This window comes from Dermacentor variabilis, chromosome 1, assembly GCF_050947875.1.
Source record: "Dermacentor variabilis isolate Ectoservices chromosome 1, ASM5094787v1, whole genome shotgun sequence".
NCBI classification, from domain to species: Eukaryota; Metazoa; Arthropoda; class Arachnida; order Ixodida; family Ixodidae; genus Dermacentor; species Dermacentor variabilis.
Genome location: NC_134568.1, coordinates 111,030,868 through 111,160,784, shown reverse-complemented (window position 1 = coordinate 111,160,784; position 129,917 = coordinate 111,030,868). Strand labels below are relative to the sequence as shown.

Sequence of the window (129,917 nt, the reverse complement as noted above, 5' to 3'; positions counted from 1 at the left end):
AACATCGCGTGTCACCATCGCTGCGCGCCACGGCAAGAAAATTTAAGTAGCGACACATACTTCTTCGTCTCGTTTTATTTTTCTACAATAGGATGTCGTCGACCTAAGTAATCGCGGTATGAAGCATCGATTTCTCGAGACCACCACAAATAGTTACATAACCTTTTAACGTGGGCATTTCAAAACGCTTGCCAAGTGTGGCACGGCATCGGATGAAGTTCCTAGATATGCTTGTTTCTGTAAAAAAAAAAACAAGGCATCGGACAACGCACGGCATCGGATAAGCATCAAAAAACGCTGGCACAGGGCGTGCAACAAGATGCCTAAGACGTCACGGAAACCGAGAGCCCTAGTCACGTGGACCTTGGTACACTGCATTCCCATGGGGAACCAGCGCTAGAGTTTCGAACTAGAGTTAGGCTCCCTAAATGGAGCCTATTGGCGACTCCAACTAAAAGCTCGCCCCCTAGCGGCCGCGCCAAGAAAAAGTTCATCCAGGTTCAATCTTGAAGCGGTATAGGACCTCTTACCACGGCATGCGCTAGGCAGGGTGTCTAACAAGGTGACATTTTCAAATTCCGTGAGTTTTTCAGGTTTTCCCGGAGTGCCTTCGCAAAATTCCCTGAGTGACACAGAACTTTGTTTTATCTCAAGACGTGCTGACACCATGTCGCCCGATGCTGACACTTTCTAGTAACATGTTAAAAAATAAGAAAAACACCTTAATCCAGTTTGAATAACAAGGAGAAATGTTTACTTTATTCAAAATAAATAATTAAAGGGAGGGGTTAGTAAAATGCACGGCAAATAATATCTCTTTAAAAAAAATGGTAAAACCCATTGCAAATCGAGTCGAACATTTTCAAATACGAATAAAAAATACAGAAGCAAATATTTTCGAAATGAGCTATATTTATTAACTGATAGCAAGCTCATTGGTATTAGGCCCGAACTTTTTCACAAGCGAGATTCCCTCAGTAGCTGGAAAGTCAACCTCAACTGTTCTGACATACTCTCAGCTCACGCACAATGCCTGATTGTTGCGTTTCACTGCTTTAAAGAGTTTATATTGGTTTGGATGAGGGTCACCTGCACCTCGCCCTCAGCCAACGCTTTCCTTTTTAAGTTCAAGCTCCTTCAAAGAAGAGACGGCACAGCTCATTTCCCTATCATTCCTCAGCGCGACGGTCCTTTCTGTTCTCGTCCTCGTTCTGTCGCGCGTTCGCCCCACGGACCATTTGAAGCATCTTCTTGATCAGTTATACGTCAACGTCCGATTTTTCCGACTGCCTAGGCGCCGCTAAAACTTCCCAAAAATCGGGCAGTCCGAAAAAATGAATGCATGTCTTTTATTGCCCTTAAAGGCTCAAATCGCCACAGGCACGTCTGAAAAAGCTATGAAGGCCTATTAGGTATATCGGTGCTCGTACTGTGACAGGAGACGGTGGGTGCGCGCGTGTATAATTAGAGAATACGTACTGTTTGCCGTGACAATTGACCCTTCCCGCGCTTGTTAAGCTTCACCGCAATACTTCACGTGTGCTTCGGCGCGTAACAAAGCTATGCTGAGGCGAAGCTGCCTTTCGGGAACCGGCATTATGCAACGCGCCGTACTTTCTAAGCATCGAAGCCAATCGCGAGGAGTACAAAGGCGAAGACAGCGCCATTGCTGACAGCGGCGAATTCTTTCAACGAAAAACACTGCACCGAACGGCAAGAACCTTAACAGCGAACGTCGAAGGTAGGCCTCGCGCTGCCAGCGGATCTGCGTGCGCGAGCGCCGGTTCGAGGCAGCGAGATAATCAAAACGGCGGTGTTGGTTTTGATTAATGCCATTTCGGACATGCGGTCACGGCAAAAGGTCCGGAAAATAGGACGGCGAAGGATTTTTGCGTCCGAAGTTTCAGACGTTCTTACACATTGACTCTATGGGGTAAGTGGTGGTACCGCGAAGCCATCCGCATTATCGGGCATGTCCCAAAAATCGGGCGTCCGGAAAATCGGTCGTTAACTGTGCACTGGCAACTCCTCCATCCAACGGCACGGCGTCAAAGACAATTCGTGATGATTCCTCTGTTACGCAAGCCAGCATTAGCGCGACTTTCATTCCCTTTCTACAAAATGACAGCTAACTTTCCCTGATAGAAGCACAAATTTCCTGAGTTTCCCTGGGTATTTCCAGACTATTCAATCCCTGAGAATTCCCGGTTTTTCCAGTTTTCCCGGTTGGTAGACACCCTGCGCGGCACGTTATAGGGAACTCCAGGTGGTCAAAATTATTTCAACGTCCCTCACTACGCATAATAATCAGATCCTGGTTTTGGCTCGTAAAACCACAGAATTTATTCTTTTTAATAAGTGAAAAGCAGAAGCACGATTATTTGGGGCCAGGACTTACGGAGCCGCCATCTGTCGGGAGCGCCTTCCTTGCGTAGTATGCGCGATCACGCGGCGCGCTCCTCACGTTTCGCTTACGGTGCTCAATAAAAACAACACGCGGCAGCCCTCCTGGCCATTTCTGCAAGTACTCTCAAAAGGAGGGAAGTTTTTTACTGTCGAAATAATAATCTTGGGCAAACTGAATGCACACAATCGTTTACAGACACTATCCATTTACCGAATGCGTACAGTGAACACCACTGCGCGCGGTCGCCGCGATGGAGTCTCCCGAACCGGCTTCTTGCGCGAAAAGTAGGCAAACGCTGAGAGAAAACTATGTGAAATATGCTCTTATAGTGGGCTGTCTGTATAACCAAATGGAGCATAACAGAATGAAGCCTCAATGCAGCGATCGCACGGGTTCGCAGCGACCGACTGCGCGTCTGCATGCATATCCGTGCACAATGTTTCACTTTCGCTGCGAGCGCGTTGTCGCACCGTGCTGCGAGTATGACCGTATGTGAGTATGGCCGCAGAATATGACCATTTGACAGTACACGACCAACCATTGTTGCGTGGACGCTATCAGAACTCTTCAAAAATAATTTCGTTATAGAGACATCGACGCCTACGGCGACTGTGATGTGCCGTCGCGATGATTCCAATCTTTTTTTTCTTCTTCTAAATTATTGGACGTTTCAAAATTTTTTCTCAGGCTGCATTGCACTGTATGTTTATCGGTCTTCTCAGAGTGCGATTTCACACTGCTTCTTTTCCGTAATCTAGTGCATTAATCCATAACAGTAACATGATCATATGCCATGCCTTTCTTAATGTGCTTCTTGCCGCTCCCTTTCCATTCCAGTGAACTTGCCAGTATCTAGCATCAACAAGTTCATAGACCAAACCGTCATGACATTAGCCGGGCAGCGGGCGCGAGCGAGCGTCCCAGTGCGCGTTTTCTGCTACTCACCAAACATCGCAGTCCCGGCGCCGTAGCAGAAATCTTCCTCGCGGATGTGCTTGCTGCATACCCGAGTTGTAGCCGATGGCTGTCTGCCGGTTCTAAGTTTCGCGAGCCAAACTACACGCAGCTCCTTGCCCTGCGGCTACGTGTGAATAAGGCTGACACCGGGCTCCGTTGCGTACGTCCGGCACTGCGGCACCGAGCAGTAGCCTACCATGCTGCACGCCTCCAAAGGCACCGACTACCTATTATAGTGTTTTCAAATGTTGTCAAGCTGACACTCAAGGCGGGAAAGCCTCACCACTTAATCAGAACCGCAGCGCAGGTGGGACTGTAAACTTTCGTTTTCAGCTCGCATCGGCGCTTCCGAAGCAGCCGACGCGGCCGCTGTGTCCACGTGGTCCCTCATGCCACGTCACGCCGACGGTGGAGCCAGCTTTTCCAGTGGTGGAGCTCGCCCCCAATACTGCCTAAATAGTTTGTTGAAAAACACATTTGCCTTAGTTCTGTATGCGAAAATTCATAATGAGCACAGCAATTTGAGAAAGAAGAACACAGCGACACGTCTCACTAAAAGAAAGGGGATGTTTATTGCCAAAACATAGGGCGCGATCTTTTTTAAGTCTCCCGGAATTTTTAAATATCGCCTTTTCCAGATAACCTAATTCTAGTCATTGAGATGGATTACTCAGATAGGGAGACATTACTTGCACGAGAATTTTAAAAAATACTAATTAACTTCCTAATTAATTACTTATTTACGGCACATATTGCAATTTACGAACTGTAGCTGGTGAGTTTGCAAGGCGTATCCACTTCGAATGAATTTCCCTAATGACACCAGATTGGATATGTGCATCATCAAACTCGCCGTCAAAATGCACTGTTGTTCTGCTTACTTTTTTTAAAAATTTCAAGTGGATACGTTTGCAATCTCACAGGCTACAATATGTAAATCGCAATGTGCCGCATTGTAATTATGAACTTAATTAGCAATTTTTGTTAATTTTTGAATACGCGTTTTGATTTCGCATTTTATTGTTCACCTCTTCGAATATAGCAGTTGAAGGACAAGAAGGACCGAGATGTAGTTCGAGGCAGCTCACCAGCACGTTCAGGCTGTCTGAAGCTGCAGGAGATCATGCACACAAACTCGAGAGCATTGACAAAGCAAAGCTCAAGTTTATATGCTCATTATAAACATCAAAACAGATTCGTTCAAGTTTACACCTGCGGCGGTTTTGCTTCCATATACCATATCTTCACATATCTGGCTGATACGATCAGTACGAATGCTGAGCCGCAATAAGACGAAATTCCCCAAGAGCATTTTCCTAACATTAGGATGCTCATTGCATGGGATTGTTGGAAATGACACACTGAGTTTGAGCAGGCTTCTCCTCACCTTGATTAAATTATTTAGATGACAAACGCTCAGTCCGGGCGAAAATTTTCTAAAGACCGTTTCACACGAATACACAAATTTAAGAATCATGGCTTAGGTGACCAAGGTGTTTGCCGGCTTTATTTTGCTACGTTCTGGGTCGCTGGCAAATATAAGACATGGGTGTCGTTTTTCCGCTGAGCTGGAACACAAAGCACACAGCAAACGGGCATGACAGAGAATTAATAGCGATAAAATAGTCAAGCACCTTTTATCTCGTGTCGCGAGCCCAAAAAGTCAACTTAGCGAACAAATGCCACGACCGCTCGATATATAACAACAACAACAAAAAAGAAAGGTCCAGCGGCCGCGCACGTAAGCAGCATCGTTGAAATCAGAGCCCCATCAGCTTACACTTGGACCAGTAGTAGTACTATAGAGGGGCTTTGGTTGAAATAAACACCAGGCAACACGACCGCGCCGTACGGACTAATGCACGCACATGTACGGCCGCTGCAACAGCTCCGACACAATACGGCCGAGGTGCGGCGCGGGCCTGGTCAAAGCATGGAGGAAGGAAAATGCGAGGAGGGAGCATCGCGCAACGCGAGTGAAGCTAAACCTGGTGGCCCAACGTGATCGCACGTCAAAATGCGCAGCTACTTTGTGTTCCCGTTCTGCAAGCAGAGCAACGGCTGGACAGCTGAACAAGCGCGCACCGAATAAAACCTACTGGCATAGCTATTGGGAACCAAACGTCTCAGCAGATATCGGTTCTCGCTCCGTGATCTCGACGCAAGAGGTCACGTGTTGGGCCACCACTGAGCAAACGTATGCGCTTCATGGAGCGTTCGCTGACGTATTACTCTCTCCTAACCTTTTCCTTCCTCCATGGGTCAAATCATACAGTTAATATAACCAACTATAGTAACCCTATGGGTCAAAGGGTGTCACCACCCTGAACGGCGGGAGGCGGCACTGAGGCACCCTTAAAGGAGTACTGACACAAAAAAAATCCACGTGGTTTTTTTCTGCTTTAATAAGTAGTTAATGACCCAGTAATCACGGCACGAAGCCTCATTTACTTCAGAGCGCGACAGGTAATTATTTGCAGTCCTTTTTGTAGCGACCAGTCGAAGTTTCAGTTCCAGAGAGCAACGAGACGGGAGAAACGGGAATGTAAACAAAGTGGTCACGTGTTCGCAAAAAGCCATGACGTATGCTCTGACGCGCAGCCAGCGTGCGCGACCAACTTGCTGAATATTAGAGAGCTTTAGAATAGGGGCCCCAAACGTTTTGGGGCCCCAAAGAAATAGCGTCGAAGCCACTGCGCATGCGCAAGACGCAAACTCCGTTTGGGTTTTGCGTTGGGAACGCTATTTCACCGATTTACCGGGACCCCAAATAGCGGTCCCAAAAGCTTTGCGTCGGCAAACATGGCGGCACCCATCGAAGCGACGGCTCTAACCTAGCACAAAACTGGGTTCGATTCGCGGTAACGCGTGAGGTTCGCAAGCTAGGAGAAGTGACTGCGGTTATCGCTTTCTCTCAACTAGCGTGTGTTATGAAGATTGACTCATTAGACGCCGCTGATTTTGAATTCGATTGTGGATTTTATGGTTCGTAGGCCTAACACGGCTAAGCTTGGCTGGTGAAGGCTAGTAAAGTTGGTTTGCTCAAAACTAAGTGCAACTAATTGTTTGCTGCTTACAGAATAACCTCTAAATTGTAATTAAACGCGAATACACGCAAGTCAAGATTATTATTCCTATCATAAAATGGTATATTTTATTTAATTATTTCTAATAGCTCTTCTTTGACGCCGTAGTGGCGCTGTCAGCGCAAGACGCTATCCGCAAACGTAAAACCCTATTCTAAAACTCTTCACTCCTACGTGCCCCAACGCTAACACCCGCAAAGCTCTTTGGGGGCCCAAACTATTGGGGCCCCTATTCTAAACCTCCCTATTGTCGTGCGACTGCCGCATCGGTCGGACGACCGCAGCCAATGACAGCGCCGGTAGCGTGAACGTCATGGCCACGTGGTAGACCAGGCGGGGTCTACCACGTGGCCTCGAAAGAGTGCCCTCGAAAGAGTGCGAGTTATAAAACGTTGTGCGACTTAGTAAATCGTTGGCGCGATTTCTACTCGGATGCGGTAAGCGCAGACGCGCCAGCAATCGTCTGTATGCGAAGCGGCTCGCCTGAGTGGCGTGTTTACTCATCGCTACTAACGGCACCGGGAAAACTAACCGCATTTTCACTTAAGAGAAACATAAATGTTCAGGCATTGATTGTGCTGACGAATGTAGGCGCTCTTTTACGAGCTGCGGACGCATCGCAAGGACCCTCGGCCCCGGATAGACGGCCGGCGAGCTAGGCCTACATCGTCTCCCAGCGATCGCAAGCTCGCCTGGCATGCTCATTCGCTTCTGTCGGCGTCAATGAAATCAAATGTGCTGCAATTTAAGCGTGACATATCTGTGTGCACGTTGTGCCGACTAACATAGGCGCTTCGTTATACGAGCTGCAAGCGATCGTGTCACAAGCGCAACCGGTGTCGGATTCGATGGCCCAGTGAGCTATGCCTACCGGTTCCTGGCCATCGGCGGCTGTCAACGGATCCGATACTGCTAACGCGGCCTTGCGGAAACACGTCTATAGTGCTCGCATAGACGTGTTTGTATTGTCATCGTTTGTTTCAAACAAGATAGCTGTGCAAATACGGTTGCTTTCACTTTCTGTTCGAAGTTACGCAGCATTCCGAACGTCCACGCAGGGGCACCGGTTCTGGGAAGAGCTACCCACGCTCGCTCATTCGTACCATGTGTCCCGAATCGCCGCATGCGGCAAGTCGCACAAGACGCGCCATACGACAGATCGCACGGAAAATCGCACCATGTGACGTGGCCAATCACTTAGCGATTCACATATTGCGGCCGGCGATGGCGAGGACAAACCTCAACAAAAACCCTCGCAGGCCACGATCAATGGTAATTAAGACAACAAATTGGCGTTGAACGTTGCGGCAGCGCAGTCAAGCTGATAGTGTAGGAAATATCCCGATGCACACCACAAAAACTGCAGTTTCAGCGACAAGGAGAGCGTCCCACTACAAGTACAACAGCTAGAACAAGCAACAGAGGAGAAGAGCACATGTAAGCTGCATGGCAGACAACGAAAATTCGTGACGTAGCCACATCACGTAGCGTTTTCTTGGCTATTTACAATCCCGCTTGATGTCAATGTCGCGAGGTGCTTTATATTGCGGTTGGCTGCGCGCATGTACTTTAACATTGATTTTAAATATGTTCTAAGCGATATTCGCCGCTGATATATATAGACGATGTGTGTGTGACCAACTAAATCGATCTCACAAGTTATTGCGACTTCAAATTTTTGTGTCAGTACTCCTTTAATGGGCCCCTCACCAGGTCTGGCCATATTAAGCTGACAAGCGCAGAGCATACAATGCGCGCTAACGATCGTGTTTGCGAAAAATTACATCGCTACGCGCCGCGGAACGGTCAGAAATTTCAGTCCGAACGCCGTTTTCCCTTTCCCTCGCGGCGACGGCGCTCCAAGCCGGACGGTGACGTAGCCGTGTCCCTGCGCCTACGTAGTCGTGGCCGCAGTGTGACGTCGCTCGTGGTGACACGTGACTTCGAGAATTATTCAAGGCAACATCTGTTGTGTGATCTGTTGCTTGAATTGACGAAGTTTAGAGAAATAAACACACAAACAGAATGTCTGCGTGTTTTTGTTTTACTTCGCACCGAAGCAAAAAAGCTGTACTTCCGCTTCGCCTGCTTGTTCCCACAGTCATGCAGTCACGTTCACAGGTACCGAAACTATGCCATTTTCTACAATGTTCCAGCGCGTGATCATGATCTGCGATCCGCTTGTTTTGCCTCAGTAATCGTGTAGCACTGAATTATACCGGGAAGTCCTGGAAGAGCGGCATTGTACCTGCAGAATGGAAGACGGCCTGCACGGTGCTCATTCCCAAGCCCGGCAAGGCCCCGAACACCGAGAACTTGAGGCCGATTTCTCTTACCTCCTGCGTCGGCAAGGTTATGGAGCGCGTCGTCCTCAACAGGCTTAACGGGTACTTCGAAGACAACGAGGTTGACACATACAACATGATCGGCTTCCGCGCCGGACTCTCAACGCAGGATGCCATGTAACTAATCAAGCATCAGATTGTGGATGGCCGTTCCAGAGACGTCAAGGCTCTGCTCGGTGTGGTCCTCGAGAAGGCTTTCGACAACGTGCTTCACACCTTCATCGTCAAGACCATTTCAGACCTGGGTCTCGGTTCCAGATTCCACAGCTACGTCAGCTCTTTTCTAACTGACAGGAAGGCCAAGCTTCGCATTGGAGACTTCCGCTCCGAAGATGTGCCCCTCGGAGGGCGGGGCACTCCTCAGGGCGCCGTCATCTTCCCAACGCTGTTTAACATCTGTATGATTGGTCTTTCCGAGAGGTTGGCGCGCGTCGAGGACGTCAAGCACACCATCTACGCCGACGACATCACCATATGGTGCTCCGGCGGCTGCAAGGGCAGAGTCGAAGAAGCCATGCAGGAGGCGATCGACGAGATCGAGGCGTATCTCCGCCCCACCGGACTTCGATGCTTCCCCGCCAAGTCGGAGCTCCTTCTTTACAGAAAAGAGAAGGTAGGCAGACCCAAAGATTGGAAGCCAGTCTCCGAAAGCAGCATCAGACTTCGCACTTGTGACGAGGGGGGGGGGGGGGTGATACCCAGGGTCGACGTTATTCGGGTCTTGGGCATGTTTGTCGAATTCAACGGCGGGAACGGAACTGCTCTCCGCAAGATCATCGCAAAGACGGACAACGCTTTCCGTCACGTACGCAGAATCGCAAATCGGCATCGAGGCATGAAAGAAAACAATCTCATCAGGCTGATCAATGCCTTCGTACTCTGCCACCTCACGTACACGATTTCTATGCACAACTGGCTCAGAGCGGAGCGAGACAAGCTCAACGTTCTCATCCGCAAAGTAGTCAACAGGGCTCTCGGGCTACCCATCACGACCCATACCGAGGATCTCTTGAAGCTGGGGGTACATAACACCGCCGAGGAGATTGCCGAAGCCCAAGAAACCGCGCAACTCAGTCGCCTGACCACCACAGCGGCAGGTAAACGCATCCTCGAAGAGCTGGGTTACCACCCTGCGGAATTCCCAATGGTCAGTATCCCGATCCCTAAGTGCATTCGAGACAAGTTCGTAGTGGCCCCTGTGCCCCGAAACGTTCATCCCGTCCACAACGAGGGCAGACGCAAGGCCAGAGCAGCAGCCATCCTCAAACAGATCAAGCAACACGACATTAGAGCAAGCTTCGTCGTCGCCGCGTAGTACAGTGACGAGAAGACCTTTGTCGTCGTTGTGGTCGACTCGAGCGGCAAGATTTCCAATAGCGCCTCGATTCGCACTTCAGACCCCGGAGTCGCCGAGCAAGTCGCCATCGCCTTCGCCCTGCTAGACGATCGTGGGTCCGAAATATATAGTGGTTCCAAAACGGCAGTTAGGGCTTTTCCGAGGGGTTGCATCGCCAAGGAAGCTGTTCGTCTTCTTAGCGGCTCGAGTCCATATGCTCTCACAAACCATTCAATTCACTGGTTTCCCGCTCACGTAGGGTCGGTCGAGGGTGCTCCCCCGAACCTCAATAGAGAGTTTTAGAATAGGGGCCCCAAACGTTTTGGGGCCCTCAAGAAATAGCGTCGAAGCCACTGCGCATGCGCGAGACGCAAAGTGCGTTTGGGTTTTGAGTTAGGAACGCTACTTCGCCGATTTAGAGGGTGCCCAAATAGCGGCCCCAAAAGCGTTGCGTCAGAAAACATGGCCGCACCCATCGAAGCGACGGCTCTAACCTAGCGCTAAACTGGGTTCGATTCGTGGTAACGCGCGAAGTTCGCAAGCTAGGAGAAGTGACTGCGGTTATCGCTTTCTCTCAACTAGCGTGTGTTATGAAGATTGATTTATTAGACGCCACTGATTCCGAATTTGATTGTGTATTTTATGGATCATAGGCCTAACACGGCTAAGTTTGGCTGGTGAAGGCACGTAAAGTTGGTTTGCTCAAACCTTAGCGCAAGTAATTATTTGCTGCTAACAGAATAACCTTTAAATTGTAATTAAACGCGAATACACGGAAGTCAAAATTATTATTCCTATCATAAAATGTAATTTAGGAGAGCACGTTGTTGGGCGAGTCGGTCGTACATATTTAAAGAAGGGAATTGCGCTAAAAAAGACACGGACGAGTTGCGCCCGTCCATGTCCTTACTCGTCCGTGTCTTTTTTAGCGCAATTCCCTTCTTTAAGTATCATAAAATGGTATATTTTATTTAATTATTCATAATAGCTTTTCTTTGACGCCGTAGTGGCGCTGACAGCGCAAGACGCTATCCACAAACGTAAAACCCTATTATAAAGCTCTTCACTCCTGCGTGCCCCAACGCTAAAACCCGCAGAGCTCTTTGGGACCCCAAACCATTGGGGCCCCTATTCTAAATCTCTCTAATGAGTCTGCTCACGAGGCTGCGCGTGACCTCACCGACTGCGCTTCCTCTATAAGAAGCACGGACTCCTCTACTCTCTACGGTCACAGGGACGCTCCCGCTACTCACGAGATTATTAAATATTTCTATATGTCCAGAAGGGTCTTTCCACCCCCTCACCCCAAGTTGAATAGGGCGCAAGCCGTTTCGCTTAGGCTTCTACAGACCAGCACATATTCGTGTCTGTCCGCTCTCCACGAGGCTTACCCCGACGTGTATCGCGACGCCTGCCCGTCCTGCGGCCAGACCTCCACTCTACCTCACATGCTCTGGGAGTGCGGGTCGACATACCCCAAGTTTATCAAGGAGGAGTGGGACTCGCTTCTGCATAGCCCCGCTCTAGAAAAGCAAATCCTGGCCGTCCGGCGTGCCCGCGACCCGGTGGGCGTGCCCGGTGGGCTAGACCTGCCGGTCCCGACGTGGGACTGGCCGGGTGCGCGACGAGTTCGCGTCCTCGCTGGACCTGCAATAAAGTTTATTCACTCACTCACTCACTAGTCATGTGTCCTTGTGCACAGCGCGCAAAATCGTGCGCTGCGCGAAAGGAGACATCAGAACAGCTAGCGCGCAACGCCGTCAGCGAAAGTGCGCAGCGCAAAAAAAAAGAAGAAAAAGGAAAAAAAAGAAAAACAAACGACGAGAAAAAAAATGAAGGCGGGGCCCGTGACGTATACGTCACGCGATCCTCGAGGTCCGGTATGGGATAACGCAGGGAATCAATTTCGCTTGTGGAGGCTAGACAGGGCGAGTGGAGAGAGTGTCTCGCTATGCAGTGGAGCTCGCCTTGTGAAATCATGGGTTCGCTGCACTGAAATATTTCTATCTCGGCTATTAATGAGCCGATTTGAAAAATTTTTGCGGCAGAAGACTCCCTACAGGACACGTAGCAACTTCCAGCGTATAACCAAAATTTGCTATGGGGCCTGGTGAGGGGCCCTTTAAAGTCCTATACAGAGGGGCTTTAGCTGAAACGGAACACCAGTGCACCAGGTGTTGCGTGAGGGTAGAGGCCAACACTGTGACACTAAGTCACTCCCTCTCTCGGAAACCTGTTATCGGCGCGTTCCTTGTCCGCGCAAGCTCTTGCTGCGCCGCGGTATGGCAAATGAAAACGCGTCACGCGTCTCAACGCGCCCGCTTACACGCGAGTTCGTAACTCGAATGACCGCTCAGCAGACTTCAAGTGTGCTTTAATGTACTTGGACTTCAATTCAATTGACTTCAATTGTACTGTTAAAGTGATCACAACTCATAAGAAGTGCTTAGGTATTCTCGGGTTATTTTGATGGGACCTCCAGAGGGAGAGCTTTCTTTTAAATGTATATTCAAAAGCATCAAGTAGTCCACCTGACATCATGCCTAGTGAAAATCTTTAGCCTGAATTATCTGCAAAATCTTGCACTAGGAGTGTGTGAACTCAACTTGTGTTCCTGAATAGCCCGACACCAGAAGACAGCATCAATGCTTGCATAGAATTTGAGTCCATGGAAAAATTAAATTCTGGGGTTTTACCTGCCAAAACCACGACTGAGGCACGCCGTAGTGGGGCTCCGGATGAATTTTGACTGCCTGGGGTTCTTTAAGGTACACTCAAAGCATGGTGCATGGGTGTTTCTGCATTTCAATCCCATCATAATGAGGCCGCCATGGCCAGGATTGATCCTGCAACCTTGCGCCTAGCAGCTCAAAACCAAAGCCACTATCGGCACTACGGCGGTTGAGTCAAGGGGGGAAAGGAGGAACTTCTGGGGAGATTTCCTTGGCAGAATGAGAATGAATGCCAAGCCAAGCTGTTCTGTTGCAGAGAACAGCTTCTGGTGGAATTACTCCCAAATTTTCAGGGCTAGAAAGGAGTGTGCGTAAATGGGAGGAGGTGCAAGTTGCTTTTGTGCCACCAAAGTAAAAACCAATGATGAAACTACAACGTGGTGCACTTGCTTTGACAACAAAGGCATATTCTGTTCTATGTGCAGAACCATACATTCCTTGCCTAGTTTCCCTAGGCAAGGAACTTAATGCAGCTTTTAATGCCAGCTGTACTGGATCACTGCGAATGAAACGTTAGCAAGAATGGCCTACCATAAAATGTCGGATACTGTGTCCCGCAACAAATGGTGCATGGCGAGGTAGCCTTTCTCAGCAAGAAATGATGGAAATGTAGCACAACTGACGAACTGATTGAAATTGTGTGGCACAAATGTTTACAGTACTCGCAACGTGACAAAGAAATAGTTTCACACGATTTACATCGATGCAGTTCATTTTAGCCTTGGTTAAATCTGGACCCTTTATTTTTTCCGATTCTTACACCAAGGGGGAAAAAAGCGAAATGTATATTTTCTTTTTCAATTGGTTGACTGGTTGACATGCGCTGCTCATCTTGCACGCACTGCAATTATTGCCCAAAAAAGGCCTGCAGCCCTGGCTTTATTTCTTGGGATTCACCTATGACAGTGTTTCATGCAAAGAAGCCTTGTATTCAAGGTCCAATGGTATTAGAAGCAGGCAGTGTGTGTCTTCTCAGGCAACAATAATTGCAGTTTGCCTCCTACTTTGTTTATTGTTGTGAAGTCACCTGCACAGATCAAAACACTCTTGTCTAATGTACACATCACTGAGAAACATTGTAGAGCAAGTGCTATTACAGAAAACTTGCTTTTCTTGGCATTCCTCAACAGCCTCATTGTATGCTGGCCTAGCAGTGAACAATGGCGAGTCCAAGCCCCTGACACTAAACTGACAAGCAATATTAGTTCTGCAGTACAAAACACATTGCGTGGTTCACCACAGTGGCCATAGCTAATCCGGAAGCCTTTCAAAAGTGCAACTAGAAGTCTATAAAAATTCTCTACCTATAATTGCTTTACCACAAAGTCCAAGCTTGATCTATCGTTGACAGGTTTCAAGTACCCATGATGGAAAGTAGTTTTCCTTTCACATAACACAGTCGTGCCCTAACACCATTGCACCCTCCTTTTTAGATTCCCCAGGAGAGAAGAAACGAAACAAGGTACAGCCCTTTTTAAATTCTAAAAACTTCTGCACAAGATATTTATTAGCAATAGCGCATAATAAATTGCAATAAAGCCATAATGGTGCAGCCAATCCAAACTGACACCGAAGAGTGCAGCATTGTGCCTGAAATAGAGCAGAGTGAAAAAAAAAGACACCAATTACAAGTGGAAACAATGTCGAATGTGACTTGTACAAAAGAGCCAGTAGAGAGACCATGACTAATCGAAAAACATGTTAGAGGTTGCATACACATCACAAAAGCTACATGTCTCAGAATATGTATTAAAACTTCCTTAAACATATGGAAAATGAGTTAATTAAGTAATTTCATCAGGAATGCTTTTACACCATGGCACACATTTTAAAATCACAAGATAGTAATTAGGTAACTAATAATTTGATTAATTTTCTGACCGAATGAGTCAGTCAATAGATGCTAAAGGGCCACTCACCAGGTCCCACTGAAAATTTTGGTTATACACTAGAAGTTAGGCACCATCCAGGGACCATTCTACCACAAGAATTTTTAAAGATTTTTACTAGTACTGGTGTAGACCAAAACTGAAATGTTGCGGAACTCATGGTGCAAGAAGGCAAGCTGCCCTCCCTGAACAGCACAGGCTGTTCCACTGCATCAACAAGTGCCTGCAAGCAGCATTCCTACCCTGCCTTCTCCCATATTACAGCTGAGGGTCGATGTGACACATGTCAGAACCTCCCAATTTTTATTTCCCCTTTGCTGTGCGCTACATTCCAAGCGGTGGTTTTGCAAATGTCGCATTTCATGGGAATCCCCACATTCATGCTGCTGCTGGCTATTTGTGCATTGGACAATGTTCGCGTGACGTGGAAATGACTGCTGCATTGTTATTGCCGACGGTGGAGAGAGCGGCTCTTCCAAGAGGAAGGGCGTGCACCCTTTTGCTTGGATCTTCAGCTGTTTTCATGGCATCTATTGGTTTATTACTTTGCAGACACGATTATCACCATCCAATCTATGCACATTTAATGTGTGAGTTGAAGCATGTTGCTTAACCCATGCTGTGTCAACTTTCTTTTCTTCAGAAAACCACCAAAATTTTAGTATTTTTTTTAAGGACCGATTCATTGCGAACAGTTTGTTATTTGCAATATTAACAGTTCAATTGATATTTTCTGTTGTCTGTTTTGCAAATCTTTTCATGTTTTTGAGCTGCAGGTAGGCATGGCCATTGAAACAGTCTGTATAAAGCTTGACATTTCTTGGAACAAAAGTAAAGTGTGATTTTGTAGTCCTCCATGCGACACATCACTTCTGATGCTGTGAGAAAACTAAATTTCAAAAGTACAGGCAGCAAAGTGTTTTTTGTTGAACCGTGTCTATGTGAGAGAGGCTGCCACAGGCTCAAACTTTTCTTCACAATCATCAATACTAAGTTGAAGCCCCAAACATGTCTCTCTAAATCCACCCAAGTCTAATTGTTTACTTCAAGTGACATCCAAAAACACCATAACTCCAAGACTGAAAAAGGTGGCCATCATCACTGCAGCCACCCAACTCCGCACTGCGATTTTTTAAAACCCACGGGAGCCAGTCTTCCGCTGTGCTTCTGCAAACTGTGCCCGTAAAAAAAGTTTTCTGGGAAGTTGGAATCGTATGGTAGCATAGCACTCAAACAAAAATGATGCTATGACTGCCACTCATCTGTAACACTTGGCAAATAAAAGGAAATCCCTGGACGATTTACCACTGGCGAGAACGCCTGGACAAGGAACAATCCTCCTAAGCGCAGGAAGGGCAAAAGAAATCATAACCGCACCCAGACATATAAAAAGTCAAGAGCACTAACTTCTGTGGAAAAATGATGAAACAATGTATGAATAGGTTTACTCAATTGTAGTGCTCAGCTATGTCAGTCGATTGGATACCAAAAAGATAGCAATGCTTGCTGGACCATTCTCACAGGCCATGCTCCCAGTCACTTTGCAAGATAAAATACGGCAATTGAGATGTGGTAAAACTGTTTTGCGATTCGGATCATCTCTGCACTTGCTGCTGCCATGCCTACGATGACTAAGTCTGCATATGCCAGTGGTTTCAGCTCTTCACGTCCCATCTTAAACTGCCCTGATTTAAATCTATTCCAGCTGTCATTTCAGAGAAGCAGAGCTCAATCAATCTAGTCATCAACAGTCAAATTTCAACATGTCATAGCAATTTGAACAGGAAAGTGTGACCAGCTTGGATGAAAGCTTTCGTGAGGTCAAGCTGGAGCAGGGCTAATAACCACTGTCACTTCGCAAGCTGTTCTCAGTGGTGCAAGTTGGTATTGATAGGACAGTCTTCAAAGTGATGTGCCTGGTGTGGGTCAACAACACTTCTCCAGGCTGCCTCAGCTGCCTCAAGATGACATGTCGAGGATATGGAGATGAATTTTGTAATCTGCAGGTACGGCTGGCTGATCTGAAATTGGTTATTTCAGGGGGCCTTCCCCCCGAGGTTGGTTTGGTTAACGAGGTTACTGCTGTGCATGGACAGGGGAGGAGCTCCCTCCTCGAATGTCCCCATAGATGGCTGCCAGAATTGGGTAATTCTTCACAGAATGCTTGATAGAATCCAGCCATGCCATCAGAGTCGGAGCACTTGTTCTTGGATAGTCTTTGTACTAACTGGGATGCAATTCATAGAACAAGTAACGCTGAACAATTCCTTGAAACATTTAAGTACATGTATGAGATGCATAACTGAAATTGAAAAATTTGTAAGCTATGGAAATGCCTTAGCTATGCAATGAGGTTAAATACATTGGACTCTTATGGCTTCTTGTAGTCCAGACGACAGCACATTTGAGCAAGCTGCTCCACTCGTTCTCTAAACATTATTTTCATTTTGCTGCGACTAGCTGCTTGATTACTGGCTGCAGACAGCACAATTCACCATACAGCTTGTCCATGTTGATGGCCGATGTCAACTGGAATGCAGCAACAATTTTCGCAAGGTCACTGACCGTTAGTTTGCGCTGCAAGTCCAAGCACTGAGGTTGCTTCATTAAAGATGCAAGGTTGCATGCGCATGTTCAACCAGAGCCCACTTCGGGGGAGATGGCGGGACGGCATGCGCAGCTGGCGCCAGAAGCAGTCGTCGCTGCCGTGAACTACACGGCTAGCTTTTTTGGAAGCTTGGAGTGCTTGCAGCAAACACATCCTCAAACAGGGTGGCCAGACACAGCTGAACTCAAGGCACTGTTAGCCAATAATAATAAAGTGTGCAATGCGGGACATTTTCGAAGATTTTCACATCTCTTGCGGGACACAGGACAATAACCCTCAATGTGAGACAGTCCCGTGAGTTACGGGACGTGTGGTCACCCTAGTCTCAGCGCAGTTCCCAGTGCTTTTGATGCCTCTGTAGGGCCCATGCACTGTATGAAGAATGTTTTTGTTCTTCATTGTGTTGTGTCATTCACTGATGGGGGTGCTGGTTTATGGACAGCAAACCACTTGGCAGAACCTACGCTGCTTTCCCTTTCAGACAACTCGAGTCTTGTCTACTTAGGAGAATACATATCTTCATCAGTAGCTGCACCAGCAGGCTTATTGTGCGAACCTGCTGAGCTCTGCCACACACAAACACAACGCTTCTGTCTTTGGTGAACAAGGCAGTTTCAGTTTTTTTTTTTTTTTTAAGGGACCCTTGACTTCAGAGGTACTACTGTATTCACTCGAATCTAACGCGCACCTTTTTTCCGATAAAACGGGTCCAAAAATTGCATGCATGTTAGAATAGAGTACGACCCTAAATCCACGTTACCATATCGCCATCGGCATTCAAAAAATGGCCACCTCGTAAGCGCTTCTAACCTAGCTGCTGTAGCTGCCTCTATGTGCATACCTCCATGTTGTACGTGTAACCAGGCGCTGGTGTAACCTAGTCTACCGCCTGTCTTCCCGTTTTCTGCATTTATTCAATCTGCACGGAAGCGCCGACTGGAAAGACAAGCCGAGTCCACCATGATGCCGCATTTAAAAGGAAAGTTATGTGCGCGTAGACGGACGGAAATCGGGCTGCCCCCATCACGGGCGTTCAGAGTTCCCGAAACTTGCGTGCGGGACTGGCGCAAACAGAAGGAGAATATTTTCACCAGCAAAGCAACAAGGAAGGGTTTCAGTGGACCAAAGAAGGGCTGCTTCGCCAAAATAGAAGAGCTGCTCACGGAATACGTGCAAGAGCAGCAAGCGGCACAGCTGCCTGTGACAACCGATCTGCTCAAACTACGGGCAATGCAGTTAGCCCTACAAAAAGGGCTAAGGTGGAGTGACTTCAAAGCGAGCAGATGCTGGCTATCGAATTTTATGAAAAGAAAAGGCTTTTCTGTTCGAAGGTGGACAGGGATATGCCAAAAATTACCTGAGAATATGAAGAGAAATTTCACAGTTTTCAGCAGTACGTCTTGAAGTTGCACCATAGAAATGGCTACAACTTCGGACAGATTGGAAATGCCGATCAGATGCCGCTCTACTTTGACATGCCTGCCACCACAACCGTTGGAAACAAGGGCGCGAAGCAAGTGGGCGTTTTGTCTTTCGGCCACGAAAAAACTAGTCACCGCAATGCTTTGTTGCACTGCGGATGTGCACAAGCTGCCGTCGTATCTTATCTTCAGATGGAAGACGCTCCCGAAAGGAATCGTGTTTCGAGTGGCGTGATTGTGAGTGCAAATGAAAAAGGTTCGATGACCACGGATTTGGTCGTTGGCTGGACTGATAACGAGTGCCAGAAGAGACCCGGTGGCAGTTTGGGCCAGCGTGGGATGCTTGTGCTCGACGCATTCAGGTGCCACCTTGACCAGCACATCAAGGACAAGCTGGCTGCATGCAACACCGACCTTGTCGTGGTAACCGGCGGCATGACATCGTAGCTCGAGCCGCTCGATGTGTGTTTGAACAAGCCAGTGAAAGATAGAATTCGGGCGCTCTACAGCAAATGGCTTGTCAGTGGCTACCACGAATTCACGCCCACCAATAAAATGAAGTGTGCCTCGCTGCAGGACTTTGCTGGATGGGTGAAATCGCTGCAGGACTATGCTGGATGGGTGAAAGATGCATGGTGCACGATCCTGTCTGCCATGGTCAACAAGGCGTTTAAAAAGTGCGGGATTTCCAATGCCATAGATGGCACTGAGGATGAAATGCTTTGGTGTGTTGACAGCAATAAGGAGTTGTCTGATAGCAACAAGGAGTGATATCTATTGCTCCATGTGACACATACCTGCGCAGTGAAAATCTTGACAGCAAGGTATGCCGCTTTCATTTGCATTTTTATTCATTGGAACTTTAGTGTATTGGGAATAAATCTGTTTTTTTCCAAGTGAGAGCAAATAGTATTTCTATATGAAAGCACGAGGTGCGCAGTATTGTACTCTTTATTTTTTTGGCCATAGAAAACAGGTGCACATTACAATTGAGGGCGTGATAGAATTAAGTAAATACGGTATGTAAGGGGTGGGTACAAAATTTGACATTAAACATGACCAAGTAATATATACATGCATATATATATTCAAGCATATGCACACACATATATTTGCTCACATATGTATATACAGGGTGTCCCAGTTAATTTAGACCAAGATTTAAAAATACCCATGAGCGCTACAGAAATCGTACTGACTGCATAGTAGCTGTAGTCATATGTACTTACGGCCAGTATTTTTTTCATCACAAAGTATCACTAAGTTACTTTTCATTAGTACACTTTTTAATTATTGCTTGAATCGTAAACATATCAATTACAAAGTTGTAGGGCACCTTAATTAACCTCCGAATCAAGCATTTGTTTAGTGCTCAGCTTTGCCTTGTTGGTTTTTCCAAGAAAAAACAAAAGCGCACAAAAAATCCAAAACACGAAATAGATAGGCGCTCGCGCGCCGCTACTCAAGCGCTCCCAAGCGAATAGCCACGGATACACGACTTTACTAGCGGTGGCAGCTCGATGCAGGGCTTCACGCTATGTGATGGTCGCGGCATCAAGAGAGCACACCGCTGACACATTGATAAGCGTAGCGGAGCCTTGTACGATGCGGCGATAAGAGAACGCAGCTGTATAGCTTTGAATGGTTGCTCGTAGGCACTTGAGTAGCGGCGTGCAAGTGCGCATCTATTTTGTATTTCGCGTATTTCACAGGCTTTTTTTTTTTTTGGAAAGGACAACCAAAGCCACTTCAGCACAAAATAAATGCTCAATTCGGAGGTTATTTAAGGTGCCCTACAACATTGTAATGAATATGTTTGCGATGCAAGCAAAAATTAAAAAGTTCCCTAATTAAAACCAATTAACTAATTAATACTTAGTGATGAAAAAAATACTGGCAGTAAGTACATACGACTGTCACTACTATGCAGTCGGTATGATTTCTCTAAGGCTCTTGGGTTTCCTAAAAGCTTGGTCCAAGTTAACTGGGACACCCTGTATACATACACACATATAAATACACATAACGTATATAACGAAAATTCAAGTCCAACTTAGTTGGAGAAGGTCAGTGACGTGTTGCAAGACCGGTTCGCAAGCCTGTGGCAAGAAGCATAGCACGTCCTACGAAAGATGCACTACAGGCGTGGTGTATGAAATTCCCCTTGAGTGCGTCAAGTCCTATATAGGACAGACTGGACGCTGCATAAATGAACGAGCCAGGGAAGACGGAACTAAATCTAATGAAAGATTGCGTGGAACATTTGCCTGCGCACTGCAAGGCCTGCATGTGCAAACCACGGTTTTCTGAGATTAGGATTCTTGGCAGAAGTAGATTTCAAACAGCACGTGAGCTGATGGAAGCTTACTATATAAAAAAGAAAGGTACAAATTGCATTAGCGATACATCTATCGTACTCTATAAATCGGAAACTAGACAGTTTCACCGCTGGGTAACGTAGACCTGTGAACAGCCAGCACATGCGTGTATGTACATGTATATTCATGGGTCACAGCCCAAAATTAAATCAGTTGGAAGTACCGCCTGTGTTGTCTTTATGTGTCTTCCTTTTGTGTGTGTTCAATTGCGGCAAAAAGCACGTCTTTTAGCAAGCACCAACTAGGCCAACAAGCAGTTCTGTTGCTACAACATGCACTTCGTGTGTGCGAGCCAGGCTCCAGTATAAAAAAGAATTACTCCAGTGTGAGTGGAAGTCTCCTAGTTCTGGTAGCGAGTCTTTGGCCAATGATCTTGAGGCCATGCACAACCTTACTTCCAGTCATTTGGACACTGTATGGTCATTCCATGTACTCAAGAGTGCTTTTATTAGCCCCAAATACGATAATCAGTTGAGTTGTTCATTTCCAGCTGCACACAATGTCAGTGCCGCAAAACATCCAAATACTGCTCCATTGGGCCTTCAGCCTGTGCTGCCTTCCACTAAGCTTCCACAAAGACTGCATGTGCTTCTGGCAGAAACAGCCTGACAAGCTGCTAGCTACGAATCAGACACATTGCACCTTCTCAGGGTCGAAGACTGGAAAGTGTGCTCATATGAAAGAAGTCCTCAAATATGTTAGGAACCTGCAAAAGGAAGGCTATGCCATTTCGCATGAAATGATCAGGACGCATGCATGAGCCATAGAGAGAAAGCATGGCACTGCCTGCATGCAGTTTAAAGCAAGCCATGGATGAACCATACGGTTCACGCAGTGCAACGGACTGTTTTATAAGACGCATGTCACTTTGCTGGCTGCCTTCTTGGTATGAGGCGAAGATCCTCGCTTTTCACAGATTTGTGATATGCCTGTGGCAAGACAGAGAGTTTATCTTCTTGCAAATTGGAAACACCGATCAGACACTGATAAACTTCGGCATGTTGATGAGCGGGACAGTCGAGGGAAGAGGAGCACAGAGTGCGCTTGTCAAAACAACAGGTGCCGAAAATCAATGCTTCACCATGATACTTTCGATAACAGAAGACAGCCAAGAAGCCGCCACTGTACGTTATCTTCCAGAGGAAGACTATATTGTAGGCAAAGTTCCCCACGGCCATACATGTGAGAGCCCAAAGAAAAAGTTGGATGTCTACTGATTTAATCGCCAATTGGGTCTGGACTGTCTGGTAAGGACGACCTGGCGCCCTGCTTCACCCATCTCTCCTTGTGCTTGACAGTTTTCGCAGCCACCTGGAAGAAAATGTAAGCTGGACACTAGAGGAACTGTGCACCGAGACTGCCATCATTCCAGATGGGTTCACTTTGGTGCAGCAGCCCCTGGATGTGCGTGTGAAAAAGCCTTATAAGGACAACGTGTGACGCTTGTACCTGGACTGGATGGTCCAGGGAGGGCACGCCCCGACACCTACCAGCAAGGTTAAAGGATCGTCCAGCGAGCTAGCGTGTTTCTGGATTTTGGATGCATTGCGCTCACTTTTATTTGACTCGATTGCAAAAAGCTTCAAAGAGACTGGTATCATAAATGCTCTGGACGGCAGCAAGGATAAGCTGTTGTGGGACAGCAATATGGAAGCGGCGGCCAGTGACCTGAACAAAATGTCTTGCGATTCCAATGCGGAGTGGCATCCAATTGTGAAGTGGAATAAAAACACTGTCACGGTTTGCAAATAGCGGACATGTATTTTACAGCAAAGGTAAGTTATCTAATGCATTTTTTAAATCATTACTGTATTAATTTTCAATTTTTGCTGTTTTGAAAAACTTCCCATAAAGTTTACCCCGTACAAAAATGCACCCTGCCAGATCAGTTTGTGGAAAAGAACTGTTCATTACATGAATATATTTAGTATACTTATTCCCGAAATTTCCACGGTGGACAATACATCAACTGCAGTATGGTTGAGAACGTAACTACTCAGATCACAGTGAAAACAGCTTTGTTTTTTATAATGCTACTTGATAAGTTTGGAAACCTACCTGTTTATAAGAGTTAAGAAGCTTCAACAACACTCCTTAGTGTTTGCGAAACTGTGTTCAGCTCCTCTTCAAGGTTCAGTATCATGCCTAAAGAAAAAGAAGTCACAAATAAATTACATACAGTATTCAGGTAGGCTGCATACACAAATATATACATGACCCTGCTCTACAATGCTACACATGTTAGAGAGAAACCATTAGAGAGAAATGTCAAGTTATGCATACACCATATAAACAGGAAAATGCTGCACCCCACAATTCTAAGCACTCTTCTAATCTCTCGACAATTGTATTAAAGAGAAAAATAAAATTGCTGAATTTACAGACAATCGGATAGTACTAAGTATTTTCCCCAGTTCAAAGGTTCCATTCTACTACTGTTACAGCAAGAGCCAAACACCTTACTAATGAAGTGCATTGGACGTCCAAAATACTTTTTGGGCCAACGGGCACAGTAATACGAAAACGAGCGACATTATATTAGTGTCTGATAAAGGAGAGCTGCGAGTAGTGTTGTTGAAAGATGGTGCGATATGTACAGTCGACCAAAAAAGTTTACGGATCAAGAGATCTGACACAAAGCTGAATATCTCCTCAGTCTCAAAACACAGCCTGTTATTCCCACTTTTAGCCTTTTGTGGCATATGCCAACAACATTTTGATGCACAATTTTACTGGCTGATTTTAAAGGCTGCTCGTATATTTTGAATTTTCTGAGATCCCGTGGTTTGTAAACTTTTTTGGTCGACTGTACATCATGTCATTGGCAAGTTCAGACAGCTTGAAATGCAAACTTTGCCAGGCTCACTGATGCACTGGCTGGCAGATACAGCAGGAACAACTCTTGCAGAAAGGCTGCATTAATGAAAGCTCCTGTGCCATCAAGTCAGAGGTAAAGGAGAAATTATGAAAGGCGTCTGTCCTCTAGCTCCTTGATATTGAGGAGCTGCGGCATACGCCGATGCATAGGTAGCATGCAGTGTCATAGAAGAGCCTCTTTGAGCACTGCATATGGAGTATCACTCAGGGATGTAAAGAGCATGCCATTGAACATAGCCTGTAGTGAAAGTGCTTCAAGCTGGAACTCATATTGCGAACTTCCCAGGTGCGATTCAGGCAAAATTTGTTCTCAGCTTGGACAAAAAAATAAGAAAAAAAAGCTGTGTCTTCCATCCACCACGGTGGTAGCATGATGCAAGTGGTAGCACCAACAGCACTCATGGGAGGCCTAATAAAATTTAATTAAATTGTGCGGTTTTACATGCCAAAACCATGATCTGATTCACGGGAGGCCTCAAATGAGTTGTGTAAGCAAAGGTAGTTGCATCTGCAGGCTCCCAAGAATTCATGGCCACTTGTGCTAGACACCAGGCCTTTGGTAACTGTGGGCTACTGGAATAGTTATAAAATATGCGACTTCATTTTAAAGGTTCCCTGAAATGGTTTTTCTCTTATGCATAGACACAGACACTATCTATCAAAGAATGCTTTCTCAAACAAGCACGAGTGGTTAAACGTTACCCTCCTCTCAAGCCAAGGCATTCCCCTCAACTTTCACACCAGGCAGCCATCACTATGTCCAGCCTCCTCTGTTTACTGTATATACAGTCGGCGACCAATAATTTGGACTCCACAGGGAACGTAAATAAGTCCGAACTATCCAATGTCCCGAAAAAAACTAATGTATCCAAAAAAGATTACTTTATTTACATTTTAAGGCCCCTATGCACGGAACGAGTGATTGATGCATTGCTGCATGCACTTTCGCTTATGGGCAACCAAGTCCGCCTGTATTTCTGCCAGTTTTGAGTTTCGCTGTATGCCGATGCAATGCAAAGACTAGAGTCAGCTCTGCATGTGGAAGGCTCCAGAGCACACAGCAAATCATCATCCGAGACAAGTTGCTGTTTGACCGTAAGAGAACTTGCTCAATTATTTCGTCATTGTTCAGTTCGGCACGAAACGAAACCGCACCGTCGACGTCTGCAGTCTTCAAATCTAACGGCAGCAGGAATCGGCACACTGCAGCCCAGCAGGCCATCAATGATGTCCACATTTGAGTTCGTTGCGGTGGGCGGCAGTTCAGCCTCTTCAGTTGTGCAGCCGGGCTCATTCGAACTGCGACTTGAGACTCATTTGGAGTCTGACTGCGAAGGCACCGCTGGTACCATTTGACACAGGCTATCTATAACTTCACGAGAAAGAGTTGTTAGAGCCAGCAGAGCGCTGTCTGGAATGCAAACTAAGCAAACAAGCACAGCATGGCAGAACGCTGTGCGCAAAGCAAACTCAATAAACAGCATGGCGATAGCGGGCCATGCGCGGTTGGTACCAGAAACAGATGTGATTGCAATGTTAATGCGGCCTCACAATTCAGACAAAGCCTCCAAGATCGGCAGTTGCAGTTAAATCTCAGAGGCGTAGAGCGGCGATCAAGGCAAGGCCTTAGAGATTACCATCTAGCGTGTAATCTTCGAGGTTAGCGTGTAACCTCGACGAGACTTGATGTCTCGTCAAGGTTGCCAGAGGAGATAATGGCAGCAGAGTTGGCGTACACTACAGCCCCAGATAGAGTCCATATAATCTAATGTAGAGCTGGCGGCTGTTTGAAATATCAATCGTCTTTACACATTAAGTCTATGGGGCGGCCATTGGCTGCACAGTGAAGTTGTCTGAATTACCGAGCATGTCCGGATTATCGGTGTCCCATTTATAGGTCGGCAACTGTATACATATACATACCTGCCAACCTGGCGAAATCACAAATCGGAATACTTTGTATTCACTGTTTTAACTTCCGGTGGGACCGGGGGGGGAGGAGGGGGGGTTTCGCTTAAACTTTCAGGTGGTGTTCATTGAATCCTTTTGCAGGGACCTTGCAGTAGCAGACTTTGCTCACTTCAAAAATTTGTCGGAGTAGCTTTGCTCAAAACATGGTCCAGGCTGACGGCCCTTCACTAGCAGCAGGTGTTGGAGGGTTGTGTTGCACACTGATGAGCGAAATTCAGTCCTAGTTTTTTGCGCCGTGCTAAGGATCCTCTCACGCTATGCATTGCTATGCGGTATCACGAGTAAATCCAGCATCACCTCAGCAACTCTGTGAAACATGTTTTCTATCAGTGTTTTTCATTTTTCCTATTATAGACCACTGCATGTCCCACCTTTCTACATTCAGAATGTCCTCTGGAAGACTGTACGCCTGTAGTGTGGCAAACTCAGCTTCGAGAACAGCTAAAGCGTCTTCAGCAGATTCATTGGAATCTCAGGGCAGCAGCTGAGGGAAACTCTGAATAAAGAAACGAATACTCGAGAGCGATGCCTGTGAAATAAATTTCAGGTTGGCCACCTCCGCATTCTTCAGAGTTGCGTTGCAGAGTTGCGTCCACATCCATAACGCTTCACCTCGTCGCATTTCGGAAACATTTTCCGGAGAAGAGACCCAACGTGGTCGCTGACACCAAGGAGTAGGTTGTGTTCGGCGAGGAATCCCGTAAACAGGCACTTGACACGTATGACACTGTCGTCGCAGTTGTTCCGGAGAAAGTTCACTATGTTGTCTTGCTGCTCAGCAGTGCAAACATAGCTTTGATGCTTCGCTGTAAAAACGTACAGTTTGAAGTCACCTTTGCCACTGTGAGGCACGTCGTACAAAATGCAAAATGTTCTCCTTTTCTTGATGTCAAAAAGCACAGACATTCAGAAGTGTAAGGTTGCAAGAACTTCTGCAAATACCTTTTCTTGGGCTCTGATGGCACCATGGCATCAAGCACACGAGGTTTCTAACTTTACATGGTGCACCGCACACACGGCCTAGCCAACTCTAATCATGCCCACAAACAGCAGTAACAATGCACCATGGAGGAAGCCATGCGTGAAATGCAAGAGCTATATTGGCTATGGCTTTTATCGGCTTTCTAGGCACCGTAGTCGGCTGCTTAGTCGATGATACCGATGGCGCTAGTGCAGCCGTTGTTGGTGATGCTGACGATTACGATGTGGCTGCAGATTGCGCGGTGCCGGTTTCGCAAAAATCATTATTGCGTGAACAGAGACCACTTTTCGGGAGATATAAGACAGTGATCGTACAATCGGAAAGTTCAGCAAAAAATCTGGAATCTCCCGGGCGAATCGGGAGGGTTGGCAGGTATGCATATATCCTGCCCTCTTCGCTGCTCAAAGAGGCAGGACGTGTGTTGAGCGAGCTCCTGAACAACTCTGCCATGTGGTAAACATGGTTTAAATCATGGATCCGGGAGCTCAAAGAGGTGTGACGTAATGACCCTAATGCATTTCTCTCACATTTAGCGCTAAATGCCCACTGAATTTTTCACCCTTCTTGTCTTTCGTTATTGCCCTCCTTCGCTTACCCTCCCTATGAGTGTACCGTGCAAATGATCATTAGCAGGCATTCCATGTTAGGTGTGCAGTGGTGCTGCAGCAGCTGCCAAAAAGAAAAGGAATGCGAAATCATGGAAAATGAAGAAAGAAGCAAAAGTGAGCCACCGCACTCGCCTTGGTTGCATTCTCTTCCGTCTACCTTCCACCCCTCCAAATGGCCTGTTGACTGCGCCTAGAGCACCCGGCGGCTAGAGCACCCAGTGCAGTCAAGGCGGCGAAGGCGTGCGGCGTGCGCAGCACCCAGGCGGACGCGGCAGCTCAAATTTTTTGTTTTTCTTCTCCAGGATTTAAAGTTCCTTTCCTTTCAGCGCAGACAGCCGGTAGCCAGATTTAATTCTTATAACCAATAACATGACATAGGAATATGGTATGAAGCAGTTTATTTTACCACAGTATAGACAAATGTTCATGGTGCCACAAATGCTCATCATTACATCAGAGTACATATTGTTGAAACTGGTAATGTTTTCCGTGGTTCGACTGGCATTTCCTTGCGATTAAAATGTTTTTATCTCTGTCCTCTCTTCCTAGTTTTGTGCAACCCGGTTATAACAATTACTGGTTATAACAATGAAATTTTCTTCGTACTTGAAAACACTGTTCTAAGCAAGTTTGACTGTATTAGGTCCTTTTTGCATTCTCGATCACGAATGTTGACACTGCGAAATCATACTAAACAGGAATGTATTGAGGTTGTACAGCACAACCAATGCAAAATTTAGGCAAGGTGCACAATGTAAATGCACACTACTTACACAACAAGTGCACTTCAGTGGTTCAGCCCGCTACGATATCTTTAGCACAAAAACTGTACGAGACTAATATGGAACCTTAATGCAGTAAAACCTCGTTAAACCATTGTTGGATGGAGCTCAGAAAAAGTGCATACTAAATGGTAGTATCACTTACCTGAAATAGGATAAGATCGCCTACTTACCTGCCAAAAACGGAACTCAGAGAGAGTGCGATGAAAGGGCAAAAACATGCAGTGCTTATTCCCTTCACGCAACAAAAGTCTCATTATTTTCGTTTGATGCCGTTGTGGCCTTGCAGTGACGACAGCGACGTCAAACTTACTGAAGCTGCGAGAGAGCTTGTAAGCCAGCCCCCTCTTCTCGGCAAACACTCGCGTGGCAGATTCCTCGTTGCCATTGCATATTCTCCGTGCACGGGCACGGTAGCGCTGCACATGTCGCGGGGTGCCTTTTTCATTGCGGGGTGCTGTTCTCGTCGTGATGATTGCATTCATGAGGCTTACGTAACGCAAAGCTTCTACCACTGTCAGGCCTGAATCACCCGTGCTGTCGCTTTACGCATCGTCTTCATCACTGTTGTTAGGCGACACTTCGGCAACAGAGGCAACGATGGCCGAAAGTCAAACCTCGCAGCCGACATCTTTTCACGGTTGCAGCAGCATTGCCGACCAATTTCTCCTTTGCATTCCAAATGCCACACACCGTAGTCAACGATAGATCCCTGTCATGTGCGAGCGGCGACTTCTTGCCACCTTCGATAGCATGGACGATGTCCAATTTTTTTGCTGAGCACCCGGTGTTTTTTATGCAAGCTTTGGCATGACGCGAGTGCTTGCTGTATGGAGGAAGGCAAGCATAGGAGAGGCCCTGGCCATCAGGGACATGTTGGAGAAAGTGTGGCAGAAGTCACGTGCTATTTTTTTGCAAAGGAAGCACTGCGGCTGCAACCCCAAACGTCAACGTTGCCATAGCAAGCGTGCTCCTGAAGCTCCCGCTGCTGCTCTCTGCCTCTGGAAAGTGCGGCAAGGTATTCGAGAAGCTAGTCTTTCTCGCAGCACATTCTCTTGGCGAGACAAGCTGACTTTGGAGCATATGTGTAAGCTTGAAAGTTGCATTTAGGATCTATGAGTGCGAGCCAGCAACAGACACACTCAAGTAATCACCCGGCACAGGTCTTCGTCGGCTTCTTCAACATGCCATGTAAAAGCACAGGAGCATGTCTGATTCGCTGTAAGTGTTACAGAAGTTTCGTAGGCTTTGCTCTGACACACATCAGCAGCACACGCTTCCGAGGCGAAAAGGGAGATGGCACACCAACATGGCTGCATTTCCGGCTTCAATAACGTGACGTCAGGGCCTCTCCCATTTTATTTCTTTCCTCCATGCCTTGCTTGCATGACGCCAAAATGATGTTGATAATGATGTGGCTTCATGCGCAAATGCACAGGGCGCTTGGAGACCTTTGCTCCAATCTCTGCGGCCTGCAGTTCTGACTGGCTGCCTGATGGGACGACGCACCACCGTAATTGCGCGACGAAAAGTGGAAACGCTACGTGTTAACTGATACGTACGCAATAAACTGGTACGGTTTATGCGGATACAAAATGCATTATGTTCAATGGCGGCTGAGTTGGGGATTTGACTTTACTACTTCTAAAATTATACTACTGTTTAAGCGAGTACAGTTTAACGAGGTTTTACTGTACCTGTAAAACTATAAAACAGCCCCGCTTGCCATTTTACGGAATTATTTCTGCATAAAACACAATGTGCTATTTTATGCAATTAATACAAGTCCCCTAGCTGAAACATAGGCACAAGATTCCCCATGCGTGAATGCTGTTGAGGACAGCAGGTTTATTGCAGCACGTTGACTCAACTGTTTGTACTGCTTTCTTGGTACAAATTTACAGAACTATAAGCATTTTCTTAACCCACAGTTTTATTGCTTCCTACAGTCAGCACTACAACTTATTTACACAAATATGATATATAAAGTAAGAGAGATATTTTTGCGACTAGCTATGCAGTTCAGATACGGACTACTGAGTTTGTATTTTACTGAAGTAAGTCACTTGAAAACAGAACTGACATTTTTTCCTCAAACTCTAGTTAACTCTTTCGTTACCACTAAAAATGCACCCATTTTCAGTGCTTTTATATTTTAGCATTTCATTTTAAGATGTAGTAGTCGCAACATATTCTGTGATACATATAACATTATAGCCTGATCACTGGTGTTTTTATTAGATGTACAGCAGTAATAATTGCTGAGACAATTTTTCTCAATTCTAATGTGAAACTGTAAAGAAGTATCTCAAGAGCATGCATGAACGCAATAATTTGCTATTTTTAGCATAAGTACTAAGAGTAAAAAAAAACATTAACTATACAAAATATACACCTGGCTTCTAGAGTTCCTAACTTTTGTAAGTGACATCGCACAAAAAAAGTTATTGTGAAGATTTGTTAGCGTCAATACTAGCCATAGTGATGCCCATGCTGAGCGGAAAGCAGTAGCTTTGCAAATGTAAAAACAGGTAAGCTGCTTTTGTACGGAGAGCATGTTTTTACTCATTGAAGCATGCATCTGGTTCATTTTTAGTGCATTCTTTAGGCTTGCAAAGCAATGGCTGTCATGTCACGGAGCATGCAGAAGTCTCCCGCTATTCGATTTTGGTATTCGATCAGCTTTCCTCAGCAGGTAAGATGGTCTAATGTACATTTGACAGGCTCTGGAGCCTCCACGTGCTTTGTTCAGTTCTCGTACAATGCTGTACGGTAATGTGGTCTGTTACACAACATTGTAGAGTAATGAATCCCTTGCACAGGCTGTGTTCAAGATGTAAGAGATTAGACTGCTAATCAAGCTTTGGTCGAAGGACGGTCTGAAATCGACTGCATGCTCTTGTGCGAGTGAAAACGCAAAACGATGGGAAGAATTTCTCATACTAATAATTTGTATGTAACTGTCAAAACGCTGATGCATAAAAGCAACCCACAGCGGGAAAAATGAAGTTGCACTTGATACTAGACAAACACAATTATGAAAATAACATGCTTATGAGCATCTACCACTGTTTGAGACCTCTTTAAGACAGCCTACACATCGGATTGGAAAATTACCAACCCGTGGGAAGCTTCTATGCCTTCACTGTTGCTGTCAATTAAAAATTATGTTGCCAAGACAACCAAAGTCTTTTTATTGAAGCGCTACGAGCACTGCAGGCTAGTTTCGACGATACCTCCAGTCGAAGTTTCAAGACTCCACAAGATGCCGAAAATTGTCACATCTGACAAATATGCAGTTAAAGTTGAGTCATCATTTCAGACAGTTCATGATATTGCTAGTACAGAATTCCAACGAAAATTTCTAACGTATAGAAAAACTGTTGATCAAATTGATCAATTTCTATAAGTGTGGTAACAAAATAGTTAACTATGTTGAATAGATGTGATGCTCATTAACTGAAACTCAAGAGCGACAAAAAAGAAAAACAACAAGCTCTTAGAGAAGCCCAAAAGAAACAGCCTTTACAGTGAAGCTGGATCCCATTCTTAGAACTACACTGACAAAGTAGACTGATGACATCCACACCTACCAGTGTTTGCTGAACTGCTTGCAACCAGTGTGATGGTAACAGGATGCCTGTTGAAACTCACCACCTGCACAGCAAAAGTAAGAATGGTCAGCTCTTCTTTTCACACACAGCTATTTCTGGTGACAGTTTTTTGTTCACCAGACAATTGCCCAATGCAGAGCTCAAATTGCAACTTTAAAGGATATATCTTAAAAAAACATAGGTCCCAGAGAAATGTGTTAGAAACAACAAGCTCTACAGAAGGAGGAAAACAAAGAGGCTCGACAAGCAAAGGCAAGTTTGTGCCACCACAATGTCTATAGAATGAGCAAATCCTCAAACTAAACTCTATCTTACATTATATTTTTCTCAGCTTTAATGCTAGCAGAAAAAAAGTCTTGCAGCAACAGTATAGGTGGAGCTGCTTTAACACTGGTAAAGGTGAGACACAATGAATGTGCACAACACTAACTCCCCGTGTGACCTCGTGTTGTCTACTAGATGTGCAGCTCTCCAATGTTTTAATACTGCCACAGGAGCATCAACCGGCACGTCAGCCAGCTCCATGTCAGAGTGCACCTGTGAAAGTAGCGAGGGCAGGTGCATGCATACAGAGCGTCTTACTGTCCAAGCATCATATGCTAGGCTAGACCACTGAACCCGGCCTAGCCTCCTGCTGTTTATCAGCTCATCCACCATTTGCAACTGCTTAATGTAACTATTGTGCGAACAGGAACACGTGCACATATTTCTGTTTGCGTTGGAAGCGGACAAGCAGTAGGAGATATCTTGAGCTTAAAACAGCCTAGCACAGGATGCTTGGGCAAGCGTATGTCCTGTGCGCATATGCTTGCCATTGATAAGCTGCACTTTGTGACATAACACTGACTGTCATGTCAGTCGATGCTCCCATGAGATTATTAACATATCGGAGAGCCTTGCTTCTCTACAATCATTTCTCATATCTGTTCAGCTACAATTTTTACCTTTCTGTTGTAACCTGGAATCATCACACACAACACAAGTTGGTGCTCTATGTTTGCTGTGCAATGCGTCTTGTTAAACTGCTGTAACGACACTGTAGAGCAGCAAATCAAAACTGTGGTCCAGTGAGACCCTCAGGGAACCTGAAGAATATTCCAGGAGTCTGGCGAGGCAACTCAAGGACTAAAGGCAGGCTGCTGACATGCTCAAAATAGCGAAACGTTAAGCATGACATATGCCAAACTGCTCCAATGTGTTCCAGAAGGTGATGCAGTATAGCACATTATTGTAAAAATGTGTCACTGTTAGTATACATAACACTGTTGAGCATAGGCAAAATCCATGAGGTGGCTTGATGGGGCTGTACAGTGCTAGCATAACGAGCACAATTACATGGTTCAGCATACTATGAACTACATATATTAAGCAAAAAAACTTGGAAAAGCTATGCAACACCTATACAAAATATATTTACATGTAAGAATAAGCAATAATACAGCATTTAAAGACGGGGCATTAAAGGTGATTGCACCCTCAATGTACCCCGACACTTGTCTCACAAGAAAAAAAAAAGTACAATGCTTTGCAATGCCATAGCGGCATTCGGATGCCTGTGTACATCAGGCAGTCAATCTGGCACTACGGTACAGCAAAACGCCTTGATGCAGGCACGTTGGACACTGCATCGGACATTCAATTATACCATACATCTCCTGGTTTTGTCGCACACCAGGCATCCGATCCAGCACTACAGCACAGCAAAACACCTCAAATCCAGCTGGCACTGCGGTGCATTAGATGCTATATCGGACACATTCCGTGAAGTCTCCGACTCCACGGCAGCTAGCTTGGGGTGCTACAGGGCTGTTAACTCTAGGGAAATTTCCCAGAGTAAGGTAACTTTCAGGTCTATGTGGGAATACGGGAAACCTGGCCAGCTAGAGGAAAATTTCAAGCTCTGTATTTAGCTGGAACTTAATACATAATTTATATTTTTCGAGATAACATTGAATATCAGCGGTATTGGCTACGTATGGGTTATTCCCTCCAGCCATTTGGCCGTTTGTTGTGCTATCATCAGGCAACACTAAGCACTACTGAAACAACTTTTCTCTGCGAAAATTGCAATATCAGCGTAGTGGCACGCCTCCCATTACCGTTCCTGCTTACAGCATTGACAGCTTGGTGCAAAAGGCGTGCACAATAAAGGAGCACCTGACTCGGGGCTCGTGAGAGTTTCCATCTCCCAGTAACACTTCACCTCGCTAGATATGCTTTGGCCACAGTCTTAAACCGCAGAACTAAATTTTGCTAAATTTACACGAGGCTTAAAGGCTACATAACAATGTTTCTCATTATAAAAATGGAAGTGATGAAAACAACGAATATTTAGTACAATTATTTTGGCAAGTGAGGGAAATTTCAGCAGAAATGGGGAAATTTAAGGCGTTCGGTAGGGAAATTTTAACTTTCCATGTTGGCAGCCCTGGGTGATCATTATACACTAAGCAGGTCTAATGGTAAGAGCATTGTGCTGCTGTGCTACAAGGCAGAGGTTCAATTTTACTGGTGGTCATGCATTTCTTTTTATTACAGAGGTCCTAAATGAGGTGAGACAGGAATCTACCTACACACCTGCCTATCCACCCAACCCACCCACCCGCCTACCTACCTACTTACCGCAATGTTCCTGAAATGAAGCAAAGGATACTTTGCATTAAAAACGAGTGTGTTTGAGGACATCCTTGGCTCTAAAGTTTTCTAAGGGCAGTCAAAGAAAGGTGCATTCACACCACCAATTGAACGCAGTCAGGTAACCGACCCAAGGAGTGAATCGCGGTGACCGATGTTCCCAATGGCCCTGCCCGTCGCCACCCTGAAATGTCTCCGAGCACAGTTCCACTCACGCCAGAATTTGTCTTCATGATTAAGCAGATTTAAAAGCCAGGACTCCAAGAGCAACATCAATTCACCACAAATAGGCAAAACTTTCTCCCACTGAAACCAGAGGGCCATATGCAAGTTTAAGTCTTCTATCATTCACACATTTGCCTCTTACTGCTTTTCACGTGTGTTATTCTCACGCTCTCATCACCTATTTTGATGAAAATATTGCTTTGAGCAACTTTAAATGTATAGCGGCATTGTCAGCTGTGATTTAACAGTCGCTGTCACAACAAAATGAGAATAAAAAGCAGCCGGCAGTGGCATGCAAAAAAAAAAGTGTCAGCCCATTCTGACGTCCTGCTCCTATGCCTCTGATTGGCTCAGTATTCCTGCGACTCCAGTTGTGTAGATGAAAAATTGAGCGGAGAGTTACTGATTCAAAATGGTTGCTTTTTGACTAAAGCGACCATTTGCAATCAAACTGGTTGTATGAGATTCGCTGTTGTGAATGCACCCCAAAAGTATAAACTTTTTAAAAGGCGCACACACAGTGCACGCAGGCTCCCAAATAGTCCATGCGGGCACATTTTCATAAGGAAAATTCAGAGATGATGCTGGCATGTAAGAATTTGGACTCTAATATGTTACACAGGGTTTCAAATAGACAAATTTAATATTACTTAGCTACAGCAACATGTCTCCTCTAGGTGTAACTTGAAATGTCTACCACAGTGCATTTCAACGTGTGCACACATAAGCTAGTGCAACTAAGATCACAAATATTTTAAGTGACAGTGCATATGGTACAATGCATTCGTGGTGTGGTGTGCATCGTCCAATACTTTGTACTGCACACATTGTCACATAAATTAAAACGTTTGTCTTATCAGTAATATGATGCCTAACAAGCTTAAAATTCATCATCATCATAAGCCTATTTTATGTCCACTGCAGGAAGAAGGCCTCTCCCTGCAATCTCCAATTACCCTTGTCCTATGCCAACCAATTCCAACTAGCCCTGCAAATTTCTTAATTTCATCACCCCACCTAGTCTTCTGCCATCCTCGACTGTGCTTCCCTTCTCCTGGCACCCATTCTGTAACCCTAATGGTCCGCCGGTTATCTAACCCATGCATTACATGACCTGCCCAGCTCCATTTCTTTCTCTTAATGTCAATTAGAATATCGGCTATCCCTGTTTGCTCTCTGATCCACACCGCTCTCTTCCTGTCTCTTAACGTTACACCTAACACTCTTTGTTCCATCGCTTTTCGCACGGTCCTTAAATTGTTTTCAAGCTTCTTTCTCAGTCTCCAAGTTTCTGCCCGATATGTCAGCACCGGTAGAATGCATTGATTGTGCACCTTTCTTTTTAATGATAATGGTAAGCTTCCAGTCAGGATCTGACAATGTCTGCTGAATGCGCTCCAACCCATTTTTATTCTTCTGTAAATTTCCTGCACCTAGGTAAACATACTCCTTCATAGACTCTAGACGCTTACTGGTGATCCTGAACTCGTTTCCTTGCCCGGCTATTGATCATTATCTTTGTATTCTGCATATTAATCTTCAACCACACTCTTACACTCTCTGTTAAGGTCCTGAATCATTTGTTGTAACTCGTCCCCAGTGTTGCTGAACAAGGCAATGTCACCTGCAAATGGAAGGTTGCTGAGATATTCGCCATTGATCCTTACTCCTAAGTCTTCCCAGTTTAATTGTTTGAATGCTTCTTCTAAGCACGCAGTAAATACCGTAGCATTGGAAAGATTGTGTCTCTTTGTCTGACTGCTTTCTTTATAGGTATATTCTGACTTTTCTTGTGGAAAATTAACGTAGCTGTGGAATCTCTGTAGAAACTTTCCAAGATATTTACGTAAGCGCTCTGTACTCCTTGATTACGTAATGCCTCTATGACTGCTGGTATCTCTACTGAATCAAATGCCTTTTCGTAATCTATGAAAGCCATATAGAGAGGCTGATTGTACTCTGCAGATTTCTCGATTACCTGACTGATGACATGGATGTGATCCATTGTAGGGTATCCCTTCCTGAAACCAGCCTGTTCCCTTTGTTGACTGAAGTCCAGTGTTGCCCTTATTCTATTGGAGATTATCTTGGTGAATATTTTATGTAATACTGGAAGTAAGCTAATCGGCCTATAATTTCTCATTCTTTAACGTAAGCTTAAAATTCTTTAACACCAACTTCTTCACTTGATATCAAATATGTAAGAAGTTGTGTTGCCACTAATTAGCAGAAGTGCAATGCCATTAGCTGCAAGAAACACTAACAATCTGATGAGCAAGAAGAATCAGGGGAACCGTGGGGCTCAATTTTTGTTTACTACTAACCTTCATATAAAGCCAACAGATAATGAAGTTAAACTAGGCAGATTCAATGGGCATCTTGGAATCTATGTGAATGAATGAATGAATGTTTGATGTTTTATGGCGCAAGGGCCAAGTATGGCCAAAGAGCGCCATGTCCGTGTTAATGAGTTTGCAGTGAAATCATGAGCTCTATGAAGTTGGTGTGACGTGGCTGTAGAGGGGCCTTAAATATGGTCGCGCTAAAGTGCGTAAAATCTGTATAATAAGATTATGGTGATGACTTATGACGTGTTCTATGAACAATAAGACGCATTTAGAAAGAATGATATGATGTCTAAAAATATATTAGGTTATATAAGATATGCTAGAGTACTACTGCCTCCTTAAAGCCCTTGAAACAAGGGCCTGGAGGCATGTGCTATTCAAAACAATTATCGCAGTAGCATGCTCTGGAGCGAGGATGCTCTACGAATTTAATGGGCTTATAACGTGTAGAACTACATTCTTTAAGAAGTCGAGGACTGCCTTGGTGTTAAAAAGCGGTTCCTTACCAAGAAACATAGCCGGGTGTAGAGGGATGTAATAACGGTATGCAAGTGGAAAATGTTTCTTTCTTTCAGGTTCGGCTTTCCGACACTCCAAGAGGACATGGAGGACGGTCAGCCTCTCACCGCATCTGCCACAGGTTGGAGGTTCACTTCCAGTAAGTAGAAAATGATGGGTCCCAAATGTGTGTCCTATTCGGAGGCGACAGAATAGGACATCTGTTCGCTGAGATTTTGTTGGGGAGGGCCAAAAACATAACTGTGGCTTTATAACGTGCAGTTTATTATTCACTTCTGCGTCCCACATGCGTTGCCAGTGGATTCGGAGTTTCCATCTTAAGAAAGGCTTCAGATCTGTGACAGGGACCGAAGCAGTAGGATTAACTGCATGCAATGAAATTGATGTGGCCATCTGGTCTGCTAGAACGTTTCCCTCGATGCCCCTATGTCCAGGCACCCAGCATATAATCACATGTTGGTTAGACATATATGCTTTACACAGTATGGAGTAGAGTTCGTTAATTATCGGATTTTTGTGGTTACAGAAAGCCATCAAAGCCTCCACAACACTAAGGGAGTCCGTATATATAACTGATTTCTGGAGTTTTGATTTATTTATATACTTTACAGCCGACAGCAGGGTGTAAGGCCTCAGCCGTAAAGATACTAGTTTCCGGATGCAGTACATCGGTTTCCGAGAAGGATGGACCGACGGCTGCATAGGACACCCCCTCGTGCGTCTTCGATGCGTCTGTGTAGAACTCGGTGCAGGCGTACTTGTACTGGAGTTCCAGGAAATGCATGTGGATTTCAATCTCTGGAGCGTGCTTAGTAACTTGAGTGAAAGATGTATCGCATTGTATAAGCTGCCACTCCCAAGGAGGTAGCAACTTGGCTGGATGCATTAGGCGAAGCTCGAGGAGTGGAACATGCATTTCATGACTAAGCTCTCTCACACGCAGAGAGAAAGGCTGTCTTATGGAGGGACGATTGCGAAAGAGTGTTGCATATGTCATCTCATTAACGGTATTATAACACGGATGTTGAGGATTAGAGAGGACTTTCAGAAAATATGTTTGGCTGATGTATGTTCTCTGGAGATGAAGTGACCACTCATTCGATTCTGCGCATAAACTTTCAACGGGACTTGTCCTGAAAGTGCCCGTGGCTAAGCGGATACCTAGATGGTGAACAGGGTCTAGCATCTTTAGCGCACTCGGGGCTGAGGAATGATAGATCACGGCACCATAATCTAATCGTGAACGAATCAGGCTCTTATAGAGATTCATTAAGCACTTCCTGTCACTACCCCACGTAGTCTGGGATAGAAGTTTCATTAGGTTCATTGTTTTTAGACATTTTTCTTTAATTGTTTAATGTGGGGGACGAACGTGAGTCTATAGTCAAGTATAAGACCTAGAAATTTGTGTTCTTTGTTTACAGGTATCTGTTGTCCACATAGTTCTAAGCAAGGATCTGGGATCAGGCCTCTCTTTCTTGTAAAAAGAACACAAGAACTTTTGTTAGGATTGATCTTAAATCCATTTTTGTCTGCCCACATTGACACTTTGTTCAGGCCATGCTGTACCTGTCTCTCGCAGACTGCGAGGTTACGAGATTTGAAAGCTATTTGAATGTTGTCTACGTGGACAGAGTAAAAGATGGCCGGTGGTAATGAAGCACGAAGCGTGTTCATCTTCACGATAAAGAGTGTGCAGCTGAGCACGCCTCCTTGTGGTACACCCGTTTCTTGCGTAAAAGGACATGAAAGTACACTGCCGACTTTTACCCGGAAGGTACGATTGGACAGATAGCTTTCTATTAGGTTAAGCATATTACCATGGATGCCCATTTCTAACAAGTCTCTTAAGATTCCGTAACGCCACGTTGTATCATACGCCTTTTCCATATCGAGAAATATCGATAGGAAGAACTGTTTATGTATAAATGCGTCCCGGATATTTCCTTCAACACGTATGAGATGATCGGTTGTGGAGCGCCCTTCTCGGAAGCCGCACTGATAAGGATCAAGCATTTTGCTCTGTTCAAGGTAATGAATGAGTCGCCGATTTATCATTTTTTCAAACACCTTACAAATGCAACCTGTGAGGGCTATCGGGCGGTAACTTGCCACTGAGGAAGGATCTTTGCCTTGTTTCAAAACAGGGACCACAATGGCTTCCTTCCATGCAGTTGGAAGGTACCCTGCATCCCAGATGGTGTTGAAAAGTGTGAGTAGTGTAACTTGGGTATCATTGTGTAAGTTTTTGAGCATTTCATACATGATTCTATCCGATCCTGGTGCGGAGCTCTTGCATGCGCTCAAGGCAGCTCTCAATTCGGCAATACTAAAAGGACGGTTATAAGGCTCATTCTCTCTACTTTTTCTGGTTAATGGCTTACGTTCTTCTATTTGTTTGTATTTGAGAAAGGATTGTGAATAATTTGTTGGACTTGACACGCTCTCAAAATACTCCCCAAGTGAGTCTGTCTGGTCTTGGAGTGTATCGCCCTGTGTGTTTACCAGAGGGAGTGAATATGTTTGCCGCCCTCTAATCCTATTAACCCTTTTCCAGGCTATGGCCTCATCTCTAAAGTTAATACTCGATAAAAACTTGTGCCAACTTTCTCTTTTGGCCTGTCGGCGGGTTCGCCTGCCTTGGGGCTTTGCTTTCTTAAAGTTAACAAGATTCTCCGCAGTGGGAGAAGCGCGTAGCAACCCCCACGCCTTGTTCCGATTTTTACGGGTGATCCTACATTCGCTGTTCCGCCACGGTACACGTCATTTGCATGCCAAACCACTCACTTCGGATATGCATTTTGATGCGGGATCTATTATGAATGCTGTAAGATACTCCACAGCAGCATCAATTTCTAAAGAAGACATGTTAGCCCATGAGATGCTAGTGAGAGTTCGAAATTTCTCCCAGTCGGCTGTGTCTATCTTCCACCTAGGAGCTTGTGGAGGATATTCGTTTTCTTTAGATGTTCTTATCAGTATGGGGAAGTGGTCGCTCACGTAAGGATTGTTCATAACTTCCCATTCGAGTTCGGGCAGTATAGACGGGGAAACTATACTAAGATCTATTGAAGAAAAGGTTCTGTTTGCTAGAGAGTAATATGTGGGTTCCTTCTTATTCAGCAAGCACGCACCTGAAGAAAAAAGGAACTGTTCAACAAGACGGCCTCGCGCGTCTATACGAGAGTCGCCCCACAGGCAGCTGTGCGCATTGAAATCGCCAAGAACAACATAAGGTTCTGGCAATTCGTCTATAAATGACTGAAATTCATGTTTGTTTAATTTGTAGCGTGGGGGTACGTAAAGCGAGCAAATGGTGACGAGCTTATTTAGAAGAACAGCTCGAACCGCAACTGCTTCAAGGGGCGTTTGTAGCTGTAAACACTGACAGGAAATACTTTTATGGATAAAAATGGCAACACCGCCTGATGATACGACAGCATCATCGCGATCTTTGCGAAACTTGACATACGGTCGGAGAAAGTTTGTGTGTTGTGGTTTTAAGTGTGTTTCCTTTAGACACAGCACTTTTGGATTGTGTTTTTGGATAAGCTCTTGCACGTCATCAAGGTTCCTAAGAAGACCTCCGACGTTCCACTGGATTATTTGCGTATCCATATTGGAAGTAAATACGTGCTGTGTATACGGAAACAGAAGTATTAATTACAGAGATTTCAGAGATTAGATGACAGAGCTCTTTCGAGGCCCTGTAACCGGGGTTTTGGCCTTTTTGAAGCGTTCGAGGGAGCCTCGCCGCTCCTTAGGCACTTGGTGCGCCTTGAGGATAGGTGTAGTGTCCATTGCTTCTTGTGAGGCGCCGGACATGCTCTTGCGAGCAAGAAGTTTCCCGAGAGAGTCCCGCCTTGGAGGGCAAGACCCCTGCGCCCACCAGCCCGGAGGTTGATGGGGCTCCCTGAGGGATTTGACTGCGCCGGCTGTTGCCAGCGCTAGAAGGGGCCGGGGAGGTTGGGGCAGTCTCGGCTGCGCCCCACCTTCGGGGTTGATAGTCCCTTCTGTTCGGTTGGTGGAGCAGCGCTAGCTGCGACCACCGTGGGGGCAGATGGCGTGACTGCCGACTCACTGCTTGTGGGTCGGACAGCCGCCAGAGGCCATTGTGACGCTGCCCCCTGACGCGCCACTTCAGCAAAGCTTTCCTTTGACAGGTATGCTACCCGCCTTCGTGCCTCTTTGAACGATATATTCTCTTTTACTTTTATCGTTACAATTTCTTTTTCCTTCTTCCAGGAGGGGCACGACCGCGAGTACGCGGCGTGATCTCCGTCACAGTTTACACAGTGGAGAGAGTTCTTACAAGCTTCAGTGGCGTGTTCAAGGGCGCTGCATTTCGCACATGTTTGGCAGCCCCGGCAGCTCTGCAAACTGTGGCCAAAACGCTGGCATTTGAAACATCTTACGGGATTCGGCACATATGGTCCGACACGGAGCTTGATGTACCCCGCCTCTACAGACTCGGGCAGAATACTTGAACCAAATGTGAGTATTAGGTGCTTCGTTTGAATTTCTTTTCCATCCCTTCTCATCTTAATTCTTCTCTCATTGACAACATTCTGCTGACTGAAGCTCTCCAAGAGCTCAGCCTCTGTCAGCTGGAGCAAATCATCATCTGAGACAACGCCGCGGGTGGTGTTCAGAGTGCGGTGTGGTGTTACTGTCAATGGAACATCCCCAAATGATACTAGACTGGGCAACTTGCCGTATTGTTTCTGATCACGCAGCTCTAACAGGAGATCACCACTTGCCAGCCTTGATACCCTGTAGCCTGGACCAAGGACATCAGTTAAGGACTTGGAAACTAGAAAAGGGGAAATGTTTCGTACTTGTTTATCGGATTTTTCTGAATGGATCACATGGTACCGTGGGAAGTTCGGGCTTTGGCGTCCAAAGAACCGGAAAACATCTTTGGTGCGCCCTCTTTTCTGAGGGCGATCGGGAAGGCGAGGAAAGGAGCTAGCCATAGACAAATTTATATTTCGGCAATAACGCCAGCCACCCACCATGGAGCCCTACAAGGGGACGCTACAGGGACTGTATGAACAGGTCCTGTAAACGCCAGCTGTACGTCATCACTATAACCAAATATGAAATAACCTAGGTTGGCTATTCACACAAGGTTAACCCTTGCTGTCTGGAAAATTGGAAGTAAAGGGAAGCCAGGAGAAGACAGCAAAGGTGGAAAATGAGAGAAAGACGAAGGCTGGAGGGCGACAGAGACAGGAAAAGGCAACTACCGATTTCCTCCGGGTGGGTCAGTCCGGGGGTGCCGTCTATGTGAAGCAGAGGCCAAAGGGGTGTGTTGCCTCCGCCGGGGGGCCGTAACGGTCCAAACACCCAGCATCAGCTCAACCCCCAGGATCCCCCTTTCCCCAGACACGGCTAAGCCGCGCATGGCTACATGCGGGAGGGTCCAATCCTCGTGTGCTCGGGTACGTCGTGTCGCAACACACCAAACGCCTTCTGACGCAGACGCCCCTGCGGGGGGAATCTATGTGAAGCGAAGCTTTCATGAAGCACTTAATCAAATCCAGCAACTCTGCCTATTTCATTTGTGTGTCTTTGGCACAATGGAAACTGGCGTGTGCACATGTGCTCTAGCGCACTTGCGCTACGCCATATGGCACACAGTGCGATCACCTCAAAGAGCCAGTTGGCTATGTGTGACTGCGGCCTAATGGCCCGAGCATCTGGCTGCTGTTCTAATGGTACCAAGGATCGAACCCCCATCGGGCAGGCAATGCAATTTTTTTTTAGTACGAGCTATTCGGCAAGACAGCGGCAGCACCCAAAAGTCACGGTCAGGAAAGTCTGGGACGGTTTGCAAAGAACTGCATTTTAAAAGACTTTCCTTGGCTTTATTACCTGTTGGCCTCCATCATTGTTATCAACAAATAAATTAACGCCAGACATCAGAGAGCGTCATCGTCTTCTGTATTGTCCTCAGCTTAGTCGCTAGCACTGCTTGGTATCATGACCCCTGGAGGCAAAGGTGCCGTCCTGGTGCTTGCTAGATCATCCAAGTGGTATCGCTTGGGGTGTTTTCGCATTTCACCCCCATCGAATCTCGCTGTGGCCGGGATTCGATCCCATGACCTCGTGCTTAGCAGCACAACACCATAGCCACTAAGAAACCACGGCGGGTGGGGCGGGCACGGAGCAAGAAACATTTAGGAGAGGAAACTCCGCTGTTTGTGGCGACCAGAAAAGGTCACAAGCCAGCGCAGCCATTATCGTGCTGGCGGTACCTGGCGGCCTGGAAAGAAATCACTGCTGTTGAGAGCGCGCCGGTGCCCGGGCGCTGCATTTTTTTTTTTCGCCGCAGCTTCTACGACGTGCCGCATGGCGCCGTCACTGTATATGGCCCCGTCGGCGCATACAACAATTGTGACTTTATCTGGTCGCCCGCGCTCGCTCGCGCTGACGGGAGTTTCACCTCCTAAATGTCTTACTCCGTGGGCGGGTGACATGGATGACATCAGTGAAAGGCCGAGAAAGTGGAATCAATAGGCGTGATTTCATATATGATGTCAGTCACTTGGCGCAAGGCAAAGTACAGGCCAGAGTAAGCAAAATCAACTTTTCGCAAAAACCAACTCAATGTGACGGTGTTCAAAGAAGGACCATATCACCAGGGTTGAAGTGGGCATTGTGGTGGTGTGCATCATAGAAGTGTCGTTGCTTTTCCTGGGAAGCGCTAAGGCACAGGCATGCAATCAGGCGCGCCTCTACAGCTCTGAAGATGGTGGTGTCACGGGTGTATACTGACGACATGTCAAGAACGGCAGGATGGAGTGTGTCAAATGGCAGCATGGGATTTCTTACGTACAATGTATATACTATCTCATTGTACCATAACATAATCACCTGCCACCTACATTTCCCTGTATTTCCCACTTCCCCTTTCCCCAGTGAGGAGTAGCAGGCTAGAGACACGCTCTCCAGGCTGACCTCTTCTTTCTCTTCATTAAAATCTACTCCTCCTCCTTCTGTACAAGAGATAAAACAGAAAAATCCGCACAGTCATATCAGAAGGAATTATAGGCAAATGTCACAAAGGGCAGAGCAGCGTCCCAGTCATGATGGTCGGCAGAAACACATACAGCAAGCATGTCTTTGATAGTTCTATTAGGACGCTCTGTGAGGCTGTTGGTCTATTGGTGGCAGGCCATTTTCAACTTGTGTTCTGCAGTGCAGGGCGCAAGAGGTCTTGGACAACTTTTAATATAAGATAGCGACCCCAGTCTGTGAGGAGCTGTTGAAGAGGGCTGTGATGAAGTGTAACATCTTCGAGGAGGAAGTCAGCGACGTTGGTTGCGCAGCTGGTTGGGAGAGCCTGAGCAATCGTGTACCGGTTCGTGTAGATGTAGTGACTCGTATCCACTTATTTCCACAGGCAGATAGCATGAAAGGGCTAAGAAGGTCAAGACCAACCCTAAAGAATGGCTCCAATGGTACGTCAAGGGGTTGAAGGCGGCCAACTGGGAGTACTGGCGGTTTCTTGTGGCGGCGGCATTGCTGACAGGAAGCGATGTAAAGGCAGACAGAACAGTAAAAACAGGGCCAAAAGAAGCTATGCTGAACACGGCCATACAACCTAGAAACTCCGAGGTGACCCCTGGTAGGAACATTGTGTAGCTGTACGAGGAAAGTTTAACACGTGTGGGAATGACCAAGTGCAGCTCAGGACCGTCAGGGTGCATGTTGCAGCGGTACAAGACACCAGCCTGCAGCACAAACATGTGCAGAGAAGGGGAAGGAGTCTCAGAAGGTAGCCAGAGAATGACGTCTCGCAAGTAGGGGTCACGGCATTGCTCATCTCCAATGTTCTAAAATGCAGTAAACAACAGCATGCAGGTATACTCGCAGCTAGGGTGCCTCGATGTGCGTGCCCTCTCGGAGGGTGAAGTCATTCTGTGAAGGGGTCAGTGCCACCTTCCGACCGCCAGCCGCCATTGCGCTCCCCACATTTCGTTGCGGTCGGTCGAGAGAAACACGTGCACGGCGTTTTCTGGTCCGAATTGCCCGGGTGTTGCGTGCCCCAGCGCACGAACCATTCACGGAATGACTGGAAGATGTTCCGATTTCCTAAAGAATCGAAAAGACGACTCCTCTGGCTGGTTAAGGTCATGCGCGACAAGTGGCAACCCACGGACCGGTCGTGTGTGTGCAGCGTAAGTTATGCCATTTCTGCATTCGTAGTTATTCGTTCATTTGTGTGCTTTTTCCCGCAGTGTATTCGTCTTGCATTCTTGATATCTGGCACATATGCATGCGTGTGTAACTCTTTATTTCTGGATAACACAAAATGCTTTGTTTTTAATCACTTGTCGCACACCGGCTGCAAGAGCGTCTAGATGTACAGTAAGCGTATGTTGTGCGCTCTTTGTGACCAGCGCCTCATAAAATTTGATTTTGTACTTAGCTGGAAGAGCACACGCATGGCGCACTAGAAGGTAAGGTGAGCTTTAAGCTTGCTTTTCATGTAATGACATACAGATCGTGTTGACGTGTTTTCCCGGCGTTATTATTGTGCCGCTGTCCAACTCGGGCGGTACTTGGTGTCCGTGCGTGTGTGTGTTCATGCGTGTGTTTGTGTGTGGGGGGGGATGAAAGCTATGACCACGCATGACGCATGAATGGTCATGACAAGCATGTCATGTCACGACTCATCATGACTGATTTAGTGACATTCCATTGGTGGTTACTGTTATGTATAGAAGCCACGTAGTTGTGTCTTGGGCATGAGTAATTTGGTCATGCATTGTCTGTGCGTTCGCTATTTTTTTTCCCACCCGATGATCGGCGAATTATTTGAATACCGAATAAGAATGATCGATGAGGATTTCAAGGCTACATGTCCGTTCAACGACAAATTTATTTTGGGCGGTGACAGAATTAGACGAAAAAGAGAGCTGTTGTGTTCGTGCTCCTCGAACTTTGTGGACAGCATGACGCCAGTGTTGACCTACAACATTGCCTTTTTGAGAATACGTATAATATAACAGGGTGCCACTTTTTATACTTAAAATGATCTCTTAGCTCACTACCCTTGTTCCACCTGTCAGTATAGGCGAGAAGCTTTAATATTTTAATTTGGAAAGTGCACACGCCTTCAGTTCATATTGTAGAATTTCCTCACACTGTCCCTGTTTGTTCAGAGAAAGCCGACACTCTTTGGCTTCTTCCTGATTATATTTTAGCGAGCCCCTAAATTTCACTTATCACTGTTCGTGAAAGTCTCTGTGTGTGTTAGTTATTTTGGGCTGTTTAGAAGGTTAGCGTGAAGCCTTTTCAATTTAAACAATGATAAGCTGGTGTCACCATTGCGTGCTTCCGTGCTGCAGGCACATTTTGAGGAAAGCGCCTTGGAGCAGAACCGGGCGGACGGCTGGAAAAAATTGAAGCCCAATGCTGTGCCAGGGCTCTTCTCGTTCAGAGGTAAGAAGCTACATATTTTCGCACTAACTAAAGTTTGGGGAGCTTGTTTCTTAATTTTGTTCCTTCTTGCAGTCTGCCAGTTTGTTGCTCTAGCTTAGCACTCTTATGACCGGCCATCCTTAGTCACATGGGGCGATTATCCAGGTGTTTCTTCAGAGACAGAAAAGACGCACATTACAGCAAGATGCTCTTCATACCACTGGTCAATGAAATAGCTCGTTTCCTCTATTTTTATGGAGAGATGAATCAACCGCGCCTGCCATCCAGAGGCATGCTACTGACAATTTTGTATTTTGTTTAATTTTCATTCTATATGTAGCATAACTCGGAGCACGTTCGTTCATAATGATAAAAGAATGTACCCGCTGAGATGCAACATCTGTGGTTTCTCTTTTTTTTCAGCGATGCCTAAGCACAGGAAGCCACCAAAAGAAAGGCTTTTACCACAAGGGGCACCTGCGGCAGGAGGAACACATACTCTGCAGCATCGACCCAGTGCTTCTGATACCTCGCCAACAGACATTCAAGACCAGCATGTCAACGACGTGGCTGATATACCAGAGGCAGCAGCAAATCAAGAATTGCTGCCAGTGCCGAGTGATGGCACGGAGATGACTCAACGTCAGATGAACAACTTGCCTCGCCCAAGTTCCACGCCAGAAACCTCAGTTCCTGCCACAGATTCTCAGCAAGTTGCCGGCCCACTTAGTGCAACCCGTGACGAATGGTTGGGAGAGAAGTGCAGTAATAGCTCGGGTGCTGAAGTGAATAAACAGCTTGCGGACATGAAGAGAAAGTACGCAAAACTTCAGGAAGTTCATAGCAAGGCAAGTGCTACAAATCAGTCACTTAAAAAGAAGCTTCAAAAGTTGGAAAATGCCAGCGGGGTGTTACAAAAAAAATTGAAGTTTCTAAATGAAGACCAAATGCAAGCCCTATCACGGAAAAGCAACCAAGGTGCCGCGTGGTCATCAAAAACAATTAAACAGGCCCCTCAGATAAAGTTCGCGAGTGAAACATCACGCTATGAAACCCTGAGAAAACTTGGGTACCCTCTGCCTTCCAATAGGACTCTTGTCCGTCGTCTTCAAGGGCTCAAGTTCCTGCCAGGGATTTTAACTGAAGTGACAGACGTGCTCAGAGTAAAAGCAGAGGGCATGAAACACATTAAAAGAGATTGCGTACTTTATCTCGATGAAATGTAAATTGCCCAGGAATATGAGCTCGATCGTGCTGAAGACATCGTGTTTGGAGGAAAAAACACTCCCAGCAGAGCCAGATGAACATGGAAGACATTGAAAGAGATTGCGTACTTTATCTCGATGAAATGGAAATTGCCCAGGGATATGAGCTCGATCGTGCTGAAGACATTGTGTTTGGAGGAAAAAACACTCCCAGCAGAGCCAGATGAACCTACCTGTCATTGCTTAGTGTTTATGGTCGGAGGTTTGAACTCAAGGTGGAAGCTGATCATTGCATACCATTTTACAGGAACCTCTGCCGATTGCTGTCTGCTCAATGACTTTGTGCTCGCAATCGTGCAGCTTTGCACAGGTAGTTCTCTCAGAGTTCTCTGACATGGGATCCTCCAACAGAGCGATGTGGTGCGAGTTAGGTTTTTTCAGTCACAGGAATTCTACAATGGTGTGCTCAATCCGCCATCCTGTGCTTGAGGGAATGGAACTCTTTTTCACAGCGGATGCCGCACACGTGATAAAAAATATTCGGGGTCAGCTTTTGAACTCGATTGACTTTACACTAAGTGATGCAACTGTCAGCCACCATGGCTTACCCTCCAACAAAGTGAAGCTGGAGCATGTGCGTGCTGTCGTGGAATATGACTGTGACAGAGAACTTAAAATTGCGCCCAAACTTTCGGAAGTGCATGTCGGCAAAGGACATTTTACGAAAATGAAGGTCGGCATAGCAGTTCACTTTTTCAAGGAATCGCCAGCTGCCATTCGTGTCCTAATAAGAGAAAAAGTGCTCAAGCCAGAAGCCGAAACCACAGCATGGTTCCTCGAGGTCATCGCAAAATGGTACAAACTGATGTCCTCGCGACATCCATCAGTTGCACTTAGTTGGCGAGACATGGCAAAGTACCACGAAGCCCTGGACACATTGCGCCTGGCATTAGAGACCGTTCAAGGCATGCAGATGGGCAGCACATCCCAGTGGAAGCCCTCACAGGCAAGACTCATGATAGCAATGACAGTGGTCCTTCGTTTGCAAAATGTTGTACTTAAAATGGATGGCTACAAGTTCTTCCTCACCGGGAGACTGCTACAAGACTGCCTAGAGAATCTTTTTTTATGTTGTGTGCCAGAGGAAACCTGTTCCAAATGCGTACGACATGAAATGTGCTCTGAAGCTTGTGTGTGTCAGTCAATTTTTGCACACACCAGCGACCTCAAGTTATGGGACGGATGATTCTGAGTACCTGGTCGACATGATTTCACAAGGAAAAAGAGAGTGTGCTCAAGATATTCAAGAAGAAATTGATGATGGCGAAATTATTTTCATTGAAGCACTGACTTCAGTTGAGTGCAGCATTTTACACTATATTGGTGGCTTTCATGTGAACGGAATCTTGAAAAAAAAAAAAAGTGCAGGGCTGCAATGCTGGGCTCGACGAGCCATGAGCATGCATATTTAACTGCACTAAAAGAGTATGCTCATGATGGTAAGAACTTATGTTATCCGAGCGGTGAAGTTATGAGCTTGCTCACGTCCTGCGAAGAGCACTTTAAAGGAATCACGTCCTGGACTGACAACCTGTTCACCCTGAAGTCTCCTCTAAAGGCTGTGACAGAATATTTAATCAAGAGGGCTCAGTGCAGTCTGGAGGCATGCCAGCGACACAAGGATTCTCTGGAACACATGCAGATATCAAGTTATGCAAGAGTAAGGCTACGCATTCACCTGCGCCAGCTTGAAGCTGCGAGAATTAGTGGGCATGGAAGCAACACATGCGCTGCAGTTAATTTGCAGTGAGTTGTAGCACTTGTTGTTTTTGAAATCCTTAAAGTTCCCGACCAAATAAACAAGCTATCACATTGGAAATTGCTATCTATTGAATGCACTTTTCTCAGTGTTGGGAAGCCGTTTGGCCACTTTATTTTAGCAGCATCGATGATCGCTTTATAGCAATTACCAGTTGACAATATATTCGTGCAGAAAATATGCTTAACAGGGCTTTATAGTCAATTACACCGTGAGAGTCGTGATTTAGTGCTATATAAGCCACATGTAAGGCACCAAATAATCTGGTATGCATTCAATATTTTGTTTACTCTCATCTGCATATTTACAGTAAGGTAAAAGAATTCAAAACAAGATTAAGAATAACTATGGAAGCACTGCTAAACAGAATGCGGCCACAAAATAAAATAAAACATTCAAAGAAAGCGCATGCTATATACTCAAGTTAAACATAAAAATGCGCCAGAAATGGTTCATTTCGTACAATTAGTGTGTAATATCCCACAGAACAAATATAAATTACGTTTCGAACTACAATGAAGCAATAAAAGCGGCCCGGATGTATAGGCTCCGTAGTTATCACGCTCCACTGCTGATCCTGAGGACGTGGGAGACACCCAGCCGCGGCGGCCGATTTTCTATAGAGGTTAAACACATGGTGCTGTGTACTAGTTCGGTATCAGTGCATATTAATAAAACTTCAGGTGGTCGAAATTTCCGATGACCTCTACCACGGATCCATCACACCCGATGCTATGAAATCACAAAGAAAGGCCGTGGATGTGATATTGGTTGAAATATGCGACGTTAAAAAATGCACAAATGTCAGCACAGGTAACACAGACACAAATGAAAAGCTGCCCCATTCACAACAGTTTCCGTGACCCCGAAACAACCATTCAACATTGGTAGAACATCACTTAAACACGGCCTCGTTTCAACCGCAGAGTGGTTATTTGACATTTACGATCATTGCTTTCTACTCAGCGTTGCAGCATTCAGCCCGTAAATGGGCTAACTGATGACTGATTCGAAAACAAGATTTGAAAGTAGGCTGTGCGATGACGATTATTCTTTTGTCTCGTGGCGGCACGCGGTTTGTTAATTCGGGTTTCAGCTGGCAGCCAAATTATCTTTACGCTTAAGGCACGAAACCCGCACACACACACACAGCGAAAGACGGCGGGACTCATGCCTGTGTATGTTTCGTGCCTTTAACCAAGGTGAACAGCCACCAGCTAGCCCAACAATACGTTCTTTTAGGGTCTGCGCGGCTGGCGTGGACAGCAGTTTTCTGTGCCAGCAAGTCCAGTTGGAAGTTCCGCTTTAAAAATAAAAATGACAGAATATTAAATTGATACCTTCACACTGCTGATGCGAAAATTTCGTGTTCTCGACATATCATTAAAGCAGCACACATTATCAAAGCGAACTGTACATGCAGCTGCGCGACGCCCGTTGACTGCCTACGGAGTGGGCATCATAATGGCGGACGCCGTAGCAGACGACGCGGTTGTCTTCACCTTGCACGGCGGCGGAGGGGAGCGCATGCATCGAGGCACCCTACTCGCAGCTGTCAGGAAGCTCCGGTGGGTCTACTGGATAGCGCGACAAGCAATGAGCATATTCATAGAATCAGCCACACTCATGCACAGCTGTGTACGAGTACTCTTCGAGTACTCATACACAAACGAGACATCCGACACATCCAGTAGAATCCTTTAGGGACGAAAGCCAGCATAAAGCATGATGGTCAGTGATAACTGAATTGCTGGCTGTACAAGGGGTGAAATTTACCCACTGCGCAAACGATGGCAAGGCACTTGTGGTCGGTAATGGAGCAACTGCGCTCCGCTTGGGACAGAAGACGACTAGTGTAAGCAATAGCATGGTCCCAACCTTACTGGCGCTGAGCCAAACAGCACCGATTCTATGACCGCTGGCATTGCCTCAAGCTTCCATCGGGGCGGTCACGTCAAAATGGGCAAGGAATGGCGAAGTAAGCAGCACAGTAAGCTGAGCAAATGCAGTAGCTTGTTCAGGACCCCAGACAAAAACCACATCTTTCTTGAGTTCTGTGAGAGGAAGTGCAATGTTGTGAAATTGCGTACAAACTGGCAGAAGTATGAGCTGAGAACCACAAAGCTTCTAACGTTGTAGGCACAAATCGGCACAGGAAAATTCTTCACAGCACGAACTTTCTTGGGATCAGTGCCAACGCAGGAAAAATCGACCAGGTGTCCAAGTACAGTAGGTTGCCGGCGGCCGAAGTGACATTTTGATGGATTAAACGGAAGCCCTGTCTAGCAGAAAACGTAAAGAATTGTCAAAAGATGCTCAAGGTGCGTGGCAAAAGTTGGTGAAAAGACAATAATGCCATCGAGGTAGCACAGGCAGATTGACAACTTAAAACAGTGAAGGAGAGCATCCGTCATATGTTCAAATGTAGCCGGGGCATTACATAACCCGAATGGCATCCCTTTAAATTGACAGAGGCCATCAGGCGCAATAAAGGCAGTCTTTTCCCGGTCCATGTCAACTGCAATCTGCCAGTACCTGGAGTGAAGGTCTATCGAAGAAAAATATTTTGCACCATCTAAACAAACGAGGGTGTCATCTATCCACAGCAGCTAAAAGCTCAACCCTTGCAACAGGCTAGCAACACATAGAAATAGAAATTTAACTTCTAGGGTTTTACGTGCCAAAACCCCAATATGATTATGAGACACACCATAGTGGGGGGACTCTGGATTAATTCTGACCACCTGGGGTTCCTTAACGGGCAACCAATGCGCGGAACATAGGCATTTTTTGCATTTCACCCCTATCAAAATGCGGCCGACACAGCCAGGATTTGATCTCATGCCCTTGGGCTTAGCAGTGCAGCACCAAAGTTACTGCGCCACCACGGCAGGCAAGGAAACAGACTCCTCGTGTTAACACGAGATACAGATGAATGCCAGTGTATTTGGGAGATCATATCATCTGACGCACTCCCATGAGAGATTCGCATTGAATGGGCTGCTACCTCTCTGCCACAGCAGCCCCCCTGCTCTTCAGACACACCACCTTCTTGCTAGGCATCTTGGCAAAACTCAATTCACACCATGGATGCCTCTTCTAGCAAGTGCAGAGAATTATGCATACACTGGTATGCCCAGCACGGCCTATCAAGTGCCGAGGATAACACATCTGGCGCCACAAGCAGTGCAACCGCATGGAGAAGATGATGCAATTGGTGCACACATGGCACAGCATGGCTCCACAACAATACAATTGCCTTACCTCACTTCCTCTGCTCCTTCCAACCATGGCAGCAGTGATGTGGCCTGACACTGGCATTATTGCCTGTTTCCTTTTCTCTTGTGCTTTCTCCTCCTCTACCTTTATTTTATTATTAGGCACTTCAAGTTGCTTTGTTGTTCTGGTTTTACATATTGCATTAACATCAAGATCTGAATGCATTGAAAAACTGCAAGACAAACATTAGTTAAGCTGAAATACAACCTCATAACGAAATCTGATATAATAAAGTAATGGACATAGCTAACTAAAAACGCAATTCACCTTGAAATACATATTGAGTTTCATGTACAATCTAAGACACTGCTTTAACAAAGTAAAATTGTCCTGCAAATGGATATAATGAATGAGTCCTGTCCCCCAAGCGAGAACACTTTCTGCATGGTTTGACACTCCTTCGGCATGGCACATCAAACTTCCCACATTGAACACACTGTCAAACAAAACTGGTCTTTCTGAACACCATGCGCACACAGTGGCTCACTATTGCCATGGCATCCGAGATCAGGTGGCGTGTGGTGTCTCATACAGATAGTGATCTGATGGCGTCTCGTGCCACTCAATCTTAGAGGCCATGCCGTCACCATTGCACTTCTCTCTCTCACTGCAGCATGCCGGGCATGTTGGCGCAGCAAGGTTTTTAGCTGTTAACTACATGGAGAGTGATGGACATGGAGGAAAGAAGGCTTTCCTTCATGCCGATTGAGACTGTGCTGGAGCTCATTGTTCATGAAGCGAGGCGCAGGCACAAGCAACATCAGCAGGTGACCTGCTGCAGCGTCAGCATGCCACGCTATGTTGTGTGCCGTTTGCCGTTCGACCATGATGGACTTCACGGTGCAGCGTGCTGTCTCTTCGACCACATCGCCATTTTGCCGGTTTAACAATAATGGTAACTAGCCAAATGGAAAGCGGAAGCGAAAGACTGTTGTAATGCAACAGGGGCCGCATTTTCAGACAATTACTTTGGGGATCCTTCTATTTTTGTGAGATGGTGACTAGCACCATATGTTTTGACTGCCATGGACGGCAATGTTAGTGGCACTGCAATAGGAGAGCACACCTGGCATTATATCAAGAATGCTATATCTAGAAGACACTGGAGGTATTTGCTGTTGTTTTATTAAGATTTCATCACATATGTGGCTGCACAGAGGTTCAGTGGGCCACAAAGCTGTCTCCTTTCTCTGCATGTCTAAAGTTGTCTGCCCAATTGGGCATATAGAGTATTACAGGGCAATTTGGATGTAACTAATGTAACTCTGAAAGTTAATCTAGATTTGAAGGTAATTTCAGCTCCCCCTTCGACTTCATTATGATGACGTTCGAGTGTAGTGACAGCAAAAATTGCAGTGATTCAGGACGGGTACATACCTGATAGTTCCCATAAGAGGAAATCATCTTGTTGCATTTTCCCAGGCCCAGCTTGTTGCCTTGAGACATGGCCATGCCCACTGTTGCAAGAAAGCCAGGCCTCAAGGCATGCTCAGGTGCTCCATCTGTCGCAGCTGCACATTCAACCATGCATAGTGTAAGTTAAACACATGACATGTCTAGCTGCAGGGTAATGCTAAGGCTACCTTGCCAGGGTATACAAGAGTAATGCACTGCAGTTGTCTCACTAATTTCACATGTGTATTACCATATTTACTGAATGCTATCATCACTTAGATTACCAAGACATTCATGTTTCCTAATAAAGTTTTGGGTCTAAAGTGCCTAATCTGCACAGTGGGCTACGAGTGCCATGTATTCTGATCAAGTTTTATTCATTCAACGAACTTAATTTACACTGCTACTTTGTCAACATACATCACCATAAAGATGTGACTCAAGATGCTCAGATATATCAACCAGTGGTTTCATGCCACTAAAATGTCATATTTCAATGTAGCATAAGTTGCAATAAATGTCAGTGGCATCACCTTTGCAATATCTGCACCATCACCCCCCTAAACCGCTGCCTAAAAACTCAACTTTTTCGCAAACATTTACTTCGATATTCACTCTTCTGAACTCAACCATGCACTTCCAGCAACTTCGAACATGTTCCTGGTGTTGGCAATGGCTACAAGATTACTAGTTAACTGAAAATCAGTGCACCTTCATTTGTATGAATGTAAATGCAAATGCAAATGTAACCATGCAAATGTAAACCAAACTAAATGCTTCTCCGCTGTGAAACTTTACCATGAAATAAACTTAACTGAGTCTGGTTTAATACAAGTAAATGGGAAACTTGCCTACACTGGCTTGCCTCAGTACCATATTGAAACCAGCTAGTGGGCCATGACAACTCTTTTTCTTAAACAACAACGGCAGTGCTTTGCTGGTCCCCTTGAAGGAGGGTTGCAGTACAGTGTGAAATGCTTTAGTGATGACATGGGCATCTCCTTTGAAACAGAGCGGTGGCGATTGCCACCAAGCTCGCTCTACAAACCTTTCTCATAAATTTAAATCCTTAAACATCCTTGTGCTCTAAGCTACATTATCCACTCCAGAAAACGTGCTTAGAGCGAGTTGTTGCTTCCTTTGTGCCACCCATCTTCTAGTCTTTTCTACTGGTCTCCACAGCCAGTTTCATTCATGTTTTCCCTACTGCCCTTAAAACCTAGTGCCTCGGTCAAGCTTACTACTTCCAGATCTAGGCCTAGATGGATACTCTGACATTCTAACAGAATATGCTCAATGGATTATGCACTATTACCACATGCTATGCACAGGCCGTCTTCATCTGAAAATTTTCTCCCATAACTATGCGTTTTCATATACCCTGAACTGGCTTGACACAGCAGGACACTGCTCTTTGAATTATCATAGAACTTTTCCCTTCAGATTTCTGTTTTTGCTGTTGGCTTCTATCCAATAAACTGCTCCTGCATCTCCGACTTTACATTTACCATCCTTTTTTCTGCCTGCTGTTCCCCTCGTTAGCATAATATTTAGTGGATAGTGTCCATGCTCTTTTTCTCCACTGTAAGTACATGATTTTTTCTGTATGGTTACTTAAATAACCTTGCCATTCATCAATTTTTGTTCAGGTTCTACAGTGGTTTTCTGAAGCAAATTTTGCACCGAGCTTCTTGCACTTCAATGGAAGCCCAGTCCATGTGTGCCTGTACTGTTTCATCTGCGGTTTTCCCTTGCATCCACAGTGGTAGCCTTCTGATGACTCTCCGATTAATCTCCAGTTCTGTCTGCACTTCATACTTTAAGTGCCGCATTGGGTCAGCAAACATAAGCTCAGGAACCATCACACCTTTCCATGCACCTCGTATTACTTTATATTTGCTGAATCCCCATGATGCTCTGTATTTCCATATTGCCATGTTTCAGTTGCCTTTTGCATTGATTACTTCATGTTTATGTAATAATTCCCTCTTTGATTCATACTCCTAGGTGTTTGTACTCAACTACCCTGTGTACCTAAAAATATTCTCTGGATTGTGATCAGCTGATCAGTCCTGTCATAAGCACCATGAAGCCAAATTTATTTACGCTAAATTTAAATTCCAGTTTTTCCCTCCTTTCCACATATATCACCTAGAAGCTGCACACCTCTCCAGTTATCAGCTAGTAGAACACTGTAATCCGCATGCATTAAGCCTTCACCACCGTCCTTTGCTTCACCACCATTGCTTCACCACCGTCCATACCACCTCATTTAGATGAAGATTAAAACCTGACTTACTTGCCTCTCGCTTCCTTTCTATGTTTACATATATCAGAAAGAGGAGTAGTGATAATGGAAAACCTTGGCACAGACCCTCCTGGATCTATACCACTGTGTCATTAGTTAGCCAACACGACACCCATGAGCACTCTCAAGCAAAGTATCAGTATCACTGACAACAAAGCCAACTTGTCGACCTTGCTAGTTGTCAAGTTACTAGTCTTCCACAACATAGTTTTGGGACAGTGTGTGAACAAGGTGTTTGTGCAGACATGACATGGGGGCAATGTTCCAGAAACCTTGCCCCATTTTGGCATCACTGGTCATTTCTTAGGTGCACATGTGCAAGACTGAACATGTAATCCCAATTACCTCACCACAAGTGCAAGAGCAGTAGACATACAACACCACAAGAGTTAACGACTTTCTTGTAGTCACTTTGCATGCAGACATGAAAATGATTATTTAAAAAATCAGCTTTGTAAATGCTTTTTATCTGCCCTTACACCCTCTCCAGCAGGTCATATACCAGGGCACTAAGCTTTCTACATCTTTCACAAAAAATGATATTGCAAAACACCACCACCAACTCCAACAAAAGCATACAACAGCATGATAATGTCACCCCGACAACAAAAAACATGCAGGAATACAGCAAATGCCTACTACTTGTGAGATGGTACTTTCAATGAAAAATATCTCCGTTTGCATGGAAAAAACTTTGTTGCTGTAGAATTCTGCGAGTTAAGTTTACCAATCCCCGTGGAGATGTGGGGCTGTCATAGCTTTAAGGCATTACCTTTGATTAGAGGCACACCGTCTCGGTCTGTGAATACAATAGCCTGGAGACCTTGGACCCTAAATATGAAGAAAGAAAAAAGATGGATAAGTGCTACTTATTGTTGTACCAGAAAACACAGGCAAGAGGCTCAAGTTTTTTATGCTTGATATATCTTTATCTCGAAGGTGACAAGCATTGTTTTCATATTCCAAGCCTGTAGGAAGGAAGGAATGAAGGAAAGGGAGAAGTAGAAGGCAGGGAGGTTAACCAGAATAACGTCCGGCTAGCTACCCTACACCGGAGGAATGGGAAAGGGGAAAACAAAGATGACAGCGAGAAAGAGGAGGGAAGGAAAAAAGGAAATCAGCGGTGAGTTCGCTGACGCGTGTGGTCTAATAGAAATTGCACTAATAGTCACAGACTTTCACACAAGCCCGTCATCCTCAAGAAGAACAAAAGTGCCTTCAAAGCTTTATGGGCTGACGAGCGATAGGGGGCGGTGTTCCAGCAGCACCTGCACAGAAAGCGGCCGATTGTCCAGTTTTTGGAGAGCATTAGCAAGTTCTTGTCTTTCTGCGGCATATTGTGAACAGTGGCGCAGCAGGTGGTCGATATTTTCTTCAGTGCCGCAGACCTCGCATGCTGCACTGTCAGTCACTCCAATTAATGTAGAGTATGCCTTTGTGAAGGCAACTCCTAACCAAAGGCGACAGAGAAGTGTTGCTTCACGTTGAGGAAGTCCGAGTGGAAGTCGGAGTTGCAGTGGGGGGTTGAATCGATGCAGTCGTGCAAGTCTTAAGTTTGGCGAGTTCCACTCAGTCAGTGAGAGACTGCGTGCCAGGTGTTGAAGCTGCCTTACAGCGTCTGTCCTCAAAAGCGAAATTGGAATGCTGTGCTCTTCTTGATGTGCTCTGCAAGCAGCGTTATTGGTGGAATCATTGCCACTGATTCCATAATGGCCAGGTGCCCATTGAAAAACAACCTCGTGACCTTTTTGTTGGACGTGATGGTGAAGTTTCACGATTTCGTATGTCTGCTGTTCATGACATCCGTGTTGGAGAACTGGCTGCGTGCACTGTAATGCTGGTTTTGAGTGAGAGAACACAGCCCATTTTCTAGGTCTTTCAGAATCAATGAATTCCAGTGCACAATGCAGAGCCGTTAGTTCTGCCACCGTTGAGGTCATGACATGCGATGTCTTGAACCGCAGCGTTATTCCTCGCATTGGTACAACCACCACACCACCAGAACTGGAAGACGTAGTCAATCCATCAGTATAGATGTGCACGTGGTTGCTGTACTTTTCATGCAAACGGAGTAAGCTCAACTGTTTTCGAACAGGAGATGGTAGATCTGACTTCTGTAGTCCTGGAATCATTATATGTACTTGTGGACTGCTCAAACACCACGGAGGAAACACTGGCTTGGCCGCTGGTGCGTACCTTGAAGTAAACGACGCACGATGTGCATAAATGTCAAGCAGGGCCTTTCAGCAGTGAGGCTCGCCAGGTGGCGGGAAGGGGTCCTAGCATAATGTCTGAGATGCATACGCATTGTCTCAACTGTAATGTGCGTCGCAATTGGGTAATCCTGCACAATGGCAATGGTTTCAGCTACTAACACACTGCGTGGTAAGCCAAGACATATCTTAAGGGCTTGGGCTTGAATGCTCTGAATAATATGCTGGTTAGTCCTGCAGGTGTTGGATATTGCAGGCAGGCTGTACTGCAGGAATCCAACTAACAATGCCATATACAGCTGTAACATAGCGTGTATAGATACTTCCCAACTTTTTCCTGCAAGGAACCTGAACAGGTGACAGATAGCAGGCAGCCGCTTTTTCACGTAATTCACGTGCGGAGTCCAAGTTAGGTCTCTTGTGAATTACGACTCCCAAGAACCTGTGACTTTTGCTGTATGGCACAAGTTGTCCTTTAATTGATATGCCGTAAGCAGACATTGGCTTCCTCGTGAATGCTACCATTGCGCACTTTCCTCATAAAATTTCAAGTGCTTGTTGACGAAGGTAGCAAGATGATGACTTGAGACATTACAGCCTTTAATGTTACCAGTTATGTCGACGAAAAGAACCATGGCACAGAAGTGGCATTCTGTCGCCGATGGCCCGTGTCTGTTTACGTGTATCGCACGCTAAAAAATGTTCTCATGCAAAAGGCTGGCTGGCCGTAATGTTGAACTCCAGTGTCGTCTGCTCTCTATTGTCTCGTCTTTTCTGTGTTGCTCAAATCGAAATATCTCAGTAACAACAAGTAAAATCTTGATCTTTCTAAAAAATAAAAGATAATGAGTCTTACTATACGTGTCACGACACGACAATCTCATTATATGTCCTTGGTTCTGAAAACACCATTACCTCAATTCACCGATGTTTACACTGTCGTTTACCAGCACAAAAACATGCACACGCAAACAGAACAGCAGAAAAGTTTGCGTACCTGGATATCAGTTGAATGAGGTGCTTTTTCAACTCCTGCAACGGCACAGAAAAGTCGTAAGGGTCTGGGTAAAAATACACTCGTGACATTTGATGGGCGGATGTATCGCGGCAGCGACAGCGCAGCGCAGGAACTAAGTGCTAAGGGGTACTAGGGGGTGCTAAAGCAATTATAATTGGCCCACGCATTTAAGCTACATGCAGCTCTCTGTACATTCTAGCTCACGCACCGTTGGCCCCCAAATTAACAACCTTATTAAAACCATACATCAGGGGTTAAAAATCATATGACTTACATCGGCCATGGTGTTTACATCGGATAGAATCCGGCGCGCCGCCGCACAGAAATGACTCATCCTAGCCGCTAAAGAAATTGCACAACAACAATATCAACTAAATATTCATTATAATTTAAAGACATGCATAACAAAAAGCTAGCTTTATTTTATTACGCTGTAATAGTAAAAGTACTTACAAAACCATTCTTTAAAAAAAGTGTAACTTATCACGTCACTAAGAAAGAAATATTAAATGCATTAATAAATTCTTAGCGGTAATTTTACATTCAATACATTGGTGTTGCCAACGTATGTGACGCAAGGTGACGATATTTATCTATTTATTTTGTACTGCTTAACCCATGAAACTCTATGGCTTAACCCGAAGAGCGGTACGGCGGTAGATTTGAAATGACAATCACTCGTCGTTTGTGTCTTCTGTTTACTTATTCTATGGTGTCGCCTTTAACACGGCCAACGGCCAGAAGCCACCGTGTCATGTGGTTTCTGCAGTAAGCCCAATACGCTCACGCTAACGATGAAGGCAATACGGGACGCCAGCTTTTCGCACCGAAAGCGACCCATAACTGCTCTGCAAGTTTCCCTCGAGATTCGAACGGCCGTGTTTTAGTGCATGCTCAGTCATTGTGCTGAGCCTGGATTCTGTAAATTATCATATTCATCTCAATACATAGCCTTATAGCCCATAAGGCAATGTATTGAGATGAATCTGATAATTTACAGAAGCCAGGCTCAGCACAATTAAGCACGTACTATAACACATGGCCGTTTGAATCTCGATGGAAACTTGCAATGTGTTTTCATTGAAACGATCATGTCTAAATGCTTTGAATGAGCTCTAGCAGAGACGCAGCGATGTCGGGAAGTTTCGCAGAAAGCATACCATCAGCAATGTCGTTTCGTCAATAAAGAGAATGCGAGAGAGGAGGAGAAACTGATGTACAGAGGAAAATAATGACAGGCCAACTGTTTGTGTACTAGCGGACGACTTTATGTAGCAAATTAATGAAGGGAAAGCTACGGAGACAAAGCATGCGCAATTCGGAGCGCTCCTGCAAATAGTCCCACATTCACACCCGCGTTAGATTTAGCAGGAGAAGAGACACCATTAACATATTTACAACACAAAATAAAACAAAATACACCACTGAGGGTAAAATTTGACTTGTTTCTCTGTTTTTTCTTTTCCTCGTTTGTCGTTTGGGAAAATGCGCAACCGTCGCACGTGGAGGCTACGCTAATTCCCCCAGTTCCTGTTCCAAGAAGCCAAACGCCCAAAAGCACTTTTAGCGCTGTCAAACACGGACGAAATACTTGGCGCAGTAAAACATGTGCAGAAGATCCACTCCAGTAATTTTCCCTTCATTGCCACAGAAACTTAGCCGCGAGTATAGCATTCCGTATGTGCACGAGCTTTTCCATTGCCTAAAACAAAGTGGCCGAAAAATTTGGCTCTACGGTCGTGTTCCCCCCACCAGGCAAGCTCGGCCTGGTGTGGGCAGAGGGGCAGAGTGGGCCTAATAGCCAATAGGGCCACATCAGCAAACAAGCCTGTACGAAGAGTCATGCGGCGAAGTTCGTAGGGTGTTTACAAACAGGTCTATTACTGTAACTTGACAGAGACGTGACATCTGCGTCAGTTCCTTCTCTGTTTCATAATCTGAAAAAGAGCTCGGATACCTCTGTAGTTCCAAGCTGCCATGCAGTGAGCTATATAGCTCGCGTTGTTGGTTTGGCGCCTTGAACTCAAATCTTTGTAAATTTCAATTAAAGAAGAAAAGAAAACGCCTTCTCCCTGCTACGCAACATTTTCTCTGTCTTTCCGGCGCCACTTCGACATCTTCATGCACTTGCTATCCCCTCCCTCCCCCTTTATTTTTCACACACACTTGGTCTCCAGGGCTTACTAAGACGGGTATGGTTCTGAGTCTGAGTGAATCGACTCATTAGTTCGCCGACCTATGTCTATGATAAGCCTCCCGTTTTATCTGAGACGAAAATAAAAATAATAGTAATGACCGTGAGATAGGAAGGCGGTTTTGTTCGGCAAGAAATTTTTTATCGGCAGTGCACGTCAGCACTTGCGTATAGTAAGAGAAAGTTAACTTCTTAAGCTCAACGGTTCATGTTGCTGTTGGCAACTGAAGCACGCCATTGCCAAAGGTATACCCATTTACTAGGAATGCAGAGACAAATACCAAAAGTGCGTTACCAAATATGATTTCTGTGTTGCCTGGGTTGCCACGCGGCATAATGTCGGAATGAAATGAAATATAAGCATGGAGGCCTGTTTCATGCAGATATAGCGAAAGCAACCTATAAAATGAGCCACCGTTCATAGCCTTCAGGTTGGTCACTTCTCAACTTCACACTCCTATATAAGTACAATTTCGCGGACTTTCGTTGTCCTAGGACACTCCCAAAGTAAATGGAGGGCATCAGCTGCAGGCGTAGAAACGGACCACTTCGGACGCTGGACTTCGTCTACACATGGTTGACCACAAGTTCAAGTTAAGGCTGCTGAAAGGGGAAAAAAAAACCGCCCGACGTCTCCGGAGACAGACTTCCTCCATCCGAGCAAGACTGTGGGGAACGGAGCCCACATACGGGAAGATGAGGGCATACGTGTTCAACCGTACGATCGATTTTTGGGCAATGAGAACATGAGGGGGGTCAGAGGGAAGTAAAAAGGCCGTACAGGTGACGAGAAAGAGTGAGCCTTGCGGTCCGCAAGGTCATTGTTGTGGTCATAAGCCTCATGACCACATAGTCTCACACATGCACCTAGTGGAGAGTGATGTTCACACGTGAAGACTTGTGAAGTGTGTGAATCTGCTTACAAACACGCAGCGTTTTTGTCACTCGTTTGAGCTGTCTAAGTGCGCTGAGGCGAGGGTTTCCATCCCATCGTGTATAGCTTTCAGCTTGAATCTAGGAGTGGGTCGGACCAAAGAAAGCTGTTTGTCCTCCTCTTGGGTCAACCGCCGCGTCCGTGTAGATCACGCAGTATACGTACGGTTGTTTCAATGGTAGGAATCGGTTGAACGAAAACGATATATATATATATATATATATATATATATATATATATATATATATATATATATATATATATATATATATATATATATATATACACACGAGAAGCCAACAAACAAGGACAACAAAGGGGAAATTACTTGTACTTACTAATTGAATTAAAGAAATGATAAATTAATAGAATTGAAAGCGGATGAAAAAACAACTTACCGCAGGTGGGGAACGATCCCACATCTTCGCATTACGCGTGCGATGCTCTACCAATTGAGCCACACCGGCGTCGTTTTCCCATCCACTTTCTGGGGTATTTATGTGTTTCTTCTAGAACTAACCCCGGGAGTGTAATTAGCCAACGCCACCACTCACAAACCTTGGCGGCGGATGACATCCTTTCTGCCGCAGGCATCACGCGTACGTGATCTTCTTTAGTTAAGGCCCATAGTCGGCGAGTTTTCAATTTTACGAGGGGCGGGATGGGGGGCTGGGGCCTGGCCAGCTTTCCGAACCCCATATATCTTGCACTTGAAGAAACTTCGAGTGACCTCGAAGAATTGAGCGCTGAAGTGACGGTGTTATATGCGTATACACAAGACCTCATAGTAGTAGACAGTTTAATTTCACAGCCTGAGTCCTCTCGGTGGCGTAATCTTCCTTCGTGTAATTGTCGCTTACTTTGTTATCACTAATACTGCTGCTCCTTTCCGGCGAAACTGCAGCCTCTCTCTCTCTCTCTCTATCTCTTGTGAGTCCGAGTATAAGCGCTGTTGCGCATGACTCCTGTTGATTCTGATTTCGAGTGAATCCAGCTTGGCCTCATTTCGGTTAATGAGTGAATTATACAGTGTTTCCCAATTATCATGCACCAACACTTAAGAAAAGAATAGTTGCGTTACTCGAAGAAAACCTAGTGCATATTGTTTCCAGTACAGTGGAGTAGCCGCCAGTAATCCTTTCGTTATTGAGATTTAATTCAGTAATTGCAATTAAGTATCTAATTCGAGAAGTGCTGTCTTAATTATCGAAATGTCAAGGAGGCATTTGTAGGCACCCCCAGGCACCCCCACATGACATCTAACTGCTGTGTTTTCAGCGACGTATTAATTGCGTGCAATTTTTTCAGGCTAGCAAAGAAATCTCACGAAGTACGAAAAATACCCCATGATTGCGCTCTCATCCGCATCCATAAAGCAGCGCCCTCAAATAAGCTTATTGAAAGCAACTGCATTGCCTGTCGCAAACCCGAAAGACAGAGCATCACTTTGATAATGGTACGGAAGGAGCACCAACAGCAGGTTTCGCGGCTTCGCATCTATTCCTTCCTCTCATTTCTGCGTAACGCTTATTATCTGTATTATCCCATCGATAACAAAAACCCCTTGACAACGCGGCCGAAGCGCCGCTCTGACCACGCACGAAACACGAAAAGCAATTTAATAAGCATGGCATGTTTCAAAATCCGGGCATTGCTCGCACCGTATCGAAAGAGTGCACGGAAGCTATATTTCGCGCCAGAAACGTGCTTCGGACCAAAGCCGAAATAAAGTCACCATTTAATTTTCCATGAAAGTGTATACGTGCTGCAAAAGGTTCGTGCCAAAAAATAAAAGCCAAATAAACAGACCGGGAAGCGACCAGCGGGTAGAGAAAAGGCAAAACCGATGCGTTCAAGAAAGTAAATATACCACTTCTCAATGAGCCGAATTGGCAATCAAGATGTGTGCAAAAAAAAAAAAACAAAGTAGAAGAAACACTCAAAGAAACAAAAACCATCATATTTCAGGGTGCCCTTGTTCTCTATGAATTCGTAAGCTCCGTTGAACACCAGCCTAGAGGACGTGTTCGAATAGGTCTCTTTCTGCAGCTACGCAGTACTGTGTCCGTTTTATCACATCTTTAGTGGCTTGCTTCATGACCGACGCCGGAATTCTACGGCAGACATCCGTTATCCTTGCCTTGAACTAATCTGACGTTCGTTTCGCTCATGTAAGCACGATCTTTCCCATAACCCCAAAGAAAGTGATCGAACGGAGAGAGGTCAGGTGACCTTGCCGGCCAATTTACAAGCGCGTGCTTTCCAATCTATTGCGCATGAAAAGTCGCATCCAGCCAGTTTCGTACTCGGTTTCTGCTGTGTGCTGGCGCCCTATCTTGCTGATACCAAAGAAGTGGAAGACGTGACAGCGGGACTTCACTTAGAAACTCATCCACCCCTCCTTCCCTCCTTCAAGGCTTTCGTTCACGTTACGCTGTCCAGTCAGTGTGTGATCGAAGAAGATGGGACCGATTATAACACCGTCGTAAATTCCGAACCACACATTGAGCGACCACTGGTACTGGTGCCGATTGCGCTTTAGCCAGTGTAGATTGTATACCCTCCAATAGTGTGCATTATGCAAATGTACCTAGGCATTTCTGTCAAAATTGGCTTCATCTGTGCACATGATGTTGCTCAAAAACTCCGGTGACTCATCGGCTTTTGCGAGGACCCAATTCGATAAATCTAGACGATTCTACAGGTCCCTATCTTCTAAGCATTAGTGCTGGTTAAGGTGGCACGGGTGAAAGGCCATCGTTTAGAATCCTCCAAATTGATGACTTGAATATTGGTACCTGTGTGGCCACTCCCGCACGCTAGAAAGAGGGTTTGAGGCCATAAATGCTAGAACATCCGTGCATAGGCTAGGATTAAAAAATGGGGGCATCCGCCGCTGCTTCTTGAAGCTGCCGGTTTGCCTTAGGTTTCCATAATTTCTGATGATAGTCGATGCGTTTGGTCTACCGCCACGCTTCCATGACCAATATATACATGTATATTTGCGGCCTTCCTCTTGTTGCCATTTGCAGATCCCGAGAGAAGAATCATGTTTACCTTCTGCTCATTGCGGAAAGGCATGGAGGCGGGGACGAAACAAAATGCACCTTTTAACCTTTGTATTGACGTTGTCAATTCGTTTTTGTGGTGATAGGTTTTGTGGCAAAAAAAAAAAAAAGAATCCGTCCACTTTATCTTTGATAAGACAACAGTTATCACAGCTTGTTTCCAACTGACACAAAACGCGACGTGTTACTTCGGCCGGGGCGCGGCAGATAAGCAACAGCTCTATCACGATGTTTTTATTTGCTTTATTTTGTTCTGGATAAGTCAGAGGGAGCCTGTTCGAGGGCGCTGCTTTATGATCCGGCTGGAGCGCAGTCACGTAGTATTCTCCATATTTGGCGGGGTTTATTTATCAGTCGGAAAAATTAAAAAAAAAAAACATTAGTACTCCATTAATACGTCGCTGAAAATACCGCTGTCCTTGGACTGTGCCTTCAAATGCATAATTGACACATTGATATTTAGGATAGTACGTCTCGAGTTAAATAATTAATTATAATTACTAACGGTCAATTAATTGATCATTAGAGTAGGGCACGGACTCCCAGCACGAGCAGCGTTTCCCGAGCAAGAGCGTATGAAGTGATTTCTTTTCATTTTCCTAGATAATTTTTATATTGCTGTTTCCGCTATGAGAAAAGGAGTAGCCGTCACCATTATAAGATGACTACGTCTCTTTCTTTTATTTTCATTTCAGGTGACCTGAAGAGAACGACTCACTAGAAAGCGTTGGAGAGAACAACCCTCTATACCGTTCCAATCCTCCTATATATATATATATATATATATATATATATATATATATATATATATATATATATATATATATATATATATATATATATATATATATATATATAGTCTACTAACATCCCGAATTTGGGGCATATTAGTGCTATGCGCTATACATATGTAATGGAGGGTACCAAGTAAAAAGAAAAAAAGAAAGCTCGGCCGAAAGCTTGTAGATGGCAGGCTATGGTGAGGTTATCATTGAAAGGTGATGCAGTTCTTAGAAACAGATGTTCGTTGTATCGGCCGGAGAACGACCTTTCTCAAGGCTGTCCACCCCAACGCCCAGCAGCGGCAAAACAGACGACAAACAACACCATGCGCGCTCTTGCACTGACCCTGTTCCACTTCTTTCTCCGTGCCCTGTTCACGTTTTTACCTGAAACCGCTTCTTGTGCTGCGTCTGTCCGCTTAGAGTAACTGCATGGTGGCCTCAGGAACCTAAAATATCATGCTCGATAAAGTAAGCCCTTCCTACAAGAACTCTTGAATGGCTGTTGGTATAAACCCTTGCCTTCACTCTCTCGGCCGGGGACTAAAACGTCGAACACAAATTTGTTGTCTTTTTCAACGTGGATTTCTTTTTTACAGTTGCAACTATACGGTCAGTTAAACATTGATTTCGCGGACTGTGCTTAATGCCACCAACAGAAATGAGATGGGGCGCCACCATGAGCACTACTGGGGTAACCGCATGATGGCGAAGCAAGCTATTTGCCGCGAGATCGACCTGGACGTGCCAGCAGCATCGCTGCGTTACTGTGGATAGGCTCTCGGCTGCGGAAACACGGAAACATACAACGAGCTGATTGCCGGGAGCTGGTATCATACAGTGTTCTCCACCCGCCGTGGTTGCTCAGTGGCTATGGTGTTGGGCTGCTGAGCACGAGGTCGCGGGATCGAATCCCGGCCACGGCGGCCGCATTTCGATGGGGGCGAAATGCGAAAACACCCGTGTGCTTAGATTTAGGTGCACGTTAAAGAACCCCAGGTGGTCAAAATTTCCGGAGTCCTCCACTACGGCGTGCCTCATAATCAGGAAGTGGTTTTGGCACGTAAAACCCCAAATATTATTACAGTGTTCTCCGTCGTCAGAGATCTGTGTAGGAAACGTGCAGAGTATATGGAAGAATCAAGAAAGTTCAGGTAATCGAAAACTAACACTCAAAACATGCAGTGCACGTTCTAGCACTTTTTCTGGCGGTTTCTCTTGAGTCACTCATAAAGGCCACATTTTCTGCTAAAATTGCCATAAATGCTAGAATTCCCTTGCAACGAACTTAAAATGGCAAGTTTGTGCGCGCCCTACTTCGCTGCTTGTACTATATAGGCACCTACATTTGTTTCATCTATCCTCCGCAGAAGATGCAAAAGACTGACGATGATTTCTGCTACTTAGCTACGTCACTCTCAACGATTGCACTTTAACATGGTTGCCACGTTGCTTCATTCACGAGTTTGAGAGATTTATCGTATTTTGGTCACAATAACAGTTCTAGATAAAACCTGTCTTCGCACGGTTATGCGCACGACAGTTATGCGAAAGACGTTTTCTGATTTGGGGGCCAAAATAAGATGGAGTATTTCGTATTTGTGAAGTTCAATAAGGAAGGCTGCGATCTCCGTCAAGCTGCAACGACATTACACATAAACCACGAAATGAAATTGACAGTCGCTCGCTACTCAATGTTGTGATGTCCAGCGTATACTGCTAGGCTGCCGTTTCACACACGATGCTTATGTATTATTTTTATCTCTTCGCTTCTACATATGCACTGGATGATCATTTTTAGGTTTTATGGAATTGAAAAAAAAATCACCTCTGGCAAATAGCGCAATTCTTGTGCTTGAGCTTGATTATTCGAAGAGGCGAACATTACTAGCACGAGAAATCGAAACAAATATTCAACTAATGAACACAAATTCTGTAATTAACTTCCTAATTATTTACTTTACGGCACACATTGCAATTTACGAATTGTAGCCGGTGAGTTTGCAAGACGTATCCATGCACTTGAAACGAATTTCCAGGATACCCGCCGTGGTTGCTCAGTGGCTATGGTGTTGGGCTGCTGAGCACGAGGTCGCGGGATCGAATCCCGGCCACGGCGGCCGCATTTCGATGGGGGCGAAATGCGAAAACACCCGTGTGCTTAGATTTAGGTGCACGTTAAAGAACCCCAGGTGGTCAAAATTTCCGGAGTCCTCCACTACGGCGTGCCTCATAATCAGAAAGTGGTTTTGGCACGTAAAACCCCAAATATTATTATTATTATTAATTTCCAGGATGACACCAGTTTCGAGATATCATTTCCCAAAGTGTGGGACGAAATACATGGGTGTTCCAATTAGTTTCGCGCTTCAATGCCTAAAAGAGCGTCTTGTTAAAAAATTAAGTGGAACGACAGTGTATTCTTACGGCGAGTTTTATGGCGCATATGTGCAAACTGGTATCACTGTGTAAATTCATTCTAAGCGAATACGAATTGAGAATTCACTGGCTGCAATTCATAATTTGCAATATGCGCTTTACGTAATTAATTAAGAAGTTAATAAGTGAATGTTGTGAATTAGCTTCCTTTTTGTTTCGGTTTCTCATGCAAGTAATGTCGGCCTCTCTGAATAATTCGTGTACCGTACTTTGCGTGCGCGTTAAAAAAACTCCTAGTAGTCAAAATTAATCCAGAGTGTTCCACTATACGCCGTCAATCATAACCCAGTGTGCAGGTGTTCAGGACGCTAAATCCCGCAAATATTTTTTTAAGGCAGTCGGCGCGGTACTATAGCTTTGTCGTATATGAAAGCAGCGTTACTTGACTGATGACGTCATCTACGTATGCTGACTACAGTTTTCGTGTTACTTGTTGGTGCAAAAGATCGAAGCTCATATGAACCAGAGTTGATTATGTTTAACAGGAAAACGACCCAGACACGGTTAAATGTGGTCGTACGGTTGCACGTCTGACAGTCATGCAAGTATACGGCAAAGATCAAATGTGTTATGGGAAAAGTATAACCATTTAGGATATTTTTTTTTCCGTGAGCAGTCTTCACGCAGTATGATTAAATGTTTTAGGGAATTTAAGACTGCGCAGCATAGAAGAGCCGAAAACGAGGGTCCGCTTGAGCACTGTATTCCCAGCCCACCTCATTTGTTTTGACTGCCATCAAACGTACGTGGCGTACGTGGAGTGATGAACGGCTATAAATTTCAGCTGTCCGTGGCCGGCAGAGGATGGGATGATCACGCAGGACGCGCTCGTCAAGGACGATCATAAATTTTTTATTTTATTATTTTTTTTTGCTACTCACAGACGACAACGCAAGGCCCAGAGCTTCTGTTAATCGATAAAAAAGAGAAGAAAAAAAGAAAGAAAAGCAGGCAAGCTATAGCCACGAGTGCGCTAAAAGAAACAAACAGACCTCATGAGAAATTCACGTCGTACACACGCGCGTGTACACAGAAGAGTACAATTCACTACGGGCTGTAGCAGACGCACACTGGTTCCGCCGGGGTTCGCCGGCGCGGCTGCTTCGGTCGAGCTCCCCAGAGATCTGCGAATACGGATGCCTGAGCCTATCTTTGTAAACGCAACCTTTTCACCGCCCAATGAAGTGAATGCTTTACGAATCGTGCTGTTCCTGCAATCTAAGGGCACGTAGTACAAGTGGTATTCCTCGTCCAGTTCCCCTGAACATTTAGTGTAGTCTTCTTTTACTTATTTATTGTTTGGTACTGAGGGTTGAAAATGTAGGGCTCGAATGAACGCACTGCCTGAAGGCCACCTCAACTGGAACTTTGTTGCGAAATACTTTGAGCCTCGTGTATGGGTCTCCTGCCTACCAAGCAGGCAACAGCGCGCCGGAGCGCCGCGGTGGTGTTGGCGCTGGCGAAAGGTTGTAGCACAGAGAAGGTGCCTCAGAAATCTGCACTATTTCTTCTTTTATTATTCTTTTTGCCTGCTTCTTGAAAAGAAACTGAATATTTCCTTTTTTTCTTCTGCACGAATTCCCGCCATACTCTATTATGCCCTGAAGTTTGCGGCTGCGATCAAGGAGCAGATTTTCTCCTTCTTTGAAAAAAAAAAGTCGATTTAAAGCGCGGTACGTATAGGTCCGTAAAATCGGCCTTTTCGCTGCCTCGGCAAGCGAGGTATAGTGAAATATAAGTTCGAGAATCCTAACGTTCTGAGTACTTTACGTCGGAGGCGCTTGCGCAGCCACTGCGGCTTTCAACGCAGCCAGATGCTATACACGCGCGCTCAATGAGGTGCCCGGGTCAAGAAAATGTTGCTGCTTTTTTAGGTCTTGCCGAAATCACCAAGCATGTGCTTCCAAGGCTTGCGCGTTTGTTTATGTGCGCGCTCCCACTGAACCGTCCGGCTATAGGCTCGACACTATTCCGCGACGCGCCCTCCTAACTGGCCGTCAGTCTTATCAAGTGATGCAACAACTTTGCACACCCATTTGCGGCCCCTAAAGGCGATGCCAGTTTCTCGTTCTTCTCTGTCATTTCTGCAGTTCTTGTTCTTTTTCAAACTGGAGGACTGCAAGAAGTTCAGGCAGGCTGAAAGTGGCAGTGCTCATGATTATTTGGACGCCCATGCAGCGGCCGTTTTTACTAAACCGAGAGATGTATAGCGCTGGCGACCGCTAGCATCTGTCACCAGATAGTGTTACAATGAGTGTTAGTGCGCACTGAAGCGATGTATACCGACTATACGTGCGCGCGTACAAAAAGTCGCTTGCGTAGAAAGTATATACTCACGACTATACCATGCCAAATACGAATGAATAAAGTACGTAAACGTCTACCCAGAGTGATAATGAACGAGAAACGTGTACATGGGAAGGCAGCTGCAAACAGCAGCCCAAACTTTATGGCCCTCCTCCCAAAAAAGAAGATTGCCTTGTCGCCACTGCGTGGCGTGACCGCCCGAAACTATCTGTGCAAGCTTTAAGCGCACACGCCGGGCTATTAACTAATGGTACGTATATTTGGGTAATCGTTTGAGAGCGCTCCGGCAGGGTGTCGAAGGTCGTAAAGAAACACCTCTATTACGAGAACAACTGGGTATGGTAGTGAAAATATATGGCTTAATTATCATCGGTGGATCACGCTTAGGCTAAACAGTAACGCTTATATAACGTATATACTCGAAGATAGGTCGAACACAAATATAATAAGTAAACACCTATGTATTGAACTCACCGATAAATAAAAAAACATAATCATTCGAATATAGATCGACCTATATCTTTTAATAAAGATGAAGTACTTTGAGCATGACAAATCTTTATTTACCGAAAGCTCAACTACTAAATCTTGCTAGTCGATGCCGTCCTCATCGGATGCTTCGCAGGCATCCTCGGCACCCCAAACGACGTCGTCCTCGGTGCCAGCGAGCGCGTTGGATATGCATCATTTATTAAAGTCAGTCTGGGTAATCTCCAGACTGGCTTTATGGCGGGCGTGACAAAGGAACTCCTCAAGTCAGCTTGTTACGTTTGCTAGCTTTGTTCGCGAATAAAGGTCGAGATTCTTTGGTGTGAATGAATGATATTGGGAGTGTTCACTTCTGTTGCGTCGTTTGTTTAAAACGCGACAGTGTGCTCCCGCAGATCTTCGTTGGCCTCTGCGTAAGCAAACAGTGTTTGACATTGAAAAGGGGGGATGTGGTGGGATTGCTTTTTCGTATCTCCCACGCCACGTCAAGTGGGAGACACAGCGAGCGGCGGCAGCATATAGTATGCGTCTGTCATTGAAGATGCTAAATTGTGATTTGATGTGTAAACAAGGCCAGTAGCGAGATGATCAGGTGGTGTTGTGCTTGGAAGTGTATACAAGACGAGTCCCGAGATGATCATGTGACGTTGTGCTTGGATGTGTTTATTGAAGCGAAACTCTCTTTGCCTCTTCCTTTGACTTTTACACTGCGTCGTCGGGTTGTTTTCAGAAGGAGCGTCGCAGAGAGGAAAGACGACGCGAGAAACTCGTTTGGACGTTTCTATCGCATCGCATCTGCCCAATGCCCTCTGGAGCTCCCTGGGCGTCGTCACATTAGTCTCTCGGCAGCTGTAATTATCCGTGACCACCCCAGAAAAAGCATTGCAGGTACTGTAGCGCTTACCCTTCTACTAGCGTGCAAGTACAGATGGAGGTAGATAGAGTGGTAGAGAGAGAGAGCAGGGAGAAGAAGCAGATAATGGGTAGAACCGATCCTACCGACGCAGTCGCGAAACGAGTCACTCTACGTTCACATACATGGGGGAGGGAAAAGGCGACACGACAGCCGGTTGCGGGCGAACTGGATAAATTTAATTTCAAGCGTATGGTACAGTACGTTCCTTCTAATGCTGAAAAATAAACATTATGCAAACTTGTCAAGCGGACAACTGACGCAGGGCGTGCAGACGCAAAGCCTCATTAAAGGGACACTAAAGGTTACCATGAAGTCAAGTTAAAGTGATAAAGCAACGCTCTAGAACGTCTAAGGTGTCAATATAATCGCGAACAGAGCTTTAGTAACCGAGAAATTGAGGTAAATGCATGACACGATTTTAGACCCCCCCAGCGACATTCCAGTACTAGCCCGATGACGAAGGCACTCCTCATAATTTATGTCACTAGTACTCAAATACCCGTATTAAAAAGATAATTTCAATAGTTTATAAGACGGAAGAAAATGCTACTTGTTTACTTCTATTCGATTCTGGGAAAAAATAACATTTTGACGTTACCCTTGAGTAGTATGGGTGATCGAGAGGTTCCGTTTTCGCTCTACTCTGCGCGCTAAACTTTGCGCCGCGCGCGCTTTGGAGTTTCAGTTGTTTCGTTATCGCGTCGTGCTGCGCTGATTCTGCTGGCTCGTGAAACTTTCATTTGGAAAACGCAGCGAGAATGCCACGTCCATGTGATGTCGTGGGATGCGCGAACGGTCCGCGAAACTTGGCCAAGGGCAGTTGCAGCTTCGAATCCAACGTTACTTATCACTGTGTGCCAACGAATGAACCTCTCCGTTCGAAGTGATTAAGTGCCGTAGCTCTGCCACAGCGCGATGGCAAAGAGCCGAAAAATCGCATAGTGTGCTCGCTGTGCTTTCGTCCAGAGGATTACGAGTTCAAGGCCGACTTACTGAAGTCGTGGGGAGTGCCTTTCAAAGCAATGCTTTCCCGTAGCGCTGTTCCGTCGGTCTTGCCTGCATTCTCCGAAGCGCAAGAACAACTGCAGGTTGAAGACGGGGCGCGGTGGGTGCGGCATTTGGTTTTCCCGAAAAAAGAAAGCTACAAATCTGCGAATATGCACAGCCATGACATACAGTTGCCGTCGTAGTAGTATGCAACGACGCCGGCAGCGCGAGCCCTCAGCAGCAAGTAACGTTCATCAGTGCTTAAATCGCTTAAGTCGAGCCCAGCATCGCGAGCCACTGTGCCGTTGTCAGGGTCGTCCATTGCAACGAGCGTCAAAGTTGGCGTCATAAAATAAAGAACCAGCTTATCGCCGCGCGCTTTCCCTTCCGCTAGCCACCATAGTTCCGCTTTTGCGCTGCTGTCGGCTCTGTTTCTGGCCGCGCGTTTGTGTTTTGCGCAAAAAAGCCGTAGCGCCATCTGCGGGCGCCATTTTACTGACAGACGGCGCAACGTCACTATGAGACCATTACGTCACCGCTCCTCGATCGGAGGGCGGGCTGTTTGAACTTTGCTAGAGGTACGCGGACGCTTCAGAACGCATTTTCTCTTATAATAAGTCTCTTTTTCGCATGAAACAAGCGTTTCGAGGTTTCTGGGATGGTATTTCAACAGTCCACGTTGACTTAATATTAACCTTTAGTGTTTCTTTAAATCACCGTAGGATCTAGGTGGTACTAGGGAAGCGGTCACACGTCAAATCAACACTTCTGCGCCTGCCGCGGTAGTTTGCGGCCATAGCATTGCTCAATGTCGAGGGATTGATCCCAACCGCGGCAGTCGCATTTCAATGGGAGCGAAATACAAAAACGCTCGTTCACTTACATTTAGGTGAGCGTTGAAGAACACCAGGTTGTTAAATTTATTCTGCAGTCCGCCACATAGGCGTGCCTCATAATCCGATTGCGGTTTTGGCACGTACAGTTTTAACACTTCTGCCACGATGCGACGTGCCATGTGAGAAAATGACAATGATCAGCGCTCTCAAAGGTTACGAACAATGGCGCAAAACAAAGCCTCAAGTAAACACGTCTGCCTGTGTCTTCTGTGCACTAGGCGGAGAAACAGCAGTGGTGCACGCAAGGCACATCGAATCACCACTCTCCAATTGGACTAAACGTTGAAGAAATTAAACGTCCGCCGTCAACAATTAACTTCAATCAAAGCCAACAGCACAAAAAGCTTCGCTTACCTCGATTCCCACAGTGCGTGGGATCCGCATAATTTATTTATTTATATATTATACGTACTCTCAAAGCCCGTAGGCGCTACAGGAAATAGTGGAAAAAAGAATGCAGAGCAATGAAATACAGGATTAAGAGATGGCATGGCAAACGGTAGCCTTGAAACGCGAAGCATCCGGAAAAGTGGCGACCCATGCAGAAAGGCATAGTTCCAGTCAGTGCACGCGCAAAGTTAAAACGAGTCATCGTACGCGCATACACGGTGAGTAACGATATGAAAAGGCACGTGATGTTGTGCTGGGAAGATGATACGTAGAAGACGACGCGAAAATAAACCGGGGGAGCTTCTTGTGCCACCCGAGATCACGGCGTTTGGACTTCATCCTGGGAGAACGCCAGATGTGCTCCTAGGCGTGGTCCTAGGATGGAGTCCAAACGCTGTGAACTTGGGTGACAGAAGCCGCCCAGGTTTATTCTCGCGTCGTCTTATATACACTTCTAAGCACATCACCGGATAATCTCGAGTCTCAGCGTGTATACACATCCAAGCATAACAGCATGATCAATGACAGACGTAGCTGTCGATGCTCGCTGTGTCCCTCACGTGGCGGGGCACGTGAGATATGACAGAGCAAGCCCAGCCTCTAGGTCAGCCTGCAGAGCAATGTTTCCTATTGATCGAAGTGTCATAGAGAACATCCCCATAGATTGTTTCGTAATGGAAATATAGTGTACTCCGAGTTAGGACGTCGGAAAAATTCTTGCATGTTATTTGAAGAAGAAAAAAATCGGAAGGAACGAGGTTTCTTGGCAGGAGTTAGTATGCACGAGCCAACTCTACCGCATACATGCATTGGCCTTCATGCAATGGAGCTATACTGAGGTATCAACTAATGCATCGAATTATATCTTAAGATACAAATAACGAGCATCGTAACTGTTACAGTTAGCTCACTAGCATCTGGCATCTCAAATACTTTTCCGCCTCAGTATCTGTATCACGAGACAACCTGAAGGTATCTTTTCTCAGGCCTGGATCCTTCAGTGCACTTTGCTAGCGCGTGAGTCACCGCGCTGCACGTTACGTCACAGGAATACCTTATCGCTGAAAGTGATCGATTGAGAATAGGGCCGCAGCGGTGCAGCCTTTTCCCACAGTCGACTGTGCGTCTGCTCTCACGCGCGCGGAGTTGCATGCGCCAAGTCTACTCAAAGCCAATGCCTGGCAAGACGAAAAGGGTGCGGCAGTAACGCTCAACGCTCTCAGAAGCATTGGGCTTTCCACAAGCGGAGGTAGGAGGGAGATTGTAGGGAGCCAAAGGGATTACGTTTTCAGCGTACGTCTGTGCGCTGAAAACGGCGGTAAGAAAGAAAGAAAGAAAGAAAGAAAGAAAGAAAGAAAGAAAGAAAGAAATAAATAAATAAAGAAAGAAAGAAAGAAAGAAAGCGAAGGAGCCTCTAGACCGATGACCGAGATGGTGCAACAATTCTCGCACGGCTGACTGATGCTGTGCTTCAGCTATCTTAGGAGTGCTACGATGTGGCGAGAGCGCGCGCACGCTGAGCTTGCAACTTTGCTCTAATTGGACGTTCTGTAGCAAGCTTTGCAGAGAACCGCGTTGCGCGCCATCCAGGGTGCGTCTCGCACGTGCGGTGGCGACTGATGAACACGGGGAAAATAAAGAGAGAAACAAGAGCAGATTAGATTGGAGCACGGTCACAGAGAAAGACTCTATGGCACGGTCATTACACGGGGAACCCGAAGCAGAAGAGCGCGAATTGTCGAGCGCACTTGGCACAGCGGCAGCTGCCGAGTAAACGGCACGCAGGAACCTTCGCACAAGTTGGTCGTGCTCTGAGGGAAGAGAGTCCGAGGTGGAGTTACAGCGGCAGTTGTGCGTTGCCGTGGAAATGCGCCCGTAGGGTTGGCGCTCGTCATTTGCACGTATCGTCAGCACAAAGTGAAACGCGACCGGGAAAAAAAATGGGAATCGCGCTCACGCGTGCTTACCCAGGAAGGGCACTATAGCATCCCTGCGAAGCTAGTAGCTAAACGTGCTGCAGTCCCAAAGCTCTGCGTTTGATCGGAAAAACGTCAATATCTGACTCACTGGCGGCTGTGAGAACGAAAGGTGCGTTCTGACTTATTTTCACTCGGCCGTTCAACCTGTGGCGATAGTATGTTTTCCGTCTATATATGTGTTGCCGGTGTGCTGGCGGGTTCTATTTTACCAACGTTAAGTATTAACACGCCTTTATAGTTTATAGATTTATTCGCGCCAAGGATGCCTACCGTTTCGTGCCCTGAAAACAACCCTGCACGCTAACACAAAAGTTCCAAAGTAGCGAACACAAAATGAGCAGAGAACACTCATGGCAGCTACATAGGTCTTTTCAATGTATGCCACTGGGCTGGGATGCATGTGTGTTTCGCTGTATTGCAATTCTGGCCATGCATTGAAGCTTGTCTACTTTTACGTTTATGGCAGCTTGTATTGCATGGGAATGCATTTGGAACGCGTCTCTGCGACTTAATGACACCTCTCGTCGACAAAAAAATGCTAAAACAATCAAATATTACCCCTATAGGTCACTCCGCTATAACAATGCTGATGTGCCGTGTGACGTGATGCTGTTCCCGCTTGTAAACATCACGGATTATCTCGTGCGTATCACGAATTTTGTGACGCGAGGCAAACTAAGAACATACAAGGTGATGGAGGCGCACAATTGTTTAACCAGTGAATAGTTGCAAGAACTAAGACAGTTTGACGACGGCAGGGTCGTTGTCGCCGGTAGGGTTGCCTGCGTAATGTGTCTCTGAAGCTTGCATGAGCCCATAGCAAATTGCGCGCGACAATTTTCTCGTAAAGATGATAGCTGCGCTTTTGGGTTTATTAAGTTATAACTTTATTATATACGCGAAAACCCTGCAGAACCGATCTCACAATGACTGTTTACGTTAATACGTTTACGTTGAATGTTTACGTTAATGCGATTATCATTCAAGCAATGTACCGACACACCGTCAACACGTCATGCATGAAGCATGTAGGCCGCCGGGCTCCTCTATCGCGCTTCGATAATGATGATTTTTATGCCATGTCATGAATGTCGCGTCAATAATATCAGGAGTGCATGTTGTTCTTGTGATGCCATGTCATGGTAACTCATGCACGTCATGTCATTGTATGTACATCCTGATATGTATCTAGTCAAGGAAACGACCACGACTGCATCACGAATAAGAGGATGAATAGATAGATAGATAGATAGATAGATAGATAGATAGATAGATAGATAGATAGATAGATAGATAGATAGATAGATAGATAGATAGATAGATAGATAGATAGATAGATAGATAGATAGATAGATAGATAGATTTGTGGTAGAACGCCTCAGGGACAGCGGTTTACGACTTCTGTTGTATAATCAAAATTTGCGAGGTGGCTCAATAAGAAGCCCATTAACGGCGTACCCTGTAGGAACACGGACAACACAGCAAAACTTTCTAAAAAGGAATAGTTAGAAGGTCATTTAGCGTTTATCATTATTATTTTTAAAGATTTGGCATCATGTTATACTACTGGCGAGCAACTTAGAGAACATCAAGTGAACGCATTTACACTGCCTCCCTCGTAATATGCTCTTCCAAGTGCCTCAGAAATAGGTATGCTATTAGGAAATATGCTAGCAATCTTATTTAGTCGACATTCAGCTGCAGCTTTCCCTCGAGCAAGAAGTACTCTGTGTTCGATGTTCGAGAGCTACAAACAGACGCACGTCGTCGGCTGCGCTTGCATCGACTTTGTACTGAAAAAAATAAAATAAAAGACGATGCCAGGACGAAACTCACGAAATTCGAATTATTCCAGAAAAAAATAATGGAGCCGGACACGCCGTGCAATGCGTAGGGCAATTCCTGTGGACCATTAGAGTCGCAGAATGGACGCCAAGGCTACACAATGACTGTCTATGTCGCTGGCCCTTCGCGATGCACGGCTTTCCTCGAGGATAAAAAAAAAATTCACTCGTCCGCCAGCGTTGTATCGCCAACCTAAAGAAAAAGGGACTTTAATCACGGAACGTAGGCAAGAGTGAATACTGCTCGTTACACAGAGACAAAGGGATTGAGTAGCGCCACTTCCTGGAATAGTACGTTTCTCGCACTTCATATACAGACATCCGCCCCAACTTATATGCAAGCTTACGGTCACTCTGTCGTCAAAGTATCAAGAATAAGTGAATGAGCTCACACTTTAACCAATGTGCCGAAGAATGGGTGACGGCAACTACACCGACAGCAAGAATGTTCAAAACTGAACGTTTCGTGACCGTCCACAGAGTAAGCGACTGTATAGCGATAATAAGTCTTCGCTGAAAGCTTTCACAAAGTACAGAAAATCTACGTTCCAAGCCCCCCTTGTGCAAAGCATGAACAAATCTATCGCGCTTGAGCACACCCACGAGTCATTAGACAGAAAATGAACAATCAGAGAGAGAGTACACTGAGGAACATTACTGAGTTAGAAACATGACAAGCCGCTACTTCAATGTGTTTGCTAAATAAAGAACGAAGAGGAAAACACAGTGATCGTAATTCAGTTTATAAACGGAAAATTTGGGCAGCTTGGAATACATGTCAAGCCCCGCTTTTAGCACAAGTATCGTATAGGCTGTTCGCACCGTTTGGACAAGGCGTAAAAAGCTCCAAAAGCGCTTACATGTCCTCTGAAGCTGTAGCCAAAGATTCGTGTCATCTACCGAGTCACCGTCTGCGATATCCGCCGAAACAGAGGTTTGGTGAGCTGCACCGGGCGTCATGTACACCCGTTGTAAGCACGGAGGCAAGCAATGAACGCATTACCACGTGATTACACATGGCGGCGTGAATAAACATCGCCGTGAAAAGGCCTACAAGAGTTTGCGAATAACCTGCACCCATGAATAAGTATGCTGCGATTCTTTTTCAGCCATCGAGCCACTGACATGCTGTAAGGAGGCCGGGGACAAGACTTAATGACTAACGACATGAACGAACGAACGAATGAATGAATGAATGAATGAATGAATGAATGAATGAATGAATGAATGGTGAGCAGTAGGTGACATGTAACCGCTATAAAATAATTCGGCGGGTAAAGAACACGGAATCGTGAAGTATAAACAGCCACCACAGCCCCGATGCACGGAAATAGATCTCCCAACCGAGCCAACGGAGACGGAACTGAGAAATGGCTTGGAGGAATGAGGCGGGGAGTCATGCGGAGGCCTCCAAATTTTGGTCTTGGAACGACCGAGACCGGAGACGAAATACGGCGAGGACGTGCCCTGGGAAAAGGCTGCACGGCATCCAGACGCTCCGGTTTCGCTGGACCCTTCCACCCTTCGTTTTCGCTCAGAAAACGATCGTGGTACGCTTGTCCGTGCCTTGTGTATAAGTGTTTTTCCGCGCCATTAGGGCTCGAGCGTCACCGCTTCTCTCTTTTATGGGGCGCGCGTGCACTATTTCTTCGCGTAGCTTCAAGCTTGCACAGCCGAGCTCGAGCCGGAGAGTAATCAGGAATGTTTAACCAATGCTTGGAGGAAAAACAAAATTGATAAAGCGGTACTTTCGCGTAATTCACAATAAAAATAAATTACAATAAATTCACAATAAATTAATCAAAGCAATTCTGCAGAAATCCGGCAAGCGGAGGTAGTTTCAAGAAAAGCCAAGTTATATTCTTCCTTCAAATTGTGGTTCAGAAAATGCTACAAATGCAGTCAACTGGGGACATCGACCAATCTGTAATTCACATAAAAAAAACTAATAGTAAGACTTGGGTGAGTTCGCGTATTGCATCCGGTATGGCCGCTATAGATGTGCATGCGCTCTAGCGAATGAGCTGAGCATTTCAACCAGTAGAAATTTTAGCGAACAGATAAGTTCATGCGTGGGGTTCATGGGTGCACGAACGGCATCCATTGTTCAAGGAGGTTGTGAGGCGCCATCCAAGGCGACAGCGAATGAGAATCACACGGCGAAATTTTGTGTTTACATGGACTCTGGTTGGCTCACTTCGTAGGGCGATTGCCGCAGCTTATCCCACTTCCGTTCGATTCTCGGACCAAGGCAAATGTTTCGTTACAAATGTATCGGCAAGAAGTGAAAAAATGTTACTGAAATTAATTTGTGAATTCGCATATGGTAACGTTTCCACCCGACTGGACCAGAAAATTCAAACCTTCCTGCTTTAGTTGAATGCAAGGTAACATTAGTTGAAGGTGAGCACAAACTTTCTGTCTTTTTGTTTGTGTGTTTTTCAGGACACATCGTCTACGGTGGGAGGCAAATTGTGCTCAGCCAGGGAAGGGCAACTACCACAGTTCAGATCTTAGATCGCTAGTTGATCTTGAGACTGCATCTCACCCTCAGCCACCTCTTGCATACAATTTTATACCACGATCTGCCACTAAGCCTATAACCTCGAGCCGTGGCCGATACTCCTTGCTGTTCTAACCAGCAGGGAGTATCCTGAAGCTCTTAGGCTCGTTTCATACTTTCATATAACGCGAGTTGTAATTTATGCGTACTTGAACCCAACTTGCGATATGTCACTTTTTTATACCTTTCTTTATTACTGTACTTGTTAATATTACATGTTCCGTAGCTCTTCATTCGTGAAACCATACCCGATGTTTCTTTTTTTTTTTCAAGCATCGCAATTTATCGATGGACAGAGAAGTAGCGAAGAGGATGCACGGTGTTGTGCCATGCCACGTGCCTATCATCGAGGCGACGGGAGTTGCCATGCCACGTGCATATTGATTTGTCGCGGAGAAGCGGGAGCTTCTCCGCGACGAATCGAGAATTCGACGAGGGATACTTCAAGGAGCACCCAGCCATCTCCGAGACGAATCAAGAATTCGAAGCGAGTGACGTCAGCACCTGCCCCGACTGGTTGCTGCCTAAAGCCCCTCCATCCACGCGCCACCGCCGCTCGTGGATAGAGGGGTTTTATTCCTGCCGACGATGAGTCGCCAAAGGCGACTTATACCCCTGTCACACTGGACGTTGTCATTCGGTGCAACGAGTGTCATTCGCCCGCGAAGGTGCTACACTCGAAAAATTAATGTCATTTGGTGGCGATATGAATGGCACTTTGCTGTTTCCTTTGCAAGTTGCTTTGTTTAATTACATTAATTATTCTGTTCAATATTCAGTAAAATTTCACGCCAATAAAAGCTTATCGGACATCTCTGCAATTAATATTCTTTTTTTGTGCGTGCATGTGTCGCACAGTGAAGGCCCGAATGCTCGCTTCAAGCATCGCCTTGCACAGGGTCTCCCGTGTCGGGCGCGCGTTTGTTTTTCAGACACTGCTGCGGTGTTGAATAGCGCGTGCGCACTGCGTTGAGTGGCGCTAGCAGCGGGCGCCTGGCGCAGCACACGGGATGTTTGGGTTCAGTGATCTTTTCAAGCAACAGGCCAGCATCTCGCTACGGGCAGTCTCTGTTCTTTCGGAGCTCTCGCTAGACCAGTCGAATTTCAGCGCCGATGTAATGTGCTGCAATCAACAATTGGTTTGGCGCCGCTCTGCATAAGCAAGCACTTGACATTGACGATATGGGAAACCTACACAGTGTTTGGTAAACATGCAGGTATGCGTTACGTTCAGTGCCATGACGGCGTCTGCATCGGCCGCCATCTCCGAAAATCTTGCACTTGCGCAGACTGCAGGGCGGCCTGTCCAGCGACACAGGGACGTCAGCAAAGCAAGGGACGCTTTTCTGCAGAGCCTGTCATTGAACGCCTAGAACGTCATTTGCTCCTTCTCTGCGCCGAAGTCTCCACGTTGAAACAGCATACCTGGACACGCGTAGCGACACAACTGAATGCTCGTTATTGCGAGTATAAGCCATGTGAGTACGCTACCTCCTATGCTGTGGAATGGCGTGATTTGGCTTCAGCAAGCAAGGCCAAAGCGCGGGCGCACCCTTTCTGGCTTCCGTCGGTGTGTGATGGTCAGTTGTTGGGGCAGTGTATTTTCTGCACGAGCTTTGATTCATTGTTCTGTGACGAAGACTTTAGCCGAACGTGAACTTTGCAAAAGGTATTTCAGGGCAATATACGAGGCCACCGCGAGGGCCGTGGAAGCTTTGGAAAGTTAAAACTAAGCATTTCCTTCAGACGAAAACTGTACCCGTCGCACTGAACTCCCAAAGAACCGAGACACTACCTGATGGTGCAGATGTTCCTAGTCGGCGAATTATAATAGCAGCTTTAAAAAAATATATTCTTAGTGGTGTCAAAGGTCACCCTGCTGCATTCCCCGAAAGGATGGCATCTCACAAAGAAACGGTCCCAAGGTTATTGTTTTCGGTGACAAACCAAGTCGTTGCACTCCAGCGTAACAAAACATATACACAAAACTAACTAGTTGTTTCCAGGATAGCTGAAATACAGAATATATATAATTTGAACAATCACGATCAATAGTTTGGGCGCCAAAGGTGCCGCGATTAATTTTTTTTTTCGCAGCCTTGGCATTCCGGCTGAAATCAAGAGCGCACGTGTACGCGCGCGTGTTTGACCAATACAATATATTAAACCAATTCCAGGCAGCGGAGCAGCGCTTGAATACATTAAAATTTTTTGCTGGTGCCGTGATCACTAAACTTCTGATCGCGAGTGTATATATTAACGCCAAGTTAACCCCCAACTTTCATCCACATAGCAAACAGAACAAAGCCACTTTGCTGCTGCCAGTAGTAATTTCTCGCTGTGAAATTGAAACTCGGAAGTATATAGGGTGTTTCCTTCTTTTTGCAGAAAGAATGGTAAAATAAATCAAATTTGGTCGTTTTACGTACCAAAGTCCTGATCTTAATATAACGCACGCCGTATATGTGGGAGACTCCAGTTTAATTTTGACCATTTGGAGTTCTTTAACGTGCACCTAAACCTAAGTACCCCCCGCCCCCCACGAATGTTTTTGCATTTCGCCACAATCGAAATGGGGCCGCAACGGCCGGCACAGAACTACCACAGAGCAACGGAATGAAGCAATAACACTGCAAAAAAGAAAAAAAATGAAAAGAGAATAACGAAAGGAAGAAAGAGAGTCACGGCTGTCCATTGAAGTTTCGGAGGCTGGTAGGTGGGCACATGTGTTTTCGTGTGCGTGACGGGCCTTCTACGAAACCTCCTAGTCAGCCTTCCTGCATAGGCGAAATTCCTCGCGCGAAGATAAACTTGGCGCAGCCCTACGGAGAAACAGCGGTGGCCAGGAGGGACAGCCGATTGTTTGCAGAAAATCAATAAAATAAAAAATGATGACGCCACCCGATAGGACATGAACATTCCATAAAAATGGCGCGACACATTGAACAAGACTGACGTCTATATCTAAAGCTGGCTTTTCAGCCCAATGATCCAGCCAGGCCGAGCACATAAATATTCGCTCCCACATTTTAACTTGCCGGTGCCAAATCACGTTAGGAGCTGCACATTTGTGCCTCATGATAAGCGCCAACTTTTCCGACGGGAAACCACAGCATGAGTCATGGAAACGGCTTCCTCCGCTTGCTACAGAGAGTGCGTTACGGCACCACTCAAGGTTTCAGCGCCTGTGCTTTGTTCCTCCGCACTTCAAGCAATAGTTTCCTTGAAAATGCCACAAATGGGATCGAGGAGTGCAGTTTTTCAGTTGCTACGATCGCGCCGCGATCACACGACAAACCCTGTGAGATTAGGAAAAAATTTTCAATGACGCCATGTGCAAAGTACGTCGTCGCCAACTCCCGTCTCTGGCCCATCTTTCGTGTTAGAGTTCGCGCCGCCAATAACATATTTACGTCACTAAAGACCTGACACTGATTCCAAGATATGGTGACCTGCGGTGTCTAGCGAGCGCCACTTGATCTCGGAGGCTATGGGCCGAATGGTCCAGTTGTTCCCTTCATATTTCCATACAGGGGTCGCGCCTTCACAGGCATATGTATCGCTGGAAACTCAGCAAAAAACAAGCTGCCCTTGCAGGGTGTGGAGTTCCGCAAAGAAGCACTTGAACAATGTGAATGTGGGGACGTGAATATTAAGTATAAGAAAGGCGACGAAATTTACGACGAGGCGATGCGGTGGCACATGGGAGGAAGGTGCACATATGCTGCTGCATGCAGTGCACTCGTCTGGCACCACTACAATCCCACAAAGGGCGCTGGCAGGGTTACTACGTCTTGTTCTGGAGCAGTAGAGAACAGCACGTGGAGATGCCTCCACTTTTATTTTCTTCTTGCCGTCATGGCTAAAATATTTCGTTGTGGAGGGAAACTCAACTGGGGGTTCCGGAAATGGGTTAATGGTATTCAAGAAATGATAAAAGTCAACTGTTGTATCGCAAGAGAAGCTGAAATACGACTGCAATAAAAAGCGTGCAATAATATGAATGACACAGGTGTGCAAAAAAAAGAAATGGCATTTCGCCCGAAAGGCCAAGCGTCGATTGCGATAGCAAATTAGGAGGCAGCTATACGAAGTAAGGGTGGTAGTTTTATCGGCCCTAGAAACTTGTAAACATTCGCTGACTAACTAAATTGGCAAACATGGTGCCACGCGCGCACGAGCAAAGCTGAACACATCTCATTCGACTACCGCGGAAACTCGCTGTCAAAATGCTAGAGTGAGGAAGCGCGGCAGCAGCAGCGAGCGAACTCACCTTCGTGCTGCCTCTCACTTCAACGCGAACTAAGTGACGAAAACACCGCACACACGAAGCTGTCAGCACTCAGTCCCCCATCGCAGATCGCTTTCAATATAGGGTCCACGCGACCGCGCCATACGCAGCAGCAGCCCGAATAGAACGCCTCCATCTCGCCTTCCCCTCCAGCCGGTGTCTAGCGAGCGAGATTGAGCCGCCATCGTCGGCTCACCCTAGCACGCTTTCACTCGCACATACAGTAATACGGTGAGCGGGGACGATATTATCACCCTTGGACCTTACACGGAACTTCACGTCTACGCCGGCGGAAGAAATGGGTCTGTAGTGTCCATACAATTGCTATCACAATAACTTGGAATGCCCAAACGGTTGAGAGCGTGGTGCAATAAGCCCCGTTTCCGGCTACTACTTGTATCCTAGTCGGGAAGAGGCGTTTTTCAAGCTGCTGAAGCTCACGCGCATCCACGTCGAATGAAGAATCTGCTTAGCATTCGCAGCAATGTGCATTAGGAGTTCATGAAATAGTGACAGCTCAAGCCTTGTATACTGTTTGTTTCCCAAGCAGGCGAACTGAGTATGCGCTTAAAAGCCATCACTAATAGCAGAACTGTAAGCTATACTTCACTTTATTTCCTTAAGGGCGCCATACTTAGAACAATACACAAGGGGTCGGTGTAACACAAAAAGATAATTCATGAGGATGACTATGTCGCAGAAAACGTCATGACTGCGTCAAGAAAGATTGATGGACCGGTGATAGCTGGCGATGCTACACCACATGTCGCGCTATCGAGACATCGTGTTCAATCCATACGATCACGCTTCTCGTATTATCTGATCAGAGCGAAGGATGATAGTTAAAGAAAATATGGCATACACTTAGGACACAAAAACATATGTCTACTGACTCCAACGATCGTCTGCTTGTAGTAACTGCTCACCGCAATGCTGACCCGTGTTTACCGACACACACTCTTTCCCACACAATTTGCATGCGGTCCAAATATATACCCTTGCGGGCTATGATTCGCTCTCTCGCATTTCTTTTCAGCGCCGCTGTGGTAGTTGAAAACAAATGAATACTGACCTCCAGTCCTGGTCCAAACTCGTCTACCGGCTTCATCCATCGCGAGAACAGAGACAACAGCTGCGCTTGCGCCATTGTACTTGAGTGCGTGCGAGTGTGGCGTCCGTCCAGTAAGTGTCACTTGCGTTCGCGGTTCGCCCGTTCGGCGAGGCAGTGGCGCTCTCGTCGAGTGACAAACTTGAGCTTGCGCTCCCTGTATCGTTCCTTCCCTCTCTCTCCCCTACCAGATTTCCGCCAATGGAACCCATCGCTGAATAGTAAAACATATCCATGCAGTGATGCCAAAATTCTAGGAAGCGCGTGTTCTGGGAAGGCAGTCAATGATGCATCGTGGAATACCATTGTTGACCGCGGAGCGTGGAAGTGAAGTTTCCCGCGCTCTACGCCTATTTTTTTCGAAGCACCCGGGGTGTTGGATGGCACGGCATCGTGTGACGGGCATCCGGCGGCGTACACGTGATCCCCGCGGGATGCGAGCCTTCCGTCGCCGCGAGCATGTCTTTGTTCTCTCGCACTTCGCGTCCGTCTAGACAGTCGCGTTTCGTCTGGATGCCCGAAATATTTAGCCACTTGCACACTGCGCTGAATGAACAGGTACGTTATAGGCTTGTAGGTATGCTGCAATACACGATACGGCTTGTACTTTATTAAAGCGAAGCTTTCTTTGCCTCTTCCGTCGCCTTTCCCACTGCTGCTGCTGCTGCCGCTGGTGTACACACCACGTTGGGGGGTGGTTCAGAGCGTGTCTAAACATGACAGGAGCGAGGCCGAGGAAAGGCGACGGGAGAAACTTGTTTTCACCCCACCACGTGGAATGTGCACAATGCCCTCTGGAGCTCCCTGGCCGTCGCCACATTAGCCTCTTGACAGCTGTAATTATCCGTGACTCCCCTCCGAAGCATTGCAGACACAGCAAGGCTTCCCTTTCAACTATGGTGCGAGTCTAAAGGGGACCTAGGTACAACTGTAGAAAGAGGAATGACGAGCGGCAGCTCCCATACAGGGGGGGGGGGGGGGGGAAGGCGACCTGAGAAGGCAAGGAAACCCTACTACTACACGACGGCGGTTGTGGGGCAACTGGATAAGCTGAAGTTCAAGGTACGGTACGGAACGTTGTTGGTATTTTTGAAAAATAAACGCCATTCAAATATGTCAAGCGGTAAAAATACACAGGGTGTGCCGAAACAGAGCCGCATTAATTAAAGCGGACCGCAAGGTCCAGGAGACACTACGGAAGCGGTCGACCGTCAAATCAACACTTCTGCGCCCGCCGCGGTAGCTTCGCGGCTTTGGCGTTCCTAGAGGACGTGGATTTGATCCCAGCCTCAGCAGCCGCATTTCGACGGGGGCGGAATAGAAAACGCGTGGACACTTAGATATTGGGACATGTTAAAGTACATCACGGTATCAAAATTAACCTCGAGTCTGCCACTACGGCTTGCCTCATAATCCAATTGTGGTTTTGGCACGTACAGCCCCATAATCCAATTCAAGTTTAATAATTCTGCCACAATGGGATGTGCCATGTGAGGAAATGACTATGCTCAACCCTCTCGGGTGTTATGAAATACTGCGCACAGCAACGCCTCAGGAAAACACCTCTCCCAATGTTCGCTGTGTACTACGCGGACAAACAGCCGTGGCGCACGCAAGCTAACGTTAAACATCAACTCACCACTCTTGTGTTCGACTAAACGTTGAAGAAATTAAGCTTTAGCCGTCAACATCACCGCTAATTATCGTCAATGAAAGCATCCAGCGCGGAAAGCTTCGCTTACATCGATTCCCACACTGCTTGGGATCTGCATAACTTAATTTTTTGCTTCCCCTTTGTATTTTTTTTTTCGCTTTCCGAGGATGGAGGCCACATTCGTGGTTTTAAAGCGAAGTTTTCTTTGCCTTTTCTTTCGACTTTCCCACTGCTGCTGCTCTCAAGCACGCCGCTTTGCGGGAAGGGGGGGGGGCGCTTCAGAGCGTGTGTATGCATGGCAGGGGCGGGTCAGAAAGGAAAGGCAAAACTAGAAACTTTTTCACCCCGCGTGGAATGTGCACGATGCCCTCTGGAGCTCCCTGGCCGTCGCCAAATTAGCCTCTTGACAGCTGTAATTATCCGTGACTCCTCTCCGAAGCATTGCAGAAACTGCAACGCTTCCCTTTCTACGAAGGTGCGAGGCTAAAGGGGACGTAGATACAACTGTAGAGAGAAGGGAGGAGAAGAGGCAGTTCCCAAACAAGGGAGGGGGGGGGGGGGTAAGGTGATGTGAGAAGGCAAGGAAACCCTACTACTACACGATGGCGATTGCGGGGAAACTCGATTAGCTTAAGTTTTTCCATACAGTTGATAGAAAAAAATAAGGGTGATTAATAGGTTATTATTACTATTATTAAGTTCAAGGTACGGTACAGTACGTTGCTGCTATTTCTGAAAAATAAACACCATGCAAATATGCGAAGCGGACAAATTACGCAGGGCGTGTGGAAGCAGATCCGCGTTACTTAAAGCGCACCGCAGGGTCCAGGCGACACTACGGAAGCGGTCGACCGTCAAATCAACACTTCTGTGTCCGCCGCGGTAGCTTTGCTGCTATGACGTTCCTAGAGGCCGTGGATTTGATCCCAGCCTTAGCAGCCGCATTTCGACACGCATGGACACTTAGATATTGGTACATGTTAAAGTACATCACGGTATCAAAATTAACCTGGAGTCCGCCACTGCTTGCCTGATAATCCAATTGTGGTTTTGGCACGTACAGCCCCATAATTAAGCTTTAGCCGTCAACATCACCACTAATTACCGTCAATCAAAGCATCCAGCACGGAAAGCTTCGCTTACATCGATTCCCACACTGCATGGGATCTGCATAATTTTTTTCATTTTTTTTTCTTTTCGCATGTACGAATTCCAGGCTTCTTGTTTAGGTTCAGGACACAGCCGATAATAGTCGCATTCCAGTAAGTGTATTGCCGTTTTCACGTTTCCGGGGAATTTGTTATAATACCGGTGGCCTTGCGCGAGTGAGCATCGTGCAGCTGAGGCTTATTTCAGTGCAACGAGCGCCTGCCGCGGTCGCTCCGTGGCTGCGGCGTCCCGCTGCTGAGCTCAGGGTTGCGCGTTCCATTCTTGGCGGTCGTATTCCGATGGGGGTTGAGTGTAAAATCGCTCGTCTACATAGATTTCGCCGCATGTCAAACTCCGCGAGTGGAAATCAATCCGGGGATCCCACTTTGCCGTTTCCCATATATCCCGTGAGTTATTTGGGATGCCAAACCCAATGAGTACAACGATTTCTACAACGAGAAGTTACTTGGAAAACTCCGATCGAGCTTTATTTTTTTTTCTTCTGAACAGCCGTATAGACAGTGGCTGCGGCAGCTCACATTCAGGCTTGTGGAAACCTTCAGCTCGAATAATTTTCTTAGGGCCAGCCACGTACTGAAACCTAATGGTCCAAAGAGTAGCTCCTCGATTTTAGAAGAGCGTCAAGAAAGAAATACCGCAGAAACAGTTATAGTGCACCCATTGGCCTAATTTTTCACTGTGCGCGGACGTCTCCGAATGTGTTTCCGTGTTTTCGGGATTATTGTTATTCATACATTGCTTATTACTTCAAGGAACCCTCCGATGGGACATGTGGGGCGGAAAAAAGAAACGGCAAGATCGATGGCAATAGCGTTTATTACATAGATGAATCTGCTTCCCTAATATAGCAGTTTTGAAGCGCGGGAATTTCGTGAATGAGTGCTACTTCGTTTGGAAGGACATTCCAGTCTCGTGTGGTTCGCAGAAAGAAAGACTGCAGACATAGGCGGAAAGTTTTCATTATTCCGGGGGGGGGGGGGGAGGCGACCAGCTTTCCGAACCCCATATATATATGGCGTTCGGAAAAATTCAACTGCCTATATATAGGTAGTTGAAGAAACGAAGGGGCGCACTTACGAAAATTGCGTGTTTAATGGTTTAACGTTTCGGCCATGGCACGGCCTTCGTATGAATAAAAACCTTTTATTCTGACGAAAGCCGCGCGACGGCCGAAAACGTTGAACCATTAAAAATGCAATTTTCGCCAGTGTGCCCCTTGCCTTCCAATCTATTGCGCATGAAAAGTCGCATCCAGCCAATTTCGTGTTCGGCTGCTGCTGTGTGCTGGTCCTCCATCTTGCTGATACCATACGAGTGGAAGATGTGACAGCGGGACTTCGCTGCGAAACTCATCCGCCGCTCCTTCAAGGATTTCGTCCACGTAACGCTGTCCAGTCAGTGAATGATCGAAGAGATGGGACTGATTATAGCACCGTCGTAAATTCCGCACACCACATTGAGCGACCACAGGTACTGGGGCCGATTGCACTTTACCCAGTGCAGATTGGAGTCCCTCCAATAGTGTGCATTATGCAAATTTACTTGGGCGTTTTTCTGTGAAAACTGGCTTCATCTGTGTCCATGATGTTGCTCGAAAAGTCCGGTAACTCATCGGCTTTTGGGAGAACCCAATTCAAGGAATCTAGACTATTCTACAGGTCACTATCTTCCAAGCATTGGTGCTGGTTAAGGTGGTACGGGTGAAAGGCCGTCGTTTAGAATCCTCCAAACTGATCACTCGGAAATTGGTACCTGGGCGGCCGCGTCCCGCACGCTAGCATGAGGGTTTGAGGCCATAAATGCTAGAACATCCGTGCGTAGGCTAGGACTCAGATGGAGTCCTCCGGTGCTGTTTCTTGAAGCTGCTGGTTTGTCTTAGGTTTTCATCATTTCTGATGATAGTCGACGCGTTTGGTCTACCGCCACACTTCCATGACTCACATATATTTGCGGCCTTCCTCTTCTTGTCATTTGCAGCTCCCAAGGCAAGGATCGTTTTCTCTCATTAGAGAAAGACATGCATGGCGACTAGGACAAAACAAAACGCACGCACCTTTAAACATTTGCATTGACGTTGTCAATTCGCTTTTGTGGTGATAGGTTTTGTGGCAAAAACAAAGGAAGGACCATCCGTGCACTTTATCTACGCTAAGACAGCAGCTGTCAGTTTGTTTCCAACTAACACCAAACGCGACGTGTTACTTCCGCCGAGGCGAGGCAGATAAGGCACTACCTTGATCACAATGTTTTACAGCGAAGCTGTATATGACAAGCCGATACGTCTGTCCGTCCGGCTGTCGCCTGTACAACGAAAACTCCTCCGGCGCAACTCCATGCGAATGCACGAAAAATAAAGCGAAAGAGATGCGCACGATTGATTGCGTAGTAGGGAGGACGTTGCTCTCCGTCGCAGCCGAGTGGGCGCGCAGCAGTTTCTCTCCAGCTCCGAAATGGGTAGGCCACGTGTCATACATACTCCTGAGGAGCAGGCAGCTTTCGATCAGCAACGCCGCGAGCAGAACCGGGAACGAACTCGTCTACGCCGTCCCGATGCTGCAGCTCGTGCACAAGAGCAGGCTCGTGCAGCGAAGTTCAAGCAGCAACTGCGCACTGAGGATCCGGCAGCCTACCAAGCCGTCCTTTAATGAACCGTCGAGATTAACCCAGTGATAAACACCGGGGTCACACGTTTCAGCTTCGCTGGTTAACCATCTGTACGGAGTGCTTGGACGGTGATTTTTTTTCTTTATTTCCTTCATTTCGTTTTTGCTAACTCAAAAGGAACCTGTTCGAGGACGCTGCCTTATGATGCAGGTGGGAGTGAAGTCACGTGGTACTCGCCAGATTTCGCAAGGTTTCTTTATAAGTCGGAATAAATTAGTACGCAGTTAGTGCGTCGCAGAAGATACCGCAGTTAGATGTCCCTTGGCTGTGCCTACAAATGCCTCATTGACACGTTGACAATTATGATAGTACGTCTTGAGTTGGATAATTAATTACAATTACCTAATTAAATCTCAGTAACGAAAATATTACTGACAGATACTTCATTGTACTGGAAACAATATGCATAAGCTTATATTCGAGTAATGGATTGCTTTTTTAAAATCTTGGTGCGTTATAGTTAATTGGGACACCCTGTATATATTTATGACTTCTACATGCAAGTGACGATGTTTCCATCCATAATAAATGTTGTAAATTATTAGAAGTGCTTTTTTTAATTAGCCGTTAGCTTTGCTTACTGGAAAGAGAAACAATACTGAGACATATCATTCACGTGCATTTCATACGCCGTTGTTTCACACACCGCATTTCACACGTCGAAGGGGTCACTAATGTCCCCAGGTTTTTTTCAGGGTCAAAAAAGCACGCAAAGCACTTTGAAGCGATGTCAACATACAGCACCATATTCATTCTCTATGCATAAATTATCTATACTTTTAGAAATAATTGTTAATTGACTACCTCCTTCTTTTTAACAATACAATAAACTTTGTGCTGAGTATATATTTAAAAATATTGTATATGTGCATGGTGTTTACTGTGGAAATTTAAAACAATGCTGAAGTGAAAGAATACAGATGAGGCAGCCGCCGCTGGTAATACTAATGCGCTCGTTCTCCTGTTGTCAGTATTTGCAGAAATAAAGAAAAGCATGAATTAAAGTCTGAGCATGTCCGCGCCAACAATGATGCAGTAAGCTATTAGCCATAATACATATTTAAGTGAAAAGTTCGATGCAAGTCAAAAGAAACCTCAAATGATGTGGATGACAAAACTCTGGTAATGGCACTTTAGGTGTGTGCGTATGTGTGTGTGTGGGGGGGGGATGAGCCCCCCTCCCCCTTTTTTTTTTAGCCTGTGACTGCAGAAATGTGGTGGCGCGGGCACATGGCGGGATCACGGTGTCTGGATGACTTGTACGTGCGGTGTCGACGGTGCAGCGGCTGATTGAGCTGGCTGTCCCGTTAAGTGGAATAAAAAATACTGTTATAACGAACAGAGGCGTGAAATTTGACGGCGAAAAGCGAGATCAGGCAACCTGTTGTAACTGAGATTTCAGAGCAGCGATGCGACGGAGTAGTAGGAGTAGTCGAAAAGAACAAATCTAGGCGCATGGTTCTGGACTCATTCCACAGCTTTAGTTCGGTTAGTTTGGTGGGGATAGCACAATAGCTTTATAAGTAAGTTGATTTAAAGTGTATGGTGCAATGAAAAGGCTTACCAAGGGCTCGGTTGGCGGATTTTATGTGGTTTGCGTGGTTGAACCAAGTTAGACCGTTAAAGAGATAGGCACTTAGGTATTTGATTGATGTAGTAACATTTAGAGTGGAATCATTACTCGCTTAAGTAGAAGGTACGTAGTGCCGGTGACTATGAAAGGAGATTTGTAATGTCTTACTGACATTCAGTGACATCAGCCAGCTGGCACACCAGTGCTGAAGGTGCGACAGGTCATCTGCAGAGAAGAAACGTGAGTCAGGTCATTTATTGGGCGGTAAAAGACACAACCGTCGGGGAGAAGACGAATTTTAGATTTGAAAGATAGTGGAATGTTGCTGACGTATATTGTTCCGACGCCGGATACTCGTTCTTGTTGGCTTGTCGTCCGGCGTTACTTAAATGGTAGTGGTCTGAGCTAGACCTGCCATGAGCATCAGACCAGGTGGCCGGGCACAGATGACGACCGCATTGTTGTAAAAGCTTCAACGATTTATTTAGAACATGCATTGAAGGGCTGAGATAGAAAGAAAGAGAGTAAAAAAAAGATGCATGGCGGGCTCCTTAAATAGCCCCGACATAACAATGGATGCAATCAGGAGACTTCGAGTGGGTGACGGTCTTGATGCAAAGAGGCGTGGTCTTTCCTCTGATTGGCCGCCACTCACGTGGCATCCACAACTGTCTTGGATTGGTCAAGTCACTGGGCCAAGTATACGCCTTTTCCGGTGAACTCATTTCCTTGTCTCAACGTGAGTGAAACCTTACACCACGGGGATGACTCAAAGCGGAAGTATTTAAAAATCCCACAAAGGGTGATCAACGCCATCAGCGCTCCACGTGGCCGCTGCATCCTACGGTGCTTGAAGAAAGGGCGCTTTCCTCCGTCTTCCAAGTACTTGCACAGAAAAAATATTGAATCACAGTGGTGGAAAAGAACTAGGAAGCTCACCAGCAAGTATGCGACCGGTGTAGTAAGCAACATGGCAACAAAAGAAAATTAACCGCAAAGTGACAGAGGCTAAGACAATCTCCTCGGTGGCGCAAATGGAAAACGAACCCGCTTTGAGAAACTATCTATCTTTCTATATCGTGAAGAAGCTCACTTGAGCCGCATCACGGTCGGTCTCTAGGGGAATAGAATGGAATGGAAAACTTTATTGACTTTTTTAAGGTTTTAGCGGGTCGAGGCCGAAGTCTTCATTCTTGAAGCTTGGGTCCTCTTCAGCCATGGATGGGCCCCTAGTCCAGGGCTCCACTGAGCCGGGCCGCCTCGCACGCGTGCGCTATTAGAGCTCTTTGAGCCTCTAGCTCGCGGCTGGTGAGCCAGCTCTCCCATTGCTCCGCACTTGGTGTTTTGTGTTTGTGGAATTTTTCTCCAAGAGTTACGCCTTTCGCCGCCGCCAGGGGCGCGACGACCCTACTGCTAGGGACCGCTCTCTGCCCGCCTGCTTCTGCGGCGGCGGGCGGTGATCGCCTGGTTTCGTGCTGTTTTTCCGCTGCTTCTTGTTCAACGATTCACCGAAACGAAAGAAAACAAAAAGCAAATGATTTATCTACATGTCAGCCAATAAGTTCACACGTGAACGGAGTTTTCATAGAAAAATTCGAACCATAGAAACAACAAAGGTCCAATCATCTCGTTCCTGAAAGGTATGACAGGGAAATGACAGATGTTGCGGTCTGAAATGCCGAAGGTCGTATTTCAGTCAATTTCTTGCATGTCTCATAGTCCATGCCGAAGTGAAGTGCTTGTAGAGAATTTAGTTAATGCGAAGGTAGCCACCCTAGCGAAGGTTCACGGAATGGTTTATGGTTTATGGGGGATTAACGTTCCAAAGCGACTCGGGTTATGAGGGACGCCAATGTGAAGGGCTCTGTAAATTTCGACCACCTGGCGTTCTTCAACGTGCACAGACACTGCACAGTACACGGGCCTCTAGAATTTCGCCTTCATAGAAATGGCTCAGTAGCTTAGCACTCCAACCACTGAGCCATCGCGGCGGATTCATATAAGTTTCAATGCCGCCATATTCATTGCTTTCTTTTTCTCGCCACATTGTTAGGAATAGGGGGTATCGTCTCCTGACTCGGCTACCTGACGACGCCATTGTCGCCGCTGCTTCCGCGAACGGCATTCCTCGCAGCTGCGTGTCGAATTATGTCTCGAATTCCGACTCATCCGCCTTTACGTTGGTTTTCTAAGAATCCTCCCAAGGTCCGAATTCGCCGATCTTAACAATGTGCAAAAAAGCCTGCCAACTTGACTTCCCTCTTATGTGCGAAGCGCAAGCGTCAGTGTTGGTCTGCGCTTGCTTTTTTTTTTTCCGAGCCTCGCATATTTCTCTCTTGGACGGGGAGTGCTCTCATCGCACTGTGTGCCGGCAGGCAGCGCGGCCTTTAGTGTTGTGAGCGCTGGTGCACGTTTCTACCCGTTTCTTACACGGATTAAGTTATTTGCCGTGCGACGGTGTTTATTGCCCGCCGTTGATCATCCAACGTGGCGATGGTTTACTGCTGCGTACCGCTTTGCAAGTCGCAGTTGGGTAAGTCGCAGTTGGGTAAGTTGGGTAAGTGGCGACCCCACCGCGGTGCGGTGGGAGGCGGAAACAGACCCCATTGCGAAGGCCGTAAGAAGAGAAGCGCGCGCACCCTTCGAGACCTGCCGTGGCCGCATTTACCTCGCGTGGCTTCTTTTTAGTAAAGGGCTGTTGCACCCAAACACCGCGCAACTGCGAAATGTAGCAACAACGTTTTAAGGATCACATACAGAACAACGCCCGCCCGTGCGCAGCGGCAGTACGACCACCAACGTGGTGCCAGAGTCCACTGCGACTCGCGCCACTTGGCAACACTGTCCTCTGTGCAAACATTTTATAAGGTATAAGTAAACGAAGAGCGTTCTCGCTTTTAGTGCAAGATGCCGCCAAGCAAGAAAATGCCACTTGCAAGAAGGGCACGGGAGGGCATTGTTAGATACGGGACTGTTTCCTGAGCTTACTTCGAGTTCACCAGACCACATCGAATCGCTCCACAGCTAATTAAGGAGCGCAGAAGCACGAATACCACATTCCTGAGGCGCGGCACGTGCAAACAAGTTGGCGGCCCCCACTTCGTGTGCCGCAGGTGGAGCTATTCACTGCTTGACTCTTCCCGAAAGTGAAGCGAGAGCTTGGCACTGTTGCGGGTAAAGTGGGTCCCGAAGCAATACGGCTGTAATGCGCCGTGAAAACCTGGCAGCGGCGCCTCATCCATCTATTGTGACGGCGCATTGCAAGTCAGCAAGGCAAGACCGCAGGGAGAAGTAAGCCCTCGCCGATTGGCCGAAGATGGCGTCACCTGAGTGGGCTCTCCCATTGGCCGAACGTGAGGTGTCTTCGAGACACCGAAGGGCTTAAAGGACGCAGACCGGGAGCAGCAGGGGAGCATTCCTAGTGCATTCCTTGATTCTTCTCTCTCGAGCTTCTTGCCGCGGGCCGCATCGTCCGAGTTGCTGCCGGCCCGTAATGACTTTAAGACTGTTAATTGACTCTCACTGTAAATAATGTAAATAAACCTCCCAAGTTTTCATCCCGAAGTCCTCTTCAACTCTTACAGCATGCGAAAAATGCAAAAAGACCGAGGAAAGCGAACTAGATTTGCGCAGCATTGCATAACATTGGGGCGATCTTATTGCTATGCATTGTTAGGTATGGCCGGACGCCAAGGGCGATACGTCATCCCCCTACCCTTTATTTGGCCGGAGCCCACGGCGCTGAAGAGGTCATTCACCCGACCTTCTCCCCGGAATCGTTGAAAAGAGGGCTGACTTCTTCTGCGAGGGTCAGCGTCAGTCAGCTTGCGCACAAAGGGCCTTCTACCAGGATTCTTCGAAAAGATGGCTGACTTCTTCCCGTGCTAGGTAATGCAGGAGGAGGAGCCCTCTCTCTGTGCCTGTCACGTGACATCGACGGAAGCAAGATCCCGCCCACACTTGTAGAGAGCCTATTTAAGGGGCTCCGAAATGTACTTTGAGATACTTCATACTTCATGCTTTTCTTTTCCAAAGAGTTGCTAGTCTATTTAGGCTCCCAGGCGTTCCTTATGAGACAGTCCGATTTTTGCACCATTTGCCCAATCAGGCGATCAACCAGTTCGTGCTTCTCCTCGCCGAGTGCTCATACCAAGTTTGGCTGGCACGCTGCGATGCAATTTTCGGGGGTCGGGCACCGGGCCTCCACGAAGTGCTTGCGAAAGCACGGAAGGAGGTCTGGTTCCACCTCACCCGGCCGGGAGCGGCACCGCTTGGGCGAGAAGTTTCTCGAAGTGTGGGCTCGTCCTGCCGTGATTTTTGACGAGTCAGGTGGAAAGCTATCCAAGTTATGATGCATGCTCCAAAGGTCGCACGATTCGGCCGTGTGCGCCAGTCGATCTACGGGGTTTTGTTTGGCTCAGTGGAACCCAGAGCTGCAACCGGTGGTGGCGCACCCTCATGTGGTCGCGCTGCTCCGCGGACTGCTCCATGGTTGTATGCCTTGACCTCTTTTGCGTCAGGGCAGTCCGAGGGTCAGTCAGGCTTGTGCCCTGCAAGACCGACATGGCTGTTTGTGTGTTGAGTGTAGTCCCTCAGCTGGGCTGCACCACAACAGCCCCCTTGTCCGGGAAGGACCGTTTGCCCGAACCAAGTCCCCCCACCCAGTCAGCCCGGGTTGTGGGGGAGCACCGGGGTCAATGTATCGAATGATGCTGGGTTGATGAGTACATGAAAGCTCTGGAACGCGGCGCCTCTGGCTGCCAAGTCCTCTTTCCATCTGACAACGGTACCTTTGAATAAACCGTGCAAGTTTCGCACTAGCAAATCGTCTCGCCCCTGCTTGGTCGCCATGATCTACTGGATGCCTGCAGCCCGCCGACCACGCCACGCTACCCAATAAGTAATGTCGGTCGAGCTTCGATAGGCAGGCGCCGCTACTTCTCGGCAGCAGTACGGTACGCTACCCTGGAGTACGCAAGAAACAGGTTGCTAGCGGTGGGATCGCCTACAAACGCAACAAACTGGTTGCTAACGGTGGGATCGCCCCTGAAGCGCAACAAACTGGCTGGTGTTTGGATCGGACTTGCTGGTACGATCTGTTGGGAACTCGGCGCTGACGCCCGTGGTTGTACCTGGGTCGCAAGCCCCAAGGGTAGCGTTGGCCTGGCGGCCTGGGGTACAACTGGAAGCATCCGAAGGTCCCGGCAAAGCATGAGTCGACTGGTAACAACGAAACAACTTGTTTATTTTAACATCGCAAAGAGTAGGTGGTCAGGTTTGACCGAGGTAGAGAGACGGGAGAGCACTTCACTCAACAGAAGAAATCGGAGCCCTCGATTTGTCGTCCGGGGGCAGCTGTTTTTATACTCTCGCAGTTGAGGGCAAGAAGGAACCCCTCAAAAGACGAGCACGTGAATGTACAATGGGCTAATGGTGACGCACACTGTCGTAGCGATGCCGTAGCACCATGACGAGCACGATCTCGTAGCACCCTGTCGAGCACGATCTCGTAGCACCCTGTTGTAGCGCTGCCGGTCGGGCACAATGACTGTAATGAGATCCCTGCTTTGGCATCGCCTGTTTCGGGCACAATGACTGGAATGAGATCCCTGCTTTGGCATCGCCTGTTTCGGGCACAATGACTGGAATGCGAGGATGATCCCTAGGCGGTCGCATCGCCGCAGTCGCGCCTGGAAACACCTGGCGATGAGTGTTGCGGCGACGACGATCGGGCCAAAATGTCTGCCGCCCCGCCGCAGTCGCGCCGGCAAAACCACGTGTCGCAGGCGAAACGCAACAGACCGCCCCGCCGGGGGAAGGAGATCCCGATGGACAGGGGACTGCATCCGCTGTCCGGAGGGATGTCGCTCGATGATGCTCATAACCGAAGTCGGGCGTCCCTCGACGTTTCTTGAGCGCAGCGCACAGAGAAGGCCTCGTTCTCTTGTTTAGGTTCGCACGGGACACTGCAAAGTGACTTCGGGAGAGTTCACATTTTTGTTCTCGTTCCCGGCAAGCGTTAGAACTACGCTGAAACTCAACCGCTCAGTCAGCAAGCACGGCACAACCCTCACTAAGCCCTGCCAGGCTCTTTCCCCTTTTTATACCACTGTCTAGTTCCTTACAGTAGTCTAGCATCACTCAGAACGCGTCCACAAATTGAAAAATTGCACTAGAAAGCATATCATCACTTTGAAACACTAAACAAAAGCAATATGTTAAAAAAAAATCCTGCCTCAGGAAGAAAAACATCAGTAACAAACAATTTTGAGGCTGATTCCTACGTTAGGGGCTTCGACTTAAGCCATCGGCGTTACCGTTGAGACTCCCCTTTTTGTAACGCACCTCAAAGGAATATTGTTGTAAAGCGAGGCTCCAGCGCAGGAGGCGGCCATTTTTGGGAGAGATGGTCTGCAGCCATTGGAGAGGGCAGTGATCCGTCTCAATGATAAACCTCGAGCCGGCTAGATAGCATGACAATTTCTGAACGGCCCACACGAGACACGCACACTCTTGCTCGGTGGCGCTATACGCCTGCTCACGACTGGTCAGCTTACGACTAGCATACAGGACGGGGTGTTCTACTTCTCCATTTTCCCGTTGGCACAGTACAACGCCCATGCCTCGCTCACTAGCATCGCACTGAACAATGAACCCTTTTGTATAGTCTGGCGATCGTAGCACAGGCTGGCTTGTTAGGGCACTCTTTAGGGCGCTAAAAGCTCTTTCCTTTGTCTCGTCCCAGACGACTGTTTGAGGCTCTGTCTTTCTTAGAGCATCCGTCAGGGGAGCCGCGATATCAGAGTACCTGGGAATGTACCTCTGATAGTAGCCGGCGACACCCAAGAACGACCGAATATCGGTCTTGGTGCGCGGTTGCGGAAAGTCTCGCACAGCGGCCACTTTTATTTCAGAGGGGCGGCGACGACCCTGACCAATCACGTGACCGAGGTAGACAACCTCGGCCTGTGCTAACTGGCACTTAGGAGCCTTGACTGTCAAGCCCGCTTCGCGCAGGCGGGTTAGCACTGCCCGCAAGTGTGCCATATGCTCAGACCAGGATGCGGAGAATATCGCTACGTCGTCTAGATACGGTAAAGCGAATTCTTGCTGTCCCCGCAACACTTTATCCATGAGACTTGAAAAACAGTATGGCGCGTTCTTCAAACCAAAACTCAACACTTTAGGACGGAATGTTCCCATTGGTGAAATGAACGCCGCATACCTACTAGCCTCTTCTGTAAGTGGAACCTGCCAATAACCCCTGACAAGATCTAGGGTGGAAATAAACTGAGCGCTACTAACTTTCTCAAGGCGCTCCTCGATGTTAGGGATCGGATAAATTTGATCCTTAGTGATGGAATTAAGCCTGCGGTAGTCGACGCAAGGACGAGGTTCCTTGCCCGGTACCTCAACTAAAATCAAAGGGGAGGTATAATCACTCTCACCTGCCTCAATAACACCGAGCTGTAGCATTTTCTTTACCTCAGCCTCCATAATATCGCTCTGGCGGGGTGACACCCGATACGCCTTGGATCGTACTGGCCCTGTGGAGGTAAGTTCTATATCATGAGTAAGTACAGAAGTCCTACCAGGCCTCTCAGAGAACAGACCTTGAAACTCTTGTAATAGCTGGTGTAGTTCGGTTTTCTGCTCGGGCGACAGCGGTGCTCTACTGATAAGGTCACTAATGACTTGACCGGTGTCTTCCCTGTTCGTCACTGAGCCTAGTCCCGGAAGCTCGACCGGAAGCTCTTCAGGAACGTTTACCATCATGCACACCACTGCTTCCCTTTGTCTATAAGGTTTGAGCAGATTACAGTGGTAAACTTGCTGTGCTTTCCGTTTTCCTGGCAGACTTACCACGTAGTTAACGTCCGACAGTTTCTGAACAATTCGTGCTGGGCCCTCCCACTGCACGTCTAGTTTGTTGTTTAGCGATGTGCGCAATATCATGACCTCATCGCCAACCTCAAAACGACGGGCCCTGGCTGTCCGATCATAATAAACCTTGGCCCTCTGCTGGGCCTTTGTCATTGCTTCACCTGACAACTCCTGTGCCCTTCTTAAGCGTTCGAGGAGCTTAAGCACGTACTCCACCACGACTGGGTCGTCGCCCCTACCTTCCCACGATTCTCGAAGCATGCGAAGCGGAGATCGAAGCGAGCGACCGTACACCAGTTCAGCTGGCGAAAACCCCGTAGCTGCATGCGGCGCGGTTCTTAAAGCAAACATCACCCCAGGCAGACACAGCTCCCAGTCAGTTCGATGTTCAAAACACAACGCTCTCAACACGCGCTTCATGACGGAGTGGAGCTTCTCAACGGAATTCGACTGTGGGTGGTACACTGAGCTGTGTAACAGCTTTACCCCACACCTTTCGAGAAAAGTTGTCGTCAAAGCGCTAGTAAACACTGTGCCCCGATCTGATTGGATTTCCGCAGGAAAACCAACTCGCGCAAATATGGACAGTAGTGCATTAACTATCTCAACTGAGCTGAGTTCTTTAAGCGGCACTGCTTCAGGGAACTTTGTCGCTGGGCAGATCACAGTCAAAATGTGTCTGTACCCCGTGGCTGTTACCGGCAGAGGTCCCACAGTATCAATAACGAGCCGTCTAAAAGGCTCCGTAATGATAGGTACCAATTTCAACGGCGCCCTCGATTTGTCCCCTGGTTTGCCCACCCGCTGACAAGTGTCACATGTCCTCACGAAATGGTCTGCGTCCCGAAAACACCCTGGCCAATAGTACTCTTGCAAGAGACGGTCCTTAGTTTTCTTAACTCCTAGGTGTCCGGACCACGAACCCCCATGTGACAAGCGCAACAGATCCTGACGATAGCATTGAGGCACGACCAGCTGATCGAACTCCACTCCTCGGCGGTCTAGATACTTCCGGTACAGGACTCCACCTCTTTCCACAAAACGCGCAGTTTTCCTGGCGATACCTTCTTTGACATTGCAGCGAATGTTTTCTAGGCTGCCATCCTTCTTTTGCTCGGCTATCAAAGCCGACCGGCTGACTTTTAGCAACCTATCAAGTCCGTCTGACGTAGGCGCGATGAGTAAATCAGTAGATAGCTCTTCTAACTTTCCCGAATCGGGATTTTCCTCTCCAGTATCTGGCGCCTTCAACGCTACAGACTCAATTTTATTCTGTTCGGGCGTGCTCTGAATATCAGCTTGCTGCGCCTCTGACCCTTTTTCGTTGTTTGATAACGTCGGCCCCGCAACTACCGCCTTTGCAGCGAGCTCCCGAACCTTCGATCTGGTTAAGGCCTGAACACTAGCTTCACCAAACAAAAGCCCCTTCTCGCGCAGGAGGTGATCGGACCTGTTTGAAAATAGGTACGGGTACTGGGGTGGCAGCATAGATGACACTGCCGCCTCTGTCTCAAGCGCTCCGAAAGGTCCTTCAATAAGCACCTTTGCTACTGGCAGACACACGCTATGAGCTTCCACGGCTTGCTTGATCCACGCGCACTCGCCCGTGAACATATGGGGTTCTACGTAAGATGGGTGAACTACATCCATCGTAGCTGCGGAATCGCGAAGCACTCGGCACTCTTTCCCGTTCACGAGGAGGTCTCGCATGTAAGGCTCGAGAAGCTTCATGTTCTCGTCAGTGCTGCCTATTGCAAAAAACACAACTTTTGGTGTTGTTTCCGGACACTGCGCCGAAAAGTGACCCGGCTTCTGGCACGTATAACAAACGCCCGCTCGCCTCATCTCGAACCGCTTTCTGCGTTCGGCTTCGGCTGCCGTCTCTTTACGTTTGGTCGGATTGCTTTCACTCGCATCCTCACTACGCGTGTCCCCCTTAAATCTCATGGGCGTGAACCTTGGCCTCTCAGACTTGGAGCCAAATTCACCCTTTTGACCGTCCTTAGCTCCGCGAGCTCGACGCGTCACAAACTCCTCGGCTAGCTCAGCGGCTCTAGCCACCGTACTCACGTCTGGCCTATCCAAGACCCAGTATCGCACGTTCTCCGGTAACCGACTATAAAACTGTTCTAGCCCGAAGCACTGCAGAACTTTATCGTGGTCACCAAACGCTTTCTCTTCTTTGAGCCACTCCTGCATGTTCGACATAAGCCTATACGCAAACTCTGTATATGACTCACTTCTGCCTTTCTCATTTTCCCGAAACTTCCGACGGAACGCCTCCGCAGACAGCCGGTACTTTTTTAGCAGACTCGATTTTACTTTGTCGAAATCCTCTGCTTCCTCTCTATCCAAGCGAGCGACTACGTCGGCCGCCTCGCCGGGTAACAAAGTGAGCAAGCGCTGTGGCCACGTTTCCCGAGAGAACCCCTGCTTCTCGCACGTTCGCTCAAAGTTAACCAGGAACAAACCAATGTCCTCTCCAAGCTTAAACGGCCGCATCAGGTCAGTCATTTTGAACAATACTCGTTCTCCTGCACCGTGTGCCTGACTTCCATTACGAGCGCGTTCCATCTCTACCTCGAGACGCTTCATTTCCAAAGCGTGTTGACGCTCTTCTTTCTCTTTCTGTTCTTTAAGTTCGCGCTCCTGTTTCTCTTTTTGCTCTCTAAGTTCGCGCTCATGTCTCTCTTTTTGCTCTTTAAGTTCGCGCTCCTGTCTTTTTGACCTCTCCTCAATAGTCTCAAGGCATTCCGACAGCTCGTCATCCTCAGCCTCTAACTCAAGAATAGCCTTTAGCAGTTCTGGTTTTCTGAGTTTGTCTGAGACATCCAGACCCAACTCTCTTGCAAGCTCCAACAATTTCGGTTTGCGCAACGACTTCAAATCCATGGCTGCTCTGAATGCTGCTTTCTCTACTGCTTACTATTGTCTTGCCGCAAACTAACCCGGCAGCAACGACAACCACAATTACCAGCTCTGTTTCTGACACTAACAAAAGCCTGGCAAAGCTCAGAAGAAGAAAGTCCCGCACTCACCAAACCTCGCAGGCAGGAATTCCGCGCAGTCGTTCCGCTGCAGGCAACCAGTCGTCACACAGGGCTCGTTGCACTGCTCCCGGATCGTCGTTGAGCTGCTCAGCATACTGTCAACTGCATCTCTTTGCTGCTGGCCTCCGTTGTCGCGATCTCGCCGCTGGCAGACAGTTGTTTGAAGTCGTAGGCGATCTCACCGCTGCCAACCATATGTTTGGGATCGCGACACTGGAGCGATCGGATGGGAACTCGGCGCTGACGCCCGTGGTTGTACCTGGGTCGCAAGCCCCAAGGGTAGCGTTGGCCTGGCGGCCTGGGGTACAACTGGAAGCATCCGAAGGTCCCGGCAAAGCATGAGTCGACTGGTAACAACGAAACAACTTGTTTATTTTAACATCGCAAAGAGTAGGTGGTCAGGTTTGACCGAGGTAGAGAGACGGGAGAGCACTTCACTCAACAGAAGAAATCGGAGCCCTCGATTTGTCGTCCGGGGGCAGCTGTTTTTATACTCTCGCAGTTGAGGGCAAGAAGGAACCCCTCAAAAGACGAGCACGTGAATGTACAATGGGCTAATGGTGACGCACACTGTCGTAGCGATGCCGTAGCACCATGACGAGCACGATCTCGTAGCACCCTGTCGAGCACGATCTCGTAGCACCCTGTTGTAGCGCTGCCGGTCGGGCACAATGACTGTAATGAGATCCCTGCTTTGGCATCGCCTGTTTCGGGCACAATGACTGGAATGAGATCCCTGCTTTGGCATCGCCTGTTTCGGGCACAATGACTGGAATGCGAGGATGATCCCTAGGCGGTCGCATCGCCGCAGTCGCGCCTGGAAACACCTGGCGATGAGTGTTGCGGCGACGACGATCGGGCCAAAATGTCTGCCGCCCCGCCGCAGTCGCGCCGGCAAAACCACGTGTCGCAGGCGAAACGCAACACTGGCAGCGATTGGGATACGGAATCCTGGAGACCCCAACTAGGACGACAACTACGAGATCGTAGCCTCTTCGTCCTGGCGACAACGTTCGGAAGGAAGGTGTCTGGATCATGACTGCATATGGTGAGTGCACGGCTTTTCTTCACTGAGATATCACTTGTCTTTTACGTATTTTTTGGAAAGTACATTGCAGTAATTTTTCTTTAAACCGTTGACGGATGTTTGAGTACGTCAAGGTTGTATAGAGTGAAGGTTTAGCAGCACTAAGGGCAGCCATGAACTTGAAGGCACTAAAGAAGCCGGAATTGTTGAGCTTGGCCAAAGAGTTGGGCCTCCAAATTGCCGAATCAAAGAGAAAGCCGGAGATCATTGAGGCGATCGAAGCGACCGGGGCAGACGACGAGGAACTGACGGAATGCCTAGAGAGCATTAAAGAGAGAGAGGAAGAGCGTAAGCGCCTTGAGGAAAAAGAAGAGCGTAAACGCCTTGAGGAAAAAGAAGAGCGTAAGCGCCTAGAGAAAGAGGAAAGAGAAGAACGTAAGCAAAAGCATGAGAAAGCGGTAGCGGCATTGAAAAAACAGATACAATATTTTCACCAGTTAAAGGAACAAAGACAACGCCTGTCTGAAAATTCTTTAGGCAGTACAGAGCAAAATAATGAGAGTGTATCTAGCAGACTTTCGCCAAAAGCCGACGAGAAAAGTATTGCCTGTGAGATTAGCTGCCCATTCATACGCGAACGGAAAGGGCTAGCTGCTAACGATGCCTTAGTGGCAACAGAGGCCTTTAAAGGCCAGAGTGAGAGCGACGAGGTGCTGTGCCAACAGAGGACCGTAGAGACAGCTAGGCCAGCTGCGAACAAATTGGCACAGTTACCGCGCGTGTGCGTCGCATCTCATGGTAGCGAGGTACAGAATACTGCGGACTTGACAGGCGCGAGCACCCAGGTCGAGTCAGATCTGCGTGCCGAAGTGAGGTGCCAGCTGGACGATGCAGTTGAGAGTAGTTCTCGGGATGGCGAGCTCCGTAGCTTACGAGGGAACAACTGCATGGTTCAGGGATCGGTGCGGCTCTCCGCCAGTCTAGGTAGCCTAGAGATGGATGATTTAATTAGGAATCATTCGGACTGTGCGTGTGAGACAGCGCTCGAGACCGACGGGCTGTGTGTCGATGCACAGCGTGAGCTGGGCAATGCAGTAGAGGGCAGTTCGCAAGAGTGCGAGTTGCATAACTCGAGTAAAGCCTGCTGCATTGTGCCAGAGTCGGTTGAGCTGTCCGCCAGTCGAGGCAAAGATAGAGTCGATTTAAATGATAATCACTCAGACTGTGCGGGCAAGAGACCGATCCGGGCCGATGAGATGTGTAACGGCCAGCACGAGGCGCCAGAAGGCGACATGAAGGAGAATTCAAAGAGAAAGCACCGCAGAAAGAAGCGCCGTAAGGATCGGAATGCGGTGGCTAAAGTACCAAAGCCAAAGACGGCGACAGGCGCGAAAAGGCAAGGCGCGGCGAAAAGACCTGGTGCGGTCGTCACGGACGATGTTGACGCATCAAACACGTTCGAGCCACCGGTCAAAAGGGGACCGAGAAGCATGTTCTGCACGGACGCGGACAAAGGGCACGGGGCAGTTAAATTCCTCGCCGTTCCGTCGTTCTTTTCGAAGCTCAGCGTGAAGTACGAAGAAGCGCAAGGTGGCAAGACGAGACCAGGTGGGGAGTAGCGACGCGGTCAATCGAGGTCATGCTGAAAGCGGGGCGCCAGGACGCAAATTGGCAGGGGACGGTAACGTCTCGGGGGAGCTGTTAGTGAGTCAACCCTTCTGTTGTCCCTCGGTAGCCAGAGTAGCTTTCGGACCACGACCCCTCGAGTACGGCTCAAAGTACGAGTCAGTCAAAAACGTTTGAAACGGGAGACCAAGGGAGCTTCCGTAGAAATGAAGTGTTTTGCTTTTTATTTTGAGCATCGGAAAGTTTTCGCGATTTGAGACTAGGATTTCTTTCAATGTGTACGGTTTGAGCTTTGTTTGTGTTTTCGTTTGAGAAGCTCCGAGATTTGAAAGATGATGTTTATGTAAACATGTAGTCTCGCGAGTGTTAGTTAATGAGTAAATAGGCTTTCTTTTTTTTGTGTGTGTGAGTAACCTGAGCGTCAAGGTTATCGGTGAGAGGCCTATCATAACGCGCGTGTGTTTTAGTTAACCTTCTTTTTTTATATACGCGTTTTTTATTTTCTAAGGTTAAGAGCGTAAGTTTTCAGTGAGTGCATGATTTGCACTGAGAAGCGTTCTTTATTCCCTTAGCGCGTGTCCTGTGTGGACGGAAGGAAGCAGAATTATGACTGGGTTGCTCGTGTGTGTTGAGCGCAGCCGTATTCTGTCTTCTTTAGTGAGCATGCGTAGAACTAGTTATTAGCAGACGCATATTTTTAAGGGTTCTACGGAGTGCGTAAGTTACGCAAGTTTAGTTGCTCGTTGAAGCTACGTGTCCTGTAGGGACTAAAGGAAGAAACGTGAGTAGGCGTAATGAAAAGTTTGCCTACGACGCAAGTACGCGTTCTGAATAGTGACCACAAGGCTAGCGCGCTTGTGATTACGTACTTGTGAAGATGGCCAGACTGTTCAGTGGCACCAATACGTGCGATAAGTACGCCACTGCGATAGGTTGGAAACATGCGGTTCGTAGTTTGGGCGGTGCAGAAGCTAGCTTGCTATATCGCTACAAGAAGGGTAAGCTTAACGGCAATGCCGACGGTTTAAGTCGTTGCCCCTAGAGTATCGAAAGCCTCATGCTCATCCGGGTTTCCGTGGCATTTTTTTCGTTAATTCATATGTTTTTCCGAAGTGAAGCCGATTGTTAGCTGATTTTAATAACCACGTCTTAACGCTTTCAAGAAATGGCTGTCTTTCAAGAGGGCTGACTTCTTCTGCGAGGGTCAGCGTCAGTCAGCTTGCGCACAAAGGGCCTTCTACCAGGATTCTTCGAAAAGAGGGCTGACTTCTTCTGCGAGGGTGAGCGTCAGTCAGCTTGCGCACAAAGGGCCTTCTACCAGGATTCTTCGAAAAGATGGCTGACTCCTTCTGCGAGGGTCAGCGTCAGTCAGCTTGCGCACAAAGGGCCTTCTACCAGGATTCTTCGAAAAGAGGGCTGACTTCTTCTGCGAGGGTGAGCGTCAGTCAGCTTGCGCACAAAGGGCCTTCTACCAGGATTCTTCGAAAAGATGGCTGACTTCTTCCCGTGCTCGGTAATGCAGGAGGAGGGGCCCTCTCTCTGTGCCTGTCACGTGACATCGACGGAAGCAAGATCCCGCCCACACTTGTAGAGAGCCTATTTAAGGGGCTTCGAAATGTACTTTGAGATACTTCATACTTCATGCTTTTCTTATTTTCTTTCAACTGCCTTTGAATAAACAGTGCAAGTTTCGCACTAGCAAATCGTCTCGCCCTTGCTCGGTCGCCATGGTCTACCGGATGTCTGCAGCCCGCCGACAACGCTACGCTACCCAATAAGTAATGTCGGTCGAGCTTCGATAGGCAGGCGCCGCTACTTCTCGGCAGCAGTACGGTACGCTACCCTGGAGTACGCAAGAAACAGGTTGCTAGCGGTGGGATCGCCCTCTGAAACGCAACAGCATCCCCTAAATAAATGAGGAGGACTGGGGGAAATATTTGAAGCGCAGGATTTTTTGCTTTAAAGGGGACCTGTCACATTTTTTATCGAAGTCGAGAAATGCATTTCAGGCTAAAATACAATAATTTCGAACGAAGGAACAAGAAATGAGGATCTGGCAAGGAAACAAGAATTCATGATGGCGAGTCCGCCTCTAGAGTTTGTGCGGGAGTACGCTTATCTAGGCCTATTACTCACATGAGACGCTGATCATGAGAAGGAAATTTGCAAAATAATAAAAATGGGTCGGAGTGCATACTTTTGTTGAAAAGGAACTTGTGCAATAATTGCACTCTACCGGTGCTAATATATGGGGAAGAAACTTGCAGGTTAACAACGAAGCTCAAAAACGTGTTAAAGACCACACAAAGAGCTATGGAACGAAAAACTTTTAGGCGCAATGTTAACAGACAGGAAGACAGCAGTGTAGATCAGACATCAAACGGGGATAGCTGATATTCTAGTTGACATTAAGAGAAAAAATGGAGCTGGATGGGCCATGTAATGCGTAGGGGAGATAACCGGTGGACCTTTAAAGTTTCAGATTAAGTGTCAAGGGAAGGGAAGTGCAGTCGAAGATGGCAGAAAATTAGGTGGACTGATCACGTTCGGAAATTTGCAGGCGCAAGTTAGAATCAACTAGCGCGAGACAGGGGTAATTGGAGATTGCTAGAAGAGGCCTTCGTCCTACAGTGGACTTAAAGAAAGGCCCCTGCTGCTGATGATGCTGTTTTTTTCAGAACTACCTCGCACCAAAAAGTAATTCAATGCGTACAGCGGAAGCGGAGTTATTGGCAATCAAAGATCGCCTTTGATCCCCTTCGCGGTGCTCCCACTCCTTCTCCAATGCAATGCACGGCGAATGCTACGTCGGAGCGGAGGGGTGCCCAGAACGCTCCACCTACTGAGCGCGCAGTTGAAATTTGATTTTGGATGTACACGTAGACGGTCACTACTTCCTATTTTGGCGCCTATGACTCGCCAAATTCGGAAGCTATCCTCCCTCAACATTTTCACGGTGTCTCATCATCGCTGTGCTGTGCTCAGTGGTGGATCCAGTCACTCATTTTAAGTGGGGGGGGGGGGGAGTCTTTTTTTTATGGAGTTAATTTAATCACATGACTCACATCATAATATTGCTGCTAATTTTTGTTAACAATCATCGAACTCTTTTGTTCTAATCGGTTTTCCCGCTCGTAAATAATTTTGGGAATTAAGACTTTATGGATGATCGCGCTTTGTATATCTCCATAATTTACTGTGCGAAGCCTCCAAATCACGAAGGTTGGTACTTGGCGTATTAAGGGGAAAACAAACACAGTGTCATTTTTAGGTTGAGTGAGTACTCAACTTGGTGCCTTAATAGATGCGATTTCAAACTGATAATTGCGCGGTGTTAGATACGGGACCTTTTTCTAGGCCCCCTTCGAGTTCCCCAGACTACATCGAATCGCACCACTGCTAAGTAAGGAATGCAGGAGCACGTATGCCACATTCCTGAGGCACGACACGTGCAAACAAGTCGGCGGGCCCCACAGCCGGTGGAACTATTCACTGCTTGACTCTTTCAGAAAGCGAGGGGATAGCCCGGCACTGTTCCAGGTAACGTGAGTCCCGAAGCCAGACGGCTGTGATGTACCGGGAAGGCCTGGCAGCGTCGTCCCGGCCGCCTTTGAAGAGGGCATTTGCAAGCCAGCGAGGCCATACCGCCGGGAGTAGGGGGCACTCGGACAATTGGGGCCCACGCGTCGCCCCCGTCCGCCTTTGAAGAGCGCATTGCAAGTCAGCAAGGCAAGACCGCAGGGAGCCGCCGGGTGTGACACCACCGCACGGGCGCCTACCATTGGCCGAAAATGGCGTCATCTGAGCGGACTCTCCCATTGGCCGAACATGACGCGTCTTCCAGACATCGAAGGGCTTAAAAGAGAGACCGGGAGATTCCTAGAGCATTCCCGGATTCACCTCTCTCGAACTTCTTGCCGCGGGCCGCAGCGTCCGAGTTGCTGCCGGCCCGTAATGACTGTACGACTGTTCATTGACGTCTCACTGTAAATAATGTAAAATAAACCTCCCAAGCTTTTCATTCCGTCGTCCGTCCTCCAAGTCCTACAGCGGGGTGAAGCGCGAAATTATTACGTAGCAGACATGTTGTTGCAGTTATGAACATTACCTTATTTTTGCACAATAAATGAAATTCATGCAGTTTCAATCAAGTAATCATTATTCTACATTTACTGTAAGATATAATAATCGTGCTAAATGTTACTCGTACATAGGAGAATATCAGACTAAAACCTGAACAAGAAAAGAAGCACGGAAACATCACTACAGCTTGTAGAATTATACAGTAAAAAAAAAAAGCTATAATGAAATCATGCCCGTCGAACGAAGGCTAGTGCACTCGGCAAAACTGTGGTAACATTTTTATGCAAAAACGTTGCAAACAAAAGATAACTTCAAAGTCCCAAATTCGAAGTACAGCATGTAGCAGGCATATATTTATAGAACATTCGTCCCACTTTAATCAACATGATGGTAGCGCAAAAAGAAAATCCCTCCAGAACTCGACAAGATAATTAAAATTGTGTTTATGCATCGCACTAACTGCCACTCGGGAAAGGAAACGCACGTGTAATTATAGCTGCGCCATCCCACTCTGCAGTAGCAATTCGATATGTGTATCGAATTTGATTTAAATTTAAAGAGTACTCGAAGATTATGAAAATAATGCAAATCATCGTCGACGTGCTCCAAGAACATACATTCATGCCCTTCCTCAAGATTGACCATATGATAGGGCATGCGAAAGTACTTTGACAACGAAGCTTTATTGCGAATAAAAGTATAAAAACGTCAAGTCATGCAAGACCATGTCTAAACGAAACTGAAACAAAAGTCGTGGTCAGGGATGTCCCTGTGCGTTTGTAGCAAGGGCAGGCCGGTCAGGCGGTTTTCTCTCATCTGTCATCGCAGCTATGTTTTTAAGCGGCGTAGGGTGGAAAAAGACCATTCGGTGCTGGCAACGCTGACACTGAGAGTGACCAGTATTTGCAGAAGTGTCTTGATCTGAGGAAAAATGGCACCGTCGCAAATGTAGAGCGTTTCAACAACAGTCGACAAGATGTCCGTTCCTTCTCCGATTTCGTGCTTCCACTTTTCCCGTCAAAGCCGCGGTTCGCAGTTATCGCAGTTATCGGGGCGTGCTTCCCAATGCGAACCATGCCGCTGGGGAATCTCCGTTACTACTTTTACGTTGTCTTCTGTTATAATCATATACCGCCAAGACGGCATAAAGACGAAGAGCCCGCCGACTCCAAAAGTCTCTCCATTAAGCCTTGATTTGAGGTGTGCCAACATATTGTCCAGTTGTGGGATGTGTACCGACAGTAGCGTACCAACTATTTCTCAAAAGGGGGAGGGGGGGGGCACACCACAAACCATCCAACCCTCCCCGCTCTCTCTCTCTCTCTCTCTCTCTCTCTCTCTCACGTACTTATATATATATATATATATTAAGGACGCATATGCCACCGGAGCTATAATTCCGGTGGACGCATATGCCACGGGAGCTATAGGCTATAATTCGTTATGGTGACATTCCCCACGACGACGGCATCCGATCAGTCATCAACGCTTACAATGACTCACCTTATGACAAATCTGTGGATAGCTCTACTTTAACCACGTTGTTAAAACTCATTTTGCATCTTAACAATTTTGAATTTGCCGGCGTACGTTTTGTAGAAGTGAGTGGCACTTCAATGGGGACCAAAATAGGTCTCAGTTACGCTAATATATTTATGGGACAACTACGAAATGAATTTCTTTCAACACATGAACTAAAGCCGTACTACAGTAAACGCTATATTGATGGCATCTTTCTCATCTGACACCATGGGGAGGCGAGACTTTTTTTTTTCTTACATGCTATTGATTCGTCACGAGTGCAAGCTCCTTGCAGTAACAATGTGTCTTGACAGTGGATAAGCGCACAGGGGTCCCCCCTATGCCACGTTCGTATTTGAGCACAATGCCTTACCGTTTCATGTATTCCATGACAAAGGCCGGACCCCGGCCAAAACGTAGGAAATAGAGCATCGTTCTTTTTTCGTACGTGCGTCATCAACCTGCAAATAGCTGTTCAAATGCTGGATCCCGGCAGACTTTCACTTTATATATATATATATATATATATATATATATATATATATATATTACATTAAGGTTAGGTATAGTTAATCTTATAGTCACCAGCCATACACGTGATTACCAATCGTGCATGGTGAACTATGGAGGACTAAAAATGGTTTGAATGTGCTTTCAAAATTATATGAGATGAGGTAAAGCAGTTAACAAAGCGCAATAAACACACTGTCGTAGAACTATCTCGTCGTACCTTTCTGCATCTAAATCACATGCAGGAAGGCGATGGGTCGCAACCTGAATGATGAAGCATATCGCACGGTTGCTATATCCGACCGGGGCGTAAGCGCCCGAGGCAGTTCTCGCCTGGTTGATTTGTATCCTCGCCGAAAAACGCGAAAACAAGGCACTAAAGCAAGATGCGATGAACAACAAAAAAGGGTAATTCTTCTTCTCGATTGAGGGCTGTCCGTTCATACGGATCCAGTTTACGGTGGCAGCTTCTTTCCATTATTCAAGGCGAATAGGAAGTTTTATAGCGCGGAATGCTTCCGCATGGGCGATATACTCTATACGGATCGGCCGATAAAATGTGTCCGCAGAAAGTTCGAGCGGTTCGCGTGAAGTCGAGGTCGCGGAAGCTCTCTGTCCCCGTGCAGATAGATCAATTCGTGTTGGCCGAACTTTATGGAACAGAATGTGCCTTTAGGGGTCGCGCACAGCAGCTCTATAGTTTCGACAGTTCGGATCCATGAGAACAGGGGACTGCCGCATCATGCTGCCCTGCCACCAGTCCATCGAGGGAACGTGCTTATTCAGCTGGCGGGTGCCTGCTGGGTGTTCAGTCTCAAGAGAACTCTCCCGCTACCACAGCAAGCAACGTGCTATGTCACGTTTCTTTTTGTATATGTATTGTATATACGAAAAAAAAATGAAATTGTAGGGCTTTACGCGCCAAAGTCACTTTCTGATTATGAGGCACGCCGCAGTGGGGGACTCCGACCACCTGCAGTTCTATATATGTAGAAATATGTATATGTGTATACATATTTTTCTGCTTGTTTATTAGCGGCAATCTCTTAAACTGCCGTTCTTTTTTTTCTTTTTATGTCACAGTGTATTTCCATGCCTTGTATAGCCCCTGCTGCATGGGCCATAACTGTTGGCCTGCAGTATTCTGAAATAAATAAATAAATAAATAAATAAATGAATAAATAAATAAATTCGAGGACCGAGTGGAAATCAGTTGCCTTGCGAGGCCTTTCGCATGCAGATCTAGAGCACAAAGGCTATAAAATATCCTGATATTTCTTGTGAAATGCGATGGTCATATGTCCAGGAGGGAAAGTTATTGTTTCTCTCTCTCACCCTCTCACACATACACACACACACGCACGCACGCGCGCTCACTCACTCACTCACTCACTCACTCACTCACTCACTCACTCACTCACTCACTCACTCACTCACTCACTCACTCACTCACTCACTCACTCACTCACTCACTCACTCACTCACTCACTCACTCACTCACTGACTCACTCACTCACTCACTCACTCACTCACTCAATCAATCAATCAACCGAATGTACACATGTGGTGCATCGCAAGGGAATATAAAACCCTCATAGCACCCATAGCAGCTCCCTTGGCCGGCATGCATAGCATGAGCAAGTTTGAATATTGCCCGAGTACAAGATTCGGACGATAACTACACAACTAATGTGTTCAAACTGCATTTATTCTAGTCACATGAGCTCTGAGAGCTGTTAAAGCACAAAGCTTTTCGCACGCCAGCGCGCGCGAACTTGTTCCCAGATGTTCGTGCACAATACAGAGTTTTAGATTAGGGGACGCAAAGGGTTTGCGTACGCAAGAACTGGGTGCCATGGTACTGCGCATGCGCAGACCCCTACGTTCGTGTCTGCGCATGCGCAGTACCGTCGCCCCTAGTCCTTGCATATGCAAACCCTTGCGTCCCCTAACCTAAAACTCTCCAATGACAAAGATGGCGCACGGCACAGGAAAGGCGCATAGGCACCTTGCACCGGCTAGAGAGTGCTAGGACACTCTCATTTATCACCCTAGCGTCACCGACACCGGCCGCTTGAGACGCGAAGAAAATGAGATATCATGAAGCTTTTAATAAAAACCGCAACGATACACGTTTCATCGGTCCTTCGAATTTTAGGCCCGTATATGCACCGAGCTTCGTTGGGAATGTTCGCGCTTTTAATCTCGACCACAGGCATGCCGATCATGTACACTTAGATATTTTCACATCTAGAACACTCTTACTGCGTGATAAGCAATTGTATAGGTCACGGCATCATGTTCCTCTCATTTTGCTTCCATCGCTCACCAGGCTGTGTGTTCTGGCGCTGTTGTCAAATAAGGAAACCTTCAGCACAAGGTGCGTATAGAGGAGCGCGAGCGGCTCTGGCATCTGTGGAACTAGTGCGACTGGCAGATGCAAATCAAGAACGTGGCTCCCAAGACTCTAGAGATTCGATTGCCGAGCTTCCCGCCTACAAGCAGGGTTCGCGAGGCAGCCGGCGGAAATCCTTCATAGAGTTTTTTTTTAAATGTTGGTCACGTAAGCATCTGCAAACTAATGACATCTGTGAAAGTCCAGCATCAACTAAAAAGCCAACTATAGGCTCCAGCAAATACCAACTAGGCCAATAAGCAGTTCTTCTAGAGTAAAACTAAAGACTGTGTTTGTATATCTCGTGCGCCTTTAGAGCTCCTCTCTTAACAACAGACGTTGTTCGTGATGTGTACGTACCAAGCATTGTTTTAGATCTAAAGATTAGATTAGATCTTTAGATCTAAAGTAATTTTATTTTTCTCTCTCTTTGTAGCGTCCAGATATATCGAAAGACAAGGTCGCAAGCGACCCCCCCCCCCCCCCCCACCTGGCACCTCCCCACCCTCTCCCGATCAACGCTGGGTGACAGGTCATGTTCTGTGAATTCGTATTCATAAGATCGCTCGGAAACAGGGATGTCGCCTACGAAGAGTGCAGATATGGTCTTTCTTCACTGTTATGCAGCGGTATATCCTCCGAACCAATGATAATTCAACATCTCTTTTCGGTTTCAGCTACACCACAGCCCATGACCTTGTCCTCATGCAATGATGACCAAACAGCGGACCCTCCTCCTCCTTTGGACATATCATGGGCCGAGTAGCTCGCTCCACCAAATCACAAGAACCTTTGTAGGCTATTCTGATGGTATAGCTCGTCTCATGGCTCTCATAAACCACTTCATTGAAACCAGCTATCACTGAACTGCTGGCCCGGTTTCCAAATAATTATTTTATCCAATTCTATCAAGACGTCCAGTAGCCACTCATGAGCATGATTTGCCAATTGAAAGCAGGCGGGGCCGTGGGTCTTGCCTGTCCTACCAGAGCGCGAGGTGAAATGGAGGGTTATATCGGAGATATTATTTAGTCGGTTCGTTTTCTGGCAGTAGTATTTCCGATTCTAGAATATTTAAGCGCGGTGTCGCGTAAAGAGTTGTACAAATATTCATGTGATATTGTTCTCCCGGTTCCACTGATCAGCTCCTCAAGAACGTTAGCCATAAAATAAATGTGCTGAAACAGACAAAAATTAAACGGGTGCGCAAATTGTCTTCGAATGAGATGGTGTTTTGTCCGTTAATACTCGTAAGCAGATTACTTAAAAGGGGCTGTTCGTTTCACGGTTTCTTGTGCCGCTAACAAGGATTGATTGAACATGGGTTCATGGATTGCCGCGATGGAGTGCTTTCTTGAATGTCCTTCATTACGGGGACTCCCATGAGGAGAGACAGAGAGAGAAATAGACGATGAAAGACAACAAGGCTAACCAAACTAATTGGCTTACCTTTAATGGGGGAAGGAGAATGTGTGCAAAAGATGAGAAGGAAGGAAACAAAGATGTGAAAAGAAACTGTCCGCATAATTACCCTATTAATTAGTATTTTCTTTGCTTTTCTCTTCTCTTTTCTCTTCATCTCTGTTCTGTTATCATTTATGTGAAATGAAGTTTGTCCAAATTATTGAATAATATGTTATTTTATATGTTGTTCTTAAATACCTCATTTGTAATTTTGTTCCAGTAAGAGTGATTGTTCAATTGCGCGCTATTCTTGTTTTATTTTTATGTGTTTTTTCTTTCCTTCTGTATTTTTTTTGGGTAATTATTTGTCTAACGTATCTGGCCGCTGCGGTATACGTGGCCTAATGTTCTTTGTGGTTAGCTGCCATAGCGGAGGAGCATCGTTATAAACATGCTTGATGAGGCACATAGAAATCACTGGGTCGGTCGTGCAGCCCACACGCTTTCAGAAAAACACAGCGGCGTCTTTTTTAAAGCCAATGGGACGGGGCGTTGTCTTGAAGCAAGGTCAAAGGCGTTTTCCGTGAAGAGACGGTTGTCGAGTGCGTCAAGTGCGGTGGAGGGCACTGAGTTTTGCGCGCTGAAGTGAGGACAATCAAAGTGAAGGTGCGCAGCAGTTTCTTTGCGTCCACAAACTTCTCATGCGGGGTTATCGGCATTTCCAATGAGAACGAAGTGTGTATTTGTGAACGGCACTCCAAGCTATAGATGATATATAAAAATTAATTTACCATGTGGTAAGATGAACGATATCTCCAATGCTATTCACAGCGTGTTTACAGGAGGTATTCATAGACCTGGATTGGGAAGAATTGGGGATAAAAGTTAATGGAGAATACCTTAGTAACTTGCGATTCGCTGATGATATTGCCTTGCTTGGTAACTCAGGGGACCAATTGCAATGCATGCTCACTGACCTGGAGAGGCAAAGCAGAAGAGTGGGTCTAAAAATTAATCTGCAGAAAACTAAAGTAATGCTTAACAGTCTCGGAAGAGAACAGCAATTTACAATAGGCAGCGAGGCACTGGAAGTGGTAAAGGAATACATCTACTTAGGACAGGTAGTGACTGCGGATCCGGATCATGAGACTGAAATAATCAGAAGAATAAGAATGGGCTGGGGTGCGTTTGTCAGCCATTCTCAGATCATGAACAGCAGGTTGCCATTATCCCTCAAGAGAAAAGTATATAATAGCTGTGTCTTACCAGTACTCACCTACGGGGCAGAAACCTGGAGGCTTACGAAAAGGGTTCTACTCAAATTGAGGACGACGCAACGAGCTATGGAAAGAAGAATGATAGGTGTAACGTTAAGGGATAAGAAAAGAGCAGATTGGGTGAGGGAACAAACGCGAGTTAATGACATCTTAGTTGAAATCAAGAAAAAGAAATGGGCATGGGCAGGACATGTAATGAGGAGGGAAGATAACCGATTGTCATTAAGGGTTACGGACTGGATCCCAAGGGAAGGGAAGCGTAGCAGGGGGCGGCAGAAAGTTAGGTGGGCGGGTGAGATTAAGAAGTTTGCAGGCATGACATGGCCACAATTAGTACATGACCGGGGTTGTTGGAGAAGTATGGGAGAGGCCTTTGCCCTGCAGTGGGCGTAACCAGGCTGATGATGATGATGAAGACGAACCGAAAGCGGAGGTGTTGGAGATACTCCAAGAAACAAAAACGCTGGTTCATGAAGTCAGCTGAATTCCATTAGGCCCATGCAAGCTCTCGTGCAAGATTATGCGCTGCATCCACTGTAGAAAACGAAATGTCAGGACAGTCGATACTATCATGCGTCTGTCGGGCTGCTCCATCTGCTTGGTAACTTCCAATGAGGAGGCAGTGACTTGGCAGCTGTTGAAAGACGATGTCGTGCAAGTCGCTTCTTAACTACTTGATGGCGAATCCTATTCAGTATCTCCTCGACATGTGGGACCGCGGGACCGGCACATTTGGAGGTAACGGCAAGACTTAACGACTCTACGAGGCCAGCGGCGCTTTATGCAGCAGGTAAGATTTTGCCAGCAACGGAGAAGCTGTACGCGAACTTATTTCAGTCAGTTTAAGATTGTCCACATGCATCTTACGCTTAAAAAAGAGAAAAAAGCGTAAGCCATTCCATTCTGTGAAGGTAGGTGACCAGCGAAGCTGTTTAGCACACGACACAGAGGCGACACAGAATTTCGAACAACGGTACGAACACATTTATTGTCCTGATACACACACAATCTCGTATCACCTCTGTTATTATTGGCGTAAGCATTTCTCTGCCTACCCAATGAGAAATTTGCCCGTCACGTAAGATAATTAATGGCTGATATACACTTAAAGGGCCCCTCACCAGGTCTGGCCATATTGAGTTGTCAAGCGCAGAGCATACATTGCGCGATAACGATCGTGTCTGCAAAGTATTACATCGCTACGCGCCGCGGAAAGATCTGAAATGTCAAACCGAACGCCGTTTTCCCTTCTCCTCGCGGCCGCCGCGCTCTAAGCAGGAGGATGACGTACACGTGCTAGTGTAGCTCGCCTACGTACGTACATGTGTTTGCACTGTGACGTCGCTCGTGGTGAGACGTGATATCGAGAATTATTCAAGGCAACATCTGTTATTTGTGCAATATGTTGCTTGAATAGACGAATTAAAGCTTAGAGAAATAATAAAACACACAAACCGAATGTCTGCATGTTTTTGTTTTACTTCGCACCGCAGCAATAGAGATGCCCTTCCGTTTCGTAAATTTGTTCCCACGTGGTGCAGTCGCGTGTGCAGACACCGAAACTATGTCATTTTCTACCGTGTTCCAGCGCGGGATCATGCTCTGTAATCCGCTTTTGTCTGCCTCAATATTCGTGTAGCACTGAGGTATACCGCTAGTCAGGCGTCCTCGCGCACAGCGCCAAAAATCGCGCGCCGCGCAAAACGAGAGAATGACAACAGCTCGCGCACGACGGCGTCAGCGGAAGCGCGCCGTGCCGCAAGAAAAGCGAGGAGAAAAAAAAAAATGAAGGCGGGGCCCGTGACGTATGTGCCAGGCGATCCTCGAGGTCTGGCATGGGAAAACGCAGGGAAGGAATTTCGCTTGCGGAGGCTAGACGGGGCAAGTGGAGAGAGTGTTTCGCTTGGCAGTGGAGCTCGCCTCCTGAAATCGCGGGTTCGCGGCACTCAAATATTTATATCTCGGCCATTAATGGAGCCGATTTGAAAAAGTTCTGCGGCGGAACGCTCCCGAGAGGCCATGTAAAAACTCCCAGCGTATAACCGAAATTTGCCATGGGGCTTGGTAAGGGGCCCTTTAAGCAATGGCTCATACCCCCGTGAGCAAGCAAAAAAACAAAAAACAAAAAGAAGAAGTATCTATCTGAGAGTCTACCGATCTTGAAAATGGTGCATATTCATAACTAATATACTGAAAATGCATATCCAAGTGCTGAGATGTATAAGCTTTTGCATAGAGTGAAGCGATTTCGCATCAAATTCGGGAGCCGAATTTTGGCACAGGCAGATTTGTTGACGGACACGAAAAATACCCTGAACCCTAGCCAGAAACAGCCTCGCTGTAAAAAGAAAGACGCAACGCTTCTACTATGACCGTCCATCAAATTCAGTTTCTTCAAGGCTCTTTCGACGACCTTAAAGCCCACTGTAAAAGCTAAACTGTAGCCCCTCGCTCTTTTTTTCTTCTTCACATCATTGCCACACGAACGTGCTTGTACGCGCGACGCTGCAAACGCACAACCAGATGACGCTGGATTTGCTATCCTCTGCACTAAGAACAGCGGCCGAGCCATTATCACAGCAGCCGGCCTGCCGGATCCGCTTATTAGAGCCCCTGCCGCAACGAGTCGTTGTGTTGGTGCCTCCAAGCAGAGAAACATGCGCGCGTACCGTACACAATGTAAATAGACAATTTTAAATGGGCACTACGAGAGTGAACGCGTGTGTTGAACTAGCAACCATTCGCGAAACACGCTCGCGAACAGAAGCAGCAACGCTTCTACTATGACCGTCCATCAAATTCAGTTTCTTCAAGGCTCTTTCGACGACCTTAAAGCCCACTGTAAAAGCTAAACTGTAGCCCCTCGCTCTTTTTTTCTTCTTCACATCATTGCCACACGAACGTGCTTGTACGCGCGACGCTGCAAACGCACAACCAGATGACGCTGGATTTGCTATCCTCTGCACTAAGAACAGCGGCCGAGCCATTATCACAGCAGCCGGCCTGCCGGATCCGCTTATTAGAGCCCCTGCCGCAACGAGTCGTTGTGTTGGTGCCTCCAAGCAGAGAAACATGCGCGCGTACCGTACACAATGTAAATAGACAATTTTAAATGGGCACTACGAGAGTGAACCCGTGTGTTGAACTAGCAACCATTCGCGAAACACGCTCGCGAACAGAAGCAGCATTAGGGCGGCAAGTGCGCGCGGGTCTCCATCGTGTCGTTTGTAATGCGTGAGTAATTTCGGGCACTGCTTGGCGGCAGGGCCGACGGCTTGCGGCTGTACGGCGAGAGAGGGTCATTACTTATCTCGTGAATGGAGGAGAAGGCGTGCGCTATAACGTGGACCGATCCAGGGACAAAGCCTCCTTCCGGTACAGCTATTCCCCATTGATAAGAGTTTGCCCAAAAGGCAGAATGTTTCGCTCATTTGCATGCAATTCTGTTCGCATTGCCCCATTTTGTTCTTGCATGCGGGTGCGTGCAAGTCTGCCAGTCTGCGTGTGCGAACGAACGCTCTCGGGCCGGTTTCGCCAGAAAGAAGAAGGAAAAAAAAAGATTTGAGCACGAAGACAAAAACGAAGTCATTAGGACAACTGTAACGACGAGTGGGCGCCGTATTTCATTATTCGGTAATTTGCAGAACAGAGGCGCGTTTTCCTTTTCATGGAGTAGGGGAGAAGGAATAACACAGTCGACTTTTACTCTGCCTAAGCAGATCAGCTTATTATTTTGCAGCGAGAAAAAAAAAGAAACAAAAAAAAAACTAAAGAGAACACATGGTAAACTGCAGGAACGTGTCCATAATAAACTTGTGCTTTCCGATGGACGGCCTGGGTTAGGGTTGACATCTTTAATGAGGGCGTCATTTGTTGAAAATGCTGGATTCGAGTCATTAAAAACTTTTGAATAGCGAACTGCTGCTTCTGAATATTGTGCGACGCCTTTGCCCTCACAATAAAAACAAAAAAAAGAAACATGGACTCCCGAAGCAAGACATTAAAAACACAAAAAATAACTAAACATGGTGACACACTGGCCCGACGCCAGCGGCCCATCGAAATAATTATAGGTTTGATTTCGGCCAGTCTTGCTTTTTGTTGAAGTGCCAGTCCCCGGCGAGCAGTCAGCATGAAACCATCTATCCCTGATAGCACAAGACTCTACGGTATCTTCAGCTCGCATCGACGTGAATAATTTCCTGCCCGAAGCCATGTTCTCACGGATAACAAACATATGGTAACATTGCTTCGTTCAAGTATAGATGAGGCTTAACGTCCCGATGCAACTATGGGAGGCGGTTTAGAGTGAAGGGCTCCGGGTTGGTTTTGAGTGCCTGGAAGTTTTCTAACGCGTCCCCAAAGCTCGGTAGAGTGCCTTTGCGCTATAGGCTCAAATTTAAATGCGGTCTCCGTCGTCGCCGCGAATTGAAACTCTGACCTTACATTCAAGAAATTGTGACTTGTTGTGAATAAGATGGTGCGACGCCAAATGTACCATCGCGCCTTGGATAGTACCACCACTTTCTGAACAATGTTTTTGCGGCATCATGGCGCTCTATGCCGTGTACACAAACGTGAAGGGAGGTGTTGGCCCGTTTGCAAGAGTCATCACTTGTACCTGGAGGAATTCCCAGAGCTGCGTACAATGATGCGTTGCTGAAGGAGAAAAACTGTTCCGGTGGTATGGTGTTGGGCTGCTAACCACGAGGCCGCGGGATCGAATCCCGGCGGCGGCGGTTGCATTTTGATGGAGGCGAAATGCAAAAACGCCCGCATACATATATTTGTGTGCACGTTGTCAGAGTTGTCGGACGATTCCACCGCTGGCATACAGTTCTGGGAGTTGTCGGACAATCTCGCCGCTGCCACCATTTGTAAGCGTTGAAGGTCGTAGAGAGGAACTTGGGAGGAACTTAGGCGTACAGGGTTTATTTATAGTATTTACATTTTAAACAAGAGATACATTTGACAGTCTAGCGTGGCTCCCAAATGGAGCACGCAAAACGAAGCATACAACATACGAGCACGAAGCTCCAAACACACTGACGAGCACGCAGCTCACGAGCACGACGACGAGCACACTCTAGCAGCCGACAACAGCTGCTTATAAACACACCATTGGTCCCTAGATCCTTAGGTGAGGGAAACGTTCGAGTCACCGTACACGAGCTGACCAGGCACCGTAGGCGAGCCGATCAGGCACCGTAGGCGAGCCGACCAGGCACCGTAGGCGAGCCGACCAGGCACCTTCGGTGAGCCGCCTTTCAGCGGGAGGGCACACACACCCGTACGCACTTTGGCTTCCCCGAACTCGAGTTGAGCGCGTCCCCGAAGCCAGGTGGTCACGCCTGACCCCAGTTGGCGCCTCTAAATTCCAGAGCTGGCTTTCTCCTGTAGTCACCGTTTCTCCGAACGAGGCGCATAGTGGATTAAGGAAGTTCCTGGTCGGTTAGCGCTGTCATCCTCGCTGGTTCTCTGAAGGGCGCCACCACCGCGGATCGATCGGAGCACGTGCAGCGGGCTGAAATAGCTTTGCAGAGCAGTACCCCTGCAGGCCGATCCTAACAACGTTAAAGCACTCCAACTGGTCAAAGTTAATCCGGAGTCCCCCACTACGGCGTGCTTCATAATCAGACCGTGGTTTTGGCACCTAAAGCTCCATAATTTAATCTAAGCAGCCATGACTAGTGGCTCTGTTCAGTGCTTAACTTACAACCTTAGTAAATCTACAACCTCGTCTCCTTTATTGTGTGTGCCAGGGTGTCCTTTCACGTTACCAAACATAAAGACATATCAACTAGGTCAGTATTCTATCCTATTGCTCTCCTCGATAGAGGGCTAGGGCCTTAGACATCCAAGATGACTGCCTGACGAGCTATAACATGTTCAAAAGTTGATGATGATAAAATAATGATGATGATGAAATGATAATGCTTGTCCAGGATGATGGAAGCTGCTCTTAGCATGCAAACCTGTCCAATATATTTTGGACTCTTGAATTTATCACAATGCACCTTTCTTGCACTTGCAATGTAGCTCCAGTGCTGTGCTTATCCTCCATATTGAATACATTTATTTCATTAAACCTTCAACCAGGAATTCATCTAAACAGAGGGCTTTAAGCGGGAGTGAAGCAACAGTTGAAAGCAGGTAAAGTTGATGACACTCGTATTTTATGTGCCAGCAATGAGATTTATGCTCTGGATGAACTTGATGTCACCACAGCCACCGGTAAGTAGCACTGAAAGTGCCCTCCGAATTGCTGACCTCATCGAATAAATGTGAGCTGGAAGGTCAACTGGAAAGTATTCTACTGCTATCCACAGATGTGGCCAATGCTGCACGCTGCATCGCTGTAGTTATGTGCCGAATAGTGGAGCGAACGACTAGAGCTCACGCTGTGTGTCAAGTGGATTTTCTTAAAATTAAATTGTGGGATTTCACGTGCCAAAACCACGATCTGATTACGAGGCGCGCCACAGTGGGGGACTCCGGAAATGTGGGCCACCTGGGGTTCTTTAACGTGCACCTAAATCGAAGTAGACGGCTGTTTTCGCATTTCGCCCCCATCGAAATGCGGCCACCGGGGCCGGGATTCGATCCTGCGACCTCGTGCTTAACAGCCCAACACTACAGCCACTAAGCAATCACGGCAGGTCTGGATTTTATTACAGGAACATGCATGTCAACGCTTTCGAACAGGAACGAGAATGCTGCATGGTCTTGCGAAGCAAGCCTCTTTCACATACTTGCACTAGTGAGCTAACAATAAAGCAACTCGGCGTAAGGCAAAGGCAACGCCAGAAAACTGGAAGACTGCTCAAGTTCTTACAGGCAAGGTCACGAGACATCTTTCAATGCAACCTGACGAGAGAGCGAGAAAAAAAAATTATTTGAAAGAAGGCTAAGAGGTCGGCCTGAGCTAATGCGCTCTAGCCTGCTACTCTGCACAGGGGGAGGGGGAACGGGGACGTAATAATAATAATATTTGGGGTTTTACGTGCCAAAACCACTTTCTGATTATGAGGCACGCCGTAGTGGAGGACTCCGGAAATTTTGACCACGTGGGGTTCTTTAACGTGCACCTAAATCTAAGCACACGGGTGTTTTCGCCCCCATCGAAATGCGGCCGCCGTGGCCGGGATTCGATCCCGCGACCTCGTGCTCAGCAGCCCAACACCATAGCCACTGAGCAACCACGGCGGGTTGAACGGGGGACATAAAGGTGTGATGAGGGGTGATGATGTTGATATAGAAAGAGGGATGCACAACGCTGAAAGCAAGTTCAACATTCTGATGATAAACATTCAGAAATCTCACCCATGAAGCCACTATCGGGTTCCGTATCTAGTCTGTAGTCACTAGTTCAAGTGAAGGCGCTAAGGCGCTAAGCCGAAACTGGTGTGTGTGCTGATCACGCAGGCCCCCTGCGTGATCAGCACAAGCACCAAACAAAAGTTTTACAGCATGTAAAGAGCTGCGATAAGCAGCTCTAGCACGGCGAGCACCTGCAGGGCACCTTTAATTAGCGGCCGAATTCTGGACCGAGAATCACGTGCATTTACTCTACCAGGTGCTTCAGAATTCTCTGAATGCTTTCCTTCTGATTGTGTCCATCTCCTTGCTTGCCCGTAGTGCCACCGGTTTCAGTGGCCCTATCATTCTTGGCTTCATGGCGCAGAGGACCTCTGGGGCCCGCTGTCATAGCCGTGGGTCCAGAGGGCAGCAAAGAATATTCCGTGTCTGTGTAAGCCGGTGGAGGTGAATATTCGCCACGTGCTCTCACCTACCTTCAATTAGCAGTAGGCGCTGATACCGTCCTCGGTGCACGCACAGGCAGAGGTGGTCGTGCCGCCTGTGCGCCGCTATGTAGTTCTTTTGAAACGGCTTTGTGATGCTTCTTTCGCGAGCGTTGGTCACTTTGGCGAACAGATTGAGCAGCCTCTTTACGGGAAGATTGTTCTCTTGCCATTTGTCGAAGAATATGAACTTCTTGTTTCATCTTCGGGCATTCCTTCGAAGTCGCCTCGTGAGAACCAGTACAGTTGGGACATTCTAATGAAGACGCCTCACAGTCGGCGGTATTATGCTCTCCGCCGCAACGCGAGCAGGTGCCTTTACTTTTACAAACAGCGCTCACGTGTCCTATTTGTAGATATTTACGGCATTGAAGAGGCCTCGGAACGAATGGTCGTACACGCTGTATCACGTGGCCCACTTTGACAGACGCTGGTAATGTCGAAGAAGCAAAAAATTGTGCAGATCCCGTGCACTGAGGCAATCAATGTAAGCGATGCTTTCCGTGCTGGATGCTTTGATTGACGATAATTAGCGGTGATGTTTCTTCAACGTTTAGGCTAACACGAAAATGGTGAGTTGATGTTAAACGTTACCTTGGGTGCACCACTGCTGTTTGTCTGCGTAGTACACAGAACACACAGGGAAAGGGGAAAGGGGAAACAGGGAAATTTTATAACATCTGAGAGGCTTGAGCGTTGTCATGGATGGATGGATGTTATGAGCGTCCACTTTGTAACGGGGTGGCGGGTTGCGCCACCAAGCTCTTGCTACTATACTGCTTAATGTCCTACCTAGGTTTAAAAAAAAAAAAACACTGTGAACTGCCACAACCAAATTTTCTGATCCCCCATTGCGAACTTTGCTTTTGTACGTCACCTTTTTTTGTCGTTTCCCTACTTTCCTTCCATCAATCTCCCAATCGCCTCTTACTAATCTCTATTGCGGGAATGTTTACTTTTCCCCTGCTCTCGCTGAACCCAAGGGCTTCAAGCAGGCCAGTGGTACCTAAATCGACCGCGTTGAAGATATCTTCACATTCTAATAAAACATGCTCCATCGTTTCCCTAGCTTTACCGGAGCCAAGCACATGCTTTTTCCTCCTCCTTATATCTCGCTTTATAGGTGCGTGTTCTAAGCCATCCCTCTCTCGCTTCGAAAAGTAATGAGCTTCCCTTTGAGTTATTATAAACTGTTTCTTTCCTGATTTCGTTTTTTCGTCTTAAGTAGTTACTCTTGGCAGGTTTGTTTTCCATTGCCACCACCCATGAGATTATTTGAGCCTCTCTGACTTTCCGCTTGACGTTCTTTGTTGCTGTGTTGCCCACCCTACAGGCGGCATACTTGCTGGTAAGCTTCCTAGTTCTTTTCCTCCATGCGAATCAATGTTTTTCTGTACGGATACCTCCAACACTCTCCCAGCTCACTTACTTTCTTCCATATTCCTCAGCCGTTCTTCATAATCAATTTTGCTTCGAGCTTCCCTCACTTCAAAGCTAGTCCAGCCCATATCACCCTGCACAGCTTCATTTGTAGTCTTCCCGTGAGCGCCCAATCCAGAGGCGTCCCACTGACCTTTGATTCCAATCGAGTCTTGATTGTACCCCTGATTTAAAGCAAGCAACCACATTTCCAAAAGCAAATCCTGGAACCCTTACACTTTTCCGCATACCACGGAGCACCTCGTACCTATTCTATCCCCATAGCGTACTGTGCTTCATTACGGCTGCATTTCTCTTCCCCTTCACTGTTACCGTTTTTTCTTGTATTTCCATTTATCTATTGCCTTCGTTTATCCATATACCAAGGTATTTATATTTTCTTACCCGAGGTATTTCCTGGCCCTGTGTTGCCACTGTCTGTTCACTGTTTTCATTGAATACCATAACACCTGATTTTCTAACACTAAATTTCAGACCTAAATTGTTGCCTTCCTGTCCACAGATATTGCATATTGCCAGCCCTTGCACATCACTTTGCTTGTTAGCAAGCAACACAATGTCGTCCGCATAAAATACACCTGGAAGCTGCTGCTCTACTACTGTACCCGCCTGTTGGTACGAGAGATTAAACCCGATATTACTTCCTTCGTCATTTCCTCACATGGCACATCGCATTGTGGCAGAAGTATTAAACTTGAATTGGATTATGGGGCTGCACGTGCCAAAACCACACTCAGATTATGAGGCAAGCCGTAGTAGCGGACTTCGGATTAATTTTGACACCGTGATGTTCTTTAACGTGTCCCAAAATGTAAGTGCACGTGCGTTTTCTATTTCGGCCCGGTCGAAATGCGGCTGCCGCGACTGGGATCAAATCCGCGACCTCTAGCAATACCATAGCCGTAAAGCTAACGCGGCGGGCACAGAAGTGTTGATTTAACGGTCGACCGCTTCCGTAGTGTCTCCTGGACCCTGCGGTGCGCTTTAATTAATGCGGCTCTGCTTCTGCGTAAGTTGCCCTCTTCGACATATTTGCATGGTGTTTATTTTTCAGAAATAGCAACAACGTACTGCACCGTACCTTGAAATTGAGCTTATCCTGTTTCCCCGCAACCACTGTCGTATAGTAGGGGGGTTTCCTTGCCAATTCCCACGTCATCTCCCGCTCTCCCCCTCTCGCCTCCCTCTCCGTCTTCTCATCTGCTTCTCCTCTCTACAGTTCTATCTGCGTCCCCTCTGGCCTTGCACGTCAGTAGAAAGGG

The 129,917-nt window shown here is 46.9% G+C and overlaps 1 protein-coding gene across 5 annotated transcripts; it reads right to left on the bottom strand.

The window, feature by feature from the left end:
* Nucleotides 1–11,756: 11,756 nt before the first annotated feature.
* Lamtor3 (Late endosomal/lysosomal adaptor, MAPK and MTOR activator 3) lies at nt 11,757–87,640 on the bottom strand. Of its 5 annotated transcripts, none has more exons than XM_075692936.1 (7): nt 87,540–87,640; nt 60,368–60,402; nt 57,930–57,988; nt 54,832–54,965; nt 31,973–32,036; nt 23,218–23,304; nt 11,757–11,778 (listed from the first exon to the last, which is right to left on the bottom strand). In XM_075692936.1, exons 1-6 carry the CDS (start codon nt 87,612–87,614, stop codon nt 23,231–23,233), a joined length of 441 nt encoding a protein of 146 aa, XP_075549051.1. In that variant the 5' UTR covers nt 87,615–87,640; the 3' UTR covers nt 11,757–11,778; nt 23,218–23,230. The 5 variants fall into 5 exon arrangements, with proteins under 5 accessions (XP_075549051.1, XP_075549060.1, XP_075549043.1 ...); XM_075692945.1 differs by lacking the exon at nt 11,757–11,778 and adding an exon at nt 13,868–13,890; XM_075692928.1 differs by lacking the exon at nt 11,757–11,778 and adding an exon at nt 14,333–14,453 and having other exon boundaries at nt 87,540–87,637.
* Between the last annotated feature and the right edge of the window lie 42,277 nt (nt 87,641–129,917).

Excerpts from the sequence above, each read along its gene's own strand:
- Lamtor3 (XM_075692936.1), bottom strand. The coding sequence starts at position 87,614 with ATGGCGCAAGCGCAGCTGTTGTCTCTGTTCTCGCGATGGATGAAGCCG. Across the intron at positions 57,989-60,367 it reads CTCATTCAACTGATATCCAG|GGTCCAAGGTCTCCAGGCTA; the intron begins GTACGCAAACTT and ends CTTCATATTTAG. Across the intron at positions 54,966-57,929 it reads CGGTGTGCCTCTAATCAAAG|CTGCGACAGATGGAGCACCT; the intron begins GTAATGCCTTAA and ends TTGAATGTGCAG.